Source organism: Notolabrus celidotus, chromosome 9 (genome assembly GCF_009762535.1).
Source record: "Notolabrus celidotus isolate fNotCel1 chromosome 9, fNotCel1.pri, whole genome shotgun sequence".
Taxonomy (NCBI): domain Eukaryota; kingdom Metazoa; phylum Chordata; class Actinopteri; order Labriformes; family Labridae; genus Notolabrus; species Notolabrus celidotus.
This window is the reverse complement of record NC_048280.1, coordinates 27,561,421-27,705,599: the sequence shown is the minus strand read 5'-3', so window position 1 is coordinate 27,705,599 and position 144,179 is coordinate 27,561,421. Positions and strand designations below refer to the sequence as shown.

General features: G+C 40.9%; 6 protein-coding genes and 1 long non-coding RNA gene across 16 annotated transcripts; 4 read left to right on the top strand and 3 right to left on the bottom strand.

Annotated features, from left to right (window-relative positions):
- The first annotated feature begins 3,275 nt into the window (after positions 1-3,275).
- Positions 3,276-8,899, top strand: lrrtm4l2 (leucine rich repeat transmembrane neuronal 4 like 2). The gene is made up of 2 exons (XM_034692392.1): positions 3,276-3,637; positions 4,086-8,899. The coding sequence occupies exons 1-2, from the start codon at positions 3,583-3,585 to the stop codon at positions 5,702-5,704; spliced, it is 1,674 nt and encodes a 557-aa protein (XP_034548283.1). The 5' UTR covers positions 3,276-3,582; the 3' UTR covers positions 5,705-8,899.
- LOC117819155 lies at positions 4,988-18,998 on the bottom strand. The gene is made up of 3 exons (XR_004632471.1): positions 18,897-18,998; positions 5,197-5,297; positions 4,988-5,099 (listed from the first exon to the last, which is right to left on the bottom strand). It is a non-coding gene; the product is annotated as an uncharacterized LOC117819155 (long non-coding RNA).
- A 5,726-nt stretch (positions 18,999-24,724) lies between these two features.
- vsig8b (V-set and immunoglobulin domain containing 8b) lies at positions 24,725-31,092 on the top strand. Its single transcript, XM_034692991.1, has 8 exons — positions 24,725-24,867; positions 25,187-25,266; positions 28,476-28,645; positions 28,824-29,025; positions 29,252-29,404; positions 29,505-29,627; positions 29,832-29,970; positions 30,446-31,092. Exons 2-8 carry the CDS (start codon positions 25,194-25,196, stop codon positions 30,684-30,686), a joined length of 1,101 nt encoding a protein of 366 aa, XP_034548882.1. The 5' UTR covers positions 24,725-24,867; positions 25,187-25,193; the 3' UTR covers positions 30,687-31,092.
- A 7,693-nt stretch (positions 31,093-38,785) lies between these two features.
- On the top strand, positions 38,786-39,763 carry LOC117818614. The gene has a single exon (XM_034691565.1). It carries the CDS (start codon positions 38,786-38,788, stop codon positions 39,761-39,763), a length of 978 nt encoding a protein of 325 aa, XP_034547456.1.
- A 4,798-nt stretch (positions 39,764-44,561) lies between these two features.
- Positions 44,562-83,337, bottom strand: dock5 (dedicator of cytokinesis 5). 3 transcript variants are annotated; one of them, XM_034691829.1, is made up of 51 exons: positions 83,141-83,337; positions 72,826-72,909; positions 72,550-72,590; positions 72,412-72,467; positions 72,052-72,148; positions 71,759-71,907; positions 71,483-71,618; positions 70,840-70,997; positions 69,859-69,940; positions 69,130-69,259; positions 68,417-68,489; positions 65,658-65,800; positions 65,370-65,495; positions 65,109-65,233; positions 63,871-63,969; positions 63,568-63,640; positions 63,373-63,476; positions 62,954-63,134; positions 62,531-62,628; positions 62,351-62,440; positions 61,079-61,179; positions 60,801-60,935; positions 60,598-60,709; positions 60,165-60,235; positions 59,818-59,924; positions 59,506-59,642; positions 58,092-58,187; positions 57,771-57,869; positions 57,264-57,434; positions 57,048-57,148; positions 56,909-56,967; positions 56,502-56,656; positions 56,287-56,372; positions 55,773-55,929; positions 55,593-55,633; positions 55,422-55,512; positions 55,191-55,310; positions 54,777-54,866; positions 54,146-54,250; positions 53,728-53,869; positions 53,076-53,157; positions 52,880-52,964; positions 50,883-50,969; positions 50,594-50,770; positions 48,990-49,073; positions 48,765-48,902; positions 48,361-48,533; positions 48,011-48,155; positions 47,652-47,802; positions 47,299-47,417; positions 44,562-47,175 (listed from the first exon to the last, which is right to left on the bottom strand). In XM_034691829.1, exons 1-51 carry the CDS (start codon positions 83,181-83,183, stop codon positions 47,074-47,076), a joined length of 5,607 nt encoding a protein of 1,868 aa, XP_034547720.1. In that variant the 5' UTR covers positions 83,184-83,337; the 3' UTR covers positions 44,562-47,073. The 3 variants fall into 3 exon arrangements, with proteins under 3 accessions (XP_034547720.1, XP_034547721.1, XP_034547722.1); XM_034691830.1 differs by having other exon boundaries at positions 48,011-48,134; XM_034691831.1 differs by having other exon boundaries at positions 65,658-65,737.
- A 7,664-nt stretch (positions 83,338-91,001) lies between these two features.
- Positions 91,002-95,767, bottom strand: neflb (neurofilament, light polypeptide b). The gene is made up of 5 exons (XM_034691564.1): positions 95,648-95,767; positions 92,175-93,509; positions 91,855-91,979; positions 91,284-91,768; positions 91,002-91,195 (listed from the first exon to the last, which is right to left on the bottom strand). Exons 2-5 carry the CDS (start codon positions 93,366-93,368, stop codon positions 91,002-91,004), a joined length of 1,998 nt encoding a protein of 665 aa, XP_034547455.1. The 5' UTR covers positions 93,369-93,509; positions 95,648-95,767.
- cabin1 (calcineurin binding protein 1) lies at positions 95,296-141,213 on the top strand. 8 transcript variants are annotated; one of them, XM_034691402.1, is made up of 40 exons: positions 95,307-95,498; positions 95,774-95,866; positions 96,015-96,073; positions 96,626-96,718; positions 96,829-96,942; positions 97,457-97,591; positions 97,735-97,915; positions 97,997-98,126; positions 98,233-98,382; positions 99,069-99,448; positions 99,631-99,808; positions 99,898-100,031; positions 100,121-100,338; positions 100,670-100,742; positions 101,083-101,270; positions 101,373-101,510; positions 101,746-101,934; positions 102,023-102,265; positions 102,378-102,531; positions 102,629-102,744; positions 102,978-103,139; positions 104,123-104,329; positions 104,442-104,587; positions 104,786-105,047; positions 105,277-105,447; positions 106,123-106,212; positions 106,337-106,497; positions 106,594-106,709; positions 109,134-109,199; positions 109,979-110,158; positions 110,287-110,687; positions 111,989-112,102; positions 122,662-122,825; positions 122,921-123,017; positions 123,130-123,813; positions 128,835-128,909; positions 135,415-135,673; positions 138,489-138,647; positions 139,270-139,472; positions 139,567-141,213. In XM_034691402.1, the coding sequence occupies exons 3-40, from the start codon at positions 96,071-96,073 to the stop codon at positions 139,717-139,719; spliced, it is 6,687 nt and encodes a 2,228-aa protein (XP_034547293.1). In that variant the 5' UTR covers positions 95,307-95,498; positions 95,774-95,866; positions 96,015-96,070; the 3' UTR covers positions 139,720-141,213. The 8 variants fall into 8 exon arrangements, with proteins under 8 accessions (XP_034547288.1, XP_034547290.1, XP_034547292.1 ...); XM_034691398.1 differs by having other exon boundaries at positions 106,594-106,823; XM_034691397.1 differs by lacking the exon at positions 95,774-95,866 and having other exon boundaries at positions 95,296-95,498; positions 106,594-106,823.
- The last annotated feature ends 2,966 nt before the right edge of the window (positions 141,214-144,179 follow it).

Below are 144,179 nucleotides of genomic sequence, written 5' to 3'. Positions count from 1 at the left end.
GTGGTATTGAATAAAGGATTTTGTGGATTACTGCAGAGCTTTGTACACATCTCAAGACAAAGGCCAGTGACTTTTATCAAGAGATTACCTCCCAGCTCAGATATTTTTAGACATTTCAAATATCACGAAAGGCCATTTTCCAAAGATAAGCACGAAAGATTATATCTGCTGTTTGCATACAACAGTGGTTTTAGTTTTGTGACAAGGCTGCACCTTTTGCTCTTACAAACTTCTTAAGGAAAAAAAAAGCTCAGTGGGAAGAGTAAAAGGTCAATGAAAGATGTTGAGAGAAGGAATAAATCCATCTATTCTTCTGTCAGTCTGTCTGTCTGAAAATCAGCTTGATATTAATGACAAGAAACTGCAGAGTGCAGTATACAGTCTGTGTATGCAGCATGGCAGGCCTGAAACTTACTTAAACGTGTACAGGTATGAAGTCTGAATGTGACTTTAAACTTCTGCATTAAAATGATTTAAGATTAATCATATTCTAATCATTCTGAATGAGTATGTAACAGACTTATTGTGCTCAAACATTTCTGCATCTTTAAAGGAAGACTTTGTCTTGCCACTGTTGCCAAGTGCTTATTCATGGATTTCTGTTTTTTTTTCTGCAACAGCTGGGTTGTGATGGTTTGAGAAGAACGAAAGAGACTCCTCATTGATTCTTTATGGTTGACTACTTTTTATGCTGATATAAACACTTTAACAGAACCTCCATGTTAATTCCTCTCCGTCTCCGACAGTACTAAAATAAATCTACATGATGAATGTACACGTGCTTAGTTTGCTGAAACTTGAAGCAAGTAGCAATTGCTCACAAAACAACGATCTTTGAGTGAAAGTTTAGTTATATTCATATATTAACAGATGGGGACAGACATTTTGTGGGAAGTGAAAACTTTGATTATTAACGAGGTAAATAAAGATCAGACCTTGTCTGGAACAATTGACTCCGACATAGCCTACAGTGGAATCATGTCAAAGAGGAGGTGGAGGTTAGCTTGTGTGTAATCATAACAAGATAGGTGCACAGTTGTCCTTGTTAGAAGTTGACATACTTATTAATCCCAGAGGAAAACATGCAGCATACTAGGCTGGAAATGCACACACACATGCACAAACAGGGTCCTGTGCACATGTACTAATGGAAATATGTCAGAGTGAGGGGGCTGGACACACATGTGCTGGTTTGATGCCTTATGTAAGGGCAGCTCACAGCACTAACCAGGAAGTGAACTTGTTCCTCTCCAGCTACCACCTCTTTTTTTCATACTTTAGTCTGTATCGGGATTTGAACCTGTGACCGTCCAGTTTCTAAGACAAGTCTCCACAGACTGATCTCCTACTGCTCTAAATTGAGGTCACGCTGGGTCTCTCAAAACAGCATAACAAAAAGACCAGTCATCACCTGTTCTTTTAATTTGATTTCCTTTTAATGGTTGACTGTAATTTATTCTAATAAACATTAAATGAAACAGAACATGTCAATCCCACTCTCTGCTCCAGCTCCTACACAAATCAAATAAATATACATCATGTCAGATCTGGTGCTCTATGAATTAACATTAATCACTGACTGAGTATGTGTCACCTACCTGAGGGTGATTACATTGTTAATTTTTCAGATCTGCCAGTGTGCACTACAGAGATTTCTATATTTTCTTAATAAAAAAAAAAAAGGTCTTTAAAATGATTGTGCAGTTGCCACTTAATGTTCACTGACATGCACAGCTTCCTACCTTCCAGGTTTTTCTGTTTTCTGCCTAAATGTAGAAGCTGCCTAATTTCTCTAGGTCCCTGCCAGGCAGCACGTTTTCCCACACTTAAGTTGCGCATTTCTTGAATGGCATGTGATTTCTAGAGACATGTGTGAGGCAGCGAGCGTGCTCTTTGAAGAGTAAATTTTGTTTGACATTTCACGTGCTACTATAAGTCTAGGAGGTATTATCTTAACAGAATGGCTCATTTTCACACCCCTCAGATTCACCCCTGCTGTGCTGGTTCATAAATCCATTTGTTAGACACAATCCTCAGGCATCAGAGGGAATCTTGTTTGACCAGGAATATTACCACACTCCAAGCCAAATATTGATATGAATTCATTAGCTCATTTTCTTTGAAGCACATTTGCAAAATCTGGATGCTGATTTCTCTCTTCTCTGCTGGAGTCATGAAGCCAACAGCTCTTAAAGCTGGACATTTCTTTTACTGTGCACAAGGGGTTGCTGTTACCACGCATTTCAGCTCTGACTCTGTGAGGCAGAGCCCTCACAAATTGTGTTCTCCACCCTGCTGTGTCCACAGTGATGGGTGTCAGTTCCAAGAAAGTGTAAAAAATGAGTATGAAATGACAACAGAATTACATGTTTTCATATCTGCTCAGACTTGAAACACATTTCTTCCTCCTCCCTCTGTTGTCTGCCGCCTGCCCACTTCATAAGGGCCGTTAATTTGAATACCAATAATCCTGTTGTTGCCACCTCCTCAGCAGCATCTCCAGACACTACGAGGTGTTAACTGTTTATCTACATAAACTCTCCCTGCAGCCTGGGAGTGTGGATGGATGCTGCGTGTCACAACATCTCACTTGAGCTGTTAGCATCATCATCATTTTAACAGCAAGCTGCTGATAGAGACCCAAAAACACTCATTACACAACTTCCTGTTATTTATTGAATGACTGATATGGAGTATGAGTAAATGAACAGATAATTAGTTTATTTCTCTCTTTTATTTTGAAGGGAGGAAATATTATTTCACTCACATTATTTACATCAACAAAATGATCATTGCTGTCCACAGCTGTAAGCCTAGATGTTGATAGCCTACCCTGTATATGCTGGCTTCTGTTTACTTCTGGTGACTCCATGTCACGTTAAAACTTGAGATTAAAGGCAAATATGTTGAAATTGAAAAATAAAATAAATAAAACCTGAATAGTTAGAGCTCATAGAACCCTTTGTAATATGCAAGACAAAAATAGCTTAATTTATAATACAACATTTATATTTCATATGTGTTACCTACATTATTTGTAAATTTGATAACACTACATAAAAATGTAGACACTATACTGTTCAAAAATAGTTTAGTTGAATAATTAATTAACAGCTAAATATACATTTGGTAAATGCACTAGCCCTATATTTTGGGTTTACGTGTGCTTAGACGCCTACGCCTCAAAGAGGGAGAGGGAGGGAGAGAGAGAGAGAGAGAGAGAGAGAGAGAGAGAGGGAGAGAGAGAGAGAGAGAGAGAGAGAGGGGGGGGGCAGAAGGAGAGAGGGATAGAGAGAGAGAGAATCTGCGTGGAGAGGGGGATTGTGCATCAGTCTACTGGCGCTCAAATGGGTTATTGCGCACACAGCAGGCTGAACTACAGCCGCGGCTCCAACTACGACTCAAGTGTGCATGCGTCTCTTTCTCCCGGGGCGTCAGGCGGAGAGCAAGGGGCTCCGGACCGCTGCGGAAAACTTGCTTTCATTTGATTCCTTCCTTTAATTGAAAACAGAAGTGATGCCCAGCATGCGGATCGACTAAGTGGCTGCATGAACTGCGATTTTCTCATCTCAGAGGAGTTTAATGTGCTCTTTATTCGTTTATTTCCGAGGATTACCCCTTCCCTTAGAAACGATGGGTAAGTCTTTATGTACTTAAAAATTTAGTGATATAGTTCCTCCATCTGACTGCTCCTCAGTCAAGATGACAGCTCAGATCGTTTTTTATTGAAAGATTCATTAGTTCCTAAATTAAATTTCTTACAACCAAAGATAAAACATATCCATACTTATCTATGCATGAATTTCAACTTATTCATCCTCGTGCATACACTTGCTCCTCTGATGCTGTTTTATGCCCTTCATTTTAAAACCTTAAAAGTGGCTCACGTCAGACTCTATAACCTGTTCTCCATAAATGTTGTGCTGATGCCTCAGACATCAGACCTCAAGCTACTCCCCACAACATGATCTCCTGTTTGAAGAATGAATTTTCACCATTATCTGTCCCTTTAACGCCTTTGAGCACACATTTCCTGAAACCAAGTCCTCCTTTTGATTGCCTTTGCCCCACTCTACCCCCAACAGGTTCTGTGATGCTGGACTGGAGGTTATCATGTCTTCTTCTGCAAGCAGCTGCTTTGCTGCTGCTCAGCAAGGGGGAGAGGATGTGCCCCACGAGTTGCCGCTGCGAAGGAAAGATTGTTTATTGCGAATCCGGCATCTTCCAAGACATCCCAGTAAACATCACCACAGGATGCCAGGGTCTGTCTCTGCGCTACAACAACCTGCTGGTTCTGTTGCCCTACCAGTTTGCTCATCTTAATCAGCTTATCTGGTTATACTTGGACCATAACTCCATCAATACCATAGATGCTTTAGCATTCCAGGGTGTGCGCAGGCTCAAGGAGCTGATCCTCAGCTCCAACAAAATCTCCTATCTGCACAACAACACATTCAGTGCCATACCAAACCTGCGCAATCTGGATTTATCCTACAATCAGCTCCAGTCTCTGCAGCCAGGACATTTTTATGGTCTGCGCAAGCTACAGAACCTCCACATCAGATCTAATGGGCTGAAACAGATCTTCCTCCGTACCTTTCTGGAATGCCGAACCCTGGAATTTCTGGATTTGGGTTACAATCGGCTGCGGAGCCTGACCCGCACAACATTCTTAGGCCTGTTCAAGCTGAAAGAGCTTCATTTAGAGCACAATCAATTTTCCAGGATTAATTTCTACATTTTCCCGCGCCTTACCAACCTCCAGGCTCTTTATTTGCAATGGAACCGCATACGATCCATCAGTCAAGGTGTGCCTTGGACCTGGAGCAAACTGCAGAAACTGGACCTGTCAGGGAATGAAATCCAAATGTTGGATCCTGCAGTTTTCCAGTGCATGCCGAACTTACAAACACTCAACCTTGAATCAAACAAACTCAGCAGTGTGCCTGTAGAGGCTGTGGCAGCCTGGACGTCACTGACCACCATCAGTCTGGCAGGGAACTCCTGGGACTGCAGCCCCAGCATCTGCCCGCTCATGGGATGGCTCAAAAACTTCAAAGACCCCAAAGACATCAGTATGATATGCAGCAGCCCCAAGTCTGTGCAGGGGGAAAGAGTCGTGGATGTCGTGAGGAATCACTCCACCTGTGCAGACATGTCAAATGTTCTTTCAACTACTGCTGTCTTCATCCTTACCTCAACTGAAGTAGTGAACATCACTACTGACGTCTTTCTCTCTGATTACACAGACCTGGATTTTACTGATACACCCTATGAGACTCCTTCATCTGTTCAGCCTAGTTGGACAGTGAGAAAGACAACTGAGTCCACCACCATGAGCCCCACATCCCCCATCTCCCGTGATCCCCCTACGTCCTTTATCCCAGAGCTACAGTTTGAACATATGGCTTTCCATAAAATTATTGCAGGCAGCGTAGCGCTGTTCCTGTCAGTGTCATTGATCCTCCTGGTTATTTATGTGTCATGGAGGCGCTACCCCAACACCATGAGGCAGCTGCAGCAGCACTCAGTCAACCATAAGCGCAGGAAAAAGGCTCGCAAGCAGGAGCAGGACCTTAACTCTCAGCTGCAAGAGTACTACCTGAGCTACCACTCAAACTCAGAGGCGATGGATTCTTTGGTGAACGAGTCGACAAGGCCGTGCACGTGCACCATATCAGGATCCATAGAGTGTGAAGTCTGAGCTGCACATTCCCCCTTAAGAGACTTAATCTGCAATTTCTAAGCAGAGGTAAATGGTTTTTCCCATAAGATTAAGTGGTTTTTATCACTAATGTGAGATGATAGATTCTGCACCTCTGAGGGAAATACTTGGAGGCATAGTACAATATAATTATGTGCACAGAGAAGAAGACTGGAGCGGGAGATATATTTGGAGCTAATTATCACCCTGACTGACACGAGAACAGCGGTGGGGTCAGCCAGGTTAGCTGTGTCTGAACTAATGTTACCACTGGACCTCTGCTACAGTAGAAGCCAGCTCTGCAGAGAGACTGACCTCATTTTAAGTTGGACTACATCTCCATTGAACAAATGAACTAACGAAGCCACTTTTTACCTGCTAGTTTTCATTTTTACTGTGTAGCTTGTAAAGCAATTAGGATGTGTGTGCATCTTTGAGTGTCATGTATGTGTGTGTATGATTGTTTTATTTGGAGGAGCTGATAATCTCCCAGGTTATTGATTTATGGTCAGAAGATTTACAGTGATGCACCTTATTCTCACAGATTTCTCCAATTCAACTGCTTTTTGGCTCAAAATAAGCTTGACCGTTACAAATCTAAAGGAGGAACAGGAGAGGGGATACTTGTCCTGAGATATTTTGCATGGTTTAATTCACCTAACTTTAGATTGTTTTTATTCAGTAATTCGGTCTAATTGATGTTAAGGTTGCATTTTATTTCATTGTGCTAAGCAATTTATCCATACCTAAAAAAAAAAAACTTACAAGTTTCATCTCAGGACTGACATTTTCTCCAAGCTGTAAAAATCTATTGGGTCCAGTGAAGGTACAGCCTGTTTTCGTTCCCATTACATCAAGTACTTCTGTTTGTCACAGCCCTTGGCGTTAGATGAACCCAAGTAAACGCATTTGTGTCACTTTGAGGTAAATTTCCAGTAACTGCTGTCATTGATGTGGTAGAGAGACTTAAAAAGACAGCTTGGGGTCACGAAAGGTGGTGATGGATTGGCCAAACAACAATGACCCTGAGACCATGACAAAAACTGAAATACCTACACTATGATGTTTAACCTAACACTTATAATGTATCTTTAACTGCCTAAACCACTGACTGTGTAAAACATGGATGTAGTCTCAGTGATGTCACCCATTGGGGTTTTTTGTGTGTTTATTTAAAGCCCAGACATGTTGGTCACCATACTAGAAAAGCTAACTCCCAGTGACTTTCTGCTAAGCTAGAGACAGGCAAAGAGGTGGAGTTTAGATCTTAGCCTTGCCACCAGGGAAACAACCACGATGCATCTGCCTGTCAGTCAAATCAGCCATGCCCCTAATTATGCAATACTTTTAGCTGTAATCAGAACGGATTATAGAAAAAATGTACCCCCTGGCTGTAAACTTGTCATGAATAAAGAAATAAGGTGTAGAGACCAAAAGTGTTTTTAGAACCAGGCTGTGAACATGTCTTGTTCTGCTGTACTTAACAGTTTTATACTGGCTGTCTCAGAGAACAGACAGAACAACAGCTGTCCCATGTGAAGCCATAATGTTTAGAGCCCCCCAGCTGACTGGCTGCAGTATTATGTCTTAAAGCCCACCTCCTCTATTGTAACAGATGGAACATGAGTCAAACTACAAAATTAAAACAAATGCCAAATATTTTTAACTGAAGCATGATTTCTGTCAGTTAGTTCTCATCCTGCTGATTTATGTGCAAGTGTTGATTTTTCAGAGAAGTTTTGTTTTAATAAGTTATTTGATTTTAAAGAGATGAGTGATTGACAGCTCTGTAGTAGCTCCTGTAGCGTTCTTTAGTGAATAAGCAGAGTAGAGGAAGAATGGTGAGAAGAAACATAAACGCTAACACAAAAGTCACTGAACTTTCCACAACCGGTAGTGTGTGCTTTGAATCAACAGAAGAGTCTGTCTTGCTGTGGACTGTACCCACCTGAGGGATCTTTAATGTTTTATCAGTGAGTGCTATGTGTGTTTTGGTAAGCAAAAAGGGTGCGACGTTAGTCCCATTGCTCCACCAGCCAGATTGCTTCTGCGCATGCCTTTGCTCCACCAGCGCAATATGTCAGCGCCCATCGAGGGGGTATTTTGGCTTCATATCTCACAGGGGGCTGAAATTAAAGCGAGTTGTCCATTCTTTATACAGTCAATGGTTTGACATGAACCACGATTCAGACAGGGAGTAACCAAGCATTAACACGTGCACCTCAGTGAGACACTCCAGGGATGTGACAAAGCATTAGTATTTGACAATCTGGTATGAGAATGTGATGGAAGGCCCTGATGTGTTAGAGGGTATGTTGATTTTCATATTGAATTTTGTATTTATTATTCCTTTCATTACGATTATGCATTGTTTGTGTAAAGACATGACAATACTGGTACTTGACATTCTATGTGACAATGACTGTATAATTAAAAGAAACACTGTTGACTGATGAACGATTGTGTGTGAAGAGAATATCCACAGCAGGTGCATCCCTTCTCTTAAGTCACACGCCGATATTGAAGGTCTGCATTGCATTGGATTTGCTGGTGTATGCGAGAGGAGCTGACATATTTTCTATCATGTTTCTTGTTTTCTGGCTCTCTTCTTTTCAATCCTCTTTCGACACTACAGTATCGACAAAAGTATTGATTCTATCTGGGTTGCACACCTCATACTCGGGGTAAGGGGGCCCCAATTCAGTCCTTGGTTCATAACGGTGCTGGTGCAGAAATGAGCCTTTTATATTTTCATTTTACTCGTAAACAGCTTTGCTTTTAGTGCAAATGGAGCCCAAGCTGGCGATGCCTTTTCTTTGCTTGTCCAGGAGACAAAAACACATCCCAGTCCCTGAAACCAAAAACAGATTAAGAATCCTGCTTTTATGTAACCATGTAGCCTCTGTCAGTTTGAAAATATTGCTCCTGTGCTATGAAAAAGGAGAGGGAGAATAGAGGCAGACGAGTAAGGGACAGTGTGTTACGGGTCAAAGCAGTTATGCTATTAGGAAGATATCACCCACTATGGTCTGCCTTCTTCCAGCCCTCTCCTTCCCTTTTCTCGCTGCTTCATTTTTCTCTTTTCCTGGCTTGCTCGCTGTGAGGAGAGAAAATTAACCTGAGCCAGGGGACATATATGCAAGTGTTAAGCCAGGCAGGATTAGTCAGTGCTGGAACTACCATGCAAGAGCTACCAAAAAAATAAAGAAGAAGAGTGTTTTAGAGACGTAACTCAAAACACTCATGTATTGCTTATTACAGTCTTTCCCTCACAGTTGTCAGTATCTCAGACAGATTGATTCCTTCTCCATGCTATCAGTCATTAGCATTTTCACACATCACATGTGCAGTATGTTTAAAAAGTTTCAATCTGGTCAAAGGTTGTTCAGATAAGGATTTATGATCTCCTATAATTCACTTTCTAAACATGACTCAGGCTTTCTTTAGCCTCAAGGCAGGAAAGGAGGCAGGCTGCCAACGGAATTTATATCCATATATTAAGTTTCCAGCTCTTGCATATATGATGAATTTCTTTTGAGGGCCAATGGGAAAATCAGACAGGCCATACAAAAATGTAATCTAACCAGAACAAATGATTTGTTGATCTAGTTTTGTCGGTATATTGTAATTAGTGTTTGATTTGTCATGTCGTGACTGATGAAAAGCCTGCGTTTTGAAAATCTTTCGGTGTGTGCGGTAAAGAGAAGAATGTTGATTACAGAGCTGAGGCCTGCTCCTGCAGATCATTACTGGGGATATTTGTTTGGATGAAAAATTGTGGGAGTGCACTGTATTGACTTACTACAACAATGCACAAATAAAACCACACTCTCAACCTGCAAAATGATAATACAAAAAAAAAGGTTTCTCAAGGTACTTTAAACCACAAGGTACTTCAGGCACATGAGGAAGACCAAAACCAGAATGGGGAAAAGCAGGCCTGAAAGACGGAGAAATGCAGAATGATTTCTCTCAGCTTCCTGTAAACACTCTCTGTGAGGGGTGAGCTGCTTAGTCCCCACTGACAGGCATGAAATTTGATTTACATCTCTCACTGGGGATCTTTTCTAACGTAACATGTGTGCAATGTTTTGATATCTCTTCTAGAGGTTATTCTTGGGATTTAGACGCCAGGAACAATAAAGCTAATGGGTTTTATTGCCAATTTACCTCAAATGAATGCTTAATTTTATCTGTCAGCTTGATTTTAGTTGAAGGGTAAATATTATGAAGAAATAGGTCCACTTTTTGGTAAATATGCATGTTGGCTTTCTTACTGTGAGTTACATGAGACGATTGATCGCACTGTCATGCCTGTCTGCTTTGTTTAAAGCTACCATCAGGAGCTGTTAGCCTACAGCATGAAGACTGGTAACTGGATGAAAGAGCAGGCTGGGTTCTGTCCAGAGATAGTGTTGCAAAAAAAAATGAGCTGCAGTTTTACAGGTGGATTATGTCCTGGACTTTTTTTGCAGCAGGAGTAATAACTTCCCTGAAGTCTTTGTTGGTTGCCTGGCAACCTTAGAGTTGACCACAACACTGCAGGACTTTTTTGCTCAGGTTTTTGTCCTGATTAAAACCTGCGATTAAAACTTTGTAATTAGCCAGCTTTGGATGTGCTCATGGGTGGATTTTGTTCTTTGTTGGAGCTGAAGTTGTTGTTTCGTCCTGTGTTTCAAATAACGTATTGACATGAATATAGGACGACCCTAATTATGAGACTTTATGAAGAATAAATCTTGTTTTTCTTTATTAAATGACTTTAATTTGCAAGTTTTAAAAAAGGAATGTCATTTAAAAATAAATGGTCACATTTAAATTGAATAAAATGTGATCATGTTTTTAATGAAGCACGTATGATATCAGTATTTAATTTTTTATGCTTTATTAATGAAAATAACCTGCAATCTATTAGATGAATGGCTAGTGGGCATACCTTCGATCAGTTTTTCAGTGAAATAGTCACGTGCATTTCTATATGCTCATCATTTTCTGACATTTTGCAATCACATATCGTAGCCGTTATTTAAAGTCTCTGCTTCATTGATAACCAGTTTCTTGTAAAGTCATAACTCCTCCTCAGTCTTTGGTTAACCTGTCCTTCTTTTCTACATCATGTTCACCGTGTCTCCATCTGTCATCCCTGGCATCGTAGCGCTGAGTGGTGGTTGGCCTTAGTTACAAGGCAAACACTCACTTTACAGATAAGTGGCGCTGTTGTAATGATAATTAATCAGTAGTGGACAGTAACAAAGCAAATTCACTTGAGTACAGTACTTAAGTACATTTTTTGAGTATCTGTACTTTACTTGAGTATTATTTTTGGGGGGTACTTATTAATTTTTAATCCACTACATTCAGAAGACAATTATTGTACTTTTTACTCCACTACATTTCTATCAATTCTCTAGTTACTCACTACTTTTACTTTAAAGTTGCCTCATGAATTTCCTTCTCTTTTCTAAAATCTGATCCCTAAGACAGTAAAATGTGTTTGTGGAGTTCTGTTGGGCTCAGTGGTTTAGCCGTACCTGTATATCGTTCATCCCCACGGTTGAACGTGGAGCAAACACAGAGCAGATTTCACTCAGATCAGGGAGTTCATTTAGAGGTGGTAATGATGGCTATAATCCTCCATCTAAGCACCCATGTAAGCGGTTTGTGAAATTAAGAATGATATGTAGCATTTGAAATGTTCTCCCTGTTTCCCACTCTGCCCGAACATACAAAAATTCACAGTCCAGCCTGAGAAAGCATGTTGAGCTACAGAACATTTTTTTAATTCCAGATAAATATTTCAAACTAAATTGTCTGTGCTTGGAGTAACTTAGTTTCTGTTTTTATTCCATGATATAGTTTTTTAGAGATTTCAAGTAATGGTTTCTAAATAAACATGATGTAACTGAATGTACTTATATGTAGTCTTAGTAGCCTAGACTGCATTATGCATTTTGAAAATACAATGTTTTGAGATTTTTTTAGAAGTACTTTGAATACTTAAGTATTTTTAAAAGGAAGTACTTCAGTACTTTAACTTAAGTAATGATTTGACAGAGCAACGTTGACTTGTATTGGAGTAATATTTGACATGGAGGATCTATACTTTGACTTAAGTAATGAAGCTGTCTACTTTGTCCACCACTGATATCAATATTATTTACTAAACCCCAGATATAAAACAATCCCACTTTTTTCAGATGTATTTCAAATAAAACGTTTTTCAAGTCAATGTGTTATTATGCTACGCAAAGCTAATTGGCTGCTAAACCTAAAATGTTTAGCACAAAAATGGCGAACTCTCTGAGAGTGAATTGGCATATTGCCTAAAAATGTTGAACAAATCAGTGAAAAGAAAAATTGTTCTTTAGTAGAGATAAATAGTGAAATATTCTTTTACAACATATTGCTTTTTTTCTGTGAGTATATCTCATTCTTGCACCCCCAATTGCATTTCTACTTACCATCCACCGTCCACTAGAAGGGATGTCTTCATGGATGATGGAGCCTGAGAGGTCTAAAAATGGATCAAATGAGCTCACCAGACAGAAAAGAGCCACCTTCTCTTCCTCTAAGACTTTCTTTCTTTCTTTCTTTCTTTCTTTCTTTCTTTCTTTCTTTCTTTCTTTCTTTCTTTCTTTCTTTCTTTCTTTCTTTCTTTTTTTCTTCCTCTGTCTTAACGAGAAGCAGCATCACATCTACTCTTATATGATTTTAAGCAGCACATGTAGCCCCTATGAGCTAGCTAGTTCAAATAATGAGTTCCAGGCAATTAAATTCAAAAGATTAACGTCACTTGAAAATAGTCAGCCAAGTATGAAAGCATTCAAAGACAGTTGCTTCATTTGGGGGGGGGGGGGGGTCGGAAAAGTTGTCCTGCTCTGAAACATGATTTCTCTGTTACTCTACCTTTTGTGCACTGTATGCCACCTGTAAAATTCATTTGAATATTAATGCTTTACAGCTTTTGTTACATGTCCCAGGAGGCTCTCGAAGGAGAGTCCTGGCTGCTTTGTTCATGTCAAAGTGTGGCTGGTCAAAAAGACCTTTCAGCGTGAATAACATCCTTGTTCCATCAAGAGAACACAAAGAATGTGGAAACAGTTTCCAAGAAAATGATTTTGTACTGTAACATATTCATTTATTCACATTCATATTCATCTTTCCAATTCATTACTCTCCAGAGACTTGAACATCTACAGGATGCTTAATGAAAGCAAGAATTTAAATTTGTCTGAATGTCTTCTTGAAGCAAGAGGAGGCAGGAACCTCCATCAGTCAACAAATATATTCATTGTGTGGTCTGTCTCGTCAGAATGTGTGTCTTTCAAACGGCCCTGATTTCTCTCCCTGTGATGATTCCTCTGGTCATAAGGTTTTTCACAATAATATAGCTTTCTATCGGTGTACGATCCTTTCAGCAATGTTGTATAACATCACAAGACCCAGAGCTGGAAAGGTTGCTCCCAACATCTAGTCTCATTTATCACATCTTATGATTTACTTTCTCATCCATTAACACTGATCCCAGAGCAGCTTGGGTTTACTTAACATCAGGAAATCATTCGCAGCTTAAACTCAGTTAACAGCATGACCTTTAAAGCTACATTTTTACTTCCCTCTGACAAGATGTCTGCTTCATTCAGAGCTCCATCTAATATTTATGGATGTTGTAGCCACAGATTTAAACTTAGATTAAGTTGTCTTGTATCTAACACATGCAGTACATGCTGACTGTATGATGTAACAGTAATATAGTGCTTTCTGTAGAGATGAGAGCTCATTGTTACTTTGATTTATTTCCCCCGATTCTTCCCAAGCTCTGCTCCCCGCACCAGGGAAATCAAGCAAAAGCCAACAACAATTAAATGTATAAGATTTATAAGCAGTGCGACCCGTAATGTTGTTTCCTAAGTAATAAAGCATCACTGTGGTAACTATGATAAAGACGGCCAGACAGCGTCCACAAGAGGATCCACTTTAGAGGCAGAAAGAAGAAAGTTATTCACTTCTGTGGAAAGAAAAATTCTCGCTTTGGTAGCTTCATATACTAGAAGACACGTACACACCAACGCAAACACACAAACACACACATCCCTTCTTCCAAATACAGTCTTTTGATTTGACAGCTGCCTATGTGACAGACAGGCTGACTTGACAAAAGTGGAACAAAGAAATAATGAATACAACATGGGAAAAAGGTACATATCTAGACTTTCTCCACTAATATTTGTATTTAGTGAAGCAGATACAAAATGCAAAATAATTCACCATCAGGAAGCAGATATTTTAGACTCCACATGGAAAATGTGCAATATTAACACCTCTAAAAGCTTGAACTTCAACATGACACACCGACAGTAGAACCACAAACACTGCCAACATAAATAGCTGTAATATATTGCTCTTATTAAGTGTTTACTGCATTGGGACTTCTTTTGACACAAGTCCCTCAGGCTCAGCTCCCTTGGCTTCTTTGTTACTGCATGAATGATGGCAGCATTAGTGCAGCAGAGCCATGCAGCACCGTAGTCCTCTGAAACGTCCTAATAAAGATAAAAAGTACCAAACTCACTTTTATACCACTGAGACTCCACACTGAATGTGTTAAAGGGCAGTAAAACATGGGTGCCGGATTGCTTCGGGATCACAGAGGTTTGGACTGTCCTTTAAGAAGTGGGAAGCTCAGAGCGGCTAGGATTTCCCCCTTACAGGGCTCTCTCTGATCTCTGTTTAGCAGTTTCTTCTTCACTTGTTTTTAAAGAGGTGTAAAAGTGTTCAGTAATCCATGGCATCTGTTTGCAGCTACTGACACTGTGACATAAAATACAAACACCCATTTTCTGCTGAGCTTGTTCGCTAATCAGAACAAAAATCTGTCAGCACAATTGCCTTTAAACCGTGTCACGTTTTAAAGTGTCCTTTTAATGCTGCTCTTTCGCATGGTTGTTGGCTGGGGTGATTCCATTTCTTCAACTTTGGCTGTTGCTTATTGGGCCAATAAGGCAGTAAAACTCTCACCTGTTGGCAAATCATCTCAGTTGCAAACAGTGCAATCATGTATTGATATGGTTGAGGTAGGAGTGGCTGCTTGGAAGGCCTCCCAATCACGCTTCATCCACTGGCTTTATTGTGTTCAGACCTGCCTGATTTGAATTGCCAGTTCCTGTTGATTTTACTTTGTTTTTGCAAACATGCTTCAGAGTGTCCTTTTACACTGAGTGCCTGTGATGATCAACCTGCTTTAAACAACCAGCTAGAAAGAGAAATGCTCCTATTATGTATGCTGTCCATAGACTACAATTACTCCTCCACAATTCAATGCAATATTAACATCAATTACACCCTCATCAGTTGAAGTAATGATTGCTCTACATTTTCCCAGCCTAATCTATAAACTCGTGACATTTATGAACAAGGGTCTGCCCATAAAAACCCTTTGCATACAGTGTTTCTCATGAAGTGCGTTTCTGCACCACCGTCATGATTACTGATTACTGCGGCAAAGACGAGGTGACGGATTAATTAGCTTCGAGCTGCTGAGGCTTTAAAGGAGAAAAAACATCCATTCACAGTTTGGTTTTCGCTGAATTCTAATTTTATTATTATTTCTTCGCAATTAGCATGATTTCAATTTGAATACCTTATGCAATATGTAAATATTTTTTATTAAAAAACATGACCGTAATTTTTATGCACTCTGCCCTTAATGCAGTCATCTCAATGATGTTATGATAATTGTTTAGTCATGTGCAGCCAGTGTTGTCATTGCAAATTGCGTTGCTGGTTAAACTAGAAAGACAGTTTAACATTTTAAACAGCTTTTATTTATTTATCTCCCTTACACCATGCTTGGATAATGTAGGCATGCATATCCAACAAGCAGGTATACACTGAAATGACTGAGTGAGAGTGGGGTCTTGATTTGGTCATTTGAGATGTGTGTACCCCTCACTTAAACACATGGATTTGCCTGAATATTACGCTTTTTAACATGCTATAACTTGTACATGAGATCTAAAATGAGCATTTGACTTTCAAAGCCTCTGTACAAAATAAATAAAACATGCTCATGTTTAAATTCATATAATAGCAGCTGCACTATTTCCACAGTTACAGATTTGTACAGTTGCTGTTAGATGTTTCATATAAACAGTTTAAGGATAAGGCTGTGGATCCCCCCCCCACTCTGTGCCATTCTTTGTCTCGCTCTCTCTCCTCTCTCTCTCCTCCCTCTCTCTTCTCTGAGGGAGAAGAGAGAGGGGAGGCCAAAGCCTACAGTGTGTGTTCATTCTGATGGCATGAATCTTTATAAAATGCTCAGAAGTGGATACTTTCATTTTCAAACCCCCCCTAATACCACAAACAGCTTGGCACTGTTGTTTCATAATGTAGAGGTCTTTATGTTGGGGGACTACTTTAAGTCACATATTTGGTGATCTAGTAAGTGTTTCCAGTAGCAAGAGAGTGTATTTGAATGTACTCCAAGGGAGGTATAGTATTTTATCATAATTCAATGCACTGTGAAGAGTTTTACTGATTTTGAAATAGTCTCTTAGTCCTGACGCCTCTTCATGACCTACAAAGAAAAATAAGATGTTCACAACAAAATTGATTATTCTTTATACTAAATTCAGAGTCTGTGTTCGGGTCGGTTTTCCGTGATAAAGCCAAGTTGGTATTTGGCGAGCACCTCGAAAGTGGATGTTGTTTGGCAGTGAGAAGTAGGTTTGAAGCAGGGAGGAGTTTTTGTTTTTAGAGTTCTCGTCTTTTTATTAAGGTTTGTACTGATGCTGACACTTGAGCGGATAAGCAAAAGACTTATGATTTTATGAAAGTATTGTTTGAGACGGTAAAACACTACAACAGGGCTTTGCTAGTAAAAGAGCAAAATGGCTATGAACAGGATTAATTTTATGCAGGCCAGGGATGGCTCACTGCTCTTTGAGGACAAAAGAGCCAGTCATGTGCAATATTACATTATCAGACATTTACTGGGGCATTGGAGCACACACCGGGGCTGTGTGGGTAACGTTACACCAGTTACATCTGCTCACCTTTCGTAAGCTGACGAACGTAAGAATCAGAGTTTTAGAAAGTGTTACCATTGTTACCTTACGTAAATAATTTCCGGCAGCTACAAATCAACACATGACCTCATCACTCAGCATCCAGCAAAAACGTTGTCTTGAACAAAGAGAAGCAGTGTTAAAAAGAGATGCTTATTCATATCATTTGTGTCCACAAAAAATTAGCCACATTATGATCAGCGGGTAATGTGCTCATGGGGAAATGCAGTCCTCATCCTGGAAAAAACCTACTGATTTCATCCAAGGGGTCACCAGAATCAGACAACATGAAGGCTGCTCACAGTGCCTTTAAGTATAATACAACTTTTCCTTTTAAACCATCTTTTTGTAAAAGCCACAGGAAATTTACCTATTAGTCTAACATGAGAAAATCATGTTTGTTATACTTTGACACAATAGATGCTCAGTATCTTATCTCTTAAGGTAGTCCATAGCGATTAATGTGGTATCAAAATAACACTCAAACCTGAAGTGTAAGATTAAAACAGATTTTGTTGCTCTGAGCAGGTTTGAGCAACAGACTTCTCTAAAAGTCGGCAGCTTCATCCAATCACCATCAGCTATTTTGTGCAGCGGGTCATGAAAACTCTCATTACACATCTTGATGAGGATTGACCCATGCAACTGCTCGAGCATCCAGCACCTTATCACGCAGTACACACTGGATATCGAACTCCCCACACAATGTTCCAGCTGCAACACAACGAATGAGAGAACATGTGTTCTCAATATGGGGTCTCTTCATCTTTACGATCGTGACCAAATTCCACTCACAGTTTTTCTTTCATCTGGAAAAACATTGGCTCGGATGTGAGAGAGAATCTCCAGCAGATGAAAATGATAAGAAAAAATGGAGCGGTAAAAAATCTATGAATATCATATTCGTATATTGTGCCGTCTCCCATGAGAAATTTTTGTGACTGGATTTAATCTTCTGTTATTATTTTTTTCCCTATGGAATAAGGACTTTCAGTAGCTGTTTGGACAATAAACGTGTTTTGCTTGTGTACACTGTTTTTTCTAACTTTCCAACTCAACAAGTAGAGACAGACTGCAAGGTGGGAAAGTGTAGCCCACTAAGCCTCCTGTACTGTGTGTTATTCTGCGTCAGTGTGTCGTTCGATGGTCCTAAAGCACATGGGCTTCTATGGTTGGAGTTCACAGTTCAGCAACATCACAAAGTAAAGCATCAAATATCTCAGTCTTTTAGCCCACCGGATTCAAAAATCTCTTTTCTTTCCAGTTCAAATGGCCTGTTCGATACTGAGCTGGCAATCCACCCACACACCAACCCAGTCATCTGGATAGATGGTGTGGGTGTGTGTGTCTCTAGGTATAAGACAGTCAGAGAGAGAGAAAGAGAGAGAGAGCAGGATTAAGTTTAAGACCTTCAGCTATTATGTGAGGTCATTGTGTGATGTCTCCCTGTCGTCCTTGCTTCTTAACAGGGCTACTTTATGATTTGCAGTTTGATTTAAAGTTTAATTTGTTATAACAAGGCCCAGGATAATAAGTTAAGGCTGATCCAATCAATATTTTTAAATTTACAACAGATCAAATGACTGGGTGTAATAACAAAGGTTGCTCATGATGAGAAACCAACAGAATTGTCACCTAGCCCTGCTGGGATTAGTATCATACAGCTAATTGTTTTCACACTAAGGCCCACAACTTAACCCTGTGAGGTCAGTCACAGAAGTGACTATGCCTCTCTCTAACGCAAGCTGTGGAAGAAGTTAACAGCAAGTGGAAGTTCTGTTCAAATCTAGGAAAGATGCATGGAGGCAGATATTCTTTGGTCTTTGGTGTAACAGAAACAGATCACTACAAGGAACTTTTAGGCTACCTGTAATGAATGCTAATGTTGCTGTTTGTTTGATATGGAATTAACAACTGTTATTGACTTAATGCAGGTGTCTCTGATTCATATTAATAAGTCCATCAGAGAGTTCATATTATTCACCATCAAACAGCCAGAGCACACACATTAAAGTTGTTGTTGGCTAGCTACAGCTCAGCTGTAAAACCAACTTTGATAAATATATTAACAGTGTGAAGTGACCAAAGACCTGCATTTGGAGCAGAATGTGGTGTTAGCGAGGTACCTTCAGGTTTACTCCTGGGTTTTCTAGTCTACCGCAGTGGTTACTTCCAAACTGGTAACCTCTGGTCTTGGGAAATGAAGCCGATGCTGATTTTCTAAAAAATGCAGGCACCAGACGCTACATATATGTCAATTCAAACAAGCGCATCTCTATGGCAAAAATAAACATGTTTGCAGCCAGCTTTTTTGGTTCAAAAAAGTATCTTGGTCTAAATAGCTAATTTCTCTATCAACACACACTATACAGGGGGTGGATTTGAAAAAAAAAACAACCAAAACATTAGTTTGGAAAACATTAAGGTTACAAGGTTTGCATAATTAGGGGCACAGATGACCTGATTTGCATGGACGCAAAAGGTCTGCCTCCTGAAAGTTAGGTTGAGTCTGCAGTTCCAATTTTGGGACCACCATTTGGCTTCTGGAGACTATGTCCATGTTTTAAACAGTTTGTGGGAAAACCTGTATTAAAGCACTGTCTACATGGCAAAACAATATTCTTGATCAAGGATCTGTCCTGACTACAGTTGTCTTTCCCAGAGAAAAAAAAAAGTCTTGTTGAGCTGTTGTAGTTCTGTCATACTACAACAAGCACTGATGGAAACACTATTACCTTGTACTAGTTCTTCTTTTGAGACATGAAAAGTAAGCCGACTCACCACTGAGATATACTTTTGCATTTTTTATTTGCTCTAAACTCTGTTTGACAACACTGAGGCTGCAGCTTCAACAAGGCTCAAGCTGTCAGACAAAACATAAGAATCCATTTAAGGAACCCATTAATCAAATGTAATCTACAGAAGTAATTATAGTCAGAGCTACTTGTGTCCTTATGACTGATATTATAATCCTTAGTTTAACTTTCACTCTATAATTATTGTCTGCAACCTGCTACCCACGGTTTAAGGTATGTTTTTCTTTCTTGTCCTTATATTTTAATTTTAAATGTCAATAGCTGCTATAAGAATCTAATTTCCCTCTGAGCTTGACAGAGTAATCAATCTGTCTTACCATTCATACATTTAATGTGTGTTGTCCATACTGTATTTGGCGGCTGCAGCTGTGTTTTTTATAGCCAAGAATTTGTATTTAATTCATTTCATATTTGTGTAATATGTTTGAGAAATATGCCAATCTGCTGCCAGTGATCTGCTGCCAGTGGACTCGTTCATGTTTACAACTGGTCATAGCAGCACCCACCCACCCTTTTCCTGTGGACGTGCTCAATGTTTGATCATAGCAGGCCTCAGTTGACTTATTTAGTTGCTGACTTCTGTTGTGTGATGTTCCAGTGCCATTGCAGCTGTTAGGCTTGATCAAAAGCATCAAATCATAGAGGGCAGGTCGAGACTGGGCTCTTTGTTTAATTATTTACATAAATCCTGCATTATCTCACCATTAGCAAGCACTATTTGGTAACAGTGACAAAGAACAGATCCTAGAACCTAGAATCTAGAAGTACAATAATAATTATAAATATGACTGGTAACAATAATTGTTGTTGAAGTCAGGCTGGTCCACAGCAACAAGACAGTCTGCTGCAACAATCCACAGGAACCTACAAGGCAAGGTCGATGACAAACAGCAAAAAAAGATGATATATTGTGACAAGCATCAAAGGGTCATGAATACATACACATTCAGCAGCTCAAGAAGCCTGTGCCAATTGCAGCATAATCAAGGACTGGTCCAGGCTGGAGCCAGCCCTAACTATAAGCTTCATTGAAATGAAAAGTTTCAATCCCACTTAAAAGCAGTGTGGGTGTCTGACTCCCAGAGGATTCCAAAGGAGAGGGGCCTGATAATTGAAGGGTCTACCTCCTGTACTACTTTTGGATAGATTGTGAATGTGTTAAAATTGCTTTGTAGTATGGACCATTTTTAGGGCAGCCAACTATAATAATCAAGGCTAAATAAAGCAGTAGAATAAGGTGAAATTGAAAAAGAAGGTCATACAGGATCAATAAGGTAATCATATCACAGCCTGGTCAAGATATAGATGTTTTTATGTTTGAAGAATGGACACAGTTAGCTTCTTTCCTAAAATGCTGAACTCTCTTAAATATTGGGGTTAGATTTAAAAGACATCCTGCTAAATTGTGTAATGGCATGAGTGCTTGTGTAATTGCTGTGCGAGGGTGTTTGTTTTTACAAGAGTTTATGTTTTTATTAGAGCCTCGCTTATATAACTCTCTGACTACAACAAAGTCGAGTCCGCTCATTTGTAGCAGTGACAGACAACAAAGACAAACCGCATCAAAAGAATGCAAATTCTACTCCACAAACTATTGTTAGAGTTTGGATGGAAATTGCCGTTACTCTATGAATTATATTGCTTTCAAGCATGGTCGGGCATGCCTCTGAATCCATTCAACAGAGCTTCAATCCTGCAGAAATAATTTCCTTTCCAAATGAATGAGTGTTTTTTTATTGACTGTGGATAAATCAGACAATAAACAACCAGTCTTTTTCCAGGCACACAGCGCACTAGGCTATTATTCTCTTAATTTATGTTTTAAAAAAGAGAAGTCAGCGTTTGATTACATCATTATATCATAACTCCCCAATGTGTGTGTGTGTGTGTGTGCTTGTGAGGGAAACAGGAGCTCTCGTAGAAGGCAGCAGAGAGGGGGAGAGAGATCTAAGTTCTTTTTCACGGAATACAGTTTCTATCCCACTCCTGCGAGCAAGGCTTAGGGGACGGTGCTCTCCATGGACTCTTTCGGTGTGCCAGACTTCACTGGGTTTAGCACAAGAAGCACAACTTATTGGATTACGGGGTCCATCATGCTCATTTTTCTGGGGGCTGTGTGTGTGCTGATGTGAGGGGGTATACGTGGGTGGGCAGCATGTGAAGCAAGGGAGGGATGTAGTAGTAAATACATGATTAAGTTGTATTAACTGTCCTATTTTATATGCAGAATTTCTAATGGAGCTCTATCTTTTCATGTTTAGAGGTTAAAAGTTTAAGAAGGTCAGTGGGGCAGCTGACTGTAAATGCAACAGGACTGTGAAAGCTTCTCGTGTCTCACGTGGATTTAACTGCACCTGTTTATTCTGTTTATCTGCTAGAAGTACATCTGCATGGACAGGATAAGGTTTTGGCACAAATCCTTGGTTAGATGGACTCTCTGCTGATGACATAACTCTCCATAATTGTTCACAAACGGACAGAAACTCACAGTGGAGTGATGAACAAAACACTGTGTATGCACACGTCCTTGGTGACTATTGGATGTAGTAACCTTCCTCACCCTTTCACAGATTTCAGCACAGGCAGTGTGGGATGTTCTATTTAGCAGCAGACTTTAATCTTTCTCTCTGTTTTTCTCTTTGTGTGCTCATCTCTTTCAATACACTCTTTTAATGCAATATTTACAAAAACTAAAAACACAGTTATACTGTATCTATAGCTGCACTACTTTCATGCTCATTTATTCCCAAAAATAAAGGCATGGTAGGCAACAATTCAGATTCTGCCCTGCTGTGTTCAGCATCATTCAGCCACACTCTGATGGTGGATGTGCCCTTTTCTTAGCAGGTTACTTACTGAGATAAAGAATCACTGAGGCTGGGAGGAATCCTTGCATTTGCCTCTTTATTATTTATTCTGCAGCATGACACATCCAAAGCATGCAGGGCCAGAGCAGCTAAAAATGCTCCCTGCTTGGAGAGAGGGAGTAATCGTACTGCTTTCTCAGTGAAACAAGAAAACAGAATAGCATGAACACTTACAAAGATGCTGCCTCTGTTCTCATTATTGCCAGGTGTATGTAACACAACACGGGCAGCTGAGTTGATGTTTATGATGTGCAGGACAGCAATGATTTACATCTGATTACTGTACAGGATACAGAAATCAATTTCTCTGTCCATGTGGATGTTTAATTGCAGAGATTCAGGGGTCATGAATGTGAAGTGCTGGCTTTGTTCCACCCACATACTGAAGCTCTTTGAGGAGCTGAGTGACTACCTCCCTCTGCCAGAAGCGCCATCCTCGTCCCAGTGGCGTTCCACCTTAAAAAAGATGAATATATGTGCCCAACTGGCTGCCTGACATTGACACACCGTGACTCACGCTGCCGTGCTATTTCAGTATGGCTGCTGGCAAGCCCAGCCTTTCTGTAGCCTCTCCCTTCTCTGCTTCGGTCGTTTGTTTACCTCCCCTGCTTGGCTGTTTACTTGTAATTTGGACATCTGTCAAGGTGTTTTGTTTGCAACCCTGTGGTGTGATTAGGCTACCTTTGCCAAATCTGGGAAGATGGATGGGGTCGTACCAAATCTTGGCTGCGAAGACAAAGCCCGATTTTGGCTTTACTTCACATCTACTTAGTTTAGAGGGATAATTAAGAAATCATTGGGCGACAAAAAGGGCACTGTGATACAGAGGTCACAGATGTATTCATCAGGCTTGTTCACACTCGCCTCCTGCAGTGTTAATAGTGATACTGTGCAGTGTCCCAGCACTGTCTGAGTGGTCCCGCCCTGTCCTGTCACACAGTCTGTTCGGCTCAGCGCTCCAGTGCCAGAACCTCCTCCTACACTGGGGGGAGGGAGAGGGGCAATTAACCACCTGCTAGGAAAGCAGCCACTCACACACCTTAACAGAAGCAGCATCAGTCATGAGCAGATTCATACACAGATTTATAGATTGGTGTCAGTCACACACACAGAGCATAAATCTCAGGTATCCAACCTGCAAACACACAGCGTGCATGAAACCAGGGCGGTTTGAGGTTGTTCTGATTTGCTCTCTGATCATGTTTCATCCTGAGCATTGCTAATTCGTTCATCTCCTTAATGAACATTATTGGCAGGATTGCATTAACCCAGCACTTAAGTTTGCTAATGGCTAACGTCATGCTCTGTGCTCACATCCCATACTGTAGACTCTCACGCAATCAATGCTGAATAATTTCACCGGCACATCCGGCTTCATTAAAAAATGTCTGTCTTTGTATTTTTGGGTCATCACCCACAGTGAGAATTTATACATTTAAATTGCAGAAATGACCCCAAATGACTGATCATCTGGAGCAGTTTAACACAACATCATAACCCTACATTAGCATAACTAATTCAAAGCTGATAAGGAGTTGTAACACTGTGAGCTCATTCAAACAGCTCAAACCGTTCATGATTCCTGTGATAAGCTTGTTCATCTATTAAAAGCTTTATTTACATCCACTGCAGCAGACGAAGCTGTGGCAGTAGTTGCACTGCAGCTTGCAGTTCTGTCACTGTGTTGGCTCTGACGCACAAATCAACACAGTATCACTGTGAAGCGTCGGTCTGTAAACAAGGAGTGTGTTTCCATGGGTGTGTATGAGGGTGTGTCTGGGAGTGGTTGAGGAAAAATGTAACAACAACTTGTTTCCCCATTCAAATAACAATATGTTACATCACTATCCAACTGCCCTGAGGAGGAACTATGCACAGAAAGAAATTACTCTCTTGAAAAATATACATCTCTCTACATATAGCACACAGACACACGGTAATATCAAGGCACTTCTATGCACAGAAGGATAAGATATGGATGGTTACGTCATACGGTTTTAATGCTGTCCAGCGTAAAATGCAGCCCAGCAACATAGTTGTTGAACTACTCAACCCAGACAAGTAATTAATCTTCGTCACCAGCTTCTGCCCTGTGAAACTAACACTGGCAGTAAATATCAGACATTCCCTCCTCTGAATTCTGATATTTATGTTTTATTTGACGTTTTTTGACACATTACCTTGCTTCAATCTGACAAAAACAAGTTTAATACCAAAAAACCTGTATTCCAATAAAGTGTGTAGTTCCCGGCTCTAGGAGTGGCCAACAGTTGCACTATGGACAGAGAGGGTGTGGCCACACTGACTGCTGCTGAGTTTCACCTGAGAACTAAATAAGCAAGCTCCACAGGTACTGACACACAGCCAGGCCTCACAGGATCTACTCACACTTTGGATTATTTCTTCCCTTTAAGGTACGTCAGAGCTGCTTTATCTTTCTCTACTTGATATTCTTTGTAGAGAGTACTTACGACCAAACATTCTGCCTCTCTATGCGTTTTATATTCATTGTAGACCTCACTTGCTTTAAAAAGGAGGAAAATAGGAGCAGCAATTCTCCTATTTCAAAGAGTGTGTTAGATTTAAGATAAACGTTTGTGTGGAGAGACAGACGACAACTATGCTGCAGAAACCTTTTCACTTCATGAAGTCATATTAGAGATACAAACAAGCATTCAAATACAGCAGACACTAAAATGACAGTCTAATGTGTTGCCTTTATGTTGCTCTCAGGGTTATAATGGAGTCTGAATTTACAAACTGGAGGCTAAAGGTGGCTGTGCTACTTCTGCTAACAATCCAGCTCAAAACAGGTGAGTGCTTTTTTATCTTGGGAGTGTGTTTGAGACTACAGATAAGTACAGTCAAAGCGAATACTACATTTGACATGTCTTTGAATGCCTCTTTCTTTGTCCATTGACTGTCCTGTTTACAAGAAGGCTTACATATTTCGGTCATAGAGAGAGTGGAGGTTGTGTGATTACTAACAGCAGGTGTTTTTTCAGTCTGATCTGTGATTCACACTGGCTGGTCTGCCATGCTGTTAGCTGAAGATACAACAGTAATACCACAGGGTGAATAGCATAGCAAACAATCAATGAACCGTGTGCTGATAATGTGGGTGTCTATCAGGTACCCCGCATAGCATTCAAAGCTGTTTCCATATGTGCTTCAGTGAGGGGTCCAACTGTGTGTGGTTTAGAAAGGAGACCCTGAGAGGCATTTATTAAGAAATCAGAGATTGGCTTTCACCCAAGTTGTCCTTTTGGATACACAAACAACAAGAAAATAGAGCAGATCATGAAAAACATCAAATCAAATACGATACAAACAAAGTAGAAAAACAAGAAAACTCTTGTTATGTCTCCAGAAACTCACCCACTCTCACAATATTCACTCCAGGTTGTCTTAAAAGGGGCTCCTGGCCTTCCCTCACTCAAGGCTTTGACTCAGAGTTTACTACTTTCAAAGTCTGCTTCTCAATGTAGGAACTGATCCACTTCTTCTGAAGACTCCTTCAAATCTTGGCTTGAGCTACCTAATGTCACTGCAGTTTGTAAAATATTCACAGCATTATACTCACTGAATCATTTACATGGACAGATACCGTAAAGTTCTGTGTATAAAACACATTGTCAGTACAGTTTTTGTCATCTGAACTACACACATATGGGACCAATAATACCAGTTTAAAACGCTCTTTCAGACAGCGCCATTTTCAATTTTGTGTATTTCGGTTGGATATGGTCCGTATTTGTGTGTTATGTACCTACAACACATAAGGTTCTGTGCATCAGTTCACATGGGTCCATAACTTGATAGTGACACAAATTATGTTGTATTAAAAGTTGTGGAGGTTAGAGTTATTTCTAGGAAAACTATTTGCTTAATTAGACAGATGTGAAAAATTACTGTAGTTTTGGTGCCTAAACTTTAATATGTAGTCAGATTTTGATTTTGGTACAGTATGAAAAAATGTGATAGGCTTCAAAAGAAGTGGTTGTTTTCAATTACTTAGCAATATTTAGAAAACCCACCAAGAAGGGAACTTCTAGTCACATATATGGGGTCACAAAGTCTGCTGCAGTGGGGTCAGGGGAGATAGATGGATCAAACAAACAGGACTTTAAAACAGAAGATTAAAATCAGTTATTGGAGGACAAAAATTAAAAGGCTCATATTTAAAACTGTCCAAAAAAGGTCATGTACACGCAACCCACCTTTAACCCTGCTTTTATAGTTAGCATAAAATATCAAATGTTAGCAAAACCCAAAACCCCAAATCCTTCTTAGCTGTAGTTCTGAACCGATCTGAACTTTTCATGTTTTTTTTTTAAACTCTTTTGGCACCAAAACTACAGTGATGCTGTTATGCTCTAGGCTGCTTTACCTCTGGTCTTCACCGTGGAGAGGAACAGCTGTCTCCTCTGCCAAAGACAAAGAACTTTCCGTTGGAGAAGTTTTGCGGTTTTGCAGACTGACAGGAAACACTTTTATTGTGTTGCAGGCCAGAAATACGGTTTCAAAATATAAAATACACCAGTCTGAAATTCATGCTGACTGACTCTGGGAAAAAATGAAGGAATTGTGTCCGTGTACATGAATCGATATATTATTATTTCATGACTATTGCACAGAGTGCTGTGGGACTGGGCTGTCTCGAAAGCTGCTTTTACACATAAATGATAAAACCCTCCTGTGGTAAATAAGCTGCTGGTGCACAGTCTGTTTTTAATGCTTTGTTTATCTCATGTTGATTTTTCTTTGGGTTTATTTCATGTTCGGTGTACTATTTGGTCTGGTACAGCACTTTGGTCAGATGCAGTGGTTTTAAACATGCTTTATGAATAAACTAAGTAAAATAAAAAATGAATGAGAAAAACCCTCCAGCCCTTCAAACCCTGCTGTTGGAGCACCTCATTAAAGCTGTAGTTTACTGCCTGCTGTGAAAGCCTTGATTGATTCTTCAAACTCCAGTTCGACTTCCCAGTAGCAAACGGAGAAAGCAGGACTTTTTTTAAGCCTGTCGTCTGGGCCAATGAGTAGGTTTGTGGGATTTGAATATTTGCAGCTCTTTGTGTTAAGCTTAGTGACTGTGCTTCACTGGCAAGTTAGCTTAGCTGCCTCTCCACATGGAAAACACGTCTCCTTTGGATCACAACGTTTTTTGCCCAAGGGGGCTTTCACAGTGTAAACATTTGACTGACTAATTTGAGCTTTTTTTTAGACTCCCTTCATCACGTCTGCCTTTATGAAATGCTTTCATAAATTCCACTGACATTCTTTGTTTTGTTGCAGTGGCATTGAAGTGCAATAGTGGATTTAATGAGTCAAAAGAGAGGCTGATGTGATTTATCTACATGGTCTATTAGAGAAGGTTAAACATCTCAATTGGAAAACGGTGAAAAGAAACATTTCTCCTGATGTCTGGGAGGCTGTGGCATAAGTAAAATAAATAAGTTGGGTTGCATTGCAACGCAATAATAATCAGCATTGAGTTTGTTCTATAAACGTCAAGCCATCAGTGATAATTAAAATCCATGGCCGTAAACAATGAGTCAGCGGGGTGTGTTACAACTCAGGGACAGCTTCTAACTGCCACTTGTCAAGTACATTTTTCATGTTTGCTCATGCGTTCACTTCTCATCATCATTTACTTACATTATTCTGACAGCTAATGAGCCTCAAGAGGTTTAAATCAAAACGTTACTTCATTTTCGCAAAAATAGGCCGAACATTTATACTTTTATTCCAGCAACCAAATGCTTCTCATTTTGACTTAAGAGGCCAATTAGTCTCAGATCAGCCCCTTTCCTCATCTCGGAGATGTTTATGAGCACACGCATGGCTCAAACAGAGGCAATAAGGAAAAAGATGGATGTATTTGAGGAGAAAATTCATATTTGTTGTCTTTTTTTTTGTTTGACTTTTGGCCTTGGTACGTGTTTATGAAAGTCTGAGAGGGAAAAATGTTCACATTCTGGACAAAGAAAAACCTGACTTGTATTTTCTGCCCCCTCAGATGTTTCAAAAGCTATGCAGGTGACCACTTCAGGGCCACAGACCGTCCAAATAGGCCAGGGGGAGAAAGTGAACTTGGGATGCACGTACACCCCCGGCTCCCAAGATACAGGAGAGCTGGACATCGAATGGTCCAATGTCCGTCCTGATATGACACAGAAAGACCAACTGGTGGGTGTTTCTTTGAAGACAGAGAGGGATGTTGTTGTGAAACCTGTCTGTAAGGTCTGACAAGTGCATCATGCATATTGCACATGCAAGAGGAGTGGGATTGTTACCTTCAGGCTTTGTTTGTAGAAAAACCTGCTTTCATGATGTTCTATCACTCATTGCAGTGTTTGCATCTCAGATCTTGTCCTTTACAGGAGGCATAATGCACAGATACGGGGACCCCCGCATTTCCGAGAGATGGAATTTCATTGGGAATCCTAAACAGGGTGACGCCTCCATCTCAATCTCTGATCTGAAGCCCTCAGATACAGCCACCTACCAGTGCAAAGTGAAGAAGGCGCCTGGTGTCGACGTCAGAAAAGTCACAGTGGTGGTAATGGGTGAGGATGAATTCCTTTTGACCGGTTTTACCTGTTTGCTTCCTCCGCCTCATTCTTCTTTTAAACGTTGCTCTCACCGACCTGGCATGTCAATGTTCTTTTAGACTGTTATCACACCTTTCTCAGCAGAGTCTTCTCCCCTTTCACACCCTCAGCTAAAGCATTGAAGCAATCCTTTAAAAGCAGCTTTTGTGCCATGAGTTTATTTATTCCCTTTCATCACCAGTTCGCCCGTCATCGCCAAAGTGTTGGGTTGAAGGTGGTGAGGAGAGGGGCAGCACCGTGTCCCTCTGCTGTAAATCCTCACAGGGGACCTCTCCTCTGACATACACGTGGAGGAGGGAGACTGGAGGCACAATTCCAGCCACAGCAACCCAAGGTGAGCAAAACTTGAGAGGGAGAAAAGCCTTTATGTGATGCATTCATGCAGCTGAATTAGTATAGTATGCCTGGATTGAATGCTGTCTTCTTTCATTAAGACCCACAGACTGGGGTGCTTTTGATAAGGAACCACACAGACAGCAACGTTGGAAGTTACGCGTGTGAGGCGAAAAACGCTGTTGGCAAAGCAGAGTGTAAATATGCACTGCACGCATACAACCGTAAGTCTATGATGTGATCTTCTTATTTACTCTGAAGTTCTCAGCATGCATTTATCCTAAATTAATGTTTTGAATGCACGCTTAAAATATTTTCTAAAGTCTGAATATAATTTGCAAAATCTCATCTAAGCCTCTTGATCATGCTGGTGTGTGTCTATTGAAGAATAAAGTTGAACTTGTTTGATCTCATGTGGTCTCCTTCAGCTACCAACAAGGCTGGTGTCATCGCTGGTGCAGTGATCGGTGCTCTCCTGCTGCTGCTCCTGCTCTTGCTCCTCATCTGGCTCCTGATCTGCTGCTGCCACAAACGCCGTTATCAGAAAGAGGTCGCAAACGAAATCAGGTAATGAATCAGAGCCAGTAAAGTAGACTCAAATCTGAAGATCATAGGGTGCTGGTTTGGCTTAGCTGATAAATTGCATGTCTCATGTGGCTCATCTCGAGGCTTCAATCTTCGTTGCAGCGGTTGCTGGTTAGACTCCCAGCGATGATCCTCTTCTGTATTTCTTCCCCTGCTATCTGTTCCCCACATTTCCTGTCTCTCCTCAGCTGTCATTTCAATAACAGCGACACCCTAACACAAACACTCACAAACACTCACACACACACACACACACACAAACACTCACAAACACTCACACACACACACACACACACACACACACACACACACACACACACACACACACACACACACACACACACACATACACACACACACACACACACACACACACACACACACACACACACACACAAAAAAACTAAGAAAGGAAGCAAATGTGAAGATCTTGTGATTGATTGACCTGTCTCCTCAGGGAGGATGCCCCGGCCCCGGAGAGCAGACCCACCAGCAGAAACTCCAGTTTGCGCTCAGTGATGGGGTATCGCACCCACCCCGGGGTGATCTACAGCTCTGTGAAGAACTATCTGCCCAACAGGGAGTCAGGCCGCAGTGCTGTCTACACAGGAGGGAGCAACAACACACCACAGCCTGTTACTACAGGGGGGAAAGCTTCTGATCTCAAATATGATCCTCAATATGGATACCCAGTGTAACAAAAACACAAACATCTGACAGTGTTTTTTAATCTTAACTAAACTATTTGAAAGAATCCTCATGTTAAATGTGTAAATGACAAATGGTGCAATACAATATAAGTGGAGGCTAACGGGAGTGCTGGTCCAGCATACTTTGAACTCTTTTCAAATCCGACCTCAGCCTGTGAACAAACGTTCATGTACAACTGGCTGACTGTCATAATGCATTGTGGCACATCATTACTGTTGTATAAATAAAAACAGGCTCTCATAATATGAGTCATTTTTACACAGGTTTTCCAATAAGTGTTTGTAAAATGTATGTAAATAAAAAAGGTTGTTTTTTTTCTATGATGCATATGTAGCTCAGTGAATGCATGGCTTTTGTAAAGTGCGTACAATAAAACTCTGCTGTGTTTTTTAAGTTTTTTGGAGCATGTTCTTTTCTTTATTGGATATGGACAGATTAAGTCAGGAAAGGCAGGAAGAGAGATGAGAGATGACATACAGCAGAGGTTTCATGTTGGAATTTGGGTTGCAGTGATCATGGCACGTGGCCTACCCAGGGGGGTGAACCTAATAAAGTATTTTTCAGCTGACAAGACAGATGTAGAGTGCGAATCCCATTCATTGCACATTCAGATTTTGTGTCCTGGATTTGTCCAATACTGAGTGATCTGGATCTTATCCTGTTTTGATGTTGAGTCTTTGTAAATAATATAACAGAGTACAGTCCAGACCTAGGGCCTATACTATGAAGCAAGCTCAACATATCTCACACACGTTTTCCTGATCCGGCTTCACTTATCCTAACAAAGGAGATAACGGTAAGCTGTCACACGAAGCTGGTTATCAACATGATGAGTCAAAGTAGAATTAACCTGAGCACACTCACATGAACAGAGCGGACATATCACAATCACAGACAGACTCAGAGCACTGACATTAGAAAAATATGAAGAAGTTATACACATAATCTAAACTAACATCAACACAGCTGTGTTTGCACAAATGAAGAAAGCACCAGCAGACGAGACAAAAAAGCTGAGAGTGAATGCGCAAATTACATCTTATTTCCCATCACTAGTGCAGATCGATCTGACTATAATAACTCCTGTGTTATCCTTGAAATTGATCTCTCATTCTGATTCAGTCTTGTGTCGTGTGTGACAGTTTTAGACCTAATGTTTCAGCTGCAGCCCTGACGATATCAAAATAAGTGCTTTGGAGAAATAAAAATGAAACATGATTCAAAGTGATAAGCACACGCAGTTTTATATTTCATACAGAACAACAACTTCACCCAACTAACATATTTTAGACTCTGTTTAAGTATGATGTCAGGAAAGATAATCAATAACTGTCATCAGTATTTTATGCAAAATCATACAGGTAGACAGGGTGCCTTGCCCCCTCCCCCTGCCCTTGCGATCAGCTCACAGAGCTCCGTGATCAAGCGAGCTGATTGGCCAGTATCCGGAGTTTTCTACTAACCCATCTCTTATCGTGAGCATAACCTGCCCCGGAGCAGGTTAGGAGTTCAGCATGAGTAACCATGGTGATCTACCCTGGTAAGAAGTAAACAACCTTCGAAGTACTGAAAATCCAGAGTTAACCCTGAAGTTACCTCGATAACCGCAAATCCAGCTTCATAGTATACCCCTCTGCTCTGTTTGTAAAGCGTCTTGAGATAATATTTGTTGTGATTTGGCACTATATAAATACATTTAATTGATTGAAGAGTTAGTAAAAAAAACATGACATGTGAAACCAGAGCTGTGCATTAACCAAGGGGCAACCTCCGGTCTAAAAATATGAGTCCAATGCGGAAGTGCTAAAAACTGCAGTTCATCGAGGATCCGCTTGAGGCTGGCTCTGGAAGTACCGGAGACCACATAAACACCAATTCAAAAAAAGGATCTTTACAGCAGAAATAGACATGTTTACATCCTGGTACGAAAGACGAGCGTAGTCTGGATAGCTAATTTCTCGATCGGCACACACTGTAAGAGTTGAATTTTTTTCTTTTACGATTGGCCTCAAAACAGCGCTTCAGAAACAGATGGGTGACGTCAGGGATACTACATCCATATTTCATACAGTCTATGGCGTTAACACTTTAACTGCAATGCGAATAAGGTCAGAAATAAATGTTTTAATTGTGTGCTATTTTCACAGCTTAGTTAAACCACTTGAATGTCTTCCTACTGCTGTCTTGATGGAAAATAACAACACCACTGCTCTTTTGAACGGCACGTTTCACCTGAGAAAAATACCCAGATGGCTTTGTTGACAAAAATAATTCCAATGTCATAGACGGGCCGAGCTAGACTGTCAGTGCAAAGGGGGCGGAGCATCCTCAAGGGGCCCTTCTGATGGTCAAATTCACAACTGTAAAACAGCTGATATATTTTCTCTCCTACTTCAATAAAAAACACAGATTCTCACTTGTTGATCCAAGAGAGCCCATAAAAAGCAACATGTTGCTTGTGGAGTTCAAATGTTTCAGCTGCCCCAAGGACAGCACACATGACTCTACTCATAGGATTAACCCTCCTGTTATGTTCAGGGTCAGATTGACCCTTTAAGTAAAAAAAAGAAAAAAAATATTAAAAGTGTTTTTTCGGTATGAAACTTCTTCAACTTGCCTTAATTAGCGTTATCAACATATAAATAAAAATGGTTCCTTTCACATATTTGCAACCTCCCCTGCATGTTTATATTACATAGATACTGTTCGTGGGTCAATTTGACCCAGCAGTCAAAGTGGAGCCTAAAAGGAGTCAGAAGTGTCAAATACTAATTGTTTCTTTGCAACTGTGTGACATATTTCACCCCAATCATGTACACAAACACACACACACACACACACACACACACACACACACACACACACACACACACGCACACACGCACACACACCCTCTCCCTATCTCTTGACCTCATCTGTAAAGTGCGAAAATGTAGGTTTTGGCATGACTTTTGACGAGAAACCTTCTCATTTCCCGTGGGCAAACTCCATCCACATTGAGGGGACTCTCAGCAGGGTAGTGATGTGTCATGATTAAAAGCTGTGGCTCTAAGAGACGATGCTTTATAGTGAAGCCGAAGAGCTGGCTCGCATCGAGTGAGACCCTGCTCAGAATTTTTTATTTTCCAACCTTCACTGAGGACATTAATGATGTTTGCTCCAGTTTGGTTCTGGTTCTGTTTGCTTGAGTTTGGTTCTGGTTATGTTTGCTTGAGTATGATTCTGGTTCTGTTCTGTGGATATGTTGGCAGTTTTTTGTTAATGTGTACGATAAAAAAGTTTGATTAACCCTAACCCTAACCCTAACCCTAATCATAACCCTAACCTTAACCCTAACCATAACCCTAACTCTAAGCCTAACCCTAAACTTAACCCTAACTCTAACCCTAACCCTAACCCTAACCCTAACTTTAACGCTAACTTTAACCCTAACCCTAATCATAAACCTAACCCTAATCAAAACCCTAATCATAACCCTAACTCTAACCCTAACTCTAATCATAACCCTAACCCTAATCATAACCCTAATTCTAATCATAACCCTAACCCTAACCCTAATCATAACCTTAACCTTAACCCTAATCATAACACTAATCATAACCCTAACCCTAACCTTAACACTAACTTTAACCCTAACCCTAATCATGAACCTAATCGTAATCATAACCCTAACCCTAACCCTAAACTTAACCTTACCCCTAATCATAACCCTAACCCTAACCCTAACCTTAACCCTAACCCTAACCCTAAGCATAACCCTAACCCTAACCCTTACTTTAACCCTAACCCTAATCATGAACCTAACCGTAATCATAGCCCCTACCTTAACCCTAACCCTAATCATAACCTTAACCCTAATCATAACCCTAAACATAACCCTACCCTAACCCTAACCCTAATCATAACCCTAATCATAACCCTAACCCTAACCTTAACCCTAACCCTAACCTTAACCCTAACCCTAATCATAACCCTAACCCTAATCATAACCCTAACCCTAATCATAACCCTAACCCTAACCTTAACCCTAATCATAACCCTAACCTTAACTCTAACCCTAATCATAACCCTAACCCTAACCTTAACCCTAACCCTAATCATAACCCTAACCTTAATCCTAATCATAACCCTAACCATAACCCTAACCCTAATCATAACCTTAACATCTACCCTAACCCTAAACTTAACCCTAACCCTAATCATAAACCTAATCATAACCTCAACCCTAATCATATCCCTAATCATAACCCTTAACATAAACCTAACCCTAATCATAACCCTTACCTTAACCCTAACCCTAACCTTAACCCTAGCCCTAACCCTAACCCTAACCCTAATCATAACCCTAAACCTAATCATAACCCTAACCTTAACCTTAACCCTAACCCTAATCATAACCCTAACTTTAACCCTAATCCTAATCAGGAACCTAACTGTAATCATAGCCCTTACCTTAACCCTAACCCTAATAATAACCTTAACCCTAATCATAACCCTAACCCTACCTTAACCCTAATCATAACCCTAACCTTAACCCTAATCATAACCTTAACCCTAATCATAACCCTACCTCTAATCATAACCCTAACCCTAATCATAGCCTTAACCCTAATCATAACCCTAACCCTAACCTTAACCCTAACCCTAACCCTAATCATAACCCTTACCTTAACCTTAACCCTAACCTTAACCCTAATCATAACCCTAACCGTAACCTTAACCCTAACCCTAGTCATAACCCTTACCCTAACCTCAACCTCAACCCTAATCATAACCCTAACCCTAACCCTTACCCTAACCCTAACCCTAATCATAACCCTAACCCTAACCTTAACCCTAATCATAACCATAACCAGTCGATACTCGATTAATTGTTAACATCCCTTATTTGGCACCTGAAAATACATTACATCCACAGTGGTAACATAGGATTCAATAATATTCATGGCCGAATGATATAGTTAATGGAACTTTGGCTACCTACTGTGGTAAGATGTACAAAAAATTAGCAGTCCATAGCCTCCAAGGCGATTATTATTGATTTGCTTGTAAACGTTTGAATTATTTAGCAGTGTACCTTTACTTGGGCATACGTTGAGCATGGTTGTGGTTTGCGAGAGTTTGACTTTGAGTTACCACCTATGAACCAAGCATACAGGGGCAGCCAATCATACTGATGTCATCAAGCAACCGCATCACTCAAGCTGGCAGAGCACTATTTTGGACCCGACGATGAATACTAAAGAGACAGCAACGAGGGGGCTCCTGTGATCTGAATTATCTCAGAAAACCTGCACACCATACTGACACTGTTTAGACAATTTATCCATGCACTTCTGTGTAAGTGTATTGTAAGTGAAGAAAAAAAATGAGACGCCGTATTTCGCAGCATAAGCATTTTAAAGATGTCTCCTACCTCTTAAGTCATGGTTTCAGACCTCACTGTGTATCAGTGCAGCTTTTATTTGAATAATGAATCTAAAACACCAGATCATAAAGTACATTTTATTGCTCACTGATAAGAATAGCTTTTCATTGTTAATATGGACATAAAAGTGGATTTGAAATACACAATAATGGAATTTGACTGAAATTGATTAATAAAAAAAACTGATGGTTATTTCCCTCAAAAAGGAAAGAAAGCTGTAATTAGAGGTTTAGTTTTCTATTGAAGATTGGGTATGGTCACTTAAAAACAGTTAACTATAAATAGTCCGTGTTTTTGTTGTAGAAATTTTGAAGAATGCATTAAACGTGAAAATGTTGCAAATATTGGATGTTCAAATTCTGACCTTTGAGCATTAACATATTTAAACAATGTGTCCGTTTTCACAGCCTGCTGGCTGTTTTCACGGCTGTAACTGGGTAAATACAAACAGAAACTTTGAGCTGCTCACGAGTCAGAAAATTGGGAGACAGTGAAGTTGTTTTTGCCTCAGATCCTCTGTGTGTATTTGCCTCCTGGAACATTTTTCATTTGCAGAACAAAGTGCTTCAAAATTGCCTATTTTTGTCTCGTACTCTCTCTAGTTTTTGAAAAGCAGCCAGTAAACTAGTTATTAGTCAAACAGCTTGTGGCTGAGGCACTAACCTACAGAGGCACAAATGTGCCCACAGCCCCACCTCCTGTCGGCAGTGACCTCAGTCCATCTTCAAAAGACGGATATTGAATTGAAAGAGCTGCAGGACGTGGTGTCTGTTTGTAAGTTCCTTGGTAATAAATCCTGCAATGTGCCCCCTGAAAGGGCCGGCGCTTCTCTGCACTCATCTGTAATGACTGACCTTTGTATAGAGACAATATATCCGCCTGAAAGAAAAAGGGACAAAAAATAAAACATTAGAATTGCATTTTGTGTTTTAGGTTGTCAGTTCTTAGACCAGGTTTTCTTTACAAATTTACCAGAATACACACACATATACACAAAACATGTTTACTATTTGCATCTGCAGTCTTTATTTCTTGTCTTCTCTGGATAAACAAATTGAAAACTGTCAACTTCTATGTCTGTGTCTTTATCTCTGTGTTTCACATCCATCAGAAGGACACATCCTCCATGTAAGAGAGCCTTTTCATGTACGTACAAGAGTCTGTCCTTTGATCTAAGCATGAACATGAGGGAATAGCAACATTAATTAATTACAAATAAATTTTTGGCAACTTCTTTGGGAAACCACATAATCTCCTCTTTTAATAATAAGTTTCTTAGAGCGCAGAGCTTCTAACAGGGTTGGTAATTATTTTAAAAAATGCACAGCAGACTTCTTTCATATTTTGAAAAGCCTCTGCATGTTAGAAAACAGTTGTTCTTTTGTGCTGTTGTGCAGTAAGGCTGAATCTGTCCTAGAAATATGGCCCTGGATGGTTGGAGATTGTTTGGTATAAAATAAATCTTTCAAAACAATAATAAAATTAGCTTGTTTTAAGTACTATTCATGAAGAGAAGATGGGCTAGCCATAATGATTGCTAATGTAATTAGGATCCTTTTTGCTTTATGATTGGATAGAGGTAAAACAAGCAAACAAAACAATTTGAATAATGATCAATTAAATCCTCATTCAAGTCATCTTGTTAGAAGTCTGCACACTAAGTTCCTCCACGGCAGAATACAGTGATAAGCTGTAGCATTAGCAAAGCTCCTGAAGGTGATTCAGAGGTTATTTGCTTTTCTTATCAGGTAAATAGGTGTGTGTTTTTCTGTGTTTGTGTGTGTGTGTGTGTGTGTGTGTGTGTGTGTGTGTGTGTGTGTGTGTGGTCTGAGGTTTGTAAATTTGTGGCTGAGCAGCAGGAATACTCATTTGCTTGCAGAGTTTGGTTGAGAGTGTCGAGCTGCCACGCTGCACTGACTGACGCACAGTAAAGCCACATAATGAGCACAAATCCTGGCCGCATGCATTCAAATGCTCTGTCACCACAACCTGTGGTCATAAGTGATGCAAATCAAACCTATAACGCTAATATATAAATATAAGTCCCGGAACCAATCCTAGGACTTCACCTTGGTGTGTGATCTCGCACACAACTTGAGGCGAGGATTAATGCTAGGATAAACAAAACAAGACATAAAGGATTTCTACGACTGCAGCCAAAGGTGCCGACTCAGACAACCGATTGCGACGACTTGCAGGCAGAGATTAAAAGTCGAGTTGATAAAAAGCCTCATCCAACCCATGGGAGCTTCCTTTGAGGTAAAAATGGAGGATGCGTCTTCCTGTGACCTTCTTACCTCTACTACATTCTATAATTTTTTGCTCAGGACCACCTAAATTGAAGATTTCACATGTATTTATCCATGATAAAAGATTTCAAAAGAACATATTTGTGTGTGTTTTTATGTATCTCTAAAAGCTAATTATGTGAATCTTTCCCCCTCAGGACCCACTGACAAAGAGTGACTGAATTTATTCTGAGTCAGAAAAGAGAATCATCCGTTTGAGAGTGTATGCATCTTTTTTTCCCCTTTTGTCATCTCTTTGAACGCAGCAAAAACAAAACACTCCAGAACCCCATACAGACTACTGAGAGAAATATTTTTCAACTTATTCCCAGGAAGTTTGACAGATCTGTTCTGGGGTAAAGTTTGAATCATGTATGGGGGAGTTAAAGTGGCCCTCTGGGCCTTGACATGTCTACTGGCCATGACCACCGTCTTCTTTAACGGCTACATCCTGCTGATGAGTCTGTTGAACAACAGGAAGAACAAGAAATGGAGTCCCAGTGAAACCATCATCCTGGCTCTATCTATAGCTAACATGGCTCATCAGCTGATCTGCTACTTCTGGATGACCATGGCAGAATTGGACAATAAGTGCCTAATTTTGCAAATCCCTTACACGATCATGCTGCTGCTGGTCTACAGCCTCAAGTTCACCATCATGTGGGACAGCAGCTTCCTCACGTTTTACTACAGCACCAAGCTGGTGAACACGCCCAACCACTGCTACACAAATATCCAGACCATCATCCTCAAACATGTCACTTTAACCGTGTTTCTCATCCCTTTAAGTGGCCTGGGCACATGTCTGCCCATGATAGTGGTCTTTCACCCCGACAACCACACCGTTGCCAACCAGGACTGTGGAGTGATAATGCCTGACACCCTCCCTGGTAAGGTCTACGAAGCGCTCTATCTGATCCTCGCTGATGTTCTGCCGGGGTTACTCATGATGAAATGCTGCATCTCTATCTCCATCCACCTGGCCATGCACCTGCGCCACATGAAAGCCAGCACCAATGGAGCCCACGGCCCCAAGCTGGGCGCTCAGATGAGGGTGATCCGGATGGCGTTGTCCCTTGTGGCGGTCTTCATCGTCTTCCTCGTTGTTGACCTGTTCGTCAACTACCGGATCGCGGTCCACCACGAGAACATCATCATGCTCACTTTCTTCTTCACATCAATCTACACCACCGTCACTGCAATGGTGCTGATCTATGGCAAGAAGCCTTTTTGGAAAGCGCTCATACATGAATTCAACATCTGCATGGATGAATATCCGTGTTTGTCGTGTCTGAAAGTGCCTGAACAAAAGGCCAAATCCAGCACTCCTGCAAAAGTTAAAAACTGAGAGCTCAATTTGCTTCATGCTGGAGACTCTTTGAGCTGAAATCAATTTGTCATTGTCTGGACTTATTAAAAACTCTGTAGAAACTTATTCTTTTATCTTTTGTGCTAGCAATTTCAGTAATGACTGCTGTCCTGCTGTATCACCATAAATTACAACATCTTACATCAATGCCATAGATGAAAGAGCAGCTCAGGAGCTGTTGCACAGAAAGCAGCGGTCAGGTAACCTGCTTTCCATCCAAATCACACACTCATCAAACCTTTCCTACCAATATTAATATTTCAGTGGAACAAATAATAGTCAGGCCTGTAAAATAGATCCCCAGGCATGGCTGCCTGGACATGATGCAACTCTGCACCCATCTAAAAATGCTAAAAAATACATGTGACTGTTGAGAGTACAGAGCATATTAATAAAACAAGAAAGTACTCACAACCTGAATCCTTTTTTTATTTGCATCACAGAGGTTTTATGAGAATTTTCTCAGCCAGGTTGCAGAGATTTTAAGCTGCACGGGAGGACAAAAGCAGCCTGACTAAAACTGGACAGTTGCCAGTCAAAACTCCTGCACTAGTTTGAGGAGAAAAGTATACCTGATGGGGGAAAGCGCTTAAAATCGCAATTTTACTCCTGTGGATCTGTCCATTGGTCCTCAACAGACGTGTTCCGGGCTGTACTCGACATCTCCCCGGTGTTATTGTGTGTAACTGCAGCTGTGTGTGTAGGTGTGTGTGTGAGCGAAGCAGGGCGTTCCTGGCGGAGTGCACTCAGGCCGAGCAAACCTTCCCTGAGTAAATAGAGGTTTACAGAAGTGCAGTGGACCTCTTTGCAATGCTCCATCAGTTCACACCCTCTGGCACCACCTAGTGAGGTTCAAAGCAGAGATACAATAGAGCAGCTAATCCCTCTCCACACATAGAGTCGCTCCCTCCAGCTGCTTAATGGACAAAGTAGGAAAGGGCAGAACTTCCTTTGATGCAGGGGAATTAAGTCATACTGAGGCTTCGGATTCCATCCCCACTGTACTTCTCAGTCAGATTCAGGGAGGAGGGTGTGACATGATGGCTGAATATTGTAAAATAGTGGACAGAGTAAGTGCAAAGCCTTACTATGGAATAATATTCTCTAACCCTAAACTTTTTTGTTAAGGGAACGAAAGCGTAGAAGAAGTTTTTCATACCTTTCTTAAAGCTCCTGTGACTGGTTTTCAGTTTTTGATACAGCATACTCAAATAGATACTGATGCCTGTTTATGACCTACAAAAGCAACAGAGATTGTCAAAATGAAGCCCGACTTTTTCTATGATGTAGTTTTTTATTCCTTAAACAGCTGCCGCACTGTAGGTGTCACATGTAGTTGTTAACAGCTTGGTGCAAAAACAGCCTATTTAAATGTTTTTAGAGAGAGGGGGACTTTCAGTTTGACTGTTACAAGACACCAGAAAAAAAACACTCCTCACACATGCAGAGGACAAAGTCTAAGGCTGTATAGAACTTGTATGGTGCCTTCAAATGGGGTCGTGTTCATGAGGAGAAATCACATGAACACCCCACCCTTTTCATATTTACACCACTGTAAGTCAAATATTTCAGAAAGCTTTGTGTTCACCTGTTGTGATGTGTCTGATGATGTTTCCAGAAATGGTGGAGCACATGAAATCAAGTTTTACATAAAGACATTGCGTTATTATATAACTGACAGGATCTGTAATAAATTAAGTTAAGGTGTTAACTTAGATTCGGGAGCAGGACCACGCCTAAACCACACCCTCAATCACCTGACAAGCCTTCTTAAACGTAGCCAGCCTACTCCAACTGCTTGTCCGTGATTCTTCAACCCACCCTCCCTCACCTTACTCTACTGCACTTAACCTATTTCCTTGTCCTCTCCTACTCAACTCGTGCTCGCTCCTTCTATGCCCTGTCTACTTCCAGGTACAACCTGGATCAAGATCAGCTCCGGCAGGATAACGCTGAGACGGAACCCCCATCCTGAGTCTCCTTCTGCTGGGCACACCACGCACAACTAATTCATTAAATGTTCAACTTATAGCCTTGTGTGGCGTGGTCCTTGCTAGTGAAGAGGAGCTAAGTTAGGTAACGTAAGCAAGCGCGCAGCTTGTACAACAAACATAATGTTAGCCATGTAGAGAACCAAAATAAGCTGTGGCTAGTGTTAATCTAGATCATTAACTTTGCTATCTTGACTGTTGATCATGCACATGGCATAAAGGAACAAAGGAAATGTTTTGTTTTAACATTTCCACATAAAAAGCAACAATTGATCTTTGCCCCATGTTGCCATTACCTGACAACAGTGTTGTCGGTAGGACCAATGTGATTACTTTGATGGCTTTTCTCTCTCAGTAGAAGCTGAAATTTCATCTTCAAAGAGAAAAAGATGTAGCCTAATGTATTTTATTTTTCATACAAAATCATAAATTCAGTCCATTATGGACTGTTTGATGTTAACACAAAGGTTCAGAGACATCTGCTCATCTCAAACATTCACCTCTAATGAAGGATAAAAAGAGGACTGTGCACACGCTAGTACTTCTGAACAGCTCTGACCAAGAAGATAGAAAAAACTCTAGATGCTTATATAGTTATATACTGATACCTAATGAAGGGAAATATGGAAAGCTGTCTGATGACTGATGGTGAAATGATGCTGACTGTCTTTAGAATTTTAGTTGGTGATTGTGATGCAATAGTTTTAGCATTAATATGTTGGCATTGTCTTAATACAGATTTTTAATCGTCTTCATACAGGCGTCTAGGAAACATACTGTTAGCCCAGTTTTCAGTGGTGGCCATATGTCATTTACATGTTTTTTCAACAGTAAATGGAAATGGAAACTCAGCTATGGCCTTAATTATGTAAATTTATTCAGAAATCCTACCCTTTATATTTTTAAAGGATCTATTACAGGGAAATTAACCCCATGTACAGTGTGTATGAATAAATAAATGAGCAACATACCCTAAACACCACCAGGTTGTGAACAAGTTTATTTTTGCTGTAAAAATGTACACTATCATGGATTCTAACAGGGTTTCCTGTCAAGTGGACAGTTAAGGAACTGCAGATTTCAGCATTTTCTGATTGGCTTCTTTTAACACCAGATGCAGTAATTTTGACAAAATCAGCAGAGGAGGTAACGCTTTGTCCACAGGGGGGCGCCAAAATTGACACAAACATACCCAAAGGAGCTTTAAGCAAAATACAAACAACAATGTAAGAGTAATCTACAATCGGTAAAGGCCTTACATTCAAAAACTAAAGTAGTAATAAAAGTTAAATCAGGCTACAATAAGGTAAAAAAAAAATCCTCCACTACAACTGACATATTATCCTCCCATGTTATCATGTGGTTATTCATACTTCTGCGTTCATGTGAAAGTAGCAGTTTGCTTCTGTAGCTCATCGAGGTGAAGCTAATTAACTGTCACTACTGAGTAAACAGTTGGGTAGTTCAGTCCTCTGGCTCCAAACATACGGCCCTGACCCCTCCAGAGGGTCACTACATACATCTCAGGGGTCATGAGTTTCTTAATGTTGTAAAAAAAAAAAAAAAGAAGACATAAAAAAATTAACAATTGTACCGTACACAACTTGTTCCTTTTTTTTCTTCTGTAATGTTTCACATGATTCTTTGGGTGAAAGGTTTGAAATGCAACATCTTTGGGCTTCAAGCAGTTATTAAACTCGGTCATCTGAGAAGTTGTCTCTTTAGTGGAACTGCAAACAGCACAAAGGCATTTAAACAACCAGACACTGTTTTCTTTTGTAAAAGATTACAAGCCAAACATGTTTGGAGCTACTAATATTTAGCATTTAGCAAACCATTTTAAATATTGGTTTAAAGGGGACTGCAGGCTGAAAGAACGACTGTACATGATACTATACCTGATAAGTACATTGAAATAAAAAGTGTGTTTGCCACTAGATTATAGATAATTATAGTGGCAAGTATTTTCAATTTTTTAGAAAATTACCTGACAGACACAGCTGAAGAACTTGATCAAATATACCTCTGTTACTTTAAAGTCTATCTTAACAACCATTTCTATATCTATTTTTGTGAGGAACACGCCTGCTTGTATCTATAGCATGTTGTTTAAAGGTATGGAAATGCTGTGTGTTTACAGCCTCAGTCTGTGTAACAATTTAAATTTAGTCACAGATATGTCCCGCGTCTGTTGTCAGTGGAGAGGATACGTGCTGAGAGGAACGAGACTGTGGTAATTGATGTCTTCACATTCTTTACATCACGAGGCTGTAAACATGTCTACAGTATGGAGAGCGTTTCCAAGGAGGCAGTTGCTGCAGTATTCGCCTTGCACGGGTGAACATCACTTCAAATAGTTATTGCTCCTGAGACTTGCTGGCAGAGTGATATCCTGGCCCGCACTATCTGACAGGAAGGAACAGGCCATTAACAATCCAGATTAGTAAGACCAGCACCCATCACACAACTCCTGTAAACATCTCATAAACTCCTCCCTGCAGACACCACCCACCCCTCCAGGGATAATGCTTCTGTAGCTCAAATGTCAAAGGCATCTTTTTCCAACACCTACTCTAATTGTGTTTGAAAAGCATAAATCACCAGCTTCATGCCAGTTTTCTGGATGTTTTGAGCTTGGATGGGTAATTTTTCTGGCTATCAGCAGCATCCAAATGTCAGGGAGTTCTCCAGCGAGGGCACGGAGAGTCATCTGTATTCACTCCGCTGACAGGATCATAGTTAAGAGATGAAGATGCCTTTCTAAAATAATCAATGTCACCGCATAATGAGAGTCGGCGCTTTCATAAAGTTTTTATTTGTGTTCAGTCAACAACAGCATGTTCATAAAAAAAGATCATTATACATCTCTTGAGGCAATGTTTGTAGAAAATTTCTTTGATGCTTGTTAGGAAATGTTTACTGTACAAAAAAGAAAATCCCTTGTAAAACAATTTAAAAATGTAAAAATACATCTAAATTACTGACACCTTAATAAGCGTCTCATTTTGATCATTTAAAAAACAGCTTTCATGCATAGATTTAGCACTCCGAAGGCACAGAAAAAGCACATATAGTAAAGCAGTACATCCATATTACTCATTTCTGTTGACTTTAAGTAAACCATCTCTGTGCACATCTAGTGTGCAAAACAATGGAAACATGGACTGAATAACAATAATTTAAACTCCAGTAATTAACTGATAAAAAAGCAAATGTACCAACACCTGAAATATAAAACTAAAGTGAACTTCAAAGGCTTTTATGCTTGTACCATACAGAGTTTAGAGTTCTTTAAAGGAACAGTGGGAAACTTGGGAAGTGTGTTAATTTCACTTTCCAGATGAGAGCTAAATGAGAAGATACAAACTGCTCACATCTGTGTAGAATATGAAGCTGCTACCAAGGGTTCCCTGATTCTATGAATTTATTTACACATGGTATTATTACCCCTCCTGAGTGATCAGATCACAAGTGGACAGCACAGAGTACAAGTGATACTTGCTTCAACATGTCTCTCCAAATACGTCTCTATTGACCAGTTGCGACCAGATCTCCCTTTCCCGCTCTTTTGTAAATCAACATGAAGCCTCAATCAGCGTCATTAGACTTGAAATAACACTGAATGATGATAACAAAAGGTTCAGACTCACAGCCAATAAATGAGCTATGATATGAGCATGACTATTCAATTACTGGTTGATCACATCTTTAACTTGTGTCTTCTACTCTTTACTCATCAGTGGGAGATTATCCTGTATTAAGAAATCAAATACTGTCTTTTGCTAAATAAATACTTAAACTAGCCTACATGTACCGTATGTGTTTGCACACTCAGCTCTACTGCAGAAACTACATCTTCACATATTAAAATGATACAATAAATAATAAAAAAAATATGTTTTTCAAATGCATCAAGACCACCTCCGTCTGTGCCCTGAGTGATCAGATATCAATAAGGACACATTGAGTTCCACTTATACCGGTACTTGAGGCGGTCCACTTGTGATCTTATCACCTAGAATGGATGTTTAGGAGTGAAAGTAGGAAAATCTACTATCCAGCACTTCCAAAGCTCACTAATACACACATTGCATCACATTTGTTTAGAGAAAACACACGTGAAATTTAGAATTTGGGGTATTACGTGGTGGTGTTACTCGTCGGACACTGATGTGGCCAGGAGCATTAATTAGTCGTCTATACTGGTTGCCTGGCAGCTGCACAAATCCCCTTGTTAAAACACAAATTGTAATTATTACATGTGTTTTCACCATTTTAATTACATAAGATAAAGAATGTTAATTAGTGAGCCTCAGAGCTTGGAGGCAGATGTTGTTACCTTTTGACTGAGCCTGGCTAGCTGTTAGCTCACTCCAGCCACATATTTACCATGCACACACGCGAGCTGTCTCAACCTCCTCAAATGACTCCCAGCAAAACAGATCATTTCCCAAAGTATTGAACTGTTCCTTTAAAAAACAACTTGCTTCCACTGAACACAAACATCCATGTGGTCCAGTTTGAAAGCACTCGTTACAGTATTTAGTTGATCATAAACATCAGGAAAAAGGTTAAATAACTACACATTCATTAATGCCATCCAGTGTCTCTTAAATGTCTTCTCATAAAAACTGCATTGATCATAGTACAATTAAGCACCATCATCAGACACATGATAAAATCTAACAGTTACATTCTGTACATTGTATTCCCTGCTCTTAATCAAGTTTGTCTTGTATATTATGCAGCTTTTTCCTGTGTGGAAATGTCGGTGTGGAATGCCGGTAAACAGCTAAAGGGAAACAAGTCATCCAGTGTCACTCCATCTAATGATAGCTAAAAATATATTTGCAGCATTGGTCATTCTTTTTCCCTGCAAGTAATAAAGTCTGTACAAAAATGACTTTTCTTCAAGAAATAAAGCGTCTAATCAGCCTTTCATCATTACCTCTGAAAAAGACACGCTGAATCCAAGGCTGCAGTGACCTTATGTGCACACACTCATAGATCATTCCTGCACAGTAGTACCCTCTAACAACAACAGCCCTACATGCACTCTTTCTTGCAGTTTAATTGCAAACAACAGATAAAAAATTAAAAACAAAGGACTGCTTGGATTTTTTTTTTTTGCATCATAAAAATAATTCTCTTTCCCCCGAATATTTAGCAAAAAATCCCACGTAGATGGTCCTGCATCTGTACCAGACTGTGGTGTTTCCAAAATGCCACAAATGAAACTGTGCTCAGCCAGGCTGAAGAACTACTGAATCCTTAAGGCCCTTGTGTGTGGGTGTAGCTTTAGTGTGGTGGGTGCTCATATGAGGGGAACATTGACTTTCGCGTTTTCGGAGGTGGGGGAGGAGGTTTACTCTCGATTTTCATCGGTAAAGGAGGAGTGAACTGTGGGGAAAGAGAGAAGAAAGTTCAGGACTTCAAATGAAGTAAAAACAGAATATCTCAACGTTTACACGACATTAAATATGCATTAGTGAGCGGGTTCTTATTTTCTTAGAGCTGATATACCTCAGTAGGGAACCCGGGGATGTCAATCTCATGAGGGTGCTTCTTCGGAGGCATGGGTGGGGGGGTCCCTGGGGTGTCAATGGTATTGACATCATTGTCACTGAGGAGCGATGAATAACCTACCACAGGGGAAAGAAAATAAGAGCCTTTCAGACTGCAAGCATCTGTGAATAATCGTATGTGTGAGTGAGTGTGTGTGTGACCTGATTAGGTGAATAAACTGAATGTGCTCTCACAGAGTTGGCAGACAAGATATTCAACCTTGTCTGAGTGCAAGGAAGATGTTAAAGAGGAAATAAAATGATGACATGCAGCGCTGTGTTTGTCAAAGAAGACTTTTTTTTGTTACATACTGGAACTCCGTGGCGTGTGTGGAGAGGCAGGTAGCGGGCTGAGAGGGTTAGACAGGCTGAGCGGGGATGAAACTCCCTGGAACAAGGAGAGAGTGAGCCGCCGGTCTCCTAATTGTAAACTCTTGGGCCTCTGCTGCCTCTCTGGAGGAGTCTGCCATGAAAATCAGAACACAAAAACATAAGCCTCCGTGTAAAGCAGTGAATTATAATGGAACAACTCCCAATTCACAGCCGAATAACAGAAACTCAATATTAAGATGATATGGCCATGGAATCAGCTCATATAAGAACTTGAATCTAAGAATCCTGAACATTGAAATGAAAATAAAACATATATTTATATTAAAATAAACTCATACCTCATCTATGTCTGACTGTCTCTCCAGCAGGACCTGGGATTTGCTCACACTCCACTCCTTCCTGTTCTTTCGAGCAATCCTGTTGTCTTCTTCTGAGCGGGGCAGGACAGAGGTCCTGTGATCACTGGGACGGGACAACAAGGAGCTGCTTGTGAATAATCCGGGATAAAGAAAAAAGATGGAAAGAAAGAAAGATGTAAAATCATAAACACAAACATGGCTTTTTGATTTGAACAGATAAAATCAGTTTTTGCAGAAAGCTCTGCCTGTGTGACAGTGATGCAATGTCAGATAGAACCAGCCAGGGACAAGGTAAAGGAAGGAAGCAAGGAGAGGATGCAGGGACTGACTCGTGGGAGGAAATGCAAGAGGGTCCATCTGAGGATGCAGAGCCGCTGGAGAGGCCGGAGGAGGCGTCGGAGAGGGTTGAGATGGTGGACATGCGACGCAGGGTGGAGGACAGGATGTAGGGCATCACCACAGAGCCCACACGACTTTTCTTCCTCTCAGTGAGAGAGCAGGGCTGGGACACACAAATGGGATTAAGCATCATCAGGGAATCTTGGCAGAGGAGGAGCACAATGACAAGCAAAACTCTGAGGTTGCAATGCACTGGCTAAAGGAAGATTTATGGTCCTGCGCTAATATAATGTACACTGCTTTGAATGAGAAGCGTTTGATAGGAAGGCAAGAGGGCCAATAGCTTAAGTTGGCACCCTCTTACATCAAATCAAGTTTGAGGCTGGCAACGCACCAAGGTTATGACGCCGTAATGCTTCTCCACTTTCTCCCGAAGGTCTCGGAAACAAGTAACCAGACGGTTGTGTAAGGGCTTCAGCTGCTCCGTCGTCTTCTCCCCGTGGATGCGAATTCCATCTGCCAAGAGAGGGATCTAGAGGGGAAGAGGGACACTTCAGTGTAACAAAACATTCTTCCTTTAGAGACAGAGTCAATGAAAATCAATGGCGGAGGGATATACCTGCAGGGCGATGAGATGTTTAAGGACCTCAATGCGCCCATGGTCCTCTGGGTGCTCTTGGATGTAGGTGTCAGTAAAGAAAGCCTACAAAGGACAAAACGAGAGTGAATACTGGGCAGCTTTTTAAACCCAAAGCTTAAAATATAGCTGCAAGCAACAATGAACAGGTGTCCACAGCACGACAGAGAGGCCACAGTGGCCTTCTTATGAATTCAGCTTTGGAGTTTATAGCAGGCTCAAGGCCAGCAGGACGTGATGTTAATAAAAGAGTCTTATAAATTCATTAATGTTTGCATTGGTATGATTTATACTTAGTTTGTTTGTTTGATAGCAGTTATTCTTTTCCAAATCAATTACTTCAGAGCCAACTGTGCACACAACCTGGACCTGATTTGAAGAGAGCTCAACTCTAACAACACAGAGCAGTCTGGCAGCAAAGGGACAGTGACACATTTTTAGTGGAGCTCTCTAATCTTGCATATTGGATTTCAAGGCTGGTTTTTATCACTTAGCGCCCTCCATACCATCATTATGTTTTTTTTAGATGGAAATGATCATCTGTTAGTCCAGGGCCAGCTCTAGCCAAATTGGTGCCCAAGGCAGGATTACATATTGGTGCCCTACTTCCTCGCTACCGATGCTACCTCCTGACCACAGAGGAAATGTACATCATGACACCAAGTAACAACCAAACAGCCGTATTTCAGCCTGACAGCATAATTTTTTTATTGATTGCATGCTTTTTAGAAACACAAATGCCTGAAGAGAACTCATTTATTGATTTTGAATTTCAATATACATCAAACTTATGTGTTAATAATGTTAGGATGTCATTCAGGGGGCTTTTTTGGGAGCTTAAGGCCTCAGGTTATAGGAATCCAATATCTATTACTTTTAATGCACCCTGGCAACCTTACAGTGACATTACATGTCCTCATTATTCAAAAGTTCTAATTTGTACTTTATAACTGCTATTGTTGAATGATGCTCCAGACTACTACCTGCTCCACAATGACCTTGAAAAGGGGGGTGGTAATTAAAGTCTGCTTAAAGTCTGGGAGAAAAGATATTGGTATTTTCGTTCACCCTTCCTGCACCTGTGCAGTACGAGTGTGTGAAAGTGGTTTCAGTGACTTTGGTTCTCCTTTGACTTTTCCTCTGAGGTCAGCAGCTTTTGCATATGGCAGCATGCTAACAAGTATGGTGAACATGGTGATCATTCAAAACTCAGCATGGAACCTAAACTTCATCATTGTGAACATGTTAACATTCTGATGTCTGCATTTAGCTTAACTTCACATTTAAGTAGAGCCTGCACTGTGAACATGGTTGACATTACATCTAAACCTCAGCATGCTGTTAGCATTATATTCAGCTTGTTTGTCTGTACACATGGTTTCTTGTTAGGAGACATTAGATAAGAGCTGTGGCTGTTTACGGTCTCTACATGTCGCCTGTAAAGCAGAATTAGTATTTTATGAGGTTTTTGTTTGTTTGTTTGTTTAGAGGTTACTCCTCCTGACCCAAAAGAGAGGAGCAGATTAGATCATGCTGTCTTGACATGAGACACACTGACGAAATATGTTATTATACAAATATCAAACCTTCTCGTAGTTGGAGAAGCCGCCCATGACAGCAGGGTCAACGATGCCGCTAAGCATCATGGACAGCGGGTTGATGGACAGTGAGCGGTCACAGGCCTGCTGCTGTACAAGGTTACTCAGTTTTTCATTGGCCATCTCCATCGTCTCTACAGCATTCTGCAGAGGACTGATCTCCTCCTGTCCATAAGGAGGATTGCATGAAGAATATCGTGAGTGTAAGGAACGATTAAAGTTGGAAAAAGTGAAGGAAAAAAAACAGCACAGTTTGAGCATCAAGGTTGCTTCTTACCACAGAGACAGATTTGACTTCAAACCATTTCAGAATCCCTGGGAAGCGATACGCTGAGATGTATGTGGTTCTCTCGATCCACATGGTCTGTAAGGTGGAATATACATCAATTAAATATTAAAGAGTTATATTTTAATAAAACTTGGGGGAAGATCAACCAGCACTCTCTGTCTTTAACATGAAAGAACTAGAGACAGTGTCGGAGGAGGAGTCCTGCTTGTTGCTATGAAATGTTCTCATCGGCACCTGAAGAAAGAAAAGTTATCTGTGTCCTCAGAAAGTGCTTTAGAATTTGCAGTGACCTCAGCTACCATCAACATAGCTCTGACGTGTGTTCATTATGCTTCAGGAAATAACAAAAATACAGCTTTTAGGAAAGTATTGCTCTAAGCTGGAGCTAATTTATTTTAGAAGTATTTCAATAACAATCAATGAATCAAAAGCTCTGCAGATGAAAGATGCTGTATCTTTGGCTGTGGCATGTCTGGGATGAGGAGATGAGTTCACTCCAGTCCTGAGCCAAATTTTTTAACGGGCTTAGAAGGATGAAAGTCCTGATGTCGGCACTATAGCAACTGTCTTAAGTTTCAAACTTTGAGAATTCAAAACAAACATTGGTACAGATACATCTATGACATGTACTGAGTGAAGGCCTGATGGAGCAGGATTGATTGAATGCTTTAAGCTGACAGGATTAATCAAGTACAACAATGTTTTTCTCCAATGCTGTGAAACTATTGAAACTAACTCCCACAATTTGACTCAAACCTGCAACAAGTTCTCTTCAGGCTGTCCCTGACGAACAATCCTGCCTGAGTTTGAACTTTCACAATTAATTAAGCCCACGGAGCATCAAAATGTTGTGATGTACATGGTTCTGTAAACAGCTGCAGCAAACTCTCCCTCTCTAGATCTCCAATCTTCATGGAAAATGATGACATTTTGATGCTATGGTAGATGCACTGTATTACATTTCAGACTTTAATCTAAGCATCCAGAACCTTTGACCTAATTTTGAAGTTTACTTTCATGTGAACTACAACAGTCAACAGAGAAAATGCATCTTTGAAGATCAGTTTCCAACTTATTGAACAAAACAGTGTTTTAAAATTAATTGAAGACATCTTAACATCTATTGGACGAAAAACCACAACTACTATGTTTGTTTACTGACATGTTAATATTGTACACTACTTTGAATTATGCCTTTTATTTTCATATGATGCACCTAAAACACAATTATCAGCTTAATTACTGTAAGCAGATGGGAGACTGTCTGTTTGGGCCAGTGAGCATCACGTGACAGAACTGGAACTCGGCCATGATGTCAAATTGGCTTAAAAAGCCACTACAGTCCCGTGGGCTTCATGCTCACTCATTTAGATCCCATCTCTCACTCTCTCTCTCTCTGCTTCAAATTCATCATCTGATTCTGGATGTTTCACTCTTCCACTTCAACCAATCACATTTTGCATCAGCTCTTGAGAGCCAATCATCTCATTGCTGTCAGAGTTTAAAGCTGTCCTGCTCTCTGTGGCTGTCAGTTGTAATTTCAGGCATCAATGTAATCAATGTAACCCTCCTGAAATGCATTCACCTCCAATTCTCATCAAATTCAGCTCTAACAGAAGTTCTGCTCCACATTCATCCACATTTACAAGACTGGTCCTCATCCCACCATCACCAGCCGTGTCTAGACTCCAGCAGAAGATATTCCTTTTTATCTTGAGCATCTCTCTCTCCCTTTAAATAAGAAATTATGTCTCAATGGGGTCTAATCGTCAAAGACTCCTTCATAGGCAAGCATCTTGTCAATAATGTTTTTTGATCTCTGTTCAAGCAATCCTGAATAAAGTTCTCCCCAGCTGAAATGTCTTTATTTATCTCCACAGGGTTATATATGCAAGGACACGTTTGTTTTTTCTGTTTTGAAATGTATGGCTGTGTACTTATACATAATGGTGTAGTGCTTTGAAGTAAATTTAAAAAGTGCTCACTGCGAATTCATTGTCTGGGTCCTTTTCACCTTTCCTGAAGGGCCTGGAATACTGGAATTTGTCCACTTCATTGGTTCTGTAATAGCTGCAAAAGCACAGGGAAGGACAGCAGTGAGTTAGAGCTTTGACCAGAGATCTATAAATCTCTGGGTATTCACGACAAAATAAATCAGCCTTTAAGTGTTCTGTTACGCACTTTAATATCTGCTCTGGAACCCCCTTGTCTTTAAACTGCTGTGGCACAGTGAGAACTGGCTTGACAGTAAAGCTCTGGATGTCTGTGAAGTTCAGCTAAGGATAAGACCAGGAACGGCAAGAAAGGGGCTGATACATATTCTAAAATTATCTGTGAAAGTCAAACAACAGACTATGGTCATGCTAGCAGCTCTGTGAGGCTGCACAGTGCTTTCAGCTAAATGCTTATGTGAACTTGCTAAAATGCTCAACATTAAATTACTAATATGCTGATGTCAAGCAGTTATGTTTACCATGTTTTGCATTTTAATGCAGCTAATTTGCATGCTCATACTTGCAAATGAGCAATAAAAAGATTGGAAATGCATTAGCTGTGCAAGATGTAGTCATACATATACAAATGTGTTATATGCATATTAAAATAAAGCTGTCCTTAAATGCAAAGTCAACATTCAAAAAGGTTTTTACTGTTTCTCCTAGGGGCTTTTGAATTTTCGTACAAAATCTAAAGACATTTCCTCCAGTCGTTTTTGAGATGTTTTACTTGAAACTACAAATTTCTTTTCCCATGGCCTTCCCGAGAGCCATCCTGTCAACATGGCTGAAACCCTGCTAGATAAAAAGCCTCTCTGTGGTTCATTATGTAAGGATACACTGTCCAGGGGAGTTGCAGATATTGTCTCCAGGGGGCGCTGTAATGGTCATCCGGACTGCGTTTGGGAACTGAGAGAGCAGCTTCAAGGTGAAGTCTTCAAGCCACTCGTACTCTTTGCCTCGATAGATGAACATCTTGTTCTGCAGCAGATATTTTCAGAAAGCATCCCAACAAATCAAATCCAATCCAATAAAAGCAAATAATAAACAATTGTACATTATTTATGAGCACTGTGCTTGTGACTGGACTGTTTTCACTCCAATATTATTTTGTGTCATCAAAAAGCCAGTAACTTCTATCAACATTATTCGACATTGCCCCGAGAAATGTTTCGAAAAGCAAACTCACTGCATAAGCAAGGAGCATGATGGCTATAGTACATATCTTTTTATTGAAATAGGCAATCATTTCCTTACCCTGAGGAACGAGGGGAGTCCAAGGCCATAATATCCTACAGCAAAGTACTCCGGCTGTGGTCGCATTGCATGCATGATATGTTCATAAAACTGAGCTTGTTTTTTCTGTGACAGAGGACAAAAAAAGAGAGTAAAGATGGAGAATATGTACAGCATGTTGTAATGAGTCTACTTGGGGTCAGAAAATAAAACGCAATGAACTAGATCAAAGTTTTCCAATAACAGCCTCTAAAAAGAATGTGCTCAATTAAGTTTTCTTTATGAAATTATGAGAAAAGTTTATTGGAGCACAATCAAACTAACCTACTAAGGCTGAGAGACTTTATAAATTCTTTATCACACATTAACACTCCACTGCATCAGCACACACTGTCTGGGTTGAAAGGAGTAACAGTAAATAGGTTAACACACAATTATCTCTTCCAATCACTTCAAGTTCTTTTCTCCAGCTAACTGTCCACAGCCTTGTAAGAGCTGGACCAAATTCATGCAGACTATTACTCTTCAGACTAATGTCAATAGTCTTAATGAGGCAGCAACAATATTATTTATAGGGCTGCCTTTTAAAGAGGTTTTCAGAGTGAGAGTGTTTTGTTTGAGGGGCTGAGTTAAAATGCATGGGTCCTCTTACCAGCAGCTGGCTCAGCTCCATGAAGTCAAACATGTGGCTCTCGTGCATTTTGGCGAGCTGCTTCCCCAGCTCAATGGCTTTCTCCCACATCTGAGAAGACATGTGCGTCAGTCAGTTTAAAGAGGACAAAACACATAAAAACACAGGAGCACGAGTTAGCCATCTGGCTGTCACTTCCGTGCCCACCTCACAGCTTCGAGGGAAAATAGTTGTCATGTAGCTGTTGGAGATCCAAAAAATACTGACACAACAAAGAAACCTGTGGCTGCTGTGTGAGCTTAAGCAACTCCCCCCACCAGTTTCACAATGCCAACGCAGAGCGCAGCTTTCAGAAGTTTGTTTGGGTTATTTGCAAAGACAAAGTTGAACTGGAACTTTTGACCCCAGCTTACATGCAGAGCAGATAATTCTCACCTTGCCCTTGTCCAAGTAGCATATCATCTCCTGGATTAGCCTCTCCTTCAGCTCCTGTTGAGTCCACACGTGGTCCCCATCTCTGGGTATCAGATGAGGTGCGCAGGGTTTATCGGACCACTGGGGAGGCAGATTGCCATGACATTTAGGCAGAAGCAGAGTAATATAAGCTTAAACCCTCAAAATGTGATCTTGTTTCATCTGAATAAAAAGGCCAAATGTGCCAGAGACCTCCAGTAATTCAGCATGTAGCAGCAGGGTGTAGGCTGCCTCTGTGTAGTTTTCACAGTCCAGGTGCAAATCTCTCAGCTTGTACAAGTACCTGATTACAAGAGCACACCGATTAGTCAGAGTTATCTCTTTGGTCCGAAACCAGACGCTTGGTGTGTGTGGATGACTCACCGGATGTAAATGTCCTCCCTCTTTTTTTCTTTGTAGAAATTCTGTAAGAGAAGAATCCATATTTTTCTTATTCCTTCATTTTCTCTCAAGCATTTTGCAGAAGAACAGGCTGTATTGTTTTTCTATATGTCCATGCACAAACACTGTTAACCCTTTGGTAAATATAGTTGCAGGGCATACCAGCACATTGACGGTGCAGCTCATGCGATGCTCAGGACTTTCGTCATGTGTGATGGTGCGGTACGCCAGCAGATTCTCCAGCAGACTGCTCAGCAGCAGAGCCAGCTCCTCTCCTGACAGTGACAGGTATCTGTGGCGTCTGCAGTGCTCCAGTAAACTGAACAAACAAATAAATAATCTTCACACACTATTCTGAAGTGGTAAGTGGCTATTTCTGGTGTCTATCCGTCTGCTGAGGCCTGCCTTTCCTCCTGATGAGCATATTAAAATATGTTTTTGCAACTGTTGGAATCGTACATTCAGTCCTTCAGGGCTTTCTATTGATTACCGGCTACTTACAATTCTCACAGACTATCTTGTCCTTCTGTTTCCTTAAGGACTTTTTCAAAAACACAATTTCAGGCCTTTGTTGTATCTTAGCAGTAATCCTATGTGAATTCCCTATCACACAGAATTGAAGGATTTTTCAAGTTTTCTGAGAAAATGTTTTGTTTGATCTGCTCCTCTGCCTTACGTTTTCTCCAGCAGGACTTTGTACTGCTCATCCCCTTGGCCTCCCTCTACCTCTTCATCCAATTTTGTTATCAGTTCGTTCTCAAACTGCAAAGATAAGAGGGGAATTAAAAAACACACCACTACTCATATCACAAATGTCATATTTAGCCAGGAGCAGCCTCAGTTGAAATTAAACAAAAAACATCAAAGTGCTGAGCTTCTGAAGTCTCTTACCGTTTCAAAGGTGCGACCGGGGTTGAAGTTGTGCTCGCACTGCATCATATCAAAAAAGATTGGGATGGTGGCTTTCCTCAGCTCAGGCTCAGGCACCAGTGTGACCTCCAGAATGGGCCCGACCATGGCGGGGATGAACTTCATTTTGTGTGGGCCTGAGGGACAACAAAACATTATCACACAGAAATATCAGAGTGTGGTTTTAGAAGGCAATAAGCTGCACCTTCATTTCTCAACAAACAGAAGACAAATCTAATAATGTGGTCAACAAAACAACAACACACTCTGAAACTGGACAATAAAAAATATTGTCTTGTTATTCCTCTTGAATTACTGGCAGGCAATGGATAAACAACTCTCAAACTCTATGATAATAGCATCATTATCAGATAGAGAAAAACACTCACCTAGATTGTACCACATATCCCTTATCTTAAATCCAATAGTCTTCCTCATGTCCCCATATCTGTGGAAGTTTCAAATCAAACTGTTAAATTAACTTCTCTTTATTTAAATCATCTTCTGATGAACTTTAAATGATCTCACTTGTTCAAGATCTTATTTCGTTTCTCTTGAGAGAACGATTCCAGCTGCAGTGTCTTGTGGGTGAGGAATGCCACCGTCAAATGAAAGTAGTTATTCCACAGCTGTGAGGAGAGCCATGTTTTCAAATATTAATACCATAATTACCATCTCATCACCCCAGCTTTTGATTTTTTGTTTAACAAGAAATTGGGAAGGGGTGGAGACGGGTGGACACACCTGTAGTTCAAAATGCGCCTCGTCCAGGAAGTACATGTTGAGGACATCAGAGTGATGGTTGATAGCCCTGAGGAAGACCTGCATCTGCACCAGGTTCATGATCATCCAGTCTGCAGGGAAGACGTTTCCCATGAGGTCTTTAAACATGATGAATGTCTCCATGAGGAAGTCCTGAGGGCAGCACAAGAATAAAATCTTTACTGCACATTGTCTCTTTAGAGAAATACGATTAAGAGTTCCCAGTAAGGTTTAGTTCAAACTAAGCAAATCCAGAGCAGCAGTACATGCATCAACAGCCCTTCTCTGCATGTCAGACACATGTAATACCCCCAAAGCTTAATGGAGCCAACTGACATCCTCATCATGTCAGTCCGATCCATTGCATGAAATGTCTACAATCAATATTCTCTTAAGGAGCAGTAAGTGGCCAGGGTGGTTTAATGCCTGTTATTGATGGTACGTTTCAAGACAAGATGTAGCTAACGGGGGAGGAACCAGGACACTTACAATGATGTCCTGTCTGGTCTTGAAGGTGCTGATGTAGTGGGCGTAATGCATGTCATCCATTTGCTTCAGGATAGCCGTCATGCAGGCGAGATAGTGGCCCTGCCAGGGAAGATTTCACTGTTACATGATTTCACTGTCAAACGTTTGTCTAAAACACTTCATTCAGCCCACATGCTCCTGGCTGTGTTTGTGTCATTATTGTGTTTTGTCATGCTTCTACATTCAGGTATTGTCAATGTCAGTATTTTCCATAATGAAATAAACGCTGAGGAAGTAGTCTTCAAGGACATCTTTCAGCTCTGATGTCACAGATTGTCTTACAATGAGCGGCGAGGATCTGTCCATGCTGATGACAGTGCGATTAACCCTGCGAAGAAGCCGCTCCATTATCAGCTGGACATGCCCTCTGGTGGGACCCTGTACAGACAGAAAAGCCGCAGGTACAATTACCCACACAAACATGGAAAAACAGACAAGTTACAAAGGGTCGGTTCATCCCAATTATTGAAAAAAGGGGAGAAAAAAAAACGGATTTTCTCAGTCTTTTGAAGATCATTTTGCTTTTATTTGCCCAGTTTTTAGAAAGCTTGTCTCTAAGATTTATCTTCCTTTTTTTCTTTTGTGCAGCTCACAGTATTGAAAGTAGAGCTGAAAAATTCAGCAGCAGAAAGGCTCCAGTTACATAATTCTCTTTATTACTCATCCCGTGTTCTCTATGACAACTTCTTTAGTCAAAGAAAGAAAAAAAGGTTCAAAGACCTGGAATAAGTGGTCAGTGAAAATTTTGATTAATCCGAACTTCGTAACTGTTTAGTCTTTTTAAAGAAAAATAGGCAATTCGACGTCACCAGCCCACAAAGAATGAGAATTTTCTGTTTGTTTTTGCCTGAGAGTACACACAAATGAATATCTTTTGTTTCAGACTGCTGGTCAAAGAAATAAGGAAGTTAAAGACGTCCCCTCAGGCTTTAGAAAATGATGATGTAAATAGCCTTTATCTGATGTGTCAAAGCAAAGAAAAAACAAATAACACCTGGGGCTCTGATGTCAGTGAAGTCTATAGATTATCTTCAGTCAGGGGACATCTTTTGTGGAAAAACATGTTGCTGCCATTTTTCAATGTTCACAAATGCATCACAAATGAAATTCCACACACCTCCACTGCGTTCGGGTTGGTGACGGAAATCTCAGAAACAGATCTGTAAAAACCATGGTAAATAAGAGCCAGACTATCTGCGTGACCAGATGTTCCAACTATCCATTCATTTTATACCACTAGTGTGGGTCTGGGGCACAGTGGCAGCATGCTAAGCAAGGCGGCTCAGACAGCTCCACTCTTTAGCTCTCCAGCTCCTCCACAGGGATGACTAGATGCTAACAGGCCAGATGGGATATGTAATCCCTCCAGCGTGCTTCGGGTTCGCCCCAGGGCCTCCTTCCAGTTGGATATGCCCAGAGAACCTCCAAAGAGAGGACCAAATCACCTTAACTGACTCTCTTCAATGCAAAACAGCAGCGGCTTTACTCAGAGGTCGCCATGTCTGAGCTCTGAGATGTCTGCGCTCTTCACCTCTAACTCTAAAGTTGATCTCAGCCGTACTGTGGATGAAACTCATTTCTGCCGCTTATATCCTCAGTCTTTGTCTGACTAGATGTTCTCTTTCTATAATCTATCTGTACCGACCCTTTGAACTTCTAAACTCTGTGTGCTTTAAGGTGAGTTTGGTCCCCTTACCACATCCTTGCGGTCCAGGTTGTCCAACACGGTGCTGAGCAGCTGAGCGCAGGCCTCATGATCAGGCTTACTGGAGTGGTCGTCCAGCTGCCCACTCAGCTGGTCGGTAACAAGTGGCAGGAGCACGTCTCGACAATCTGTGGCAACAGAGCAGAGCAAAATTGTGCTCATTGGATCACACAGCACATTTCCTTTTCACGGAGCTGACCTGAGAAAACTCATATGTTGGTGTAATATGGAGCAGAGCTTTTTTTCTCCCTTCATCTTGTGTGAAAAGTCATTATGTGGTTTTTGAGCCTTGAGCACTCCTACCTGGCTGCCTGAAAAGGTCACTCTCCACCATTTTACACATGCAGCCCAGCTTCTGACGCACGAGCTGAGAGTCAGGAATGCTCTCAATGAACTTTGCTAAGAGGACGCTGAAAAGAGAATGAAAGAGAATGAAAAAGCCCCCAAAGAGCTGCAGTGACAATATTAATGCTATTCACATTTCACATCTATTAATTATTGTCACATGGGGTTAATGAGCAGGACACGACAGGCTGATTTTACAGCTGCAAGAATGAGAGTACCGCCCGTTTACACAGAAGTAAATATTATAATTTGCAATGAGACAGGCAATTATCTTTTCCTGCCGTAGAAACCCTCGGGAGAGTTACCTGAGCTCCACGGGATCAAACACAGTCTGGATGTCATTAATGATGCTGGGGAGGTATTTCAATATCGCTCCCTGAAAAAGCAAAGAATCAGGTCTGATCAGACTGAAGCATGGAGAGTTTTTTGTTCTCTTGTGAAACAAGCTTTTTACCAGAGCTTTTTCTCACCTCATTGAGACTAACCAACAGGGAGCCTCTGTTTTTCCTGCAGTTAATTTGTTCAACTTTTCAATAGATTGTGCAGGACGGTGTAACACATTTACTCAGCAGGACCACTACAGTGATTAATCATGCAACACTGAAAACACTGAGACTGAAAATAAACGTAACATTTTTATCAAGCCTGATTGGAACGCATTTGAGTTTATCAAAACTTTGTATCATTTGAAAACATTCAGATAAAGCTACTCAAAGTATGAACCACTCTTCAGCTTACCTTTATCTTCACCCCCTCATCCAGCGGTCTGTCCATGAGCGTGTTGAAAGACAAGAAAAGGGTGCGAATGGAGTTGAAGAAAGCGTCCCCATCCTCACTGTTCCCGTAGAATCTGAGAGGGAAGGCCACACATGGCATCACAAGTATTCATCTTTAAATATGAGAGTGAAAAGCATATTCTCGTGTGGTAGTGCCCCTTATACCTGAGATAGAGGACTCGAGACTGTACAATAAACCTGAACAGGTATTTCAGAGCTTTGAGCGCTGCGTAGAGCCTCTCAGTCAGGGCGGGCTCCTCAGCATGGCCCACGTAGTAGTTAAGGACCCGGGTTAGCTTCCTGAGAAAGTGAATGAGTCAGGCGTTCAAGGACTGATGGTAATTTGGGCGTGGGTGGAGAAGACGAGCAAAAGAAGCACTAAAAATAGAATGTTTGAAGGGGCGTAAGCAATCAAAGTAGGTAAACACAGAACAGGGACTCACATGTAAGCCAAAGTGGCACTGAAGTGCTTGTTGATGTAAGTTTCCAGGACCGGGTTGAAGTGCTGGAATTTGATGTCGCCAATAAGTGTGATTATAAATACCTGGTTAAAAAAAGGCACAGAAGCAAAATTAAAATCTTGTCAAAGTTAGGAAAGCATATATAGTGTGCCTCTTAATGATTCCAAACTTTATTCATATCGATGCTTTAAGTTTATGATCCTTTCACGCTCCTGAAATTGAACCCTAGTTTTGGTACCATTTTCGAACTTCCTTTTTTTAGCATAACAAGTCAGTATATTTACATTCTTTAAATACTATGATACTATTTTTTGTTATCAAGCTGCAGCAGACACCATTCCTGCACTGAATTTAATCATCTTCATTTATAGGTGGTATCTATATATGTCTTCAGCAGAGGTGTGTTTACAATCCTCTCCTGTCAGGCGTTCATGCTGTTGTTATTGGTTGTTCACACAAAGAGTGAAGTGAAAAGCAGTGTAATAAATGAAAAGAAAGAATGCCAGTGACAGAAAGTATGCTGAGTTTCTCACCTCGGCACACCTGGCCAGTCACAGTGGAATGTGGGTGTGAATGTTGCATGTCTCTTTTGAAAAGTAACATGTTTTTGAGAACTTGCAACACAAAAGAGGCCATTGTAGAGGTGTGTGAGGAGAGCTTATTTTTAAGCCATAACACGTGTGCATTTACACAGTGAAGTCCTCTGCTTCAATGTTATCTGTAATACAAGCTTTAATTGGCTGTTCTGTCAAAATGTTATCTTTAAGTATCATTAATATCATCAAAACACTAGAAATCAAATGCACTAAGTTGTATAAAACAAAGTAATGACACATTGAGTCATTGGTGGTTGGTGTTAAATAAGAAGTAATACAAGCTTCAAACTCTGAGGTGAACTGTTTGGTCTGTTGAGAATATCACTCAGCTCACCATCCTCTCCTCTCAAATTCATCCACATGAATCATAAGTTGAATGAAATCATACTACTAATAATTAATAATACTGTTGGTGCCAAGAATTATGAGTCTCTGAATGTTGTTTCTGTTCGTCAAGGATGTTCCTGAGTATACTACACTAAAGGAGTCAATAAAGGAAATAATGAAGCTCCTTCTTTTATCATTTAGACTCTAAATTGCAGAGAATTCTAACAGCTCTTATCATGGCAGACACTCATACGTTACTGGATCATTTTGCCCAGTTAGGAACCTTCCTAACCAAAAAAGGTTAATTTGAAATGACCCAAGAATGACTAACCAAAGCATTGAACACCAGGGTATCATAGGTTTCCTTCTCTGAGGTCTCCATCATGATGCTAAACAGGGCGTCGAGAGTGTCCTGGAGAAACTGTGCATAAAACAGAGACATGTCATAAAGGGGGCATTCAAAACCACATAACAAAATTTAAATGTGTAGCAAAAGAAAAAGAACCCTCACCTTTACAATTTCCCCTCCCTCCACCTCCATCAGTCTCTGCAGATTCTGGTCCAGGGCTTCAGGGTTAGACCTCCAGTTCAGCAGGCCAAGTAAATCCACTGAAAAATATTTACACATAAGGATACATGAGGCAGGAGCAACACCTCCTCTGTTCCAACACCAGGAGCTTTCATTGTGTTAAAAGCCTAACATTTCACTACAAACCTAATTACATCTACATCAATCAACATCAACACATCAGCTAAATATTAGCAGAACAGATTGGCTCAATTTAATATTTTAAGGTAATCTGAGGGGAGGAAGTGATGGTGGCACTGCACCTCAATCAGCTGCTGCATTTCCCCTGAGATGACTTTAGAGAGGTTTTCTTTTAACAATCTCTGAGGAAAGGATTTGAAAAATAGAAACGTTGCCCCACAGTACCGTTCTGAGTGAGTTTAGTGGAGCAGGTAAGCGTGGCGATCTGGAAGCTATCTTTAGTCACAGGAATCACTCCTGAATGGTGAAACTGCTTCCCTGTTTGCTTTTCCTTTTCCTCGACTTCAGCCCAGGTTGCTGGCAAGGTGAGATAAACCTTTGCATCCTCTGCCTTTTTCACGTCGACCTAAGGAATTCAAAAAATAGAGAATGCATCATGAAGCATATTGATCCGCAGAGATCTAATTTCATATCTATTGATTGAGGTGAGGTTCATGAATAATCCATCTACCCACAGTCAGCTATTCAAGACACCTGCTTTGGTGTTATTAGATAAAAACTATCTCCTGCTCATTTCAAAGACAAGTGTGCTAAATTGAATTACATAGAACATATAAATACAAAGCCACAACCTGCTACAGTACCTTATAGACAATCAGTTCATGTCTGCCGTCTTTCAGTGTGGTTCGGTCTGCTCTCATGAGTCGAACGAAGGCCATACCGAACGGCTTCTCTGATTTGTCCCGAGCTGAAGGATACAAAGGAGTGTAAGCTGCATTTAACACGGAAGCAGGATTACGTGCTGGTGTTTGTCATACAAATAAGGCACCGTCACTCACAGTCCTGGGAAGATCTGTGTCGAAACATCACCCTCAGGTGACAGCGGCAAACGTCCTCAATTGGAATTGTCACCTTGCAGGAAGGACAGAAAAGTAAAGGGAATTAAGCAGACTGAATTTACGATAACACATGTGGAAGGGATGCTATCAGGCCGGACATTTGTGTGAATAGAACACGCATAGAAGATTACTTCATTGTATTGAGCTTAAGTAAATCCATTTGAAACATTAATCAAAGAATATGGGATATATCTCTCATGAGAGGCACGGAGCTCCACATACGGCTGTTGACATTAAGCTTACCTTGACTGTTTCATTCCAGCACGGCTGCTTCACCTGGTAGTAGATGACAGACTTGTACTCTGTGATGCCATCATAACCGGCCCCAGGAAATATTGCTTTCTACGGAAACAAAGGAAGAAGATCATTTGAGGAAGATATAACGGGAACAATACATCTTTGCTTATTTATGTGCTTGCAGTTAACTCTGATGAAAAAGTGCCAAACTTCCTACAGGAGCACATCTAGGTTCCCACTTTACTCCTTACTAGAGTAAAACTCTGTGTGCGATGCATCAAGGAGACCTTTAAAATGCGTGCATGTTCTCAACAATGTTACTCTTAAGCAGATCAGATTACTAATACATGCTTTCCTCTGTCAATACCTTTGCCCAAATGCAGACTGTTAATGTTCTCCTTCAAACTACGCCCTCAGATTTACAGGTACAACTATTTTTTTCTTTACTTCAGACACTGAGGTACCCACTACCAGGCTGAGCACATTCTTAATATTCAAACTGCATTAGAAAAACTCATCTCTCTTTGTTCCTTTAGATTTGAACTTCAAAGATAGCCCTTACCAATCTCTTCAAATGCCAGTGAAGATATAATCCTTGTAGCTCAGGATGACCCCATTACAACAAAGCTTGACAGTACTAGAATAGTTGATTACATATATTTGATAGAGAAAAATTTAGAGTATGCAGTCAGCTGGTTGAGGCTGTACTGCTTATGTTAACATGCTAACAACCTAATGATGAAACGTGCACACATTTACCAAAAAATGAGTTTATGCAATGCAAGCATGCAATGTTGTGATAGTCAGACTTAATATTATATGCAAGTGAGGCTTGGGGAGTTTCCTTAGTTTCGCAGGTATGCTGCCATAAACCAGAGAGCAGAACAAAAGGTTAAAAGATTGGTGGGAGAAAAAAGTCTTAACACGAGTTATTCTCAGAGGGACATTAAGGCGTATCTTAAATGTTCTGTATCTTATCTGATAGTTGGTGAGATTTATGAGTATCACAGAAAAACTAAAGGAACAGTCAGAGGATCACTGAAGTCATGAGGGTTAATACTCTGGGGGCCGTGAATGCCTGCATTAAATTCAAAAGAGCCAAACTCGTGGACAGACCACCCAGCTGAAAAGTAAAATATTAACAACAGAATACAAATTAATTATAAGAAGATGGGAGCAAATTATTCATAGAAACTCAATTATGAAAAATTAACACCACTGTTACAGCCAAAAGTCTCCTTTACCTCCATAGGATTGCCTTCATCGTCGTGCACACTCAGTATAACCTCTACGTTTTTGGGGGTCTTCTTTTTACCGCGGTCAAACTCTCCCTGCAGCAAGGTTACGTAAATATCGTTCCTGATGTTTCCTGAAGAAAGGACAACAGAGGATCAGGTGGATGTGCCAAGAATTTATGCACCCTCCTCACGGCTTTGTAAGCAATTAAAATGAACATGACCATGGCATATGTAGAGCAAAGCCTAGCAACAAAGACTTCAATCCACCTGGGAGGATGATTTCTGGAAAGCCCATTTTCCTGACGATAGCCGTGCTGCGGTCCACAAAGTGGGGGTAGTCCTTCCTCACCTGGGCCAGGTCCCCCGGGAGAAGCTTCAGGGTCACAAACAGCCCTGCCAGCAGACATGTAAAGAAATTCAATGAGCCAGACACCAAAAGCACACACCTCGAAGACCCCTCACACTTCATTTATTCCCCTAAAAACAAAAGGTTCAATTTGGAGTGACCCTGGGAAATCACAGGGGAACACAGTGTCTGCGCGCACTTCATTTTACCCTGGCCTTTGTGATTGACCTCCCGCGTGGCAATCACTTTGTTGAAGACAGCGGTGAGCGGCTCATTCTCTCCGATGACTCTAGAAGGGATGAGGGGAGACATGATGAGCTGCCTCTGACGGATGTAGGTTTCCATAGCTATCCTGGGAGAGAAGCATCAGAGTGAGTCTAAGAAAAATCAGCTGCCAGCATCTCTGACAGGTGACAAACAAATGGACAGAGGAGCTGCAGAGGCAGAGTGTGGTGTTCTGGATCTCTTGACAAGATGCACCATTATCCCTCCAAACACCCCACTTACCTCAAGTGGCTTCTACAGAGACAGGTACCATAAAGTGCTAGTACTATTCAAGGATACTTTTCTCAAACAATGCAATCCTCAAATCCACATTCATGTTCTCATAAGAGTATAGAATCCTTGTTGCTTTCATACTGAATTTAAGGCACTGCACAAAAGACGGCATCTTAAATTGATCCAGTCTGCAGGCGTGCTAACTTCACAATGAGGCTGTATTTTGAGCTAAATGCATGTCAGCACGCCAACATACTGTTGCTACAGAAGGATTTAACCATTGTCTAAATTTAGCACGTTTGCATGCTAAAATTTGTTAGTATGCATTTAAACACATTAAAGCTGAGGCCGACAGGAACAGCATTATTTTGTGGTGACTAAATAAATAAGGGATTCTTAATGGAGATCATTCTTAATATTTGAATTCAATAACAAAACATTTTTATGCTGAAGTGTCTTCTATTGTGATTTCTAATTTGGCTTACAGGTCCTACCCAGATGTTTTAATGCCACATGTAGTTCTTTGCTAGCCCACTTTCTGAGTATTGGAGGGAAAAGTCATTCACACAGAAGGAAGACATGTGCATGAAGGTTTCACCGGGCTAAAAAAGTTTCATGAACAGGGACTGAGTGCACACATCCCACTCTAAAAACCACACCCAACCGAGGGGAAAAGAAATGGTGCCACAAAATGGAGCCAAGTGCAGAAACGCTACCTAAATGCTTTTAAGTATTTATAAACACAAGAATTCAGCATTTCAAAAGATTATTTCAGCACCCTTAACTTACCAGAGAGAAAGTACAATAACAAACTCAAGATTGTCAGTTTCAGTGTCCCTTTTCCTTAACTTGCTTTTTTTTTGCAGAAGTTATCCCATTCAGCTGCTCTAAAGTTCAATACTTTGATTCAACTATTTGATGGAGCTACCAGGTAAGCTCATCATTCAAACTTAATAAGATTCAAATCAGACCCTGCTTAGCGTTGACCTTGACAAAGGATTAAAGTACCAGGATACCAAAGGTTTCTCACTCTTCATATTCGTCCCACACAGACTTAGCTTTCCTGTTCATATATTTAAAGTCAGTTCTGGGAAGCACAAAGAGGCTCTTCCCATCAACAGATAGTCAATGAATTGGTTTCCTCTGTAATGGACAACACTTAAAGGCAGCCTCCTCTCGAGTCCACAAGCAGATATATGGCCAGGCCTGAGCATTTCTGTAATAGTTCTTGATTTGTGCCAAACTGTCGCAATACATACAAGTAATAACGCTGCCATGCGGCATTAGAGTTGTGTTTTGTATTTGTCTTAACTGTTCCTGTAAGGATGCTTCAGTGAGATTTAATTTGGGCATTGATGACTAATGTCCAGTTATCTTGAGTCCAAAAAAGAAAATACAAAAAAAAAATGTCTTTAGTTATGCTTTATCTTAGCTATCTGTCAGCATTGGTTAGTATGGATTAGGATGATTAATGATTCCAAAGTTTTGACAGCCTTTTGCTAGAAAAAGTATTCACAGTGTACAGATTGATGTGCTGATTGCACTTGATGTATTCAGAGGTAGTTCAGTGATTGAGTGAACACACTTCAGCAACTTTTAAAAAAACTTTGATGAGATAATAAGTTCTCTGCTGTTATTTCTTCTTAGATAAGCAGTGTATACGTTTTTATTGTTCATGAATAAATCAATTTAGTTTGACCTTCTTGTGATTAATTTGTAATTGTCCAGTTCATTATTACCAGAGGCAACTAAATCCCTGAGCATTAATGAAATATAAATGCATTTTCAAGACCTGAAAGCTTAACAGCTTCCACGGGAAGAAGCATTTTCGAAGGAGCTGGAAATCACACGTCCTGGAAGCTTTTCTTCACTTTTAATGAGACATTCACTATTGTGGAAACATAAACTAAGCTTAAATCTGGATTATCATATAGCCTTCCAGAAAAGAAATACAAAAAACTGTCAGTAATTTTTTTTATTTTTAAAAATCCTCCAATTGTTTAGTGTTAACGATACAACCCTACAAAAATGTTTGTCTGTGCCTCCTCAACAAGACTCTGTAAACTGTGACACTGTAAGAGCAGACAAATGGAGGTTAAACCTCAGAAAATGTTGGTTTAGATGTGGAAAATCAGTCAAGATATTTTTGGTGCACCTCCATCTAGGATCTCTATAAACGCGTCATTGCCTCATCCGCCGATCTTGCAGGTGCTGTGAAAACGTGGCCTTGAAGCCTGCCTTTGTGTGGAGCTAACACTTCGGATTGAAAAGAGATTTTTGTTTTTGTCCTTGAAATGCAACATAGCAAAGATTGAGCTGCACAGTTGAAACAGACTTGATGGAACACAGTAAGCAAATATAACTCCAGTCTTATTCAGACTATTTCCATTATTTGTGCTGAATTGTGCGATGCTGTAAAACAAGGTTAAGCGTGTTAACTATGTAGAAGTGTGAAAAACGATTTACTCACTGCTGAAAAGGAATGAAATGCTGTTTGTCCTCGTCATCTGTTTTTCCATGAGCGATATCTGTAACGTCCATCACTGCAAAAACAAAGGAAACTTCAATGAGAGGCAGCAGACTGTCAGCAAGGGTACACTTATTTCCCTGATGCAAATTTTTTCCTCCGTTTTGATTGTTCATAAAGTTCATTTACTGACTATAACTGTGCAAAATGCATTTCCTACTTTTAAAACAGAAGCTGAGCGGGAAGCTGGATCTTGCTCACCTGTTGCCTGGAACAGCAGACAGGCAGCCAACTAAAACAGATTGAGGGTTCTTGATCTCCAGCTTGCAAATGCCTCTGAAATGTTCATTCCACCCAGCCCTTTCTCTAAAGTGTTTTTCTTTCTCCTGGCTAAGAATAATGTTATTTCTTTCTGTCTCTGGTTTCAGTCCATTTGCTGGAACCGCAGAGGAAGGCATTTCTCATCAAATCCACTAATCATCTGGCCAAAACAAAAAGACGAGTGCTAAACCAATTTCCACTGGCTCCTTTGCCAAGCCGGGATAGAGGCATTTTCTAGGTCAGGAAGCAGGTGTTCCCATTTCATTCAGCACATGGATCCTTCATTTTTACACCTCGACGGAACTATTTCGTGCACCCACAAAGGAGTGGCATTCTTCTTGATGGATTCAAAACAAATATTACAAATATTAGGAAAGTTTTAGAAAGCTGCTTACCAGCCACACCAAAAGGTCTCCTCAGTCCTCCTGTGTGTTTCTTTCCCTCTTTGAGCTCCATGCTGCCCACTCTGATGATCTGACACACCAGGAAAAGTCGCTGCCTCATCAGGTCACTGCTGCTCAGGTCCTGGACAACACAAATACATTATTATTAGGAAATACTGACTAATCAGGTGCTTTTACACAATAGAGAGTGGGCTGTACAAATCACAAGCAAGTTATTGTGTGCATGCAAATGGCCAGGACTCAAACCTTATAATGAATACAGGATGAAAGCACTGCAGTAAAACCTTCAATCATGTGATCTTCTGAGCTTCTTTATTTGTTTACTTTTCTGTATGTTTGGTAATCAAAGGAGTTGTTTGTGCTTTACGGATAAAATAAAAACAATAAAATCAGCTCTTTGCCTTGATGAAAGAGGTTGGATAAACTCTGGACCACAAACTCCTCATGGCACACATGCAGGTCACATGCAGGTGAGCACACGGATCTGTCTCCAAAGAACTGCTGTCTGCATTATTAGCATAAACAGCAGGAAATTAATGGAGGAAAATGTATTCAAATTTTCAAAGATATGCTGTGAATGTGAGCCATTCAGTGAAACTTTCAGTAAATTAGGAGCGATCCAGGACCAAATTGTCTCTTTTGTCACAGATCTCAGGCAGCGTTTGGATTGTTCAAACCCGAAGCACTGGGAATACAGCTGGAGGGTTGGGATTCACTTACCGTGAATAGTGCTGGCAAGTTGTTGAGCTTTTCAATTTCTTTAGGCATCCCCTTACTGTCCCAGCGCACCAGGAAGTTCTCGCTGCAAGAATTTGAATGAAAATCACAGTTAGATGTTGAATTGTCTAAATGGCTTCAGAAAAACATGTAACAGTCACTAATTTGAAAACTCTGTAGACTGATTGAACTGAAATGCCCTTTGGGATAAATAAAGCTATCTGAATCTGAGACTCTGCACTGTCTCTTTTAAAACCCATTTCATATTATTAGTAACAATCTTTACGCCGCTGTAACGTCTATCCTTCAGTTTGAATGTCTCAGAGGTGTAGTGGTGGGACCACGTCATCCCACCCCTGTGCTGACATCAAAGCTAGTAACGAAGGTATTACAGAGGCGTGATGAGATCAATGTGAGCTGGCGGAGCAGGCAGGGTGAAACAGCTGCATGTATGTGTGTGTGTGAATTTCTGAGTGTGTGTATGGGGAGCGCCTGCTGTTTGTTTTCCTCTCATGCTTCTGCATCACCGTAACCGTAACGCATTGTAACAAAATCACGCACCCAGGATCAAAATGACAGTCCAGAGGCGTGATGATGGTGGAGCAGCGTTACAGCCCTGTCGCAGACACTAAAGATGGTAAGGGCTTTTTTATTTCTTGGCAAACCAAGTCTGGTTTCAGGGATGTTTTCAAATTTGTTTGCAAGTTTTTCACCACAGTGTCAAAGAGTCCATTGAGACCTTTCTCATTTCAAACATTCTGACTTCTGAAACCCATTACTTCCTACTTTCTGGGTTCAAAAATGTTATTCTGCACCTTCAACTCTTCAAAGGGTTTGAAAATGCAGAACTAATGAAAAATGCAAAAGAAGCTACCAAAACAATGACCTTCACCAATAAACTCGTCCTGTTTTATTAACCTAAACTGACAAATAACCTCAGCTTGATGCTTCATGTTTGAAATAAAAGAAACGTGAGGAGTGTACCTAATGAACTCTGACTGGTCGGGGTCGTACAGTGACATGAGTAGCTCAGCATCCTCTCCGATTCTACACACAAAGTTCTTCAGGTTCATGAGCAGACTGTAGGTGTGAACAGCGTTGAACAGGGTCTGACGCCTCATTTCCAGATTTTGAAGCCTCGTCTGAAGACAAGCAAGACCCCCAGTCAATGCATATTATAGACACAGAGATTTTTTATGATATGATATAATGTAATATTAATAACAGCATATGATGACGAAGCTTGTTTAAACTTGTTATAATGACACTTCAGTTATTAAATTGCTGTCCAAAGACTATTTTTTAAAATTATAAATAAACTCTGGACCACAATTCAGTTAATGAAATATTTCAAATTCTGCAATGACACAATGATTTATTCAATAAGACAACAATCTATATCAGATGATATCATAGGCTTATTTAATACGATCAGTAACAAGTACAATTACTTGAAAAATGAAGGCATATAAATTAAATTTCTATTATTAATCTTTTGAAAATATTTTAATGAAAAATTTGATATTACATCATTAATCATTTAATTGCTGTATCAATCACAAAAATCATTACGCCCCAAACAATAAGGCAAAAAATGTGAATAAAGGATGAAAAATGTAAATCATGCCTTCTCTTCTTGTATCCTGTCATCAACGCTGCGAGAAGCCGTCTCATGTGCCCGGAACAGACTGACCGTACTGGTGTAGTCTGGGTCCAGTGTGTTTCCTGCTTCATCTCGCACCACCAGGTCGAGGCCCAGAATCCTGGGTGGCACAGAGGATCAAAGAGCATCACTTGAGTTTACAGAGACAATCTTACAGCCGTGACTCACGCAAATAAAACTTTACAACAGCTTCCATGTCACAAGAGGAATTATTGCACAATAAAGCAGAAGGGATCGTACCGGTTCCCGTAATCAATCTTTGCCGTGACTTTCTTTCTGAGCTCCACAAGGTCATCCTTAGGCAGTGTTCCTGACACTATCTGAGATCGATACTCGATGAGACTGTAGGCCATCTGCTGAACACTCCTGAACTGGGTTGTCTTGTTTGCCTGTCAGATAAACACTCCTTACAACAAATCTTTTGGAGTAGCGAAGCACTTTAAAAATACGTCAAAGCGTTGTGAATCAGAGAGGACAGTAGTGTGTGTACTCCAGACAGAGAGGCTGATAAGACAGACACAGTCCATACATACCACGAAGAGCTTGTGCCATATCTGCGCCCATTCCCTCAGAGTCGCCCCGAGCTCCTGCACCAGGGGTAAATCTGCTGGAATAATTATTTCCTGCTGGCTACCAGCCACAAGAAGACAATAATAAGATATTGGAAAAGCGGCCAATCACTCAGTGGTCATGTCACATCATTTAAAAAAGACTCAAGAGCAATTTTATACATGATGAATATTTGGATGGTTTCCCTGAACAGCCAAGCACTACTGAATCCTCACTTATGCTAATTACAAACGCACTGATAAGCTATTGGAAAATGTTATTGGAACACCAAAAGCAGAATGGGCAATCATCATAATGTTATGTTTACTGATATGTGCTCTCACCCTGTTCCCTCAACTGTAGCCTCCTTTAAGTGGATGTAGGATGCTGGGAAAATGCCCTGAGGAAGCAATAAGGTCCTATTAGCATATATACATCATTGCATTAGTTAGAGGAAAACAAAATGCTGATGATGCCCCTACCTTCTGTGATTTCTTGCGAAGCGTGTAGCCCCTGTACCAGCCTGAGGAAACACAAATGAAGAGGGAAACATGTTACACAGATGGAGAGGCAGTGGACGAGACAGGACTGATGACAGTCCAGCCTGTAAGGAGGACAATGTGGGAGACTCATTTACATGATTATGCATAGCTTATTGAGTGCAGCTCAGTTCAGAGTTTCACTTAAGTGCCTGTGCCAGCTTGCTTTGGAGAACGGAGAGAGAGATGTGTTGGGGCTTGTTGTGTGTTCAAGCTCACCTTCCAATTTCTCAAGTATGTGCACCGTGTCCCCCACCTGTAGACACAGCTCCTGCTCTCCACTCGGATCATAATTGTAGATTGCTGAAAGATAGAGCAGGGGACGTCTCATTAGGAGATGCACACACAAAATTCACTGAAGGCTGTCAACAAAGAGAAGATTTCTGCAGATAGTTTAACTGACGAGTTTTCTCCCTCCACTAGGTCCAGTGGATTAAAAGAAAAAAAACCTAAATCCCTTTTCAAATCACTCTTTGCACACAGGAGCAGGCCTGTTTTTAAGAAAGCTCTGGATCAGAGAATCTCCCTTTCTCCCAGAAAAAGGAAACCAAATCACCACCCACATCTTAGAACTCGGACTCGCAAACATTTAAGAGCTTGGTCTTTGATTTATTCCTCATCATTGGAACACCAGGCTGAGTGTTTGTGCAGCAGAACAGTGTGACTAAAACCTTTATAGCATTTTGACGATTCTTAATTGAAAGGAATGCCCCGCGGCCGTGTTTAACGCTGCAGTAAATGGGACTGTGCGGAGGCAGGTAGCTCCAATGTCAAAAGTCACAAGCAGAGCTAAGACGGAGATGGCATCACACCCTCTATTTTTCTGATATTATCTCACCACTGTGGTCTTTGGTCAGTAGTTACACTCTGCAGGGTTTCTTTCCTGCCAGCTGGCTCACCTGCGAGGCCTGGCCCTGACTTCACTCAGTTTATTAACCTAACAGCTTTCCCGGAGGAGACTCCTGTCTCTTCTTTGTAACTCTCTAACCAGGACACGTATGGGAGGAATCACAGTGGAGTACGTCAGACACAGTCTAACACACGTGCACACACACACGTGCACGCGCACACGCACACACACACACACACACACACACACACACACACACACACACACACACACACACACACACACAGCACTCATTACAAAAGAAAAACCTTGGCAAACAATACTGTAGCAGAGGTCTTTGTCATGACTTGAGGGAGCTGCAATAGCGCGCAGCCACTCACTCTCTTAGGGAAATAGAGGAACTATGAGCAGAGCTCTGCCCTGACTTGCATGGTGATAATGCTTGTTGCTGGAGGCTACATTTCACTGCACGCTTCAACTGGCTCCGCTTATCACACCTCAGTCTGAATACCAAAACTTGACTTGACTGAATGTGACTACTCTTCTCTCTCCATGACTTCCTCCTTGTCGATAGATTCTTCCAGCTTTCCTTAAGAAAACATTTGCCCAGACAAAACATCACCACAGGGAATCTGTTTTATTCTTGGACTGTATTTGTGTAACCAGCCCTTGGGCTTTTAAAATATTAACTTGGACTCATGCTGGTTAATGTTGTCAGGAAATCACCTGCACAGGTTCATGTAAATGACGCCTCAGTGTGAGGTCGCTCATCTAGATATTGAAAAGAAATAGAAAATACTGAACTCGAGTGATACAGGTTTGGAGTCGCTGCAGTATCAGAAAATGTTCTCAGCTTCTTTTCACCCTTTAAGTCATAATTATGGACAGTTCCTCCAGGATATTGAATACTCTCTCTGTGATTGTTGTTTCCTTAAAATGCCTGATATTGCAGCAGTGTTAGGTTGCAGACAGTACAAGTTGCCATCTTTGAGATGCAAACATTACACATCCATAGTAAAAAAAAACATTTTAACATTTTAAAAACTACTGGCTAGGTGGGGTTATCGTCTTCTGACAGCACTTAGGGTCGATTTATGTGCCAAGGTGACAAATAAAGTACATAAAAACTGAATAAATCAACATAAATGGAATGCTTAATTGCATTGTGTGCCAGATATGACAATGCTACCCATACAAGCTGTGGAAGAATCACACTTAACTTTTACACTGAGGCTTTTCAGCTCGTTATTTCTGCTGCTGAGCTAATAAAATATTTAATGACTGACGCGAGAATGAGGGATAGTTATTCTACTGTACAATGACTCTTTAGGATCAGTCCTGACACACAAATCGTAAACAGACCCTCTGGTTGGTGACAAACGTAGGAACAAAGCCTCTGATTGGTCAGTCAACCCAAACCAAGTCATCAGGGAGTGGCTAAGTGGCAGGCGAACAGTTTACAACACATAAACATGGACAGACAATCTCAAGACGTTGAGTATTGGATCATAAGTTTCTGAAAACACACTGAAGTACGAGCATAGGATCCTATAGAGACGAATGCAGGCTGTCATGTGCTTCACAGCATAAAGAAAAAGTATGATGGTGCCATGCAGCGTTCAAAGGTAACATAAAAGCTTTATCCTTTGATGTTTAGGATGCCATCATTATCGGGTTTTTTTGTTTGATAGAATCGAAACGCATGAAAAATGTTTATGAAAAACAAAAATCTTCACGCAAGCACATGACAGAAAGAGTGAGGGAGCAGCTTTGGTAAATCACACAAAGCATCATTAAAGTAAACAAAGCAGCGAAACAGAAAAAATGGAAGTTACTTCTGGTTGATTCACAGGTTGTGTTCTAAAGAACTTTAAAACAAGCCCGTTTGGTTTGCTTATAGCTGAAATCTCACTTCTTCTTGCCTGCTTTTTGTCTCTCTGCTCCGCCCTCTGTCACAGCTGCTGCTCATAGGTCTGCAAATACTAGCATTTGGTGAGGTCCTTGAAGCATCTAATAAAGACACATACTTTGTGTCCATGGCTGTTGCAGACTGACAGAGAGCAGAGGACAGAGACAGCGGTCACCTGGACCTGCAGACTGTTTACTGAAGCTTCATAGCACTGCACAATGACTGACGGGCATAAAATGACCAGGCTAGTCCAGGCTTTTTGAATTGGTGTGTATGTGGTCTCCAGTACGTCTGGAGCCAGCCTCAAGCGGATCCTCGATGAACTGCTGTTTTTAGCACTTCCACTTGGACTCATGTTTTTAGACCGGAGGTTGCCGCTTGGTATCGACATTGTTTGATTTTTACTGGTATCGTAATGAAATTCCAAATTCTAGTATTTTGACAACTTCATCAGGGGCATGCAGTTTGTAATCATGTCCAGGTGACATTTTAAGGGACTTAAGCGACTGAGGGGGACAACAGAGATTCATAAATAAGTAATGAAAAACATCTCATCTTTAACGAAACTGGTTATTAGCTAAATCGCTATTTTAAACTCTACCAGGATCAGTCTGTATTTTCTTAAAAGTGAATTACAATAAATGACTGATATAAAGCCAGATCCCTTTTCAAAGAGTGTTCATTTTCACAAGAAAGATATTTGTGCTCAAAAATATGGAATAAAACATGTACCAAAGAAATGACATCTGCCTCTGGTCATACCGAGAGTGACAATGGTCCATTCACCAACTTGACACAGTGTGCAGGCCTGGCAACAGTATGGCAATTTGCCAGAGGCAGAGACCCAGTTGAGCGTGCTGTGATGCCACACTGTCCGAACTACAGGCAACGGTGTTGGCCTTGGCAACACAGCTCTCATCTGTACAACTCTGAGACACAATATCTCTCCTACCCTTAAACCCAGAGCACTCAGCCTGAAGCTGCTCTTGTAAATTCCAAGAAAGCCTCTGTCTGCGGAGGTTCACGTTAATGTGCATACTAATTCTAAATCAAAGTCAGCCTGATTCACTTTAAATGATTTATCATAGAAGTAGATTAGCCAACAATTAAAGAACACCACGGCTGAACAGCTTGAACAGCCGCTGGCAGCTCGTCAAACTTAACGCTGTTAAATGTGAATCTATTGTTCTCATCAGTGACACGCTGAGGGAACAAAACATAAACAACTGTTACAAGTTACAGTCACTGTATATCTTAGAGACGCATACAAGAGAGTGGAACAAAACACTCACATGCAAAAATGATGCAAGACATTTAAGTCCAGCCACCAACCCTTGATTGTAAAATGCTACTGAAGGATTGGGCCACTGAATAAATTTTCATTCTCAGCAGGGATAACTTTCAATCTGAAACATGAAGGAAGTGAAATCATAAAGACAGCAATATGTCAGGCATAAATCAGGCTCCACAGATTCTAGCTGATCATAAATCAGACACTTGTACAACAGAGCCTGTGAGTAAAAAGGAAACTAGAAAGAAGTTTTGCATTAAGAAGAAATGACGTTATAAATGTGCAAAGGTCTTCAGTTAGATATAACTCAATGATGTATAATATAAGTTCTCTTATAAAACTTGAATTCAAGCACATTTATACTAAAAGCTTCCAATGCAGGGAAAGGTACAGCGTCTCTCCAAAAAGTCATTAGGTAAAAGCAGGTCTATTAATTTCTGTTTTTGAGCCAACTCTCCTCAGGCAGGGCGTTTCAGAAGTGGAAGTCCTTTGCCTCCCGTCTGCTGTCTAGACAGCCAGAAACGATCTGTAGCTCTTCAACAGTGCTCAAGCTGAGAAGTCCTTATAGGTTACCCATAAATCAAAAACTTAATTCTCAAGTTCAAAGCTAATCGTACAAAAAAGGGATAGAATTAGGTCCAGTGAGGGTTCATCTTTTAAGTGTGGTTAAAGACCCTGCTGCAACATTTAACAGACTGAAAATTACTACTTCCTTATCAGACGGAGAAAAAGTACAGATGTCTTCCTTCAGGTTTGTCAAAAAAATCCTCTGAAATATGTCTGATTCATCGCCTGGCCTGTTCTTCACAAATTAAAACAAGGTCACAATGTATATCACTGGAGGCAATCAGGTTTGACATTGCAAGATAGGCACACAAGGATGAACTGGTTATAATCCAAGGAGGCTGCAAATTACAACAACTGTGTGTTTATTTAAGACGCCAGTGCAGCACACAACACCTGCACAGCAAACGACTTTGGCTCTTCACCTTTTTTGTAGGAGACTTTGTGTCATTTATTGCACAATATTCAGAAGAGGAAGTGGTAGCAGAATAGTGAAACACTTCTCAGATGGCCACGGTGAGCGCAAGCATTGGTCTGTCTTTATTACTATCGCTCCCTGAGGAGAAATCAAGTTATTATAGGAGGCAGCAGAACAGCTTGTGAGAAAGTCCAATGATTGTGATTACATTATTACACCTTACAGAGAGTTACAACATGTAAATTCGGAGAGTTTGCTCTGATGGTTTAAAAAGAGTAATTACACTGATTATATATTAAAGTCCTGCTGTAAAAACTGTGTAGGGGGTTGGAAATTGAAGGTCATTTGCACATTCATCTGATGGTGGAGGGAAGTGTGACCATGATTCGTGAGTTGTTAGAAAGCAAGTCATGGCCCAATAGGCTGCTTACACAACAGTTATGTGGACACCTGATGCCTCCAGTGCACATGCAGTTAGGAGTGGTTTTTAGTCACATAGAGGCCGTTGTGCTTCCAGCTGCTTAACTTTTTAAATGAAACATGTTTTGCTTATTCAAAATGTATGGACTTTTTAATGAGGGAGAAGAAGAGGAACTACTGACAAGTTAAATGAACTTTTTGTGGAAACTCTTATTCATGTGATTACTATATATTTCAAAACACAGTAACTGCATCCTAATTCTCCCACTTAACCCAACCACCTGGCCCTACCCTTCTGTTTTAAGTGCTCCCACGGAGGATAGTGTGTCTTGTTTTCTTTTGGGGACTGAGAGGTCTTGGTGTTCTAACCCTCCAAATGGCCCTCCCAGTAGAGTGTTTGGATAACACAGAGTACAGATGGAGTAGTGGAAGAAAATCCCTTAATGTTTGCACGCTGAGGCAGAGTTACATGCAACATGACTAAAGGTGCAATGAAAGAAGCACATATCTTTGTGAGTAGCAGTTTAAAAATGGTTTAAATATCCAAGGCTTATGATGACTTGAGTGTTGAATGATATTAAGCATTTAAGAAAAACTGCTTTTTGCTATGAGGAGAACTTTGTTGACGTGAGAGGGATGTCCCGATCAGCTTTTTTGCCCCACGATCCCAATCCAATCTTTTTTATATTGAATATTTGCAAATTTACCAAGTCCGATCCAATGTTTGTGTTGCCTTGATAATAGTTGCACAATACAAAATTGAGTTGAGCTGCACAGTGTTCTTTTTCCTTTAAGAAAAATAAGTACTTAAAAAAATAACTAAAATAAGTTATATTAAATGTTATTCCATTAAACTTAATCCAGCTAGCATTGCTGTAAAACTCAATCTGTTTTAAAAGCTCTGCTGTAAGAGACCCACGAAACTGGTGTGCATGCATTACAGCACGCTTAAATCCGAGGCTGCTGTGAACGCAACTCTCACGAGACAGTGTGTGATTCACAGTAGCAGCATCCAGCTGCGAGACGAAGAATGTAACTATTGGGAGTGACAAGATCGAAACACATCCGGTTGCATGCCACTAGATTTGCCTCTCTTAAAGATTTCAACCCTTACCCCATCCTGAAGAGTTGTACCCCTGACACAAAAATCTGCCTCCAAAACTGTCTTAAATGCAGTACTGGGTGTCAGTAGTTTTGTAATCAAAGTTTCAGTAAGTAACAAACACTTAGCTGTTACTCCACTACTACCTGCAGTAACTAGTAGTGTTTGTAGTTACTTTTCAAATTCAGTAATCCCATGAAAGTAACAAAAACTTAATAGGACAAGCTACTTTACGTTAAAAAGCTGATAGCTACTCGATAAATCATCCAACTTAGCGACAAGGTAACACATGTCAGAGTCAGCGAGGTAGCATCCGGGAGGAAAAAATAGTGTGTCAAACACACACATTCAGGCATGAGCTTTCTGTCTCAGATCTACCATCATTATTTTACCCTTCTCAAGGTGAAGGACATGAATATGGTGGTGAGTTCTAGTACAGGAATGTATGTTCAGGAAGGAAAACTTTGTCCACCTCCGAGACGAGTAATTCTAATCTCACAAAGCACCTAACCAAACAACACGCCTGTACTGAGCGAGTTGCCAGAGATCCTTTTACTGCAAACACTGGTGACCAAAGTGCAACCCACATTAGCTTGGCAGACTAAAGAGGAGCTGCTCCATCCAAACAATCAAGGCTTGATTTTAAATTGCCGCCATCTCCACAATGTGCAAGCCAGGAAAAGACTACACACAGTGATTGTAAGGCATGTTGTTGAAGACATGCTTCCTATATTGAGTCTGCTGCTTTCAGAGAGCTAAGTAGTTTCATAATGAGCTCATTCTGTTAGTGGTTCTGTTACATTTTGGTATAGTAATGATAATTGATAACTGATTTTCAGTAACTTGCACAACTGTCAGTAAGAAGCATAGTCAGTGCACTGAACCCATACCATGTTCAATTAGCCCATGCAAAATTCAACTGGTTTTAAATAGATTATCCTGTGACAAAAACAAACTGCAAGAGAGTGTAACATCCGTTAGTCCAGCTATGAACTGTGTTTCATTGTTTCATTGTTTTTCTACCACTGTCATGTATGTTTGTATAGTCACACATTTATCAGAGGAGAATTGCTATCAGCCAGTACTCAAGTCTATGTATCAAAATGGAAAGGAAAACTTGTACTGGAACATCCCTGTTTATCATATTCATTTAACAATGTTTGGTTTGGAGGGTTTCTACAAAGAGCAAATCACTGACTTACATCCAAGCGGCAATTGAAGAAGAATTTAAACCAATGTGGAAGTGTTAGAAACTGCAATTTCTTGAGCGTCCACTTCAGGCTGGCTCCAGAAGTACCAGAAACCACATACACACCATTTCAAAAAGAGGATCTTTACAGCAGAAATAAACATGTTTACAGCCTGGTACAGAAAGGAAGTGTAGACTGGATAGCTAATTTCTCGATCGGCACACACTGTCCGGGGTTGAATTTTTTCATAACGCAGCAATTATGAAGATATTAAGATTACGAGTTTTCCATATGAGAGGCACAGCTAACTAAATTGACAGGCGGGAACACTGTAGCTGTTGGCTTGGAGGCTCAAAGCCCCCCTCTTTACCTCGACAGAAGTTAGGTTGAGTTCAGCGTTTCCAATATGGCTCCCGCCGATGATTGGCTTCAAAACAGCGCTTCAGAACAGATGGGTGACGTCACAGATATTACGTCCATTATCTATACAGTCTATGCTTAGATCCCTACAACAATGTTGGACTAATGTTTGAGTTATATAAAGGATCTTAATTGATCCAGCAGAATTAGAAATATCGCCTTGGTTACACTACTCCTTGTTTTTAATGAAAACCAGGCACCTGTTTCCCACAATGCAACCCAAATGTCTCAAGTTCTGTCAGAGATTTTCTGTGTCATTGTTGTGGCAGCTTACGTGGCCTCTAGCAGCCAGCTTGGGTTTCAATGACGAGACAGGTCAGTTTATCTCATTCTTCTAACTAAAGACCCAAGATTTGTTTTTCATTTGTTAACTAGTCATGTTCTTGCTCCATCTGCCACTGTGACATATGACATCTTTTATCAGATTTTACGCAGCTCCCTCTAGAGCTGCATGTTTATGAAACACACAATCTGCAAACAGACTTTGATGTGTACAAATAGAAGAAACCCCCTATGAATTCCTGAGTTACTGTAATGCAGGGCATCAATTATTCAAAAGGTATGTAAGGCTGTTCATGTAAGTCTCTGTAAACACTGGCTTGGTCAATCTGGATTTTGCTCAAAGACATGTAAGCATCTACATTACACTTAATCAAGACATTTTGTACTGAAATGTAATATTGCCAAGGATGTGATTAATTTAAAAACAGAAAGGCAATAAATGAAACTAATGAGGAAGCAAACATGTAAGTCACCTGCTGATTTTTAAAGCTCATATGATTCGCTGGAGGACTCCCACTCTTCAGGATGTAAAAATTAAGAAGCTATCCAGTTATAATGGTGCCACATATTCACCATTAAAGATTATGATATCTTAATCCCCATATTACTCACATTTTCTTGTTAGCTAGCATGCTATTACTGATAATATCAGAGACCTGGTGATCTCGTCTTTCATCCCCAAAGGAAGTTGCCTGTGTTTGGGCACATCCTGGGTAGATAATCGGATTAAAAATGTAAGACCTTGTACAGGGTCTGATGGCATTTAAAGGATTTAGTACAGTGTGGGTGACTCCTGCCCTATTTCTGAGGCAAATGGCAGGAGTATGGCGCAGTCAACACCATCACGCAGAGAAACTGTTTTGAACGCCATACTGGGATCCAAAGGGATTAACACAAAACATTCCTCTACATCAGCTGCTAAAACAAGGTCATATATAATCAAGAGAGAGGGAGGGTGCATGCTGCAGAGAGCTGCACTCGCACCTAAATTTGTGTTAAAAAATGTTTTTTAGTCAACAGAGCACACAGCAGGCTCCTTAAACCCTACGATAAAGTCGCTGAAGGATCCAGGTCAGAGCACAAAGCTGAGGTATTTCAGTCCTGGGCTGTGATTCACAAACACACCAGAGAGACTACACACTGGGCGTTTTCACTATCACAACGTGCAGGCTTTTCTTCAGGTGTAGCACATCTGCTGCACACCAGGAAACAGTGTCTGTAGCTTTAAACACTGATCCAGTGGTGACTCAGGATGGTAACTAATGACTAGTCAACCTGTGCTGACGAGAAAGTCAAACAATAAAGTAATTATGGTTGAGCTGAGAGGAACTTATAATACAGCCCGTTGGCTGTGCAGATTTGCCCTGAGGGTGTGAAGGACTACCTGATAGCAGGAACTTGCATGCATGGTTGTTGGCAGGCCCACCAACACATACTGTACAAGGGACAGGGCCACACCTTGTTGTAAAAATGCAGTCCAACCTACAAAAAGCTTTATTCAAAGTGTAAATAAAGTGCTTTACAGCCTCAGAAGTCAGGCATAGTGAAAACTTCAATATGTGTAGCCAAACGTTAAGTCTATGCAAATGCTGCTCCCTTATCTTACATGCATACAGTACAGTCACAGTAGTGGCTCCCATGTGGGGCCCTACGGGAGTCCTTTAGGGGAGCTTAAAGGGACCTTCAAGCAAAGTGAGAATTCATTGAAGTTCACTTTAACTTCAACGAATCAGCTCCGTTAGATTTAGTGCAAGAATGATTGGCATGCTCATTCAACTCCTGCTGGCTGATTCCCAATTTTCCTAAACACCTCATAAGGACAGTTAAAGAAGTTCAGTTCTTACTACGAGCAAATATCGACAGTCTCTATGACAACGTGGAGAGTAAATGTGGAGTTTTCTAAACTAAAAAAAAGTCTGTAAAACCCACATGAGCTAATTATACCCGACATGTTCCAACAACAACAACAAAGTAACCACTAAAACTTGTGTTTCCCAACCCCACGGTCCCCTCTCCCTTGAAGTTGGTTGAGTTGCTGGAAGTTTACTCGGCAAGTAAAAGACACGCAGATACAATGTAAGAACTCACCGACTCCGTACTTCTCCTTTTTAGTGGGAATCCAGCGCGTCATTGTGGAAAGAGACGTAGAGTCGGCTGAATAAATAAATAACTATGTACAATTTCTGAGCGAGGACGGGCGGTGCACTCCTGCTCGTCCTGGAGTCTACAGTTCCGCCATCATGACTTGTGAACGGAGAGGGGAGGGGAGGAGAGCGCACGCACAGCGGGGCAGGGAGAGGACAGACGAGGGTAGGCGTTAACCACGAGCCTACTAAACTTAAGTCTACCCCTCAAGAGTGGTGGACAAAGTACACAACTTCATTACTTAAGTCAAAGTATAGATCCTCCAGGTCAAATATTACTCCAATACAAGTGAAAGTTGCTCAGTCAAATTATTAATTGAGTTAAAGTACTGAAGTACTTCCTTTTAAAAATACTTAAGTATTCAAAGAACTTCTTAAAAGATCTCAAAACGTTGTATTTTCACAATACATAAATGCAGCCAAGAATACCTAGGAGTACATTCTGTTACATTATGTTTATTTAGAAACCAGATCTCTAAAAACTATACCAAAGAATAAAAACTGGAACTAAGTTACTCCAAGCACAGACAACTTAGTTTGAAATGTTCATCTGGAATTAAACAAATGTTACGTAGCTCAACACACTTTCTCAGGTTGGACAGCTCCACATTCAACCGTGGAGACGCACAATATACAGGTATGACTGAACAACTGAGACAAACAGAACTACACAAACACATTTTACTGTCTTAGTGATCAGATTTCAGAAAAGAGAAGGAAATTCATGAGCTGACTTCAAAGCAAAAGTAGTGAGTAGAGCAATGATAGAAATGTAGTAAAAAGTACAATAATTGTCTCCTAAATGTAGTGGAGTAAAAGTAATAAGTTTCCCCATAAAATAATACTCAAGTAAAGTACAGATACTCCAAAAATGTACTAATGTACAGTACTCAAGTATATTTACTTTGTTACTGTCCGCCACTGCCCCTCAATAACAACATTCTCATTCCCACATAGACACTAATTTCAACACAAGTTTCGTTTCAGGAGCTTTGTCCTTGGAGCTTTCCCACCCTAATCATCATTCAATCGATATAAGTTACAATCCCTCATAAATCTTCAAATGAACCAGAATTGAATTCTGGGAAAATTATAATGAGACTGAACTACACCCCATTTACCTTCAAGGACTCCTCACGGTGTTGGCACTTCACTTTCAGAACAACTGGCACACCATTTGACAATCTTATGCGTTATAAATCACTTATGCGTCATAAATAAATTATCACCTGGTTATTGTTTTTAATTTAATATGAGATTGAGTTTTAAACTCTCGGCTGCTGCCTCATTTGGAGCCACTGTATTCTGAGTGAGCATGAATGGACCACACCAGGGACATAATCATATCACATTATGCTATATTTGGATTGGCTGTGCAGGCTGTTTGATTGAAGCAACACAATTAATTGTTGACAAAAGATTGTGTAGGTACAGCCTAAACAACTGTGTTCAATTTCCATTAATGAGGCTGCTGACTTAATTTGAATGCCATTTCTACATGGCCAGCATATCACAAATGTTGTTCTACAGCCTCCTTTCTCTTCCTGTAAAGTCATTTACAGCTGCTGGTTGAGATCTGGTAGCCCACTTAGCCTTTTGTTTGCCCACCCTCTGTGTGTGTGTGTGTGTGTGTGTGTGTGTGTGTGTGTGTGTGTGTGTGTGTGTGTGTGTGTGTGTGTGTGTGTGTGTGTGTGTGTGTGTGCGTGTGTATGTGTGTGTGTGCGTGTGTGTGTGTGTGTGCATGCGCTCTTTCTGCAGCCTTTGGCCGGCCAAATGGTGCTGTCAATAATGTTCAGCCATTCATCGCTTTTGTTTTTCTCTTTGACAGGGTGATGTCCATTTATTTTCCATCCTTTGTGATGCTGCTGCTTTAAAAGCAGCTTGTGGCGGGTGTGAACCAAACCCAACACAACACAGTCTGATTGAAAGCTTTTGTTGAATCTTATTCTTTTATGAAGAAGAAAAAAAGCAGCTGAATATCTGCAAAGCAACACTGTGAGAGGCTCTTTACTAGTTTAAACTATAATCAAGGATATTGACATTCCAATAATTATGCCTTTTGATGATAACACTTTTAAATTATTGCTTTTTTCACCACTAAACATGAAAGAGAAGTTACACAGGAGCAAACATCTGCTGACTGTTCTCTGTTTTTCAGACCCTGTGGTGCATTTTCTATTTGCTGTATGTCTAACCAACCTCACACAGTTAAAATATTCAAACATATTGACTGGGCTAATCCTGAAAATCGACTATGAGGGATGCATTTTGCAGCTACATGTAGAATTTCCAAGGTTATGGTTTAAGCTGTTACACATGAATATCGTGACCTATTTCTTGGCTGAGCTGCAGGTGCCTGCTGAGGTTTGATTCTAATGTAAGAGCCTTGAAGGTGCTCTCGCTCTTTTCACCCCTAATTTTCTGGAGGCCTTTTGCAAACAATCTTGCACTTTTCATCTAATATGAAGAGTTGCTTTGGGTTATCAGAAGTTAAAAAAAAATCTAATCTGCAAAAAGGAATACAATATTGCCATCACCTGACTGCTTTGTGCTATTGCATACAATGGACAGTTGATCTGAAAACCCTAAAGTTGTGCAATATGTTATCTGACTTATTATTTTAATTATCTGCTTTTATCAATAAACATTTCCCCCACTGAAGTGTTGGAGAAAAATAATAAACTCAGATGTTGGTGTTCTGGGGTTATGTATGCTTGCGTGTCTGGCATTAGTGCTTGTGACATCTTGACAAGCACAGTTGAACTCTGAAGTTCATTTGGAGTTGAATGCTCCGTAAGGAATCAAAGCAGACAGGCAGGATCTTCACAGGAGATCTCCACTCTGCTCATTCTCTAATTTGGATCAGATTGGTTCATGTCTCAGATAAACCTCTATTTAAACTCCCAGTAGATACACTGTGATAGTGGTTGAGAAAAGAAAAGAAAATCTATCATCCGACTGATGTGTGGGGTAAATGGAAACAGGTGCACATGTGGATGCTGAGCCAAAAGCTGAACATAAAGACTGATTGCTTTCATGTTCTGCATATAAGCGAGGACAGGTTCTGCAGAAGGTGGGCTGCAGTTGTTTTACATCAAAAAGCTACAGTTTTTGTTCAGAAGCAAGGCTATTCTGTCTGTTTACTCTGCCTGCAGGCTGCTGAGTGTGTCCCCACACTATGAATAAACATTTAGCATGAATAAGAAGAAGGAATAGTATATATGTTTCCTATCAGGCATCCCACTCCCTATGCTCTGGAGGATTTGATTGTTTGTTTGTGAGCGTACATGCTTGAGTGCATGTGCCTGTGTTTGTTTTATTGTTATGGGAGGCAAAAAGATGAAGCATCCATATGAATGCAGTGTGCCATTTAAATAAAGGTTGACCTGCCTTGACTCCACTTACTCAGCAGCTGACATTTCTAAACTCAGTGAACTGTAATTTCTATGATGTCAGGGACTATAATGCTTCGGAGGATTTCTGAGTGGTAGGGCTCTAAAAGACTGGTCCTAGCCCCCACTGAGGTGTTCAATTCCTGGGACAAAAGAGACAAAAGGCCCTAATGGATTTATGGGGCTACTGCCAGCACTGCATGATGCCTGAGGCAAATTGGGCCTCAGATTCCACCTGGTTGTCTGGCAGCAAAATCAGGTAATAGCCTGGTCCCACACTGCTGTGCAGATTAGTCAGTCTGCTATCTGTGCAAAAATTCTATGGCCACTTTCTTTTGCAGCACACTTTTGTTGCAGGTGTATCCAAACTTTTTGACATTTTACAGATTTGTCTCCTTCCTGTCTCCTTCGTGCTTGACGCACATGAGATCCTGCATGTGCGTCACCATGGTTACTGATGCAAGCTGTCAATATTTATCTGTTCTAATATTTGCACCTACATCTCGTATATCCACTCTGTTTGTGAGATAGCATTCAGTGTTGGAAGGGTACAAGCTGGCTGGATGAACTGTGGGATTTTGCACAGAATAGTTTCACCTGCCGCCCAGGATGAACAAACACGGACATGACAGCAGGAAATATAGTGTTCATGCATGTGATCACAGAATCAGTCTTCTGCTGGTAAGTAAGGGCTAGCACATTTATATCCACAAGTCCAACATCTCATTTCTAGGCTGTGATGCATGAGGACGGATGTGCCCGGAGGCTCCCCCATTTGTCTCCATCTGACTCAGTGAAGCATCCTTTGTGCCCCTGTAGTGGGTACATGAGGCCATCTGAATACTGTAGCAAAGTATGCCACAGAGAAGCCAGGGTCTAATTTTAGAGCAAAAATGACACACATTTAAAGGAAATGGTCTCTTTCTGTTGTCTTCCAAGCCAATTCCACAGAGCCTTTTAATTAGCGATTCTCTGGGATCAGTAGAGGGAGCCACAACTCTTATCTGAGGCTTTCTTTTCTTTGTGGAGACAACGAGTTGCTGTGTGACGGCACAAAAAAGCAGACTGCAACGTGACCACCCTCACTGTCTGGACAGAGGCCTGGGCCGTCTGGGAAGAGTGAGCACGCCCAACTACGATTCAAAAATCATAATCAGGATGAATGTCTGCATCAAGGTGAGGGTGTAATATTTAAAAAGACATGGGGAGCATTTAAACCAAGCATTTCGCTGAAGGTAAATGTATGTTTTTATATGCAGGTGCATGCTTCTGGTTAAACAATGAGCAGCATTTTTACCTCAGAATCAGTAAAAGCCACTGGGAAGAGTTTTCAGCTGGTTCAGAAACAGACTGATATTAATACTGAGGTCTCTTTATTACCTTCAAAAGCAAATAAGACCACCAACTTCAAGACTGACAACTTCTATAGAGAGTGTATATGTGAGGTCTAAAACCACTGGCGGGGGCAAGTGTCAGTCAAGATTGATTAACTATGCTACCAATACAGTATATCTACACAATGGGGCTCTTTGTGTAGATAAAAAAGGTTCACCTTAAGTTAACAAAAACAAAACACATTTCATATTCAGGTGATTATACACTAATTTGAATATTATATTCAATTTCTACCAAGTCTGCTCTGCTAAATGCAGCTAACTACTACACACTACACCTTTAAAGCTAAGGAAAAGATTAATATTGATTTTTAATGCAGCTGTTTTCCATTTCTGACAATGATGATAAAATAGTTGTAACATATGTTAGTATTAGATGTTGTGATTTAATTTTTGTAAGAAACAGAAAAAGCTATGTAAAAAGCAACCTGTACGGTGCTGATCATCTTAAATGTGGGTGTCAAACAGAAACTTCTATCTTGATAACGGTCGTACCTATTTCAGGCTAACTGTAAACAAAACTGTAAAACCCCAACACACTTGTTTTATCTTTTAACAGGAAACTTGCTGCTGGCAATGTCTCCTGCTGCCCCTTCAGCTCTTTGTTTTTCATCAAAGGATGAGGAGTCTGGGAGATCTCTGTGGGCTGCAGTGATGGGCCTCTCTCCCTCTGACACACTGTTTGCCCACATGAGGTAGAGGGAGTTGTAAGATTTATATACCAGTCTGTTCACAGCCCAAATATGACAGATGAAACAGAGGATGAAACTCAATATGTGGAAGATGAAATGTGATGGAAAAAATCATACCGCTTTGCTTTGAAAGGCTACGTTTACAGAGGATCTGTGTGTCACCCTAACCTGAGACACACCAACACTTACACTATACCCATATACACACAGACTTGAAAGCATAGGTGACACAAGAGCACCTAAAGGAGAATCTATATTTACAGCTGCTGGTGTTCTGTATCTTTTCCGAAGGCTCTATTTCTCCTTCAGCTATTTGTTTGCAGCATGTGCCCGTATTAAAAAGCAGCCAGTAGTGAAGTATTCATGTACTCCAAATCAATATGAAAACATTAACAGTATTGCTATCTCTTCGAGTGCCGAAAGGTGCGTAGAAGTGAAGCCAAATTCATTCAAGTAGAATTTCTAATGATTAAATGGAGTGCTTCTTTGGACCGGCTCTGAGAGCAGCAGAAGGAGGATAATGCAGCCCAGGGCTGGGTGAGCTGAGGACAAGGAGACGGCAAAGAAGAGAAGATGAAGATTACATACAGTTAGATGTTCCACTTCACATCTACTCCTGTTGTCTAAATGCATGTTTGAGGAGAGGCTGAGAAAGTGGAGGTGTATGTGTGTAAGTGTTTGGAGGTTCATTTGTGTGATCACATCTCTGCAGATGCCCAAAGGAAGCCCCTGGTCTCTCAACCTCTTTTCTAGGTGGATAAAAAGCAGTCTGTCCTCAGTCAAGGTTTAATGCAGTGAGATATCTCTCCTCAATAAAATAATGAAATTGTTCCTCCTCTCTCTCCCCTTCCCTCCCCTCCTCTCCCTTGCTCTTTCTACTTGCCATCCTGCGTGAGTTGACACTTGGCCAGATTCTTTGGTGCAGTAGACTAGCTGAGTCATAAAGGTTTCAGCTCGCCTTGATTTATGGACAGTGATGTGGATGAGGGTGAGGCAGCAGGAAAAACACCGGTGTCAGCTCACTGATCACACGGAGACCGTGTGAGACGACCTGCTGACTGGAGATAAAGACAAGAACGCCACTTTAACTCATTTCTTATAGACTTTGGTTTGGATGAATCTCATGAAAGTTTACTGACAAATTTTGTAGAAAATATGAAGTGTAACATTGTTGTATAAACCGTGATTTCCTCGTCATGTTGGTTGTTTGTTTTCTTTCCGCACTGCAAATGTTGGTCGTGCATCTTTTGCCAAAAACAAATCAGACTTGCTGACTCTGCTGGGGCTGTCTCTTCTAGGACACTGACTGGTTTATCAATACCGATAGAAGGGGCTCTCTGTGATGCCATCTTTGTATTTTCCTCCTTTATAAACACTCTGGGATAAAGGAACATATTGTGGACATACTTTATGTTGCATAAAAAGACTTTTGTAAAAGCAATGTTTTCCCTTCCCTCATGTGTTGCCCTATTTTTAAGCCTTAACCATACATTTTTTGACCAGTTTTATCTTTCCTGTTGATTGATTTAATTAACTTTTTTTTTCATACCATGTTTTCATCTTTTTGCTGCATTTTTGAGATGCGCAAAATTATTTCAAAGTTGTCTATTTGAGTTACAATCTCCCCTTGACCCTTCAAACTTGCATGTTAAAGCACTGCGGGGTTCTTTTTTGTATGAAAGGTGCTATATAAATAAAGTTAAGTCGAGCTGAGTTTTTTTTTTCAAAGATTCCTGTGTGAAAAAGGATCCCTGGGCTAAATAGCAGTTTTATAAAATCAATCCCTGGTTGTAGATGTGAGTCACGGGCAAATACGTGCAGTATGATTTTTTCTGCTAATGAATTTATTCGCCCTGAATGTTACTTGATTCAACAAGACAAAATGAAAAGCCCACAGCGAGCTCTGGGTTGAGAAGGCTTCAAGGCTTTATTGGAATTCAATGCAGCACATCATGAACTTAAAGCACTCTGTGAGGACTTTAGTAAGGCATTTCAATCTGGTTATTGCACATACAGACAGTTTATAGGCATGTTTTGGTGAGAGTAAAGCACACAGGTGTTTGCAAAATAAGAATCTTCACAAAGCAGAATCTCTACTCCAGACACTCAGCACATCCTTCTGTCATCAGTGTTTCAGTCAGCTTGTATATTCATTTTATGTCTTTGCTGGTTCAGTGTGCGTACATGCTGTGAGTCGCTCATGTTGTCTTCTGATTTAAGAGATTTTCATTTGGTTTGACTCACAGAAACATCTCTGTTCATATAGAGCACCAGAGAAGACGTCTTTAGCTACAATGCTAGCAGGTATGTTTTTAAAGCACTCAAGTTTAAACTTTTTTATCTGGTGTTTTTCCTTTTTGCTCTTCAGCCTCCTTATCCTCTTGTTTTTCAGATCCCTCCTCCCCCTTCTCATCCTTTTCTTCTTCCTCCTGTTCAGCATTGCCTTCTTCTTTATCTGAGCTCTCATCTCCTCCTTCCTCTTCTTCTTCTTTTGCTCCATCCTCTGCTTCACCCTCTGCTTCTTCAGAAACCATGTGATGAGGGGATAAAATAGAAATGTATTAATGACACATATGTGCATGTCAATTAAACATGATGACCACACTAACCTTCTCCATCTGCTTCCTCCTCTCCCTCCTCTGCCTCTTCTTTTCCTTCAGTCTCCTCCTTCTCCTCTTGTTCCTCGCCCTCTTCTCCCTTATCCTCCTCTTCCTCGTCTCCCTCCTCTTCCTCCTTCACCTCTCCCTCCTCTTCTTCTTCTTTCTCTTCTTCTTCTTCTTCTTTTTCCTCTTCCTTATCTGCCTCATCCACCTGCTCCTCTTCCACCTCCTCCTCCTCCTCCTCCTCCTCTTCCTCCTCAGGAGCACTGGCCTCGGCCTGCTGTGCTTGACTCGCAGTTATTGTCTCCTCCATTGGGAGAGATGAAGTGTACAAGCGGGAGCTCAGGAGGTACGGAGGTGCAGAGCTCAGCATGGATTGCAGGGAGAACTGACTTCTTCCATATGAAGGAGTAGCGTACATGGCCTGGGAGTAAACACCGATGGATCCTGGTGCAGCAACATTTAAACGGTTCTCCTCCCCTTCAAGGAGCTTCCTGAAACATACACACACATATCAAAAATATGAGATGTAAAGGTAGTTTTCATTTAAATCACACAGTACAGGAAACAAAACTCTCACCTGTAGGCTGCAATTTCAATATCCAAGGCCATCTTTACATTCAGGAGATCCTGATAATCTTTCAAGTAGCGAGCCATGTCATTCTTGTTTACCCTCAACTCATCATCCAGTTGACTTATTGCATCCTGCAGAGAAACAATAAAGTGTTACTGACACATTATTACGATGAAAAATGCAGCTCAGCTTATCTTTTTGGTATCATCTCATACTCATAACTGACTTATTTGTTGCAATTCACTATCATTTTAATATCCCAGAAGGGTAGGGATATTTGTAGCTCTTTCTCTGTCTCTTTCTGTCAGTGTTTGTGTCTAGCTCACCTGCAGTTCAGAGATCTCCCTGCTCTGTTTCTCCTCCACATCCTGTAGTTGGTTTTCTAGAGCTTGATTCATCTCCCGGCAGGCATCAATCTCCAGCGTCCTGGATTTAAGCAGCCGGCGGTATTCTCCTGCCTCATCCTTTGCGCTTCGTGCACTCTCTGTGTTGCGAGTGGATCCCACTGTCATCACATTCATCTTGCTGCTGAACCATTCTTCAGCTGAATGAAGGTTCTGTTGTGCCAGCTTCTCATACTGAACTCTGATGTCACGAAGGGCAGCAGAGAGGTCAGGTTTGGCCACCTCCATCTCCACCGACACCTGTGTGCTGTATTGAATTTGGGCCTGCAGCTCTGCTATCTCACTCTCACAGAGACGCTTCAGGAAGGCCAGCTCATCCAGCAGGGTCCCGACTCTTTTCTCCAGCTCAGCCTGGCCAAGAGCAGCTTCGTCTGCTCCCTTTCTGGCATCCATGAGCCTGCCCTCTGCATCCTCTCTGCCCATAACCTCATCCTCATAGCGCTTTTGCATGTTCCTCAGCACATCCTCCATCTCATCCCTGTGGTCTTGGGCTGCTTGCTTCTCATGGCGGGCCTCATCCACAGCAGAACGGAGCTGGCGCATCTCATGCTCATACAGGCCCCGGAGGTTGGAGGGCTCTGTCTGCCTCTGCCTGAGCAGCAGGAGCTCAGTCTCCAACAGCTTATTCTGCTGCTCAAGCTCATGGACTCTCTCGATGAAGCTCACAAAGCGGTCATTCAGGTCCTGCAGCTCCGCCTTCTCCTGGGTCCTTATGGCTTTGAACTCAGAGCTGACCTGGGCTGCTTGGTCAAGGCGGATCTCAGTTGCAGCTGCAGACAGTGGAGCAGAAAGCACAGAGGAGAAGCTGGAGACAGCTCGGGTGTGTGTTGGATAACTTCTACGAGAAGATGCATAGGAAGTTATTGGGGCAGAGTGGCTGATGTAGGCAGATCTAGATCCTATTCCTCCACCAGATCCATATCCTGAACTGCGTACAGCTACTCTCCTCTTGTAAGAAGATGGAAAGTAAGGGTCAAAAGCGGAGGAAGCCATGGCTTGAGAGACCAGATGCTCGATGTCGAGAAATGTAGCTGGGTTGACTGCACTGAGTATCTGCATTACCCCAGCTTTTATAGACCCAGTAATGACTGTGACGTAAGCTTTTTTTTCCTGCATGCTGACAGAAGGAATTGATAATGGTGCCAGGCAGCCACTCTCAGCCAAGGGAGAGATGAGGTGGGGCGAGGAAGAGTGTAGGGGGGTAGAGGAGGCGGGGATAAGCGCAGGAGCAACTCAGGACTGCAACAGACAGGGTCACTGAGGACACATACAGGATACTGTTACTTGCAAAAATCTGCAGAAGTTGTTACAATTTGAAGCCACAAATCCTGACAAAGACATAATGTATCTGTCATGTCACTGCAAAAACTGCCTGATGGGATCAAAAGGGTGAAAAACCTCCTTTTGTAGATGGTTGAGCAGCTTTGCAACATTTTGCATCATCTGCCTATTGTGTTAAAAGGAATATAAATGACTTATCATAGTTAAATGTCAGAATAAGCTAGTGTAAAGCAAGCCAACTGAAGTTCACCCAGCTTTAAAGATCCTGCCTTTATATAAAAAGAAACATGTTAAAGAGAAAACATTTTACACAATCATAAAATAAAAGTTTGCCCCCTAGTGGTTGTCTGTTTAAATGCAGGTTGGCCTTTAGAAATGCAGATCATAAATGTCTAAAACAGACCTAAATTAAATATTTATGTGAAGCTTTTATCATGACTCCTAGATTTAACCTACACAAACTGCATATTTTATAGAAACCAACACTTAGAGACTATTGTCGGGCTATATCTTGCTATCAAATTGATCAGTTGTTGTCTTTGAAGGGACGAGGGTTAGTAAGGTCTGCCAAAAACATATTGGACCTTACAATAACATCAGCAGTGATATATGCAGAGGGGGACAATCCCCCCATCTCATTTGCAATTGATTAAACGTTAAAAAAAAATGCCCTCTGAATGCTCCACCAGAGGATAAAAGGTGTTAAGGTGCCATATAAGTATAACTTTATTATTCATGTTTGATTGTCATGCTATGTTCATGAGTTTAGTTTAATACTGCAGAAAGTCTATCTCTTTATATTTAAGTTTGTTCAGTTAAATCTATCATTTGGATTAAACTGCTCAGTTTTAAAATGAACACGTGATCATACTTGACTATGAGCATCATTCGATTTTTTTTGTTTTGTTCATTATTTATTAGTAAATTTGCGTTTTCCTTTTACATAATTGCATTTCCACCAGAAGTTTTTGTATGAATTCTCACCAGAATGAAAGGAATTAAGTTATTGTTCTTCTTTTTTTTGTACCTCTGTCTTAATATGTTTTTAAATTAACACTCTGCTATTGGTATCTGTGTGTTTGAAAACAGTTTCAATTTTGTTACCTAGAGGCTACCTACTGCCTAGGTTGGCCACCTATATTTCTTTTTATTTTATTTTTTACCAGCCTTAATTTTTGAGAGGCTGCTCTTTTGAGACAGTCAAAGAATGACAGTATATGTGTACATACAAAAATAAATTAATATTTGAACATCAAATTTAATAAACACATCCTTGACAGGTTTGTCAAGAGAAAAATTCTGACTTTTCCCCTCAGAATTCTGATTTTAATCCACTGGGGATAAATTAAGGTCAAATATATAGATATTTTCTATTATTATTCTGAGAAAAAAAGTCAGAATTCCGACCTTAATCTCAGAATTGTGACTTTAATCTCATAATTCTGACCTTTTTCTCAAAATTCTGACTATTACTCAGAATTCTGACCTTTTTCTCAAAATTCTGACTATTACTCAGAATAATAATAATAATAATAAAACAATTTGACCTTATTTGTTTTTATTTCTCTGGTGGCCCTAATCCTCTTCCGTAATAAATAAAGATTGATTGATTGATTTTTTTTTTTAATTCTCAGTAAATTAAAGGCAGTCTTTTGTGAAGAATTGAAGTTTAGTGGTGTGTGACGACAGTGCAGCATTAACTTGTAACACAGCATGGGATTGGTCAGATAAAAACACCTACAGCACATCGACCAATGAGCGACGACTTTACTAATTGGCGGGTAGCAAATGTCATCCTGTGACGCAAACGCTCACAACGTTGATAACAACAAAGGATGATGAATTAATGAAGTTTCAAACTTGCTTTATGCTATATATCCAGTCATGACCGTCTCGTTTAGCGGGGTTTTATGTACCACTGCAGTAACTGAGAGGTTAGTCATGCAGCTAAAGGAAAAGTAAAAGGTAAGTCGGCTTGTAACTGATTTCCACCCGGTACATTGTACGGGCTAACGTCCCCTAGCTAGCTGAGATAACATAAAATAATAATGATAATAATAATTGTAAGGCAGGTCGCTGGAGTTGCTAGACCCGCACAGAGATGCATTTGTCACCTACTGCCAGGGTTTCATGTGGTGTTATTGTCCTGTGAAGCTGAAGACCGGGACATACTGTGACACCGCTGAGCTAAGCTAGGTGTAGTGCTGTATTTTGTTGAGGTTAGCTTCTCTGTCCTCCAGGATTGTGATAAAGATATATCTGACTACACCCAGCTGCTGTGCGTCTCTTCCTCATGTTGGAGTTTATATTGTCTGATGGGATCAACAGACTAGGTAATGAGTGTCAAGACAATATAAAGAAGATATTCTGCCTGGTGATGGATATCCTACATTGCTGTTATTCATGTGCTGTTCCATTTTGTTTCTGATTGTTTGACTGCATTTCTTTTCTTCTTTGCTCGCTCTCTATTAATTTCTATAGATTCAATCAAAAGCTCTTATCTGTGGAGGTAGAGGCTCTGCTCTTCACACAACAAAATGGTAAGGCATTCATTTCTTTCATTATTTGTTGTATTGCATCAGCACACCTTGCTCTTTAAAGCTGCTGTTGGTAGGAATTGTGTAAAAAAAATGCTTTTTTTCTGCTGGGTTTGGATAAAAGGTCATAATGCCCATCGGTACTCATTGGTATGTGGAGTCATTTGAGACTATAGCGAAATCTCTGCATTTTCCAATGCCTTTGTATCAAGCAATGTTATTATTCTCCTCGTTCCCGTTATGACAGACCAATCATAGCTAATCTCCAATCCTCTGCCCTGATTGGTTAAGGGGTGACCCCTGCTACGTCCTGCGATTGGTTATAAGTCCGGCACTATCATGACTGCACACGCCGATTTGTGTTGGGTGGCTAAGAGGAAATCTGGTTGGGAGGCATAGTGTTGACATTCGAAGTCCCTCTCTCTGAAAAGATGTACTCTGTAACTACCAATAGCAGCTTTAAGCAGAATTCTCTGCTCATTTTATCTCCTCCTCAAGAGTGACGTAGCTGCTTGCTCTAATGGGTTGTCTCCTTTTCTGTGTTGATCCTCACAGATTCGTATAGCAGCACTAAATGCTGCTTCGGCAGCAGCAGATGAGTCTCAGGATCCCCTGAGAAGTAGCAAGAGTCAGACGAAAGAGGCTCAGGTACAAACTATGGTTGGATGAATCAGCAATATTGTGCCTATCTGTTTGAAGATATTCTCCTCAGTAGATATAGATAAGTGGCCTGATTTGTGTTTTATTTCTGTCCACAGGAAGCTGAGGCATTTGCTTTATACCACAAAGCTTTAGATCTGCAAAAACATGACAAGTTTGAGGAGTCTGACAAAGCCTATCATGAGCTTCTCAAAACACCTCTGCTCAAAGAGGTGAAGTATTACACAGAACACATTCCTGTCTAAGCTGTCCAAAAGTCTTTGTTAATGAGGCTGATCAGAGTGTCCGTAATACTGTGTGTCTGACATATCTTAAGTTATCACGACAATGCTTCTCGTTTTGTAAGAGAGAACCACTGCTTACTTTCATACAGACTTCATTCTTTATAGTATCCTGACAAATCCCATGGCTGGGATTTATGGTGTGTGACTATGTTATTTGCCTTCATGATGAAAATACTCAGGAAAATACATATCCACTTTAGTTAAAATAGAAACTTTTGACTATACACTTTGACGCAGCCCTTTGGATTTTAATTTCAGGAACTAGTGCTAAAATATTCCTCTCTTGTGAATGCCCTTGCTTCACAAAAGTCATTAAAATGTTATCATATACACTTCAAATCTTGCCACATGACAGCACAAACACTGCCCACACACAGGAGAAGAATCTATGTGCATTACAAGGTGTTTAAAAGAAATAATGCTTTGTCCTCTGATGTTTTAGGCTATGCCCTCGGATGATCAGAGAGTGGGTCTCAAACATCCTGGACTGATGTTGAAATATTCCACTTTTAAAAACTTGGCCAGTATGTCAGCATCACGGGATGATCTGGACACTGCTATGGAGTTTTATTTGGAGGTAAAACAAGAAAATGGTGCCAGTTTATTTTCTTTCCTGGCATACATCTCTTTAGAACTCCATTAGCCTTTTATTGAATATGTACAAACATTTTAGTGAGTGGTTATAACACACTGAAATGTTCTACTCTGTTCTCTTCTTAGGCAGTTATGTTGGATTCCACTGACGTCAACATGTGGTACAAAATTGGTCAGGTGGCTGTGCGACTGGTACGCATTCCACTGGCTCGACATGCTTTTGAAGAGGGATTGAACTGTAACCCAGACCACTGGCCCTGCCTGGACAATCTTGTAACCATTCTCTACACACTCAGTGACTACACCTGTATGTATTACATCATCATAAGCCCATGTACAGCTCAAGTCCAGAAGGGTCGTTTACTGTCATCTGCTTACTTTTTCCCAGGCTGTTTGTTTTACATCGCCAAAGCCCTGGAGAAAGATCACTGCTACACTAAAGGTCTGGTGTTGAAGGAGAAAATCTTCAAGGAGCAGCCCTGTCTGAAGAGGGACACCATGCAGATGTTCACGAAATGGTGACTCTGCTTCTATTTTTATGCCTCCATCTGTTTAGACTGTGCCCCAGCTGCAGCTCTGTACTTGCACATCACTGAACAACATCTGTGCTCTGGTCAATTGCAGTGATATGTCTATTCACTATGTGGAAGTGGAGAAAGAGGAATGGGACTCTGTTGTGGAGGAGGCAATGGAGATACGAAGGCGCAGACAGGCTCTCTCTCAGTGTGAACCGAAACCTGACCTGGTCCTGACTCAGCCTATCTGCTGCCTCTCGTGAGTTCAACGCTACTGTGTCTCTTCTTATCTTTGAAAAGTGGAGTGAAATTGAGATATTAACACTAAAATCAATGAGAATAATATTAAAGGATGAGATTCTCCCCATAAGTATTTAACAGCTTAGTGCGATATGGAGAATTTCAGGATAACTGCAGAATGAAATGTGATAATGCTTTTCATTTCCGGCCATGCAGGCTGTGTGTGTACTTTAGACGGCTGGCGATGCTGAGCTAATATGATATGATATGATTGTGATCTAATTTCAAGTAGCTCTTTATTTCCATTTGTCTTGTCTTTGCATGTCTGTAAAGATGGGTGTAACCAGCTTTGATGTCACTGAGGTCGAGAACTTGGCAGCTACATCAAAATGAATATATCCGCGCTGATTAGCTGCATGAGGAGGACATAGTCAGCTGTTTGTCCAATGCCAATCACAAACCTGAATATTAATAATTGAGCTTATTTAAATGATTTCCCTGAGGATAGTCTGATCAAAAAACTTTCAGATAATTGATTCCAAGTATGGAAATGCAGGAGCAATGTCTGTCTTAAAATCCACTGACAACAAAGTAAATATTGTGTGGGCTTAATTTTGTGACCCCTGTTGTGTATTAATATGTTACTTTGAGTATATCATTCCTTTTCAAGTCAATTTAACCTGCCAGTATTTTTGTATATTTCAGATGGAAGAACCTCGGCGAGAGCCTTCTTGCAATGTACAAACATCAGACCACATGTGAGCCCCCACGCCCAAGTCTTGGTCGTAGAATTGACCTGTCAGAGTACCGTGACCAAAACCTCATCCAGAAGCTCCCCCAACCCAGTAGCCCGGTCAGTATGGGTCAGACTACCGTGATGAGCAGCAGTCCAAGCTCATCCCTGCCACCAACGGCCCTCCCAGAGCCACCAGTGCTGCCCCAGCCTGTAGTTCAACCTGTAGTTCAACCTGTAGTTCAACCTGTAGTTCAACCTGTGGTTCAACCTGTAGTTCAACCTGTAGTTCAACCTCAGATTACCCCCAGCCAGACCACTGTGGAAATCACCACTTCTGCTCCCCTTGTGGGTAAGTTCGAAAAGAGAAAATAACAAATCTACTAATGATGATAAAAACTCAAGAAAAAAATTACAACCCCTTTAAATGTATCTGTATAACTGATATTTTTATATGATACTGACACTGCTGATACTGATATTTTTAAAGACTAAATGTTTGTTGTTGATTTTTTTACTGCTGTGTGTTGACAGCTACAGCCATGGAAGTGTCACTGACAGATAAAGCAAAGAAAGCTCCGAAAAGGAAACGTGTGGTGGAAGATAGTGGCGAAACAGCCAAGCGTCGATCTGCACGAGTTCGAAACACAAAATGCAAAAAGGAAGAGAAGATTGATTTTCAGGAGCTGCTTTATAAATACCTACCATCAAGGTAGCTTGTTGTCAATCTCACATACAACGCAGAAATACATTAAATATCATACATCTGTTGATAAAACTACTCTGCTGGTTTGTTCACAGGCTGAGGAAGTTTGACCCTGATAATGATGATGAGAGTCTGAGCAATATGGAGACACAGTCTGACGGGAAGGAGGACATGCAGCCTCTGCATGGGAGTGGATTACCTGTGGACTCTGTTATATGCATGGAATCAGGTCGGTACTGCATTGTAAATATGTATTTACAAAACATTGTTTTTCATATTTCTGTTACATAAAAACACAACTGTGCTTCGCCTCTGTAGAACAACAGGATGTCCACAACTTCCTGCTGAATAATATGTCCAACGGTGGCATACTGGACCTGATGATGCGCTATCTGAAAGCTGTGGGTCAGAAGTTCCTGGAGGCCTGGCCTCGGGGCCTGACTGCTGTAGTGTTGGAGGTCTATCAGAACTGGAGGAAGCACAGCTGTGGTCTTCCTAACCCTCTGCTTCGGGACTGCAGCAATCAACACATGCGGGTAAACGACAAGTTCAACGGTTTATATGTTCAATACTTGAACCTACAGTAGATTGCAGAAGTTGGTGGTTTAAGTCTCTGAATATTTCCAATTTTTACCTTTGTGTGGCAAATCTTTCTTGTACTTTATCTTAAAGCTTGTTTGAGGTTTTTGTTAACATTGCTTGGTAACAGACGTGCACACATACTTTTAGACACTGGATCTGGATCTAATTTTGAAAAGTTCTGTGACAGCAGGATATAAATGCAGTTCTTCATCAGACTAGACCTTTTATTTTACACTCACACTATTTTTCTAATACATGTTTAATCTGTATCTGCCTTATGAACAGGACATGTTGGCGATGAGCTTGGCGTGTATGGAGTTGCAGTTAGAGCAGAGGTTACACATCAAAGGGAAGACGGGTAAGTAACAATGAGTTTCAAATTCAAAAGTTGATTTTTGAGTACACTTGGTTGATTGATACATTTAAATACAGTGCTGCATTATTTAAGGCTGTATCCTACAGAGATGTTACAGTGTTGTGTAGTTTGTCCACGTGTCAAACATCATATTTCACCAACACTGACTAGTATGAATGAGACGTAAATGTGATAGATGTTATTGTTGTTTTTGACTCTAAGAAATTGGGCTGATTGGCCTGAAGGTGGCGCTGAAACACACAGAATTTGTGGAATGTTTGTTTACTATCTGTGGGGAACAACATGTTTACACTTGGCTCCTGGATTTTTTTGTCCTGGTTAGGGTCACCAAGAAGAAGCAACATCGGCCCCACCAATGATACAGCTGAATCTGAATTCCCAGGACAATACTTCGAGGGTGATTTGTTCATCCTGGCTTTAGGTTCATCCCAGAAAGACATCTTTGAGGAAGAGTGGGTGGATGCCATGGTGCGAGTCTACTGGCTCAAGGCCCGGTTCTTGGCCTTGCAGGTACAGACTTTTGTTTTTTGTTTGAGTTGTAAATGTTAGCCATTCTGGCTCAGCTCAGCCAGATGTGACTTCTTATTCTGTTCTTCTTGTTTTTTTTGTCAGGGAGACATGGAGTCAGCGCAGGAGAGCTATGATGTTTGTATATCTCTGTTGCAAAGCAAACCAAAGACCTCAGAAGGGAAATTATACACTATAAACCTGCCAAACCTACGCATGGATGCATCAATATCTGTGGAGGAGGTGAGTGCATTGTTCTTCCAAACAAGAACTTCCAAATGTAAGATTAGTATTTATTTAAAGATTACATTTCCTTAGTTTTCATGAGTTATTAAAAGAAGTGTTACAATTTTATACTTTGAGATACCATGCAAGACTTGGGGATACATTAAGCAGTCAAAGAGTAGTAATAGCTCAAAGGGCTTCTGTCTGTTATCATAGTGTAATTATTTTGTGTTACTTTCATCCCAATGGACAGATTGACAAAAAGCTGAAGTCTCTAGAGCGCTGTCAGTCGTTGGAGGAGATCCAGCGTCTCTTTGAATCTGCAGACTATAAGTCTGTGGTGCGTCTGCTGCAGCCCACTCTTAATTATGGCAGCAGGAGTAAACCTCTGGAGTTTGTGAGCTCAGCACCAGAGAGGCCGGCTCAGCTGCTGCTGCTGCAGGTTAGATCAGCTACTACAGCACTGATCTTTATATCTTTTGAGATGGGAGGTGGGGGACCTTTTCTTACTTTCTGACTCTCTGGCCTAGAACTCGCTGTTGAAGCTTGAGGACTACCAGCAGTGTTTGGAGTGCAGCGAGCTGGCTCTTAATGAAGCCCTACAGCAGCTCAACTCAGGTCCAAACAGCTCTCTCCCGAGTAAGGAGGAGTGGGTCAGGACCATCGGAAAGTTGCTGGATGGCATAGAGGTCTGCTTCACCAAAGACTTGGTGCTTCTAAGTAATGTCCCACACTTGTCAAACATGGCTCGACTGGCAAACAACCTCATCCAGGTCAGAAGAAGCAAAAGACAACACTGGTTTTCTTTAATGAACAAAATGATACAATAATAAGAAAACTATGAGCGTCATTTTAATGTATTGTTTGGTTTGTCTACGTTTTCAGTTGATTGATCTAAGCATGAGCGTTTCGGACGATCCCAAGGAGCCTTACTTCTTCTCAGTTCTGCCTTGGATTATCCTGTATCGCATCATCAGACACGAGGAGGCTGCTTTTGACTGCATGCTTCGACAGCATATCTCCATAGGGGATGATGAAGGTTTGTTGACTTCTTGTTTTTGTGCCATGAGTGTTCTCAACGTGTTTATGTCATGATAGTTTTTACACAGAGTGACCCTATGAAATCTCACTTTCAGATGACTCAGACACTCCCATGCTTCCCTCCTCCTTGATGCTTCTGAACACAGCCCATGAGTATCTTGGCCGTCGCTCTTCGTGCTGCTACTCAAATGGTGCACTGCTCAAGTTCTTTGTGAGTTTGTTTTGGAGACTTTCTTCTTAAAATACCACGTTCTGCCCAGAGTGTGAATGTGCAGATCATATTCTGCATTTTATTTTGAGAACAAACATTTATATTTTTCAAGTGGAGATTTAAAGCTGAACTAAGTACAGAATCAATAGACCTAATTGTGTAGGCGTGGCTGTATTAACTTGTGTGCACCATTCAAACAGTTTGATGGAGCTTTGTTCTTATATTTGCTGAAGGTCCAAGTTTTGGAAAAAGAGTTCGCAGCCGCTTTAAAGAGTGACCCTCATCCATACAAAGAAGAGTTAGAGATGGCCCTGGAGCAGTGCTTCTTCTGCTTATATGCCTACCCCAGTAAGAAGAGCAAGGCCCGCTACCTGGAGGACCACTCATCCCCACAGGTCAGTCTCTGGTCATGACGGTGATATAGTGCAATACAATCTGTTCTAAACTTGAAGTCACTCTGATTATAAAAAGCTTTGTTGACCTGTTTTCCGACACTGTTATGTCATTGAAAATATGAATCAGAAATCTCCGTATGTGGCTAATTTGGTTGTTAGATAATAGCTAAATGGTGTTGAAGAGGCGGTGGAAAAGTGAAGAGGTGGTGAAAATGCCTCAAGGCTCTGACAATTGGTATGATTTCTCACCTGCATTGGCAAATCTACATAAGTGTTTTAACAAGAGCAGACTGGAGATGACGCATTCATGTACCCTCATTGACCCTCACCGCGCAGCAGAAATCTGCTTCATCCATTAATGTTGTTTTGTTGGCTTGAGAGGTACATGTCTGCTGTCATTGAAATAAATTGAAGCTGTGAAGTAGCGTTAATGGCTTAATAGCATTAATTCACTGAGTGAGATCTGAGAACACATTTAAATCAACCACAAACAAATACATGCATAAGATCTGGGGCATTTAATTCACTGTTATTAACTCTATCACAGTCCTTACTTGGCATTGGAAGCTATTTTCTCCTCCTCTAAGAAATTCTTGAAGTACAAAGATGTTTAACAAAGCTTGAATTCATTCATCATTGCTGTCTTGACTGCACAGACTCTTTGTGAAGTTGCTCTGAATAAAACAAAAAAACATATTCAAACAATGTCACAACTCTGAAAATACTGCAAGAATAAGACTGCGGTAATGACTCACAGCCCGGTAAGCTCTGTGGATACAGCTCTGAGAATCTTTTGTTTTTGTAATGCATACTTCTAGCCACTAGGTGGGAGTCATTCCCACAGGCTCATGACCCTGACTTTGACTGTAATTATTTAATAGCACAGCTCGAAAAGGGTTCCCCTCTAAACCACAGAATAGTTCAGGCACTGTCTTAAACTGTAATACCATAGACTGTGACACGACTGCTTTCTGTGTTTGCAGGTCGAGCTGCTGTGGAGTGATGCTCTCTTCATGTTCAAGTACTTCAAACCAAAGTCGCTGCCTGAGTTTGACAGCTACAAGACGAGCACAGTGTCAGCGGAACTAGCCAATCTGCTGAGGAGGTTTGCTGGCATTGCCCCACAGAGTGACATCCCCACCCTCACCATGGATGAAGTGGCAGCCTACATTGAGTGCATGACAGAGAAGGTCAGTCAGTGGGCTTGGGGCAAAGTGAAAAAAAGTAGTTAGTGTTTCATCAGCAGTTTTGTAAATGAGATTTATGATGATTAAAAAAATAATTACTTTTGATCTTTTCCAGGCCCCGGGTCTTCCTGAGGGTACTCCTCCTGCACCTCCAATCATTGATGAGATCTACTACCTGCTGGCTGATTACCATTTCAAAAACAAGGAGCAGTCCAAAGCCATCAAGTTCTACATGCATGACATATGCGTGTGTCCCAACAGGTACCTGATTTTCTACTAGTTTAAAGCCTGTACATGATAAACAAACCATCATATTTTGTAAACTTTGAAGGTAAAATGAATCTATATTTATGCAATAATCACTGCATGTACACTTGAATTTGTAAGGTTTGTTTGGATTTATCATCACAACATCATGTCAAAGTATTACCCTCACATGACATGTGTGTCTCTCCTCAGGTTTGATTCCTGGGCAGGTATGGCTTTAGCTAGAGCCAGCCGCATCCAGGAGAAGCTCAACTCCAACGAGCTGAAAAGTGACGTTCCTATATGGAAACACTCCCAGGCAGTGCTCAACTGCTTCAAGAGAGCCCTGGAGATAGACAGCTCTAACCTGTCTCTGTGGATTGAGTACGGTACCATTTCATATGCGCTGCATTCATTTGCTTCACGGCAGCTCAAGCAGTGGCGCAATGAGCTGCCTCCAGAGGTGGTTAAACAGGTGAGAGACATGCTGATGTGAGTAGATGATCTTTTTGCCCTGTCACTTTATGTTAAAAATGTTTCTATGTCATACTTGCCATGTACGAGTTAAACAAATGTCACACCCTATTATGTGAGCTTGTTCCACATGTGAATTCTCTGAGGAGCAAATTGATCTGTCGCCTTGAGCTAAACTCCTCATGAAGCCTCCACTGTGTATGTGTGTGTGTCTGTATGTGTTGTTTCAGATGGAAGAAAGGAGAGACTCCATGCTCGAGACGGCGTTACAGTGTTTCCAGGGAGCTTCACGTTGTGAGTGTGACAGTGATGAAGAAGAGTGGCTCATTCACTACATGCTGGGGAAGATAGCAGAGAAACGCAAACAGTCTCCAATTGAATACCTGCAGCTTTACAAGAAGGTAAACAACTCCAGGCTGTCATTTCAGATCTGACTTATAATTAGCCAATGAAATCAGTCAATCATTTGTTTCATCATTCACTTTTGTATATTTTTTACTTTGATGGTTAAAATTTTTGATTTTGTCTGTTGAAATGTAGCTTCCTCAAAGAGCAAGTACAGAAATACATGGTTCAGTATCTGAGCATGTCTGTGTATTTGATAAATAGATATTAATCAAAGTCGGTTAATGCACCACAGTCAATTAGGATGCATTTGGCATTCTGATAAAAGTCAGTAAAATAGAGCACTTAAGAAAAAGAGATGGAACAATCCTTCAGTTGTAGGTTGATGGCAGACATTTTTCTTGCTCTCCGTGGAGTTGTTTTATAATCCGCCTACAGACAACAAAGACTGCGGCCCTTCCACCCTCGCAAGATGTTTTTTTCACAGAGACAATGTATAGAGTTAGTCATAGCTCTGTTGTTGTGATTAGATCAGTGGAGGCAGATGGACCTGTGTGAAACAGTGTCAAGGAGGTCAGCAGAGACAGAGGAGGGTTGAACATTGTGAACAATGATGTCATCTCATCTGTCTTCTAGTCCTTACTGCACTCCTTCCCTCCGTTTTACTAGAGTATTTATATTGCCACATGATGGTGTTTGGTTTGTGATTCTCTGCTTTTTTATGATCACAGGCAGCAAACTACCTGCATGAAGAAGCTGCAAGGTACCCCCGAAAAATCCATTACCATAACCCCCCTGACCTGGCTATGGAGGCCCTGGAGGTACAATATCTGTGTAGTTTCATGTTGTGTCACATTTTTTATGCTGTGTAATAAAACATTTTTATTTATAGACATTGTTACCATGACTATGGACCATAAAATCTTTTATTCCTACTTCTTCTAGCTGCACTTCCGTCTCGGTGCAACAATCCTAAAACTACTTGAGGGTTTTAAGCCTGATCTGGATCATGAGCCATTGTTTAATTTGCTGTGTGAGGCTGCCACTGGGCCGTTTGCCAGAGGGGAGGAGAAGAGTATGCCAAGTATGCCCAGGTCCAGTGAAAAGTAAGCTTCAGAAATCAAACCCAGCAGGAGTAGAGAAAATTCATTCGATTACCTGCCTGAAAATTCTTGTTTAATGTTGTTCTTGGTTCACTGCAGGGAGAAACCCCCCTCCATGATGGATGAAGACTTTAACTCCTCGTCAGCGTGCATAGGCCCCCTCAGCTCCTGCATAGGCAACCTCAGCTCCTCCCTTCCATCAGCTGCCACCCCAGGTCTCACATCCCCTCCTTATGTGGCCACACCGTTTGACCACGATTACGCCAAACGCAAAACACTCCGGCGGCAGCAGTGGCAGCAGCAACGGCATGAGGAGCAGCAGGCTGATGGTACAGTCCCAGTCCTAGACAGTGTCTCAGGGGTTGGGCTTTTTTGCCCTTCCTGCTCTGGGACAGGAAGCCCACTGGGGAGTGCTCAGATTGCTAATCACCATGCTTAATGGCTTTGGTTTCAGTTACAATGATCCCCGTGCACTGGGTGATTGGGATGCGGTGAAATGGGCAATATGGCTGCTGATTATTTGACTAATTTGCTATGCCTGACAAAGCAGCAGTGTTGGAACAAATGGATTTTAAGATTACATTTTGTGAGAGTGTTAAGGCCTGTGTGCGTGCAAATGTGTTTGTTTGTGTGTGTGTGAAAAAAACATCCATTTCTAGTCACTGCTCTGTTGCTGGTCCTGATTTCCTTCCTTACCAATCATCTTGCCTCTCCTAATACTTTATAATTGTTGCTTTGTCGTTCCCTAAGCCTTTGACATCAAAGAGAAATGTGCAGCGTTAAAGGTCTGTGTGTTCATAGCCGTAATCAGCTGCTGGCGATTGGTAACACACCAAACAGGCTGCTAATGCTCAATTATCCTTCTTGTTGCTTTGCTGTGTGTTTCATGCAGTTGATTTAAGAGTGTCAGAAGTTGCAGGTTCAACTTTGTGCCAGTTCGACTAAGTCTCTGTTATACTGGTTACATATTTATCTGTGAGCATCTCCTTTACTAATATCACCTTCATGTACTCAGGGTACATTTTCCCTGTGAGAGAATCCTCCACAGACCAGAGAAAATTTGAACAAGGTCACGCAAACAAATCATCAAGCTTTCCACACACAAGGTCATTCTGTTTATTATACAAGCAGCTTCAGAAACTATCACATCTCCACAAACATTAAAAAGTAATGCAGGGTGGCTGTTCTAAGTTCAATGTTTTGACATGAAGTATCATTTAAAGACTGTCTAGATGGTGTTAGGTTTATCTGAAACAGCAAGCTCCTCACACTGCTGTGACTTTATTACACAGTTAAGAATAGAAGTGTTTTTCTCTTCAAAGCGGATATAAACACGGAACTTATGTGTTTGAAGAGATTTGTGCAGTAATGTGATACATTTATTTTATTAAATTCACTAGAGCAGATTGAGAACACTATTACAGACCATTTTGGTTAATGCACATATACCCTGTTATTTCTGCTCTATTATTTGCCTTCAAAGCTGCATACACTTCAGGTATGGGGCTTTCACATGCCTGAAAAAGGTTCAGAAAGATTTCTATTCAGTTATTTCAACATATAGATTAAATATATAGCTTGTACTAAAGCTTGACGCTTTTTGGTGACATCAGCCGTGGCCTTTCTTCATATTCCAAAAACAGTTACATCTGTTCACCCCCCATGTTTTATGTTTAGCTGTAATGTCCAAATAACGCAGCCATGTTGCCCATGTTGCCAGTTTTGTCGCCCTTTCCAAATTCCTTCCTACCTACCTACCTGCCTGCTACCTCTTTGCCTGCTTGCTTTTACCACCTGCTTTGCCATTGATGATGTGCATGTAGTTCAAATGGGGTGAATGTCTTCACGACTGGACAAAGTCAGTCCTTCTATCACAACTCACTAAACTGTCTGGTGGTTTATGTGGTCACATTGTGTTTCAGTTTGGTGTGGGCTTAATTGGACAGTCAAACTCCCTGGAGATATCAAATTCTTAGTTAATCATGTGTTTGCTATTTTGAACTGATTGGATGGAATTTCCAATTACTGTCAATTAATGTGAAAATGCCAAGTCAGGAAGAAGAATGTGGCTGGGCTCTTATTGGCTCGCTGCTAAGACTGAAGTCAGAAAATGCTCCACTGCGCACATGTTTGCTTGAAGTGTCCCAGTTTTCTGTCTGAGTCCTGCCAAGAGCTCATCAAGGTGACAAAAGTGTACGGCCTGATTCAGACACGACTTCATCAAATAATGATCTCCTGCTCTTAACCTGCCTGGGTCGACAAAGTGTTTTCTTAAAGTTGCTGAAATGTTGTAAAATGAGAGATCAGTTTTTTAACTAAAGTGATGAAGAGCCAGCTAAGGCTGTGCTTTGTCAATTGATCGTCCCAGGCCTTTTTTATTATTAAGTATAGGAGATGAATATCGATCCTTAGATATGCTGAAGTACAACCATCATAATGATATCTAACTCTTGCCGTTCATTTTCTGTTTGGTCTTGTGTCTGAATCAGGTTCTACAATGTCATGGGGAGTGCTATTAAATCTGTTTTTCATTAAAGTTAATGAGAATTAAGGAGGATTGCAGATATTCAGTATTATGAAATGAGAGATACGGTTTTTCTTGTTAATATTTTAAAACCAGCTCCCCATATCTCCAACAGCCTCACCAGAGTTTGACCATGATTACTGCCTGCCCAGGTCTGCAATATGGCCGGCTTCCCTGAATGGTACTGCTCTCCAAACCCACCAAACTCTTTTTTAGAGTCGTATGTTTTCAATCAGAAATGAAGTGCATTTTTGATTACCACTGAATACTCAGTTATACTCACAGATTACTCAAATCCTACAGTATTGCACTAACTTTGCTGTTAGCTCATGACTGTGATTCTTTTGAAAAGTCCCTTGTGTGCATTATTCACTCAAATAGCAAAAGCTTGTTGCCCTCCTGATTGTGTTATTTCCTCCTCCTGCCAAGACTTTTTATTTTGCTGAGGCTGCACAACAAGGCAATTAGGAGGACTGCTGGCATTTCAATTTTGGACCACTTACAAAAACAGACCCTCTCTCCTTTTATAACAAAGCGTCATTAGGGATCCACTAATAAGGATTTCTGGCTCATGACCTATTTTTCATAATTGCATTATTCCCCACTCACGCACACACACTCACACACACGCACACACAAACACACACAATTGTTTGGCATTTAAAACAACCACCTACTGACAGATTGGTAAAGCCTACACAACATGCTTTTAAAATATGCCGTAACACATTGTGGATAATTGCTTCAAATTCAGACAGTAACATCAATTTGTTGACCAATCAAAGACTGTCTTACCTTAAATCACAGTTTAATCACTTGATTTAAAAAAAGAAGTACATACCCCACACTTTTTGGACAGACATAACTTCTTTACAATTATCCTCGTGCCCATACAGGCTTTATCATCTCTTTAGATCAGACAGCATTACCCATGTGTTTTGTGTTTCGTTCTTTTGGCAGAGCGCAGTCAGGACAGCGAGGTGGTAATGCTCTCTGACTCCAACTCCACCCAAGATGCCTTCACTGATCCCGCCAGCTCTCAGGACAGCAGCCACAAACCAGTGTCTGTGAAAGCTTGTTCATCATCATCAGAAAGCACAACTCCGGTGAAGGATGGGCAGTCTGCATTAGAGGACACGGGTACAAGCAATTATACTTTCTTTTATAATTTTGTGTATTTTCTGCAGTCAGTTAATTTGACTAAAGACAAGAACTATATACAATATTCTGAATCAGGTGCTGAATATATTCATTTCTATCCTCTTAAGTACCACATGGAGAACATTCTGGCATCCAGGTGGAAGAAAAAGTCATCCAGGAAGTTGTTGAATCTATGGTGGTGACACTACCAGAGACTTTGGGCCCCAAGGTCTCTGCAGACCCATGTCCCATTCCCCTTCCCCTTCCTGTCCCAGCCACCCCTCCAAAGCCGCCCCTCTCTCAACAATCCGCTCCTCAAACCCCAGCCAGCGAGGGAAAGAGGAAGCCAGAGCCCCCCATCGAGGTTATTGAGGTGCCTAAAGCGCTTCCTACAGAACGTGCCGACCAGCGACGGATGCTGGTGGACATGTGCGTCCGTGCTCTCTTCCTCTGCCTCGGCCGCTTCCCTCAGCACTACAAGAGCCTGTACCGCCTGGCCTTCTTCTACAGCAACAGCAAGACCCATCAGGTCAGTGTGCCCTGGCAGCTGATGGCAGTAGTCTATTCTCAGTGTGTTTTAAAGGCCAACTGATCCATTAAACCAAAGGCATACACCTATCATCACCTAGCCCCTGCCATTAATGGTGACATTTACTGAAGATGGGGCTTGCTAAATATTCCTACAGCTCTCCAAAAAGTCACTGGAACCTCTCGCATTCATTTTTGAAGAGTCAAACACATCAGAGCTGCAGTGGTTATTGTTTCTTCTCCTTGGATTTCTCTGTGGTGGGTCTGTGAGCTCTGTGGTGACACACGAGTTGCTGAAACAGCATGTGTTGGCTCTAAGGCTCTGTGGGCAGAGGTGTGCGTGGGTGGTAGCACAGTGCTCTCTCAGCCAGTTTGGCACAGGGAGGTTGCGTTGAGCTTTACTGCGGTGGCATCCTTCTGTCAGCTCTCAGTTTGTTGAACCGTTTTAATGCAGTCTTTGTCCCTGCGTAGGGAGGGTGAATCAGGGGGAGAAGGGTCATTTTTCTTTTATATTTCTAAATATGATTATTTATGATCATATTTCTATTGTGCAGCATTGTTTTTTAAAGGCTTCCTCCTGTTAGATTTTTCTAATTTGCTGCAAGATTAAAGAAATGTTTTTTTCTTATGAACAGTCACAGCTTTAAGAGCAGTTAGTTCAATAAAGATAATTTCCCTGAGGTTTAATTAAATGTGGAATAACTTTCAGTGCAGAAAGGTTCAGCTAGGTTTGTGCCCTCGGTGGAGCGACCAGCAGCCTGGATGAAAGCGAACTCACCCTGGCAGTGATGATGATGCAGTCGGTTGATGCGATGCTGTTGACACAGGTTGCTTAGCTGTCCTTACAACCTGACACATCCAGTGTTAAAAGCCTCTGTGGCCCTTTTGTTCTCAGAGAAACAGCTCCACTCACTTTGACTGGCCAGCTTTATCTTCACTCCAGGAGAGGCAGCCTGTAATTTCATGCTAGAGCCTACTGGGATTGTGAATGATAACTTGAAGTGGCGTTAGCATGCTATCTTTTCAAACAGGGTGCTCGTGTAGACACTGATTTGTGAGTCATCACGCTGTGAAAAGAGGTCTGCATTTTCCTGATTGCAAATGAGAACAATTTGTGCTTTTCTTTTGGGCAGATATTAAACACTTCACACTATCCATCAAGTCTATCCACTGTCCATCAAGTCTGTTCTCAATTTGAGGGATATCCGCTGGTCTTCTTTCCTCTGTCTTGTATACATGAAACAGCTCAAACACATGTATGTGTGTGGTTTTGCTCATTATTTATTTTTTTCCACCACACAGAACCTACAGTGGGCCCGAGATGTGTTGCTAGGAAGCAGTGTCCCATGGCAACAGCTGAAGCACATGCCAGCACAAGGACTTTTCTGTGAAAGAAACAAGACGAACCTGTTCAATGTAAGTCACCCTGCCTGTTTTTCTTCCTCTCCTCGCCATCGTGTCAACACACATTGCTTGTTACACTGTAGACACTCACGTCATCACTGGGTTTATTAGCATACAATCATAATAAGACCAAAAGCCAAGATCTGATTGTTATATTCTTACATAATGCAGGAGTCACTAAAAAATAAACACGTTTTTGATCATATTGAGACTAAAGGAAATGGCATGTTGATGAAAATCCAGGCATGCCGGAACAAATCTAGCAGTAGCATGTAACTGTGATTCATCAAATCAGTGCACATCGGTTTTATGTCTCCTGATGGGCTTCACAGTAGTTGTCGCACGGCTCTGATGTGTAACTACTGGTAGTCAGCAGTGGAGAGTCAGTCCGCTCACATTTGGTCAGTCGAAGCTCTACACTTTGATTTTCTTTTTGGGCCGCGTCCTTGTTCTGTAAGCGATGCATGTGCAACACATGGCGGGCTGTAAAGTTCACTAACTAGAACCAACAGGACGATAATCAGCTCAAGGTGAGGCAGCATGTAAGTTGGATCCTCAAATACTTGTGTTGCGAAGGGATGTTTAATAAGATATGAGATAAATATGCAATCTGTGATAACATTTTGATTTGCTGTCACAATATGAAGTGCCACAATGAAACAACAATTAGATAGTGTTTATGAGCTTTAACTCGCATTTTCTGCGTCTATCTGCTGATCATGTTTAGAGAACACATTTGTAACATGTTTCCTCTGAATCTCTACATTTACATAAATTTAACTTTAAGGTAGCAGATAGCTAGCTTGAGCTTCATCACACCTTATCACCATGTTATGAAAGCATGGCCATAGTACAGAGGCCTCCATCCAAAAGGTGTAATGTACACATGCAGGGAGAGAACGCACTGTGAAATATTTTTCAGACTTTTACAATGTATTTAAATTGTTGCAAATGTTTGAGTTCAAAACAGTGTATTAATTTCTCAGCCACAGATGTTAACATTATACTGAGTATGAGCTGGACAGAGAATTTCAATTTGCCTTGAAACATTAGACAGGAGCTGAATCAGGATTTTTCTGACTTTAAACTAAACACAAGAAGAAAAGACAATTAGCTATGTAAAGACATAAATTCTGTTTATTGGACATTGACCTTTGACCTGCTACACAACACATTCTATGTTAGTATCACCTGAGCTAAACCAAGGTTTCCAGGTAAATGTGTTTAATACTGAAGCACCAACTAAAGGGTTAAGAATACCTCTTTGTGTATACAGTAGGGATGTTAACAATTAATCAATTATTGATTAATTGTTTGTTAAGGATGCACTCTAACACCTTTTTTTTTGTTTTCGATTTTCTATCACGTGGAACAAACATCATGTGTTCTCATTTCGTTCAGCTATCAGGGAGGTGTTTTAAGTTTAAAGTCAGTTTCGATGTGAATCAGCTGACTGAAGGTGTTGCACACAGCAGAGAGGCTCAGCTGGGCGATGTGGCTGTGCGACAAGTCTCCATGAGCACTTTATTTCTCCGATGGACTGATTGTGACCCGTTACGCTCCTGACTGACACCTGACCACGTTTGCATCCTTATTTTTCTCAATAAGAACGAGTGGACAGAAAACTGGACACCTTGAGTCAGAATTATGATTCTTTTCAGTTCCCTTGTTGCAATAAATCCACATGTTGTAGTCTGAGCCTTCGCTTTTATGACTGCATCTGCAGAGATTATAAGCCTGCTCCACATGTTGATATTCAGCGTGTTTAACATTTTGTACGCCTCAATATGACCCATAACTACTCAATACTGTCAGTTGTACACATTGTGTTGCTAAGGAAAATTTGGCATTGTTTTTGGCATGGAAATTAATTAAAAATCAATTAAAATCTTTTTATCATTAATCAATTATTGATTGTTAATGTTTCCAAAGATCAATCAAAGAGAATACTTGAAATTGACATCCCTAGTATACAGCTCCATGCTTGACTATACAATGGTTATAATTGTACTACATGTGTTGTCTTCTCACTCTAGACTGCTGCTTTATGATAAAACATCACAGCACAGTAGCAGCTAATAAGAGAGTCCCAGAGGAGGAACCTGAGAAGTGTATCCTCACGTTTGTGACTAATGAGCTGTCTGCTGGGAGCGAATGATGGGGGCATCACAGTCGGGTTTACCCTTTTCCCACGTATTGTTCACATAATTCAGTTGGATGCACAAAACTCGCCCCTAAATATGGATCAGCAGACACAAGGACTGCTATAAATGGAGTTGCACAGTATGAGATTTTTTGAATTATCTGCCTCTCAGAATTACAGGGTCTCTGTTCGGTTCCACTGAAGATTACAGTCTGACTCCGTCATCTTTTCTGCGTGTCAGATTATTTGCCTCTTTTCACTTAAAGCAGATATTATGTCCTTTCAATGCCTGAAAAATCACAACAGAAACAAATCAAAAAGTAAGACAGTTTCTGAAAGCCTCTATGTTCAGACTTTAATCACAGATAACATGAACATAATATCACACCTTGTCTGTGTCTTTATCAATCCGTTGTTGGTACATATTTTGGCAGTGCACATTATTTTGGACATAATTGTTTGTGTATGCTGTAGAGTCAAACACTGACTCCAGAGAGCTTCTGGTAACAGACTGTAGAAGCGATGTGGGCCAGGTCTGAGCTGGAGGAAAGCTCTGCAACGCTCTGGCTCCCACCGGGTTCTCACAGAGCCCCTTCTGGAGGCAAACCTGCCACCCTGGCATACCAACTGTCAGAGCTTTACTGTTCCCTTCAAACCAAGCCATCTCTCGCTCTAACACAGGACGGCACAGACCTCTCTAAATATTATTCAAACATTTCACTTTTCATTGTGTCTGAGTTCTGGGTAGTTAGTACATTAACAAAAGTTGCTGAAACACATTATATAGCTTATATTTTCATGCTTTGTCAGCTTTATGTACAGCAGATAGAGCAGTGAAATGTAAAGATTGGCTCACATTATTATCACTGAGAACCTGGTGCTCTTCATCCAGCTTTCTCTAACACATAAACCCCAGTTAGTCTCAGCCAACACATTATGTTGACATTAAGCTTGACCTGTTGTAGGTGAATTTGTGGTAGCCCTCTTGCTGGTCATCATGTCAGTGGAGAGGTGACTTCATCTCAAACACATTACATAATGAATGGCACCTTGATGTCAAGGAGATTTGACTTGCAGCTGTGCCTGCACCTCATTGAGCCTGTTGGTGAATACAAACTTCCTAATGTAGGTCATGATGCCCTACTTTTCTCTCTGGCTTTGGCTGGGTTACACTCACTTACTGAGGCCTCCATAAGGTAACCTATATACTGCTGTTTAGAAACGATCCAGATAAGGTTGTGCATAATTTAGTGCTTTGACTGTCGGGGAGAGTGCTTACTATGAGGGCAGGCTCACATTTAAACCGTTTATGAACAGAATATTATGATTAATTTAATTGTTAATTGAATCTGAGTTCATGTTTCCAGAGTCACAGAAATTGAATTGTTGATAATTGGTATTGTAGTGTATAATTTTGTGAATGTTTCCTTTTTGAACTGCAGATATTTGGATTCTGAGCTGTTCTAGTGACAGCTTTGTTAATGAATGAACAGTGTGATTTATTGCCAGCCTGATACAGGATTTGTAAAGCTGATAATAATTTTAGAGAGAAAATGTACTCGTTGAAACAAAGCAGCTGGTATTGAGATTTTTGAGCTGTAATAACATTCACCATTTAGATATTGCACTGCTTTCATACCAATAACATTCATATACATTACAGGGACGTCTGTGTTCTTAAATATAACTATCAAAGAATATTTTCCAACACAATACATTTTTACAATTCTAGTGTGGACTTATGTCCGGCTTTGATTCTTATTTATCTCAGCACTTTCTGCTGGACATGTAGCAAACTATGAAACAATTCAAACTCTTTTGTGGCACATAATGAAACTCTTTCTAAATTGTTTTCTTCATATGTTTATTATAAAAGTGTGTGTGTGGGTTTTTTGTCATGCAAACATGTTATCACATTTTATTGACTACGTTTGGACCCTGAGCTGAATTATATGATGGCATGTTTGTTGACGATTGGTGTGTTTCTTAGCTGAGCTGATAAAAGATGGTTGGAACTGGTTCTATTTGTAGAGGGAAAAAATATCACAACCTCTATGGTGGACAGTACAGTGGATTTTGAAATTTTGATTAATTTTCTATGTTGGTTGTGCACCTTTTATTTTTATTTTTTTTAACCAATAATACTTCTCAACATTTCATAAATGTATTCTTTGTTCCACATTTCTACTCCTCCAATTGTGGACAGAGGTCCGCTTAGCTCGGCTACATGTGCTGCAGAGGGTACTGAGAGTGCTGTAAACTATGGAGTCAAAGTTTACAGTGCTATGAAAAGTATGCCACGAAAGCATTTCTCCAAGGGTATCATTTTGTTTTCTGTATTATACATCCTGAAATAATAGTTTTAATATTGCATATAACAAACAGGAAAACATTTTAAATATTAAATATAATATCGGTGACAGGCCGATATCAGCCTATTATAAAAGCTGAATGATCATTCAATGATCTCTAGAGAGCACAGAGAGGGTCAACCCCTCACAATTCAGGCTGAAGAGTTGAGACGCTTTGTTAAAAATCAGTTTTGATGGTTTGCAAACTATTTAATCCCTAGATTTATTGGAAAATAGTACAAAGACAACATATCAGATGTTGAAAAGGAACAATTTGATTGTATTATGAAAAATATATTCTCAATTTAAATATGATGCGACCATTATCTTTTAAATAGAAAGTTTGGACAGGGACAACAAAACACCTGGAGAGCATTTCCCAACTAGTTAAGTTTATTTGCAACAGAATAGTGACATAACTGGCTATAAAAAAGGCACCCCAGAAAGGCTGAGTCTCTCATAATTAAAGACAGCAAGAGCGAGGTTGACCGATCAGTGAGAGACTGTGTGACCAAGTGGTTCAACAGTTTAAGAATAATGGTAAATGATCTGAGCTAACAGTTACAGTGTTCCCGCCTGTCAATCAAGTCAGCTGTGCCTCTCATTGGAAGACTCGTAATCTCAATATCTTCAAAATTGCTGTATTAGAAAAAAAATCACCCCCTGTATAGTGTGTGCCGATAGAGAAATGAGCGATCCAGACTAGACCGGTCTTTTGTACCAGGCTGTAAAAATGTTTATTTCTGCTGTACAGATCGTCTTTCTTGAATTGGTGTGTGGTTTCCGGTACTTCCAGAGCCAGCCTCAAGCGGATCCTTGATGAACTGCAGTTTTTAGCACTTCCGCATTGGACTCATATTATTATACCGGAGGTTGCCACTTGGGAAGTCCCCATTAATGCTGAACCATATATCCAGGTTTTGGAGCAACATAATGCTGTTATCCAAACGATGCCTTCTTCAAGGAAGACCTTACATATTCAGCAAGACAATGCCAAACCAAATTCTGCACGTTATAACAGTGTCGCTCTGTAGTAGAAGAGTCTGGGTGCTAAACTGGCCTGCCTGTCGTAGCTTGTTACCCCTTGAATACATTTGACACACCATGAAACAAAAAACATGACAAAAGAGATCCCCCAAAATGTTAAGCAGCTGAAATCCTATGTAAGGCAACAGTGGGACAAGATTTCACTTTCAAAACTCAACTGGTTGACTCTGTTCCTTAGCATTTACAATATTGTTGAAGAAGAGGTGATGCAACACAATTTTAAACTCAACTTTCTTGAGGTGTTGCTGGCATCAAATTTAACATTTTTCAGTTTCAATATTTAGTAAGTTGTCTTTGCACTACTATCAATAAAAATAAGGTTTAACATCACATTCTGTTTGAGCAACATTTTACAGAACTTCCCAGCTTTGAAATGGGGTTGTTGTGCTAGTTCATTTTAGTCACTTCCAATAAAGCACTATGAAATGCTTATTGTGGGGAAGTAATTGTTATACGGAGTGCACTGCATTACAATAATCTGCAGCCGTTTAACAGCTTGTCAAAACTGGATATTAAGGTATTTGTAGAAATGCTGCTGTAGCGTCAAGCTCAGTATTTAGTATTACAATGATCTAAGGAGTCCCTGTGTTCAGTACGGCGTCGTGTCCCCTCCTTCCTCCTTCCCCAACCTGACACACCACTCTCACACATGCTTACATACTCTCCCACCCACTCACACATTCACTCTCTATGAAGCTCCAGAGAAAAGGGATGTCATTGTTGCCATATTTTGAAAAATGTAAACACATACTTGTTTTGATTCCGCATGTTTTGATCTGATTCTGTCTTTTCAGGAAAAGTAATCATGTTTGAATTGAATGAAAATTTGCTCATAGGCCTTTGTGCCATGATTTATTAGATTATATAAGCTGAGGTTATCAGGACTTCTGGGGAGCCGTTAACGCTTGCATTTCTTGTCTTGGTTCGATGTATGACTCAAACATTAGTGTGTTCAGCAGTGCAATGTGCTGTAGGTGGAGCTCCTCTCAGGAGGACCTTGTTTTTCTTTTCTTTTTTTCGCTTAGGGGAGGAGTATTGGCCAAATGAATACAGTTTGTACAAGTTGATATTTTGATTAGCATGTTAGAGGGTTTAGTCTGGCTGCCAGCATGTTTTCCATTGCCTTCAGTACAGCTTGACATTTTTTCAGCAGTTATTTTTTCCCTTCACACAACAGGAAGCAGGAAAAACAAGGTGTGTCTATTTAATATGTTTATGGTGGCCAGCTGGGGAGACACGACCAGGGGAGAGGGAAGGAAGAAGGGGAGAGCTGTTACTTCTGCCTGAGGAATCACTGAGGTGTGTGTGTGGGCAACACAAGTCTTATCTGTTCAGGCAGCTCTGTTCTTCAGCCTTTCTTTCTTTGGTTATTGTGGGCTTTTCCTACACTAACCTGTCTTTGTCTTCCTCAGATTCTACAGTTCTCTTTCTGTTATAGTATGCCATCCTCTTGATGCCTCCCACTACATTGATGTGGTGGCACTGAGTTCATTTTTCAGCCAGTTTATGTTCTCTTGTTCTTTTCCTGTTGCTCCGTCTTCAGGGTGATCACGCTCTACCCCTCCCCCTGGCTCTTATTCGCCGTACTCATCTGCTCTCTCTGTTGCACTCTTCTGTTTCCTCATTACTCTCTCTCTCCCTCTCACTCCTCTGTTTGTGTGTGTATTGTGTGGGTGTGCACTAATGGGCGGGAGTTTCTCCGCTTGCCTCCGATTGGCTGGTAAAGGCCTACTAGGATTGGCTGTATGCTGTGTATAGTGCGAGAGAAAAGCAAGGAGGAGGGGGAGGACTCCAGCAGGCTGGGGTCAGGGGAGAGCGGAGATAGAGTGTGTGGGTGTTTTTGTTTTGAGATGGCAGGGTTTGAGAGCAGGAGAGAAACGAGTCGGGTTGTCTGTCAGTGGCATACTGAGCTTGTAGGCCCTGACTTCAGCGCCATTTCTCCTCTTGCCAAGGTATCTGCCATTCTCCTCTTCTTCTGTTCCTGCTCTGCCGTGTGCAGCTGTGCTTCCCTCCTCTCCTCTACTGCAGCTCTCGCTGCCCTAGCACCCAAATGCAGCCCACCCCTTGCTCTCTGAGCGTGAGCCACTTTCAGGGTGGAGGCGCTACCAGGACTGCTGGTGCTGCTACCGCCAGCAGGAAACTGTCCAAAAGAAAACTAACACAGGCGCCGTGGAGTAGCTTTCTTTGGTGATGGTGAGTCGCTTCCCCTCTGACTTTTGTCAAAGCAAGCCTAGGTATGTGTTGTTTTTGTATGAGCAGAGTTCTTGTGTCGTTTTATCAGAGTTTGTGTGAGGGTTAAGGTTAGGGTTAGTTGTGTGGTACTTTAATGTGACAACAAAGAAAATGTATAGGCTCCTCCGAGGGTATCTGAGCTGTGTTTATCAGAAGAACCAGTGGAAAAGTGAATTCAGAATGAGGTGAAATGATACCACCCACATGCACCGTGCTGCTAGTATTTGCAGGTAGCCTGCTATCTTTGGTGTCTTACAGTCGTAAGTTGTAGCTTTGGATCAGCATGGTGAATTTGTTGTTACTAGTAAGCTGACTTCTGATTGCTTGTAGACACCTCAACACTCAAATTGTGTAAGTTTTACCAGGGGTAAAGCTTTCACCTTGTGTTCCCCATGATACCTTAAAGTATTGAGACGTATATGGATACATTTAATTAGACAAACAGTTGAGTTTTCACCTCTTATAGTTGTTGAGCAGACAGACACTGTTTTGTTTTGGTGTGTTTCCAAAGAAGTAAAGAGAGAACCAGTTGTTAGTCGGTCCTCCTCATTCACATGTTCTGTAAGGGTTAAAACTGAACTCAGAAAAAAAGCTTTGGCCGTCCCAACTCCCCTCGAATAATTTCCGGAAGATCTGAGTGTCAGCTGATTACTACAGGGAACGTTTAAGACAATTGTAAAGGATTGAGAAAGGAGTGCTCTTGGACAATTGGATTGCCTCTACAGTTTTTAGTTGCTATCTGGATTTCTATCCCTTCCCATGTATTAACCTGTGTGCTGGCTAGATAATGGGTTGTTTGTGTAACACTTTGGTTTGTTTTTTGTAGCATTGTTTGTGCTGCTCTCTGGCCAGGTCACTCTACAAAAGGAGATTACATTCTCATTGAGCTTTTGTCGGGTTAAATATATATGCATATCTGCCTTTGCCTTTTTTTTTATGCTGCAGGATGTGTCTTTGAGTTCATTTTAAAACCTTTGTGACAAACTGGCATTACTTTATGTGACATGTCCACTGTTTTATTTCTCTGTCCACACAAAGGAACTCTTCTGAACCTGATTGTGATCTGAAGGAATGATCAGATTCCATTTGTACCAAATCATTCTCCCGTCATGTTTTTGTCTCTTGTCTGTGGTGCATCTTAATCTCTGTCTCATCTCTCTGTGATGTATTGGCTACATCTGTGCCAAAGCTGTTGCTCCAGATATCAGACAAGCAGTGGTCAGTTTCCCTCACATTAAAAAAATGGGGGGGAAAAGATGCTTAAAATCATTGCAGTTAAAGTCTTACAAATCTGCTTTAGCTGTTGTGCTACAGCATAATCTGTGTAAAGCCATGGCTCTGCTTTCCCTAAACAGATTTACCGTGACTGGATGGTTCTCTGATGAAGAACAACTCTCCTCCATTAGAGATGTTTTTCTAAGTGAGCGGAGTCCACCCCCTCATCATACTTGTCCCGCTCCTGGCGGAGGCTTTTGGTAATCTGTGCATTGAGAGGTTAAAACCTCTCCGAGCCTGGTTGCGTCATATGATAATAATAAATCTTTTCATTTCTCAAGCCATATGTTTGCTGTTTTGTGTTTATTGTTGGGCATTAGGTTTTAAATGGGATCGTTTCAATTGAGATCTGGATCCTTAAACATCATTGTAGAGGTTTGGTCCTACATGAATCACAACAGGTGTCTATTTCCACAGTCTTGATTTAAGATTGTCTAAGGTAGGGCTGGAATTACTCTGAAATACAGGTGACTTTCTACATCCCATTTAGGGTGGTTAGATTTGATAATTTCTGAGTGAGCAGGCTGTAAGTTTACCCTCAGGAATGTCATTTGTTTTGATGGGTATATTTGCCTCACTTTCCTGCTTTGTTCCTCTCCAGCGGCTTTGAAAATGTCATCTGACAATCTGGAGCTGTCTGTGAGGAGGAGCAGCACGCTCCCCTGGTGCCTTCAGCAGCTGATAGAGCTATCTCATTTGTTCTGTTCTGTCCTGATATGGTCATCTTTGTTTAGTCTCGCACACATTCTCTGAGGCTAGAAGCAGTACTCTGTGCCATGTGCTTTATGACTGTACACAGCCTAGGCCACCATCTGCACTCTCGTCAGAAGCTTCAGAGAGCAGAACTTCGCTTCGCTCCACCTGCTGGGAGGACATGTGCTCACACACAAAAAAAAAGGTGGACTCCACCATCAAAAAGCACCTCATCTCGCCTCCTGCAAAGGAGGGGCTGTGTTTGCTGGCAGCCGGTCCGCTGGTCTGTTGTATTGCTTGGACAGAGCTGAGCACTAATGAGGCTTCCTATCATGTGTGCCCAGAGAGAACCCCCCCTCCTGCCCCCCAACCCCTCCCTTTCCACCTCCTACATGACCAGCCAGTCCAAAAGATCTCTCCTGCTGCCTTTCCATCCCCTCATTAGGGTTTTCTTCTTTGAATGCCATGTTTTTAATTCCCATGAATTCCTTTGGCTTACTCCTCTACACTCTTACCTTTATTTTTTCCCTGTAGCACAGTTGATTGTTTCCATATGTCTTTGAAAAACTAAAGTAGCTGCAGAAAAGATTCATTAAAACAAACTTTAAGAATTCACTAATCAGCCTGTTAGCTTTTTGTCCATCACATATGAGACAGTTACATGTACGCAGGTCTCTGACAGCATGTGAACTCCATCCCTCATTTGAAAGAAGCTATGTGAACCTAGCTCTGTACTGCAATGGTTACTATACTTGTGTTCGCTGTTTACAGATCTGTCAAACTTGATATATGACTCTTCCTCTTCTTTTCGTCTCCCCGCCCCCCTCCAGGGCATCTGGCGTATTCCAGTTGATGAGATTGATCGCCCAGGGAGTTTTGCATCTCATATGAACCGATCCATTGTCCTCTTGCTGGAGGTGCTGTCTCAGCTCAAGGATCACGATACTCTGCTGAAAGTCTCTTTCATGCTGCAGAGAACCCCTGACCAGGGAAAGTAAGAACCAGCTTTGTCTGATGCTACTTTTTCTGTGATGTATTATGTATTTGCTCCTTAGCATCTCTCCTCTTTCTCTCTTCTCTTCCATGAAGGAAGTATTTACGGGATGTTGATCGCCAGGTTTTGGCCAAGAGAGCATTTTTCCTAAATGTAAAAGTCCTGGAGGACAATCTCAACAATCTCTCAGGGGTAAGGAAGCACAAATCACTCCACACACTTAAACAAGGCTGGGGGCCGCAGTGTGTTTCAGATGTCTGGCATGCTCTCACTTTGTGTTTTGACAGCTTCTGTTCTTTTTCAGGTGTCTGAGCAGCTTCCCAAAGCGCCTGCGCCCTCCATGGGGGAGATGACCACAACAGACGCATCCAACAGGCCCAGCTCTGAGGACAGCAAACATGCACCACCTAAGAAGCCTGGGCTCACAGAGGGAGCTGTTTCCACTGACACAGGGCCCAAGGAAGTCTCTCAGGCACAAGTCATTGTTCCACCGACATCCATAGATAAAGGGACTAAGGTTCAGGAGAGCTGCCCCGGCAAGGTGGAGACTGCTGGGAGTGAGGGGCAGAAAGCAGGGCCAGAAGATCCCATGGAGCTGGATGCTGGTAACTGGAGGAGGCCCACTACCACCACTGACTTTCAGGGCAACCAAACAGAGTCTGAGAGCACTTTGAGTGCTGTGGGGCCCCAGCAGAAAGTCATTGACAATGTGCGGACACCAGAGCTGTCTCTAGAGGAGCTGAGTATCAGTTCCAGGCAGCAGCAGCTCCAAAGCTTAGCACCCAAGGTCGTGGTGGCGGCCAGCGGGACTGATCAGGTCTCAGTACGAAGGCCAAACAGGAAGAGGAAGCTTCTGGAGGATGTGGAGTCTGGAAAAACCTTGCTGCTGGACGCCTACAGGGTTTGGCAGCAGGGCCAGAAGGTCATGACCTACGACCTTGGACGCATTGAGAAGATCATGTCGGAGACGTACATGCTCATTAAACAGGTAAGACTCAAGAGACAGTGTCATGTTTGTTTTTCAGGTGCCAGGTCAGGTTTGTTGTGTTTCCTCAGTATTTTATCTCATAATGACATTGTTTACATGCTGCTTATGCTTTGTCTGATGTCCCATCTCTGAAATCCAAAATATTTCCACACTCCTAATTCAATCCCAAGAGAGGAGTTAATTACCCTTCTTCTCTGAGCTGCCCTCTCTTCTCTGCCTGGCTCTTGAAGACACCCTTGAAATGAAACAAGGACACAAGTGTGCCACTGGAATTTCAAAGTAGAGTCTTATCTTTTAGATAATGATATGGACAAATGTTTTGAATGGATACATGTCAATCAATTCTAATGGATTTATCACCTAGGTGCACATAAAGATAAAAATGTTCACTGTAATGAATGGGGCTCAATGAAAAAATATGTTAACTTAATATGTTAGCCCAAAAAAACATCTAAGTGTAAGTGATCTCAAAAAAAAAACTTTCACCTTGTTCTTACTGACTCATCACTGATAAACATTTATAATGCTTAGAACAAGATCCCTAGCTATAAGTGAAAGTACAACTTTCACATCACCACAACACTCAGATATTTACATGCTGACAGACATGTCATTAAAAGGATGTGGTATCTTTGGCTTTAGCTGGTCTGCAATGTAGCTTCGTGCTCTTTACCCCAACACCCCCTCATCCTGTATCAGCAGTGATGCAGTGCATGTTCAGGTGATTGAGAAATGGGTTTGGCATTTTTCCTGTGGAGGAACCGGCAAGTTGGAGCAAGTTAATGAAAGTATCCGGAGTTCTCTGCTCCAGCTTTAAGTGCTTTCCTTTTTCGGGGAACTCGATTTACTTTAAGACGAACTGCCAGCTTATTTACAGAAGTCTCATTCACATTTAATTAGAATGAAAGGTCTTTTGGGGTTAATGTGCATCATGTGATTGACTTGGATGTTGTTATTACAATCAGTTGACTTCAAACTCCAGCTCACCCCTGGGGTTGGGAGTGGGGTGGGGGGGTATTTGTACTGTACATTATGTATTTTTAGTACTTTTGCAAAGTCATGCATGCCTCGTATCAGCCCTCTTAAAATGAATTTGGCTGGGAACCCCCCTACTGAACTTCACAAGAAAATAACAGCCAGAGTACATAGGGTCTTCCCCTCTTTTGGTTTTCAAACACTGCAGCAGTCGGCTCGTAAAGTGCGGTTTGCACTTTACTCAATACCCCAAATTCAACCTCTTTCACTTCTTTTATGATGTTTCTCATGAAGGAGGGGGCTGAATCTGAGAGACGTGGTATGTCTAAGATAAATAGAGATTTTATTTGACCACATAGCAGGGATTTTTTGACTTTCTTGTTTCTGCTGATCTTAGCAGATTGGAACATCTCATCACCCAAATGCAGCAGGTTTTTTTCAGGATTTTTAGTGGCTGTAGAACTACATAGTTTAATGTTGCTGTAGAACTGGTGCCAACCAAGTAGCAACCTCTAGTCTCAAAATATGAAGTTAGTTCATTGAGCAACCGCTTGAGGCTTGCTGCAGCAACACCGGAAACCACATACACACCAATTCAAAGAAGACGATCTTTGCAGCATAAATAAACATGTTTATGGTTCAAAAAAACAACTTCGGCTTGAATAGCTTATTTCTCATTTGGCACACACTGTACTGGGGGGTGAATTTTTTTCTTATGCGACAGTTCAGAAGTTATTAAGATTACGAGTTTTGGCCAAATAAGGACATGACTGACAGGCGGGAACACATAGCTGTTGGCGAGGAGGCTCAAAGCCCGCCTCTTTACCTCACACTTGCTCGAGTAGCTAGTTTGAGTTCAGCATTTCCAATATGGCTCCAACTGACGATTGGCTTCAAAACAGCACTCAGGAACAGATGGGTGACATCACGGATACTACGGCCATTATTTATACAGTCTATCGTGCCAACATGTAAAATAGTGAAGTGGTATAGTGCTTACAAGGAGACTCAATTCTGTCTGGACTATTTTATGGCTTTTTTGCTTTATTATTACAAACTGTTAAGTAAGAAGTTAGCTATGACTGCCCGAAATTAACTGTAATATCTACTTTAGGTCTGCTGTGTAAATAAACTGACCATGTAAAAATATTGACCTCCTCCTCCTCCTCCAGAGGAAGTGCCCACAGGGTAGGACATTTGTCTTTGTATCTCTTGAGAGGTAAATGCTCCCGAGTCTTGTTTCCTCACTCTAACTTTAGGGCTTCTTTGGCATTGATGGTACAGTTGCAGAACAGCACACCTCAGCTTATACAGCAAAATCGAGCTGAAGATCAATGCTGGCCCTACAGAAGTTGCCATGTCGCTGGCTGTGTAATGCAGAAGAGGCTGTAGATGGAGTGGGAGGGCAGTAGGCGAGGGACAGCTGAAGAAGAGGAGGAAGAAGAAGAAATGAGAGGAGAAAGGCCAGCGTTGTCTTTAGGTGCTCAGGTTGCAGCTAGAATTGTTTCCTGTTCTTTGTAGAAGATTGCAAAGTGAATACTTTCTTAGACACACCCATCAGAGAGAGAAGCCAGAACTAGTCCTGACATGTTTCCTGTCACTGAATGAGTTATGTAATTAATATGCCTGTACATTTTCCAGAAGCATTTTATAATTCTGCACCAACTGCAGACATGTTCTGCATGGCACAGCTGCACATATTTACAAATCAGATCGTTACCTATTTTTCCCTCTAAATTTTGATATTATTTTTGCATTCTTAAGTCCGATCTTTTTTTATTTCACTAAGATCACATGATTGTATTTTTTAGGGGTCTACAAATTGTGTCTCCAGACAGACAGATGGAGGGACTGTATTTGCTGCCATCAGTAATCAGTATATCATTTCACATAAATGGTTTTATTGATGTGATAAGAGATGACACATTGAAATTTGCCTCATTTTAATTATAATCATTGTGATATTGATAACTCGTCATCACTGAAAACTCTGTGTGGTTTGCAGTGAAGCAGACATGAATTGAAAGCAGTCAGCTGTGATGCACTGATGCTTGACTCAGTCCATTTAACAATTGTCATCATTGGAGGAGTAGAATGAGGCAGCTGGAAAAAAACAACCCTTTGGGGGTCCCTGAACTGATGCATATAACAGGCTGCTAGAGGGAGCACAACAGCTGTGTGCGCAAGATTGCAGCTAAGTGTGTGATGTAGGGCTGCAGCTAAGCTCGCAGACTCCCACACATCCATCCACACCAGCTGAACTGGGCCTTTATGTGGGCTTTTCTTTACTGCCTCTGTGATCAGAGACTCAGGATCCCAGGAAATCCTCCTGCCTGTGATACACAATCAGAGGAAGTTTTGCAACAGCGCCATTCTGGGCAACTAACATGGCATGTACACAGAACAGGTCGGCTACAAAAAATGTGAAGAATTTGCCTAAACACCCACTGCATGAGGAAGTTTTACTGAGATTAGAGATGCTGGGATATCAAATTTTACTTCCTGAACTGTCAACAACCTCTGGATTTGAGTATTGACAAACACAGAGTATCTCTTAAATATGTTTTTTTTGTTACAACTTATAACCCAGAGGAGATACTGTGATGTGATCTCTATTTTTATGCACACTAAATATTAACCCAAATACAAGCTTGAAAACTAGCCGAGCTAACCTAAGCAGTATTTCATCTTGAAGCTTCTCCAGAGCATTGGCTGATATCAGGAACACTGATAGTAACAAAACACTTGTTGCATTTTTTTAAAATCTTTTACTTCAAACAAATCAATATCACAATCTTAGAAGGTATATTTGGAAAACACCCATTCGTGTTATCTTGTGATATTTTTTAGCTTTGGAATTTTCCCAAGCGACTTACTTCCTTGTCGTTAAAACAGAAATTTAAGTTCTGACTAACTGATAAGTCTAAAGTTGAGAAAACATACACTCCAAATTAAGCACAATTTATTTAACACAGCTAAACACGGGATCACAAAGTCTGCAGGTTAACTTTGTCCAAAAAAATTAGCCAAGCGAGGCTAACCCTCTCCATGATGAGCTGTGACTGATGGGGAGCTCGTTCAGTCAGCGCATCATTCCACCACGCTGCAAGACTGAACGCTTCAGGCGCTCCTCTGTGCCCACTGCCAACAGTAACGGAGGCCACAGACTGACCACTGACCCCCCCTGTCACCCCCATGAATAGATCCATACCATCCCTGCATTGTCTGTCACACTCCATCATCTCATCCTGAACTGACTTTCTTGACTGCTGCTGGCATTATAATGCATAATATATTATGTTATATAATTATCTTGCTATATTATATTATGGTATATTACATTGTTATTGTTTACTACAACTCATGGTCATATTACCTACCCATATTTATTATTATTTATTGCTTAATCTGTAATCACACCATATCAACCTGTCACTACTGAATCCTTTTAATACTGCCTGTAATAACTGATATTAAATCTATATTCCAGTTTTAACATTGTATATATCTAAATTGTATTTGATCTTTATTTATATATTTTATCATATTTTATTTCATTTCATTTCATTTCATTTCATTTTACTTATTGAAACTTCTTCTTGATTGTACTTATGTCTGGGTTGCTGTAACAACTTAATTTCCCCCCCGGGGATCAATAAAGTAATATCTTATCTTATCTTATCTTATCTTATCTTATCTTATCTTAACAATAGCAAATCTAGCACCTCAAGCCTTCGGTCCTCCTTATCGGTCATATAGGCATTTTGGGCCTACCATAATACAAATATTACCTTGTTTAATAGACTCTTCATTTTAGTGCTCAGCAGCGAGGATGATGTTTAATCAGTCAGTCAACTAAATGCTCACATCCTTACTTTGGCTAGTGTTATACTCTGCTAGCAAGGTGCTGTTCTTTGCAGCTAACAAGCAGTATTTGCTAGATGCCACCTGCACAAATGATGTGACACTGTGAAATCCAACCATGAGAGTATGAGGAAGTGTTACTCTACCCTAATGTCTATTTTCTGTCTGTTCCCCCCTCTCAGGTGGATGAGGATGTAGCTCTGGATCAAGCTGTGAAGTTCTGCCAGATACAGTTGGCCACTTCTGCCCAAAGACAGGTAAAGCAGTTTAAATCAGCGTGCTCATCTTTTATCATGCTGCTACCACTGCAGCATGTACACTGTGCATTCTCATGTTGTATCCAAGTTGATTACAAAAGCCTGTTTTTCTCTGAAGCTTTGAAGAGTGAAGGTTTTACTCAAAGCAGGTTTGTGATGGACAGTAGGGATGTTCACAATTAATCGACTATCGATTCATTGATTGTTAAGAACGTACTCGAACACATTTTGTTTTTGATTTTCTATCACTTGGAACAAACATCACGTGGTCTTATATTTCGTTCAGCTCTCAGGGAGGTGTTTTAGGTTTAAAGCATGTTTCATGTGATTCAGCTGACTGAAGGTGTTGCGCACAGAGGAGACGCTCAGCGGGGCTGAGTGACAGGTCGTCTCAACGAGCAGTTTTTTTCTCTGCTGCCGGACTGATTACGACCCAGTTGTGCTCCCGGCTGACACCTGACCACGTTCACATACTTATTTTTCTCAATAAGAACGAGTAGACAGAAAACTGGACACTGAGTCTAAAATATGTTTCTGTTCAGTTCCCCTGATACAATAAATCCACATGTTGTAGCCTGAGCCTTCACTTTATCTGACTATATGTCCGCGGAGATTATGAGCCTGCTCCACATGTTGATATTCAGCATGTTTAACGTTTTGAGCACCTCAATATGATCCGTAGCTATTTGATACCCTCAGTTGTATAAATTGTGTTGTGAAGGAAAATTTGATTCAGGGGAAAAAATGCATTTGCCATTGTTTTTGACATGGAAAACGTTTAAGTTTTTTAATGATTAGTCGATAAATGATTGTTAACATTTCCAAAGATCGATCACAGAAAATACTTGAAATGTACATCCCTAATGGACGGGCTTTTTTTTTTTTTTTCTGATTTGCTGAGACTTTTGGAAAATGCATGTGTGAGCAGAAGCTAGGTTCAGAAAATTAAAGAATTTAAAGGTAAACGTAGATGGGACTATTAGATTAGGAAGTGGACATAAAGCCTGTGTAGGTTATTGTTAGTAACTGGTAAGTAACATGGTTATATCTACTGATATTCAAAGCTATGCTGTATCGCGGTGTGAACACTCCCTGTTGTCCCCTCAGCCTCACACCGTAGTTGCCAAACTTGTCATTAGTTATAGTTCCAGCCTTGGTTTGCATGTTGTATGTAGTACAGGCAGTTTAATTATGATACACGAGGCTAAATGACAAATATCAGTATCTTAATGCATTAAGTAGGTGCGTCTAATTGAATTTAATCTGATGGGTTCATCCAATGCTGGACCGACTACAAACAGCTTTGTCTGCATCTCTTGTATTCCTCATCATGTCATTATCCGCTCTGCCTCATCCTGTGTCAGCGACTCCCCCTTCCTCACATCCCTCCTCCTGCCCACACAGTCAACAAGGGTCCCTCTGCCCACATCCTGTTGTCACGGTGATGTTCCCCTCCGAACCTCCCGCTATCGAGAAGTCGCTACGGGCAGAATAAATCTCTTATCCCTGTTCACCAATCCTATCATCTGATTTTCTGCATGGGTCTTTTTGTTGTCTTCGTTTTGTGTGTGCGTTTGATGTCGGGTGTTCATGTGTGATAATGAGAAATTGAGATGATGTTGTCGATGATGCAGGAAGCTACACATCACATTTTACACATATGTGAAACCTGGAAAGAGAAATGAAGAATGTTGGTCACAGACTGTAGTATTCATATTGGAGTAGAAGGGGTAATTTAAGGGCAGGGACAGATGTCAAATAAAAATAGATGAATAATGCCGGGTTCACTTTTATCTGAAGTCAATTGTAGTGATTGACAGTCTTATAGCATTTCAAAGCCCTCTGTTTATAGTAAATAATATTTGTTTATTAAACCATGGATGAAGTCTTTCATAGATTAGACTGAAACAGCTGTGTGTGCAGCACTTAAGAAATCACTCTGGTTTTATTTATTTCTATAAATATACATAAAGTCCTTTATATCTCCATGCACTTCTTCTCCACAATTAAAAAAAAAAACTATTACAAAGTAAGTCTTCCTTCTAAAGCCGTGCAATTACAATATACCCGAGAGGACTGGCATCTTTCTTAACTTTTGATCTACAGAATGCCAAAAATGAAAAGAGACTATTAAATCAAAGTCTGCAGTTTGATAGACTGATAGATGTATTTTATTTGCAGCCCAGCAAATCAAACACTGGGGAATTGAATATCCAAGATTTGTTATTTCAATAACTTGCTGAATTTAAGTATTCAATGGAAACTAATTCATTTTAAAATTCAATTATTTTGCATTTTTAAACAGTATTTAGTTCCTTATCAACATTGTGAAGCGATTCTTACTGATGTGGATAGTTTTGATTACTCACTGACGTCCATTGATCCCTGGTTAACACCAGCATTTGCACTTTTCAGGAGTTCTAGTTTTGTTGCTTTCTCTGTTTCATATTTGGTTGTATGAGAGTTAAACAATTTGTCCCTCAGACAGTGAGGAGTATCATGCCCACCTGAAGACGTCCCTTAGACAAACGTCTTCTAAAAACTTGGCAGACCTGTCATCAGCTGTGACCAGTTACAGCAATCACTGTAGTTAACTTCTTCATTAAGATGTAGTTTCTTACGTCTGTTGATTCACACACCCTAAATAGTGTTCTGCCAGCTTTTGTGATGCGGCCGCACGCTGACATCAGTCTGTTAGCTGCACCTGTATGCTTAGCTCCAAGCTGGGAGCTCAAACTCAAAGTAACTTGTTTATATCTTAATTCTGTCGAACACAAAGTGCTTATTACTTTTGATTTGAGCCGCCTGGGAGTTTTTGAAGTGAAATGTGCGATTCAAAAGCCCAGAGGTGTCCTTATTTTCCATCTATCGGCAGCAGGAAGCAGGAAGATGCTGCGGCGGCTAAACAACAGTGTGCCAATGGGGACCAACTAACATGAGTCTTTAAAGAAAAAAGGAACATGAATTTGAGACTCTAATCACATTGCAGAATGAAAACTTCTTCACAGAAGATGCCAGGAAGACACATTTATTTCAATTGATCAAAACAGTCCTTGTTTTGGAAAACGTATTATCATTTGTTGTTCAATTATTAACTAAAAGTTGAATTTGATGTGTTTAACCAGACACTCCCCCATCCTCTGCAGACAGTAAGGTGAATATGATGCCTCTTATAACTGTCAGGTAGAAGTGGTGTGCTTGTCGTCCTGTTAGACATTTTCATAATTAGCCTGTAATTGTGTTTCCCCATGATGCTAATAAGACAGAGGCCTGCTGCACCCGGTCTTGTTCCGCAGTCTAATCTAACCGCTGTTTAGTTGTAATTATTGTGCTACCAGCTCCTGACAGGGTTTTTATCTCTGTCGTGGGAATCGTGAGTAGGCACCTTGGAAGCTCTCGGCTGGAGGACGTGAAAAAGTTGTTTTCTGCCTCTCACAGATTCACACATTCCACAAGCCCCCACAAGTGCAGAGCGAGATCTGCTCGTGTTGTGCTGAGCCGTTCTGTAATCTGTGTACAGTCATGGCCAAAAGTTTTGAGAATGACACAAATATTACATTTTCACAAAGTCTGCTGCTTCAGGGTTTTTAGGTGTTTTTGTCAGATGTTTCTATGGTATAATGAAATACAATTAGAAGCATTTCATAAGTATCAAAAGCTTTTATTGAGAATTACACAGAATTCATGCAATAAGTCAATATTTGCAGTGTTGACCCTTCTTTTTCAAGACCTCTGCAATTCTCCCTAGCATGCTGTCAATCAACGTCTGGACCAAATCCTGACTGATGGCAGTTCATTCTTGCATAATCAATGCTTGGAGTTTGTCAGAATTTGTGGGTTTTTGATTGTCCACCCGCCTCTTGAGGATTGACCACAAGTTCTCAATGGGATTAAGATCTGGGGAGTTTCCTGGCAAAGGGCCCAAAATCCTAATGTTTTGTTCCCCGAGCCATTTTGTTATGACTTTTGCTTTATGGCAAGGTGCTCCATCATGCTGGAAAAGGCATTCTTCATCACCAAACTGCCCTTGGATGGTTGGGAGAAGTTGCTCTCGGAGGACGTTCTGGTACCATTCTTTATTCATGGCTGTGTTTTTAGGCAAGATTGTGAGAGAGCCCACTCCCTTGACCGAAAAGCAACCCCACACATGAACGGTCTCAGGATGCTTCACTGTTAGCAAGAGACAGGACTGATGGTAGCGCTCAACTCGTTGACCTCCTTGACACCAGGCCTTCCTCCAAAAGTCTTCGCCTCACTGTGCGTGCAGATGCACTCACACCTGCCTGCTGCCATTCCTGAGCAAGCTCTGCACTGGTGGTGGCCCGATCCCGCAGCTGTAACACCTTCAGGAGACGGTCCTGGCGCTTGCTGGACTTTCTTGGGCGCCCTGGAGCCTGTTTGGCAACAATTGAACCTCTCTCCTTGAAGTTCTTGATAATTGGATAGACGGTTGACTGAGGTGCAATCTTACTCGCTGCTATAAACTTCCCTGTTAGGCCCTTTTTGTGCAATGCAATGATGGCTGCACGTGTTTCCTTGCAGGTAACCATGGCTAACAGGTGAGGAACAATGGTGTCATGCACCATGTTCCTTTTAAAGTGTCCAGTCACTCAATCATGACAGATTGATCGCCAGCCTTGTCCTCATCAACACCCACACCTGTGTTAATGTGTGTGACACCTGTTTGTCATTGAAATTATGTTAGCTGGTCCTTTTGTGGCAGGGCTGAAAAACAGTGGAAATGTGTTTTTGGTGATAAAGTTCATTTTCAAGGCAAAGAGGGACTTTGCAATTAATTGCAGTTGAGCTGATCACTCCTCATAACATTCTGGAGTATATGCAAATTGCCATTATAAAAACTGAAACAGTAGACTTTGTGAAAATTAATAGCTGTGTCATTCTCAAAACCTTTGGCCATGACTGTATTGTTTGCCTCCTTGGTTTAATGCCTCATCAGGTACAAAACAAGCCAAGGATGAACAACCTGTGATCTCTGTTGACAATCAATGAAATGCTGATATGTTGTATCTTTATATTTCTGCTCTCCTTTTCTCGTGGACTCCATGTGATGAAGGAATAACTCTCCACTCTCACCTGTCGCGTGTAAATGTGCAGACTTGGAAGTTTGTTGAAGTTTCACACATCAAAGAATATGAAAATGTGATGCTCCAGTGTTAGTCCCATTTGGGCATGCAATTTAATTAAAATGTTCGGTTGGCCGGTCTTTCAATTGTGTTTAAGAGATGACCAAACCCGAACACGACATCTACAGCTGCTCTAATCAGATTTAAAGCCCAATCTCGATAATTGCAAAGAGCCATCTTTCACTTCTCATTGTGGGACCTCAGTTTGGCTGCCAGCAGCCCGCTCCCACCTCACAGCAAACCCTGAGGAGTCTACACACCACCTGCTTGCTATGTGCTGCAATTTATCCAGGTACTGTGCTTTTCTAATGTTCAGGGTCCAGCTGACTTGTTGCTGTCTTTGTGGCGGATGTTAGATTCATGAGATATGAATCCTCAAAGCTGGCTCCAGAGCTGCTGCATGCTTGGAGCTGCTGTGCCGCTCAGTGTTGAGCTGAAGGATCTGTGGCTGTCTGAAGGATCTGTGGCTGTCTGAGCTTTTGGAAGGCTACTCTGTTTGATTTGTCTGTTTTACGCTGTGTGAATCCCCGGGGGGACCTTCATCATACACAACTCTGATTCAGAGCACAATTTGACTTCAAATCCCGGCAGAGAGATTCAGAAAAAATATTCAGTTTGTGCCAAATCATCTTGTGCTAACATACTGAGTCTGTCAGAGCTGCTCATCTGGTGTACTGTGGCCCTCTGGGGTTTCACTGTTACACGTGCGATCCTCAAATGTACCTTTTCCTTGTGTTTGTGCTGTAAGTGAAGTCATACTGACTCATTAACCTGCTTTTAGGATAACATCAGTGCGTGTCTGTGCAGCTCTGGATGTCATCATAGATTATATTTCCAGCTACATTTTTACATCTACAAAACTGAAGAGCAGGATTTGTAGGCTCATACGAGCTGCTTCTCCTCCAACCTTTCATCCATTTTAAATTGAAAACTAGAGAAGGTGTATTTATTTCTTTTAACCGTGCTCCTGTGTGTTGCCATGACAGCAGCTCTGGGAGCAGGGCGGCTGTTGTCACAGGTTGTTTGTGCAGCTCTTGTGTTTATAAGTGGTTCTCTAAAGGACACACGGGGAAGTGGCTCAGAGGGATGTAGCGTGGTGTAGAGCAGAGCACCCAGCACAGAGTCCAGGGAGACTCTGGACCCCGGGGGGGACGACATCGCAGCTCTGCGGAGGATTTCATGATTTCTCATGTGACTGACTGATACTGCTGATGTGTGGTGTTTGAAAAGTGCAGACTGCTCCTCTGACTCTGAGCCAGGATGCACACCTCTGTGAAATCTACCTGAGCAGAGGACGCTTCATGCTGCAGATGGATCTCTTCACCTCCTCACGACTTCTCCTCTTTTTCTGTGTCCCACAGTCTGCAGGCGACGCCCCCACTACGCCAAAATACACCAAGGATCACCGAGACATCTTCTTCCCCGCCTCCCTGCCCACACCTGTCCTCCTCAGCCACACCGCCTGCCACCCACTCTCCACCCAGGACAGCCCGGCCAAAGCGCTCTACGAGCCTCTGAGCAAACTGAACAGACCTCTGGCCTCAGGCTTCCACGACCAGACGCAGCACAGGAGAGCAGCTAGCCACTCTGCAGCCGCCATGGCCTTCCTACCACACACAGGTACAGAAGCCTTCTCTCTCACACATGCATAGTTTATTTCATTGTCAGCAGCACACAGTCTGTTGTCTCGTGCTTAAAGAGATCTCAGAGATAAAACATTTAGGCTTGATTTAATGCTGCTGTTGAGTTAAAGCTCTTCTTCAAGGTCCTAGTGTGCCGTTATTCAGGAGACCAGCAGGGGGCGCCTGTGGACCTCCACAGATCTCTTACATAACATCTCTGGCCTGCTAATATTTTGCCTTTGGGTTTTTGTCAGTCCCCCAACCAGAGTTTTAAAAATCAGCATCCTCCAGATTGTGACTCTTTCTCTGCCTACATGAGCTTCTGGAGGGTTTGGCATAATCATCCTAATAATGGATATGCTGGCAGTAAGATCGGATTCTTATCTCATGTTATTATCTGAATATGCAATTCCTGCACTTGGTATCTTTAGCCTGAAGTACCCTGGTCATGTAAACTCAGCCTGTGAGCTTGAATCTACAAAATGTTTTGGGAGAGCTGTTGTTCTAAATATTTGAACTAATTTGCTTTGGTTATTAGATTGAATCATTGAGAGTGCTTTGAATATGATCTAATGGTTGCATGAGGCTCGTAGAGACATTAGAGGGGAGCATAGAGAGCGTGTGGAGGCACTGAGGACAGTTTTCCTGTTATTGAAGCAGATTCTTTTACTTTTCTGTCCAATAAGAGCTCATTAAGTCGAGCTGTGGAAATGGCTTTTTAGATGACTTCCCTGTTTTTGCACAATCACAGTTGCATCTCCAAAACCTGAGCCTCTCTTCACTTTTTCTTTGAATCCTTCTGGAACCAAACTTGGAAAGCTTACTGCTCTTGAATTCCCATACTTGGACAGTACTCGAGATACTGTTTTTGTTTGTTTTTGTTTGAATCACACTGAAGTACAAAAACAAAAATGACCTCAATGCAAGCAAAAGCCAAGCTAGCAAGTTGTGATGCACGTAACACAACACAGATGATCACAAACGTCTCCCAAAAAAAAAGATGTTTACATCACGCACTCACAAAATATGTAACAGTGCATAAAAACAACATTAATATTTTTTAATGACCTTTCTATCCTTTCATAAAAAAAATGTATATCATGGTGGAAACATTTGATCTATTTGTGACAGGTTTTGATCTTTATGTCCCGAACTTTAACTCAGCCATAAATCTGGAAAATTACTGAATTTTGATCATTACAAAATACATAGCTCAAAACATGTGGGAGTATTTAATAACTATCGTGCATTTATTACTTTTGATATCACCCTCCTTTTCTTTAATTATCTCATCCATTGAAATTCTATCCGGAGGTTTTCACAAGAAAAAAAAATCTAACCTTTGAGTTCCTTGTTTCCTTCTTTGATTGGAAACTCAACTCAACTTTATTTAGAAAGCACCTTTCATACATAAAAACATGCAAGAGAAAACGACAGCAATGGTAAAATTATAAAAGGCATGATTATAAATAAAATACTTAAAAATAAAATGAAATCAATACAGTAAAACTAATAAAATAAGTAATAGTGGAAAGATAAGTTAAAAATAAGGTAGCGTTAACAAGATCAGATAAATACGAGAAATAAATAGATAAGTAAATAATTAAATAAGATACATAAATGTTAAAGCAATGATTCAAATAATAATAATAATAATAATAAATAATATTGCAGTCCAGGGCTAAAAATAGATTACTCCAAATTAAAAGCTAGATTAAAAAGTCTTAAGTTTACTTTTAAAAACACCCAGAGAGCTCGCTGTTTTAACGTCCAGAGGCAGAGAGTTCCAGAGCTTAGGGACGTAAAAACAGAAAGCTCTCTGGCCGGCGCTTGTGTGAGACACACGAGGAACATTTAAAAGAGAAGCATTCGAGGACCTCAGTGATTGGGCTGGAACATAAAATGTTCTCACAACACTCCCTCACAACACACGCTGCAGTCCATCTGATCACCTTTCACATCCTCACAGTGATAAACTAAACTGGACTCAGTGGAGGTCATGTGATCTGCCAGAACAAAGAGAGAGAGCGGAGTGCACTGGATTTAAAAAATTAAAGAATATTTTTCCTCTGCGTACGTACATTACAAGAGAAATCTGATCAAAGTGTCTGCAACCAGGAGAGTGACTGATCATCAGTTAGTGTGAAGTTAGAAAAGATGTTCAAAGAGTGTTTGCATACACATCCTAACCCCTCCACTCTCTCTCTCTCTCTCTCTCTCTCTCTCTCTCTCTCTCTCTCTCTCTCTCTCTCTCTCTCTCTCTCTCTCTCTCTCTCTCTCTCTCTCTCTCTCTCTCTCTCTCTCTCTCTCTCTCTCTCTCTCTCTCTCTCTCTCCCTCCCTCTCTCACAGACACACATGCACAGATAGGTTAGCATCAAGCAACACTGCAGCACTATGTATTATGTAATGGTTTCCAAGGCAACACTAGTGAGAAAGAGTATTATATCATTTTTGTTTTCATTTTGGACTGAGCTGCAGGAGCACAATAAGCACAGAGTTCATGCAGTCTGTAATCATTGTAATTGTGGAGGGTTCTGTACAGTCCTCAGTACACGTAAACTGCCTCGTCATACCTCAGTTTTCAGGTTTGTTTCTTTCTCATCCCTGTTTCCGTTTTTAGGAGAACAACACAAATCTTAACATTGAGACAGAATTGTGACTGATTAATTCAGGGGATGAAAGAACAGGAGATGAACTCTCTGTGGTTACCTTTTCTCAAATGATCCAGTTACATCATTAAGATATCAGTAATTACAGACTTAATAATGATGATGGTTCATTTCTTAAAACGTGTTTTGTTTTCTCTCCACAGAGGAGCGAGAGGAGCCCTTAGAGGGACTTTCGTACCGACAGCAGGAGTCCCACCTTTGTCAGCAGATGAAACTGGCCACTGTATCTCAGGGGCAGGAGGCAGCAGTGGGCTGGTTTCAGGAAGAGACTGCCACATGTAGCACCGCACAAACATGCCCAGGTATGAGGTGTGACACAACAGGCTACAGCAGGGGGCAAGAGCAGATATGAAGTTGATGTAGTGATTCTCATTCTCATTTAAATGGTTCACTTGAAAATGTTCCTCATATGAGTGTGTCCCACCAGCCCTAAAATGCCCCAAAATGAAAATGATCAACTCTGTATTTGTAAAAGATAATTACAAATATTTCTTTCTCATCAGGCTTTTAATTTGGAGTCATTTTATACTCTCAAAGTTTGAATCTCCGTTATTAAAATAGCTTTTTGTCTGGTATTTATTATGTTTGAATTCATATATTAATTATTTATAATATTTTTTTAATTAAATTTAATTATGTATAATATTGAAATATTTAAATATCTAGTTTAATGATACTTATTTTATTATTTCTGACATTTTATTAATTTAACTGCAGTAATTTTTAGAATCTTCTAGATTATTTTAGTTTTTCTGTTCATGTATCAGCCTGTTTGTTCCTATATGAAGACCATTAGGCTGTATGTCTGCATGAAGAGTTCCATAGACAGAAAGCAGAGTCGAGTAAAAGGAGCTTTCGTGGCTCAGTACGCTCTGAATGATAATAATGCATATTTAAACGTCTTCCTTTTCCTCTCTCTCTCAGACCAGCAGCAGTACGCCAGCAATGAGCAGTCAAAGCTTCCAGACCCCAACAGAATCCGCTCGCGGGTCCCTCCCAACATGCCAAAGCTTTTCATCCCGTCCACCGTTACCAAGTTCCCGCCAGAAATCACAGTAACACCCCCAACACCCACGCTCCTCTCCCCCAAAGGCAGCATCTCAGAGGAAACCAAACAAAGACTTAAGGTATGCTGTTTTTTTCTTTGAATTCTTGCTTCTGTGCCAGTGAACTTTACTATGTAAGACTCAACAGTGCCCCCTGCTGTCTCCTCCTGCACAGAACGTCATCCTGTCATCTCAGTCTGCAGCCACGGTCAAAAAGGACACTCTGAGCCAGCCAGCCCTCGAGGTGCAGGAGACGTCCAGCCAGGAGTCGTCTCTGGAGAGCGAGTCTGACGAGGAGGAGGAGGAGGACGACTACATGGACATCTGAGCTCTGATAGCTCCGAGTGAACGCTCAAACTGAACGAGGCTGGCTGCTCTGCCGCCTCTCTCTGCCAAACCCCATGCCCCTGTCTTTAAAAAAAAAAAGGAATGGTACACGTCTCTGCAGCTGTCTTTGTTGATGCTATTGTTCCGTCACGTGCATTACAAAATACAATGCAGTATTCTCATCGCCTGTCATGTCACCATGTTGCACGTGACAGGCGATGATGGCTTTAGTCCCACAGCATGTCCGTAATGTGCCATTTATGCATATCACACATCAGCTTTTGGAGCTCTCCTGCACCCAGCGGGATCCGGCAACAAATGCAGTCAGCCTTTTATTGCCAATCGGTCCCGTATTTATGCATCTATTTTTTTAACGGTGTTTGCTAAATGTACCTCCGAGCCGCAGCTAAATCCTTGTCTGAGAACTCGCCGATCTGAGGTGCCTCAGTCCAGACTGACACGCAGCAGCATGAACCTGCTGTCCTCCACTTTGAACTTTTACTTTGGCATGAGAATTTCTTCTGCAAGATATTACATCGGTACACAAAACATTTGAGTGAACACAGAGGTGAATTATGGACAATCGGCTGCACTCAAGGTTTGTCCGTGGAGCTGAGCGTCCACACAGCCTCACAACCTGTAGCAGATTGGAAATGTTTACACTTAATATTTGGGATGTTTTCTTTTAGCACTAAACTTTGTGCTATTTTTGTACTCACTGTATTTCTTGTAATATTTCGTCTTCTGTATATTTTTCTTTTCTTCGGTGTGCATTTGTAGCGAAGAGGAACAGTTCATACCAGGAAGTGTCCTGTCACCAGCACTGATCTGAATGAAACGCAGAGAGGTTTCAGTCATTATAAATTAGCTTTTGTACACTGAATGATCCGAGAATCTTTTCAACATGTTTGGCTTTAATAGGTGGAGTATTAAACTGGGGAAGTGTGTGCGTGTGTGAGAGCGTCACCATTAAGATGAGGATCACTTCAATTTCAAACTGCAGGAAACGACTCACTATTAGCAGACGTGTTAAGCGACCGGTCTTGAGTCCAGTGGAACTAAATGCATGAAGAAGACTTTCTAATACTGATGCCTTTCCTTAGGAACTGTTTGGGTAAATTAGTCACAATTCTAGTTTAACTCAGAGAAGACAAGAGAATGTTTTTTACAGATTGTTTTCTATACAAAGAAAGATATTTACTGATCGTGTTTCTTGAAAGCTGTCTACAAATAATTTTAAAAAGAAACACAAATGATTAATTATAAACTATCACCCTTGTTGAAAAGAGAAATTGTTTTGTATTTTGTTTCATAGTTTTTGTTTATTTTTTGTTGTAAAATAGTTTTCTAATGTTCTGCTGAGCTTCTGGGAATGTACCACGGTTTAAGAGGTGAGCGGGCTGAAGCCCCCACGCTCAGCCTGCTAAGGGGAACTGTTCTCTGTCTGGACTGAATGCATTATAGATGTCAAACCAAAATATATTTGAGAAACATGTCTGCTGCTCCGTGTGCTATTTAAAAGATAATCTTAATCTGCAGAAGGTGTTCTCCACAGGGTTCTTGATCCGATGAGACAGGAGTTTTGTTTGGATGAACAGGGCTCATAGCTCCTGGGCTTTCTGAGAACAACAGTGAGGAGCCTGAGGGGCCAGTTTGCTGACTATGGTTTATTCCGAGACACATAACCGAACACATCCTTCTCCTGTGTGTGTGTGTGTGTGTGTGTGTGTGTGTGTGTGTGTGTGTGTGTGTGTGTGTGTGTGGGTGTGTGTGTGTGTGTGTGTGTGTGTGTGTGTGTGTGTGTGTGTGTGTGTGTGTGTGTGTGTGTGTGTGTGTGTGTGTGTGTGTGTGTGTGTGTGTGTGTGTGTGTGTGTGTGTGTGTGTGTGCGTGCGTGCGTGCGTGCGTGCGTGCGTGCGAGAGTAAAGTTCATTGTTTAGACAGTTTAATTAATTAGTTTATGTGATGGGCTGTGCACGACAACATGCTCTAGAATTAGCTCTAAACTGTAGCTGATTTACATCTGTGGCAAAAAGATTTAAAATACATCTTTACAATATAACTAATTTAAAACAAACAAGCAAACATTGTCGTGTGTCACATTAAAAACAACATATATGACCTACTTTCCTCTGCTTCCATAAATCAGTGATCTGGTTTGCTTCGATTAAGTTAAACTATTATCTTAATTTAAGCCAAAAGGTCACGTCTTACCAATGACCCGGACTCTCAGCATTGTAATTGCAGAGTGAGGCACATTGTTTAAAGTGAATGGATGTTTATTCATTTATACATTAGACACGTCTATAAAACAATGAACACTCTCAAAGGTCAACAAATTATACTTTTGAATGGTGCTACAATGATGGTGAATGATACATGTGGTCATGTGCATGTTTGGAGCACAATGGGCCTCCAGAAGATTCAGGTTTCCATGTATTGTAATTGATGTCAGACGAAGGTTACTCATCATCATGGAAAGCTCTATTTCTGACAAGAGAAATTCAGTTGCAATAAAACGAGAGTTATTGATAAGTAGCAGCAAATAAGTGATAAATAACAAAAAAAAATCCAGGGTGCAAAAAAATGACAACATTAAAGGTTATGGTAAGAAGAAACCACACCAAGAAATGGTCACACAGAGTTATTACACAGCTAGACTGCAGGTGTATGAGTTTAAAAATATAGAACCATAATACCAAAAACACAGTGTAAAATGTTGACAAAAACAGATTTTGATTGTTTATCATTAATTTAAACTGTATATTTAATAGGAGTAGTGCGAAGACCACATATCGGATGTTGAAACTGAAAAATGGAACTTTGTGAAAAATATGTTCATTTCGTATTTGATGCCAGCAGCACATTGCACGCTTGTTCAGGGACAACAAAACACTGAAAAAACTGTGTATTGATATAAAAAAAAAAAAAAGCAACTCAAGAGGAACATCTCCCAACTGATTGCATTTATTTGCAACAGGTTAGTAACAAGACTAGATATAAAAAAAAAAACATTCCCAAAAGGCTGTCTCTCAGTAGTAAAGATGAGAAAATGTTTACTTCTGCGAGAGCAAATAATTCAACAATCTTTAGAGTAATGTTCCTTTGTGTAAAATGTCAATGCATATGGGGATTTCATCATCTACAGAACATAATATCCTAAAAAGATTCAGAGGATTTGAAGAAATCTCTACAAAAAAGAAAAGGCCCAAAACCAGTACTAAAAGCCATGTATTAAAAACAGACATGACTCTGTAGTGGGAAATCACTGCATGGGCACCAAATCAGTTCCAAAAACACAGTTCCCCGCTGCATCCACAAACTGCATTTTAATCAACATACCAACGTTTATGGAATTTCAGTTGTATAATAAGTGGGCTAAATTAATAAAGAAATATTATTAGGAAATAAAATAGTCCTACTATTTCATGAAAAGTGAATTGAATCAAAAGTAGAAGCTAATTGATGAAATTATCTATCAATGCATTATATCGTGGCTGACCTCATAACTTAGCTCACATGTAATTGAAACTTTTTTTTACCACAAATTTGGCCACATCTGACGAAACTCTATAAGATTTAATAGATATAACTGTAGCACTTACCTTTATTTATAGTAATCTGAGAGGTGTGATAGTGTGGACTGTAGTAATACTACAGCATGAAGGTAAGCCTGTAATAAGCATGTGAACTGTGTATTACTTTCACTGTTTATAATTGACCATGAGACTCCAAGAAAACAGTGAAAATGTGACCACAATGAATAGAAATACAGGTAACATCATGCTCAAACATGTCGAGTATAAAGAACATCACATTTAGAATTGACCAATATCATTTAAAATACACGGCTTAAATGAAATGTGGGATCTTCTGTTGTCATGCATTGTCTTTTTTTTGCATACCATTTGAAGAAATCATCAGGGCATTCATGATGAGCCCAGACGTCGCAGTGCTCCAAGGAATGACACCCGTCAGAAGCTGTTGATGGAATGCTCTTTGAAGTGGTGACGTTTCCACATAGCCACACACGACATCATTTCTGTCACCAGTCAAGACCACACAACATTTTAACAGCAACAGTCACAGCTCATTTTTTGACAGTCAAGTGTATTTTCAGTGAATTTGTTTGGCCTGTGCGAGAGAAACCACAAACAGTTCATCAGATACCCACTCAAATGTTGGACCCTGGTTTCTTATTGGCTGCTGACAAACACATGTTTTAAAATGTATAATTTAACCCATAAAACTGACTTTTCTAAGGTACAAAATAACAAACTAACGGTACATTGCAGGATGTACTTATTTAGCACAAATACACACATTTTCCTCAAAGGCCTTTACCATCTGTCCAAAATGAAACCCTCTCTTTTAGCACCACTGGTTAGTCTAAAGGTAAATTTTAGCAGGAAAAAAAGGAAAGACATTTTATTGATAAACCTTGATTATATTGGGTGAAATAT

Bases quoted from the DNA above. Each gene is read 5' to 3' on its own strand.
- lrrtm4l2 (XM_034692392.1), top strand. From the start codon at position 3,583: ATGTGCTCTTTATTCGTTTATTTCCGAGGATTACCCCTTCCCTTAGAA. The intron at 3,638-4,085 runs GTAAGTCTTTAT...TACCCCCAACAG, and splicing joins CCTTCCCTTAGAAACGATGG to GTTCTGTGATGCTGGACTGG.
- vsig8b (XM_034692991.1), top strand. From the start codon at position 25,194: ATGGAGTCTGAATTTACAAACTGGAGGCTAAAGGTGGCTGTGCTACTT. The intron at 25,267-28,475 runs GTGAGTGCTTTT...CTGCCCCCTCAG, and splicing joins AACAATCCAGCTCAAAACAG to ATGTTTCAAAAGCTATGCAG. The intron at 29,971-30,445 runs GTAATGAATCAG...CTGTCTCCTCAG, and splicing joins GAGGTCGCAAACGAAATCAG to GGAGGATGCCCCGGCCCCGG.
- LOC117818614 (XM_034691565.1), top strand. From the start codon at position 38,786: ATGTATGGGGGAGTTAAAGTGGCCCTCTGGGCCTTGACATGTCTACTG.
- dock5 (XM_034691829.1), bottom strand. From the start codon at position 83,183: ATGACGCGCTGGATTCCCACTAAAAAGGAGAAGTACGGAGTCG. The intron at 72,149-72,411 runs GTGAGAGCACAT...TGTGGCTGGTAG, and splicing joins GCTACAGTTGAGGGAACAGG to CCAGCAGGAAATAATTATTC. The intron at 62,441-62,530 runs GTGAGGGTTCTT...TTTTATGCACAG, and splicing joins AGGGAGGGGAAATTGTAAAG to TTTCTCCAGGACACTCTCGA.
- neflb (XM_034691564.1), bottom strand. From the start codon at position 93,368: ATGCAGGAAAAAAAAGCTTACGTCACAGTCATTACTGGGTCTATAAAA. The intron at 91,980-92,174 runs GTGAGCTAGACA...GTTTCTCTGCAG, and splicing joins GGGAGATCTCTGAACTGCAG to GATGCAATAAGTCAACTGGA. The intron at 91,196-91,283 runs GTTAGTGTGGTC...TGGTTTCTGAAG, and splicing joins GGAGGAAGCAGATGGAGAAG to AAGCAGAGGGTGAAGCAGAG.
- cabin1 (XM_034691397.1), top strand. The intron at 106,824-109,133 runs GTACAGTCCCAG...TATCTCCAACAG, and splicing joins TGAGGAGCAGCAGGCTGATG to CCTCACCAGAGTTTGACCAT. The intron at 123,018-123,129 runs GTAAGGAAGCAC...GTTCTTTTTCAG, and splicing joins ATCTCAACAATCTCTCAGGG to GTGTCTGAGCAGCTTCCCAA.